This window comes from Bos grunniens, chromosome 23 (genome assembly GCF_055505025.1).
Source record: "Bos grunniens cultivar Pamir isolate PY7600 chromosome 23, Bosgru_T2T1.0, whole genome shotgun sequence".
NCBI lineage: Eukaryota > Metazoa > Chordata > Mammalia > Artiodactyla > Bovidae > Bos > Bos grunniens.
Window position 1 is genome coordinate 30,671,208 of NC_141187.1, and position 121,896 is coordinate 30,793,103.

The window sequence follows — 121,896 nt, forward strand, 5'->3', positions numbered from 1 at the left end:
GCTGCCAGGCTCACTGTAGACTGCCAGGCTCCTCTGTCCATGGAATTCTCCAGGCCAGAATGCTGGAGTAGGTAGCTGTTCCCTTCTCCAGGGGATCTTCCCAATCCAGGGGTCAAACCCAGGTCTCCTGCATTGTAGGCAGATTCTTTACTATCTGAGCCACCAGGAAAGCCCTGAAAAAATAAGGTTTGTTATTCATAGGTCTTGGAGGTTGCATGGAACACCTGGGGCCACACAAAGATAATTTAGGGAGAAAGAAAGAGAGACAGAGGCTCTGCAGTTATTAGGGTCAAGGGTGGGCGGTGCCTAGGGTTTCATAGGTTCACTCTTTATAGGTGAATATAAAACATGGGAGCAGGAATTAAAGAAAGGGTGGGAAAAGCAGAGTAACTCAAGTGGTCAGTTAATGGAGGTCATCCAGGGTTTTCTAAAAGAAGAACTTCATGGGTGGGGTGGCCCAGCTCTTTATCTAGATGTGTAGTTGACTATACATTTATTTGAGATAAATGTGTTTGAAATAAATGCCTGGCAATCAGAACCTTCATGTCAAACATTTACATTACAATAAAAAGGGTAATTATCAGGCACTTAAACTACAAAACTAATATTAAGATAGAAGCTTGACTGGATCTGGGTTAGCTTTTTAGCAGAATATCATAGAGCTCCTGTGATTTCTACTGCACCATATCATGAGGTGCACAATGATTGGTTGTCCTATTTTTAGTGATGCTATTTATATTATAGACCAGAGGGTTCAGGCGGCATCTGTCTGATCTGTGTATTCAGTTTTCAATCAGATTTTCACCTAATATCTTTAGGTGATAAAAGTTGATAAAAGTTGCTGATTAATGCCAAAATGATTTAATTATTTGAACATATATTTTCTTTTAATGTTTTGAATGTATTTGTAGCTGTTGTAAAACGTTTGTCTGTGGATTCCTATATCTGGGCCACATCAAATTTAGTTTTTATTCATTTCCTTTTCTCTTGAATATTGATCAGATTTTACCAATTATTTGTATGACTAATAATTTTTTGATTAAATATAGGTTGTTGAGGAAACTCTGGATTCTCTTACTTTCTTTAGAAGAAGATTGGTTTTTGTTCTAGCAGACATTTCAAGTCATGGAAGGTCATCTTGACCTTGAAGATCATCTTGAATCAAGTAGGCTTGGTTTTATGCTCTGGGAGTATGGATTTGTGGAAAGCCCAAGGTGTCACTCTCTTTTGTGATATGACTCAGCCTCCAAATTCTCTCTTCCTGGTGTCATGGTCAGGGGTTTGGATTTAGCCTGTGTTCAGTCGGGTCTAGTGTAGGGCTTACTCAAGGATGTGATTTTTACTCTTAAGACTTGGACTTTAAGAGTGATAGTTTGATAACAAGAGTATTAATAAGGTGTGCAGAGCAACCCACTTTCCTGGTACTGCTCTTCTCCAAGCCCTGCTCCACTTCTAGTGTATTTTATTTCAATCCTATAGCAGCTTCTTTCTGATAAGTCTAAAGTGGTCTTTCCATTCATACCTTGAAGTCAGCCACAGCCACAGCATCTGTTTCCCCCAAACTATTTTTGGATATCTTCTGCAAAGATCCCTCTTCTCTTGTGCTTTATTCTATAACTTTTAGTTGCTTGAGGTACCCCATGTTTCAAACTCTGATCTCTGCTTTCTTGGTGAGTGGGATTGCTCATGTGTTGATTCACAACCTTGGGAATTCCCTGCGTGAAATATTCCCTAAATATGGAAGTTGTCCTGGTTTCTATATCAGTTTTATTTCCAGTTGTCTATGTAATGCTCTGTGAGAATCTTGATGTTAACTGATGCACTTTGTAAATGTCGTGATGAAGTGGGGAGAGATTTTTTCCAAATGCTTTTTTATGGAGATTATCCTTAATCCCAAGAACTTTTCACACTCAGAATCCTTTTCAGGGAACTCTTCACATCCTTATTTCTTAGACTATAAATGAAAGGATTGAGAGTGGGGGTTACCAGGGCATACATGATAGCAGCACCCAGCTCCCCAGAGGCATGAGAAGCTGATGGGGACTTCAGGTAGGTGGCAAAGACTGAGATGTAGAAGAGGATGACCATGGAGAGGTGGGAGCTGCATGTGGCCAGGGCTTTCTTTTTGCCTTGTGCTGATGGGATCCGAGCTACAGCAAGGAAAATATGGGCATAGGAGCTTATGATGCAGAGGAGAGGGCTGATTCCTAAGAGTCCTGTCAGAACCATCATCAGGTCCTCATTGAGGTGGGTATCAGAGCAGGAAAACCTTAAGAGTGGTTTGAAATCACAAAAAAAGTGAGGAATCTCTAGATTAGTATAGAATGATAGTTGAGTTAGCATCAAGGTTTGGATCAAAGAGTCGGAGTGGGCCACTCCCCATGACCCACCCACCAGCAGCCCACATCTGCAAGGAGTCATTAGGAGTGCATAGTGCAGGGGATGGCAGATGGCAGCATAGCGGTCGATAGCCATGGCAGTCAAAAGCAGGTTGTCCATGTTAGCAAAAACTGCGAAGAAATATAATTGGGCCAGGCACTCAGAGAAGGAGATCAATCCGCTGCTGGTCCACAAAGTCTCCAGCATTTTGGGGGCTGTGGTGGTAGTAGAGCAGAGGTCGACCAGGGAGAGCTGGCTGAGGAAGAAGTACATGGGGGTGTGGAGGTGGATGTCAGCGCCAATAGCCAGCAGCAGTAGCAAGTTTCCTATGAGACTCAGCAAGTAGAGGGCCAGGAAGAGACCAAAGAGGAGCTGTGGTTTGTCTGGGTCACTGGACAGTCCTGAGAGGACAAAGTCAGGGTTCTTGCTGCAGTTCATTTCAGGTCTTGATGGGCTACAGGAAAAGAATCAGCATAAAGAGCATTCACTCAGTTAGCTACAGATGGATAAAACCTTGGATCCTTTCTCTTGGCAATGGGTTTTACTTATACCACCAATGGGAAGAATGCATAAACAAAATAACAGTGGGGAAGACAAGAGGCATACCTCACAAAGATGGTCAAATTAAGGAAACATCAAAGTAAGAAAATGGCATTGAAACATGTAAAATATCATGTATGAAACGAGATGCCAGTCCAGGTTCAATGCACGATACTGGATGCTTGGGGCTAGTGCACTGGGACGACCCAGAGGGATGGTATGGGGAGGGAGGAGGGAGGAGGGTTCAGGATGGGGAACACATGTATACCTGTGGTGGATTCATTTTGATATTTGGCAAAACTAATACAATTATGTAAAGTTTAAAAATAAAATAAAATTAATTAAAAAAAAAAAAAGAAAAGAAAATGAGAGAAACAATAGAGATTTCCTGGAGGTATTACAGTGTAAAGAGTTTTCTAATGTTACTTTGTATAATTGGTGATTTAACTACTTGCTTGTTAATCTGTTTTCTTCACAAGACCATGAGTCCTTCAAGGCACAGGCTGTGTTTCAGTATTTAGCTTAGTGCCTGTGTTTCGGTATCTAGACCACATAGAAGGGGCTGAATAAATACCTACCCACCTACACAGTCAGTATCCTCCTAACTGTTTTCACAAGGATCATGCCCCACACTATGGTCTTTTCAAAAAAGATCTCATCATGTCACTTTATTGTTTAAAAAATGAGTCTCTACATACAAATGGCCAGTAGGTGCATGAAAAGATGCTCATCACTGCTAATTATTAGAGAAATGCAAATCAAAACTACAATGAGGTACCACCTTACATGAGTAAGAATGCCCACCATTAAAAAGTCTACAAAATAATAAATGCTGGGAAGAGCATGGAGCAAAAGCAACCCTCTTACACTGTTGGTGGGAATGTAAATTGTTGCATCCATTGTGGAAAACAGTATGGAGGTTCCTCCATAAACTAAAAATAGAGTTGCCATATGACCCAGCAGTTTCATTTCTGGGCATGTACCCAGACAAAACTATGACTAAAAAAGTCACATGTACTCCTATGTCCATAGCAACACTATTTACAATAACAAAGACATGGAAAAACCTAAATACCTATTTACAGATGAATGGATAAAGAGGATGTTGTAAACATAGAACACAATGGAATATTCAGTTCAATTCAGTTCAGTTGCTCAGTCGTGTCTGACTCTTTGCGACCACATGAATCATAGCACGCCAGGCCTCCCTGTCCATCTCGGAATTTACTCAAACTCATGTCCATCGAGTAGATGATGCCATCCAGCCATCTCATCCTCTGTCCTCCCCTTCTCCTCCTGTCCCCAATCCCTCCCAGCATCAGGGTCTTCTCCAATGAGTCAACTCTTTGCATGAGGTGGCCAAAGTATTGGAGTTTCAGCTTTAGCATCAGCCCTTCCAATGAACACCCAGGACTGATCTCCTTTAGAATGGACTGGCTGGATCTCCTTGCAATCCAAGGGACTCTCAAGAGTCTTCTCCAGCACCACAGTTCAAAAGCATCAATTCTTCAGTGCTCAGCTTTCTTCACAGTCCAACTCTCACATCCATCCATGACCACTGGAAAAACCATAGCCTTGACTAGACGGACCTCTGTTGGCAAAGTCATGTCTCTGCTTTTGAATATGCTATCTAGGTTGGTCATAACTTTCCTTCCAAGGAGTAAGCGTCTTTAATTTCATGGCTTCAATCACCATCTGCAGCGATTTTGGAGCCCAGAAAAATAAAGTCTGCCACTGTTTCCACTCTTTCCCCATCTATTTCCCAGGAAGTGATGGGGCCAGATGCCATGATCTTAGTTTTCTGAATGTTGAGCTTTAAGCCAACTTTTCACTCTCCTCTTTTACTTTCATCAAGAGGCTTTTTAGTTCCTCTTCACTTTCTGCCATAAGGGTGGTGTCATCTGCATATCTGAGGTTATTGCAATGGAATATTACTCAGTCATTAAAAAAAGGAAATAATGCTATTTGCAGCAACATAGATTGACCTAGAGATGATCATACTAAGTGAAGTAAATCAGAAAGGGAAAGACAAATACCATATGATATCAGTTATATGTGGAATCTAAAAAATGGCACAAATGAACATATCTATGAAACAGAAACAGATTCACAGGACTAGAGAACAGGCTTGTGCGAGTTCCCTTGCAGTCCGATAGTTAGGACTCATTGCTCCCACTGCCTGCCATGGCCGGGGATCAATCCCTGGTCAGGGAACTAAAGTCCTCTAACAGCAGGGACAAAAAAGAGCAGACATGTGGTTGCCAAGGGGGAGCGGGAAGAGGAGGAAACAGGTGGAGGAGGTAAGTATTGGGCATTTGGGATTAGCAAAGCAAAATATTATGTACAGGATGGATAAACACCAAGATCCTACTATGTGGCACATGAAACATATTCAATATTCCCTGATAAACCATAATGGAAAAGAACATGAAAAATAAAATATGTATAACTGAGTCACTATGCTGTACAGCAGAAATTAAACCAATATTGTAAATCAACCATATTTAAATTAGATTTTAAAAAATGAATGTCCAGAGAACCATTGCTCTTATGAAAAATACCCTGTCACGTCTTAAAAAGCTCATTTGGTTTTGACCTCGAGGTGTCTCACTGTCTATTCATCGTCTGTTCCCCAGCAACACTGGCTTCACTGCATCACCTTAATACACCATGTTCATTCTCTGCTTTAAGTCAGTTCTTGCTCATCCTTCTAACCTCTAACTTTCTTAGGAAAATGCTCCATTGCCTCTTTGTCTAAGACAATGCTTCCTTTTCTGTGTTCTCATGGCACCTTGGTTCAGTTCAGTTCAGTCACTCAGTCATGTCTGACTCTTTGTGACCCCATGAATTGCAGCACGCCAGGCCTCCTTGTCCATCACCAACTCCTGGAGTTCACACAAATGGATGTGCATCAAGTCGGTGATGCCCTCCAGCCATCTCATCCTCTGTTGTCCCCTTCTCCTCCTGCCCCCAACCCCTCCCAGCATCAGAGTCTTTTCCAATGGGTCAACTCTTCTTCTTTTTTTTTTCTTCTTCTTCTTTTTTAATATTATTTTATTTTTAAACTTTACATAATTGTATTAGTTTTGCCAAATATCAAAATGAATCCGCCACAGGTATACATGTGTTCCCCATCCTGAACCGTCCTCTGGGTCAACTCTTCGCATGGGGTGATCAAAGTATTGGAGTTTCAGCTTTAGCATCAGTCCTTCCAAATAACACCCAGGACTGATCTCCTTTAAAATGAACTGGTTGGATCTCCTTGCAGTCCAAGGGACTCTCAAGAGTCTTCTCCAACACCACAGTTCAAAAGCATCAATTCTTCGGTGCTCAGCTTTCTTCACAGTCCAACTCTCACATCCACCCATGACCACTGGAAAAACCATAGCCTTGACTAGATGGACCTTTGTTGGCAAAGTCATGTCTCTGCTTTTGAATATGCTATCTAGGTTGGTCATAACTTTCCTTCCAAGGAGTAAGCGTCTTTTAATTTCCTGGCTTCAATCACCATCTGCAGTGATTTTGGAGCCCCCCAAAATAAAGTCTGCCACTGTTTCCACTGTTTCCCCATCTATTTCCCAGGAAGTGATGGGACCAGATGCCATGATCTTCATTTTCTGAATGTTGAGCTTTAAGCCAACTTTTCCACTCTCCTCTTTCACTTTCATCAAGAGGCTCTTTAGTTCCTCTTCACTGTCTGCCATAAGGGTGGTGTCATGGTAGTTACTGCAATTGTAATATGGAGGATGTAATCACATTTATTTAAATATTTAAGTTATTTAGTTAATGTTGGTCTCCCTAACAAAATGATAGGATCATTATGGCTGAGATTGAATCAGATTTTCCTCTCCAGTGCTTGGAATACAAAGTATCGTATATGTCAGAAAATGAAATCAATGGTAAGTGAAGGTAGGAGAGGATGATGGGTTGTCTTCCCCCAAAAGTATTTCTTCATTTCAAGAATAAAATTTCTTTCCTACAAAAACTGTCCTGGTAACATGGGTTGGAAACATTGCTTCATCTAATTCCTTCATCAAGTTGCGACCAAGTATGATAAGTTTTATTTCCTATGAAATGTCCTTCATTTCAGACTCTTTCTCACTTTTTTAATTGTTATCCTTTTTGAGCTTTCTCTAGTCAACTCATTCCCAGTTAGTTTCACCAGCAGCTAACAGGCTTCACTGTCTCTACCTCTAGTTGCTAAGATCCAAGCTGTCAGTATCTGCCATAAATTTTAGGGCTTTCTTCTTTGGGCCTAATTCTCCCTGGTGTACATTTTTCTAATATCTTCTTTCATGTTGCATCACATATCTGCTGGTGCCTCTTTATCAAGAACTTCTGCATCTGCATCCTCCTATCAATAAGGTAGGATTTTCCATTACTCAGCAGCATTCATTCTCCTTTTCTCAATTATAGTATAAATTCCTGGGAGTAGGGACCATGCATGAGTGCATGTGTGCTAAGTCTCTCAGTGGTATCTGACTCTTTGCAATCCTATGGAGTGTAGCCTGCCAGCCTCCTCTGTCCATAGGATTCTCCAGGCAAGAATATCGAAGTGTGTTGTCATGCCCTCTTCCAGGAGGTCTTCCTGACCTAGGGATTGGAGATACATTATATCTTCTGCATTTGCATGTAGGTTATTTACTACTAATGTCCCCTGTGAGCCCAGTAGGGATGATGGTTCTTTAAAATATTTTAAGCACCACCTAGGTCATGAGTATATGGTTGTTTCCGTGGATTATTGTTCAGTAGTTGCTCTCAAAACATGAGGACATCTATGTATTTCTCATGTGTGAGTAGAGGAGAAAATGCCCTTTGTGTCAACTACTGTGAAGAGATGAACAATACTCTGCTTCTTGGAAGTAATCAATTACACCTGAATAAAAGTTTTATTTGTGTCTGCTAATAATGAGTTGTATAAGGTAGATGATCTTCAACATTTTTGCAGTCTGTGGCATCTATAATCAAAATCTTATAAGGAATCTTGTGATAGGAACAGTTGCATTTTCTTTTCCACTGGTAGTATCATCTCTCCCTTGTTTCTAACAAACTTTAAATGTTCCAGTGTTCACTGACTCAGGATAAAGAGACTTAACACTTTCCTTATTCAATCCAAGCATTTTTAAATACGTGAGAACAGAGATTCTGAAACCTTAGCATGCTTAAGGATCATATGCTGAGTCGGTGAAGTCCCAGATTCCTGGGATCCATCCAGAGGTTCTGATTTAAGAGGTCTGAGGTGGGACATGAGACTTTGCTTTTCTATCATTCTCCAACATCAGATGATGTGGATGTCATTAATGTGCTGTGTAGAATTCAAATATAGCAAAATACATTCTTTTATCATCTATATTGGTCTTTTTTGCTTTCATTTTCTCTATCCTTTTTTACTGAGAACTGAAAGATTTCCCACTTTTACAAGATTAAGTCTTCCTGTACTCCTTTATTTCTCTCAATTCAGTCACTCAGTTGTGTCCCACTCTTGGGACCCCATGGACTCTAGCCCACCAGGTTCCTCTGTCCATGGGATTTTCCAGGCAAGAATACAGGAGTGGGTTGCCATTTCCTTCTCCACTTATCGCTTTAGAATATTACTTCTTCAGCTCAGACAGGGCCATAATTCTCAGATTTCAAATCTCTCAGGTTGTGTCTTCTTGACTATTACTGAATAGTCTCACTGCTGTTATACCCACCTCTAGGTTTATATTATATCCATCTCTCAATTATAATATAAATGAGAGAATTATACTATTATATATATGTATATATATTTAAAACTCTAGAGAATATATGGTTTACCTTAGGTCTCAAGACAAGTGTGGCTCAATACTGAAATTACCTAAATACTGTTTTAATACCTCAAAGTAATGAGGGTTTTCTATCCATCTTTAAAATTTTGGCCTCAGATAGAGCATACCCTAAACCTGGTGAGTTCCCATAGCCTTCTCCAGATGATGGCCCACTTCCCTGATTTTAGAGCAAAGTCTTCAAAAAGCTCAGTGTCTCCACTACTCACTGCCAATTCCTTTCAAATTATTTGCCTTTAATCTTCTCTTGAACTGACTTCAAACTTTTGCTCTTACCATTCCACTGAATTCACTCTTGTCAACGTCAAAGTTCAGTTCTCAGTCTTTAAATTACTTGACCTCTCAGTAACACTTAACAGACTTGATCGTTTTCTTCTTACCTCAAACACTTAAAACAAAAACAAAAACAAAAAAACCTTGCTTTCAGAATACCCACCAAGCTCTCACTTTCCAGTGCAGACTTGTTTTCAGTTTCCTTGGCTGCTTGCTGCTCTTCCTTCTTCTTATTCACTTTTGTACCTCTCCTCTTTTCTGTCTTTTGTGTTTCATATATCTATAAACACATAGCTTTCAAATTATACCTTTAATTTCAACTTATTTTTCTAACTCTAGACATATATATTTAATTTCCAACTGAACATTTCTACAATAGCAGTTTTACCATTTAAGATATGTTCTTTCAGCTGGTTTGATTTATATACTGCCTTGGAAACAGATACACAAATCAAAAGAGACTTTCTATGTTATGTAGCCCACCAAATATGGAACTTGAACTCTCTATGGTCCATTTTGAAAGCTGATTCCATTACTCCATTTGCCACATGACATCTTCAACCCTTGCCTCTGGTTTCTCTAATCTTTATTCCATAAGTGATGACCTTAGAAATATTCATTCTATCCAATGTTATTGGCAGGTGGATGGGAAAGAACAAAGAATTTTAGGGCTTGGAATACTCTGATGTACCAGCTAAAGACAATGCATTTAGGAGCTGAGCATTATCAATCTTCATTTCTCTTGGGACCTGAAAGAGTTTGGCTGCAAAAGAAATCTTTCTGGCCTTAGAGACTCAGTTCCCAAAGTTACTCATTAGTGAAAAACCTAGAGGAATTTTCTGTTGAGAAAGTTTCCTATAGATAGGGTTGAGGATGCAACTTAACAATTAAACAGAAGCCTAACATTGATTTGGAAGTACCTTAGAAAAATTACTTAAAACGCAAAACTTCTACTATTCACTGCTCTGTCTCCTTATGTAAGAATAACTTGAAGAGACTGATATACAGCTACACTCTATCATATGTGTCCTTTTATTTTTAGTGCTCTGAACTTTTGTCATAAAATATATTGAAGTTTATAAAATTATTTTCATACATCTATTGATAAAGTCATCTCAGTTGAGACCTGAAATATATTAAATGGAGTTAGTGTCTCCCTGCTCTACCCTTTCCCATTTCTGAACCACAGAATAATGCAGCTTAATTAAATGTGTTTAAACTTCTGTATTTTGGGAAACAGTGTGTCATGCAGCCGTAGGTAGCCATGCGCTCCTCTATAGTTTAGTCTCTATGAAGGTTAGATTATGTAAAAAATTCTGATCCATAGAAATTCTGGTCTGAGACAGTTCAGGGTTAAGATGCCTTCTCCCCAAACACTTTCTTTTATAAACAAAACTGGAATCGTCACTGTTTTGTCACTGAAACAAAACTGGACCAAAGAAGGTAGAGTTGAAGAACCATGTGAGTAAGATTAGAACCAAATTCTTTGGATCTACAAAAGTGAATGTAAACAATGTGAACGATCAGTCCGTAACCTCAAAATATCCTCCTATATTCTTACCTGTATTTATCTCTATTTTAGTTACTTATTATTATTTTTTTCCTGTGGTTGTGCTGCCCAGCTTGTGGAATCTTAGTTCCCTAACCAGGGATTGAACCTCAGCCCTTGGCAGTGGAAGTGCATAGCCCTAACCACTTCAGGGACACCAGGAAATCCTGTATCTCTAATAGTTGTAAGTGCTGGCACTCCCCATGGTTTCAGGTCCAGTGACTCTTCTAAGAACTTGGAGGGTGAAAGTGAAGTTGTCAGTTGTGTCCGACTCTTAGTGACCCCATGGACTACAGCCCACCAGGCTCCTCTGCCCATGGGATTTTGCAGGTAAGAGTACTGGAGTGGGGTGCCATTACCTTCTCTGTTAACAGCGGCAAGGCATATTATATTTACTTGGAGCTGGTATACTTGGTAACAGCCTTAGTGCCCTCAGACATGGCATGCTTGGCCAGCTCCCCAGGTAGCAGCAAGCGCACGGCGGTCTGGATCTCCCTGGATGTGATAGAAAGTGAGGAACATAGTAATTCTTGTCTATTAACTCCAAAAATACTTCAGAAATTACTATTTAATAGTTTTCACGTATTATAAGCTTGATGACAGGTAAGGAAAACCAGAGAAATTTTGGATCAGTTTTTCTTATTTCACTGATATTTAGTTCAGTTCAGTTCAGTTCAGTCGCTCAGTCGTGTCCGACTCTTTGCGACCCCATGAATCGCAGCACCTCAGGCCTCCCTGTCCATCACCAAATTCCGGAGTTCACTTAGACTCACGTCCATCGAGTCAGATATTCCATCCAGCCATCTCATCCTCTGTTGTCCCCTTCTCCTCCTGCCCCCAATCCCTCCCAGCATCAGAGTCTTTTCCAATGAGTCAACTCTTCGCATGAGGTGGCCAAAGTACTGGAGTTTCAGCTTTAGCATCATTCCTTCCAAAGAAATCCCAGGGCTGATCTTCAGAATGGACTGGCTGGATCTCCTTGCAGTCCAAGGGACTCTCAAGAGTCTTCTCCAACACCACACTTCAAAAGCATCAGTTCTTCTGTGCTCAGCTTTCTTCACAGTCCAACTCTCACATCCATGCATGACTACTGGAAAAACCATAGCCTTGACTAGATGGACCTTTGTTGGCAAAGTAATGTCTCTGCTTTTGAATATGCTATCTAGGTTGGTCATAACTTTCCTTCCAAGGAGTAAGTGTCTTTTAATTTCATGGCTGCAGTCACCATCTGCAGTGATTTTGGAGCCCCAGAAAATAAACTCTGCCACTGTTTCCACTGTTTCCCTATCTAGTTCCCATGAAGTGATGGGACCAGAGGCCATGATCTTCATTTTCTGAATGTTGAACTTTAAGCCCACTTAAATCACTCTCCTCTTTCACTTTCATTTCTGCCATAAGGATGATGTCATCTGCATATCTGAGGTTATTGATATTTCTCCCGGCAATCTTGATTCCAATTGTGTTTCTTCCAGTCCAGCGTTTCTCATGATGTACTCTGCATATAAGTTAAATAAGCAGGGTGACAATATACAGCCTTGACGTACTCCTTTTCCTATTTGGAACCAGTCTGTTGTTCCATGTCCAGTTCTAACTGTTGCTTCCTGACCTGCATACAGGTTCTCAAGAGGCAGCTCAGATGGTCTGGTATTCCCATCTCTTTCAGAATTTTCCGCAGTTTATTGTGATCCACACAGTCAAAGGCTTTGGCATAATCAATAAAGCAGAAATAGATGTTTTTCTGGAACTCTCTTGCTTTTTCCGTGATCCAGAGGATGTTGGCAATTTGATCTCTGGTTCCTCTGCCTTTTCTAAAACCAGCTTGAACATCAGGAAGTTCACGGTTCACATATTGCTGAAGCCTGGCTTGGAGAATTTTGAGCATTACTTTACTAGCCTGTGAGATGAGTGCAATTGTGCGGTAGTTTGAGCTTTCTTTGGCATTGCCTTTCTTTGGGATTGGAATGAAAACTGACCTTTTCCAGTCCTGTGGCCACTGCTGAGTTTTCTAAATTTGCTGGCATATTGAGTGCAGCACTTTCACAGCATTATCTTTCAGGATTTGAAATAGCTCAACTGGAATTCCATCACCTCCACTAGCTTTGTTCGTAGTGATGCTTTCTAAGGCCCACTTGACTTCACATTCTAAGATGTCTGGCTCTAGGTCAGTGATCAAACCATCATGATTATCTGGGTCATGAAAATCTTTTTTGTACAGTTCTTCTGTGTATGCTTGCCACCTCTTCTTCATATTTTCTGCTTCTGTTAGGTCCATACCATTTCTGTCCTTTATCGAGCCCATCTTTGCTTGAAATGTTCCCTTGGTATCTCTAATTTCCTTGAAGAGATCTCTAGTCTTTCCCATTCTGTTGTTTTCCTCTATTTCTTTGCATTGATTGTTGAGGAAGGCTTCCTTATCTCTTCTTGCTACTCTTTGGAACTCTGCATTCAGATGCTTATATCTTTCCTTTTCTCCTTTGCTTTTTGCTTCTCTTCTTTTCACAGCTATTTGCAAGGCCTCCCCACACAGCCATTTTGCTTTTTTGCATTTCTTTTCCATGGGGATGGTCTTGATCCCTGTCTCCTGTACAATGTCACAAACCTCATTCCATAGTTCATCAGGCACTCTATCTACCAGATCTAGGCCCTTAAATCTATTTCTCACTTCCACTGTATAATCGTAAGGGATTTGATTTAGATCATACTTGAATGATAAATCAATTGGACCACCTGTCAAAGAAAGTTGCAAAATATTGTTATAAGTGGAGGCAGCTTTAAAAAAGTCTTGGAAATACCTTTCTTGCCCATTGGTATATTTTCCCCTCAATTTTTGATCTCTTGAAAATTCAGTTTCAAGACTTTTCCATTTAATATATTTTCTTTTTGATTTCTATATTTACTTTCACAGATTACAGTGTGATATAATATGATGTAATATCATAATTATAATCATAATTATATATGATATAAGGTAATATCATAATCAGTGATATTTCAAAGTCTTGAAACTCAATTTTCAAGAGACCAAAAATTGAGGGGAAAATATACCAATGGGCAAGAAAGGTAGTCCCGAGACATTTTTTTTTAAGCTGCCTCCACTTATAATAATATTTTGCAATTATCTTTGACAGGTGGTCCAATTGACTTATAGAACATATTTGGAGTCAGAGTTCACAAAATTCTTTATATAAACCATTGGTTATTTTATTTCTGTTAATTAATACTCAAAATATGTTTTGCTTTAAGTACTTACTTGCTTCCGGATTGGAGAAAAACAAATCATGACATATATGATTTATCACTTAAAAATATCCTTTGGCTCATATGTGAGTTACCATTTATTTTTCAGGTTGAGTAATCAGGGCCATTAATGCAATACCTTAAAATATTACAGCATAAGACTTTTATTGTTCACATTTTGATATATAAACTTACAGGGAACACACAGGTAAACAGACCTAAACATTATTCAACTACAGAGTGCATGGGGAACTAAGACAAATTTCTGTATGTAAATTTATTCAAGAACACAAAAGAATACATAACAAATCAGTTTCATCAATTGATATCTCCCAAACAGATTCAGCATTAAGATTCCATGTCTGTTTGTTTAAGTTTCCATTATATTATCTAGAAATGCATTATTTAACAAAATATACTGGATTTACCCATTTACATTTCCTTTATATACTTCCTTCTGTTTTTTCAAATGTAAACAATTAGAAAAGCAGTATAACTTCACATGTCAATTTTCTCATTGCCCCTTTATATTTGTGCCTCAGAAGAATTCTCTAGACTTCAGGTCAGAATCTTCTACTGGTCGCTCTCCTCAAGGCCCCCTTCACTTCCTTGTTCCTCAAAGTATAGATCATTGGATTTAGCACAGGAGTGACCACGCTGTACATAATGGCAATGATCCGTTCCTGCTCCACAGAGCTACCTGTGGCAGGACGAATATAAGTGAAAACTACGGGAGCATAGAAAAGAACAACTACCATGAAGTGGGAGACACAAGTAGACAGTGCTTTATGGAGCATGCTGCAAGAATGGGTCTTGAAAAAAAGATAGATAATAATGTAGGAATAAGATAGAAGTGTTAGAAAAAATGGGCCAATGGCAAAGGTCCCAGTGACAGTATTGAGCAGCCACTCATTGAGCTCAGTGTTCCCGCAGGCCAACTCCAACAATGGCTTAACATCACAGAAGAGGTGATGGATATGGTTGGAACCACAGAAGTTTAAGCGAGATGTCATTACTGAGTGCAGCAGGGCATGGAAAAACCCAATAATCCAGACAGTGATAGCCATCTGGACACAGACCTGATGACTCATGAAAAGGGGGTAACGAAGTGGTTTGCAGATAGCCACAAAGCGGTCAAAACCCATCACGGCCAGCAACATGGACTCTGTGCTGCCCAGGAAGTGGAAGAAATGAAGCTGGCTTATGCAGCCCAAGAAAGAAATTGCTTTGTGTGTAGAGAGGAAGTTCTCCAGCATCTTTGGCAGAGTCACTGTGGAGTAGCAGATATCTAGACATGACAGGTTTCCCAGGAAAAAATACATAGGAGAATGAAGTCTTGGATCAGAGATGACCACCATCAGGATGGCTGCATTCCCAGCCACATTGACAATGTAAGTTGCAAGGAAAATCAGGAAAAGAACAGGCTGCAGTACTTGGATGTCTGTCACTGGCAGGAGGAGAAATTCAGTGACTGATGTTCGATTCATCATCACTTGAAAGAAAAGACAAAATAACATATGGAATGCGATCTCTGATGGGACCAGTCCCACAGCTGAAGATTTTCCCATCTAGACAATAATATTTTGAGGAATTGCTATTTAAATAAGGTCACGTGTTGGTTATGGACTGTTACTCAAACATTTTAAGAATTAGATTTATCATTAATATTTTTCTTTCTTCCAGGAAAGAAAAATGCCAGACTTTCTTAGCCAGACTATCATCTTCTCTGAAACAACTTGCCTTTTTTCATCCTAAATCAACTCCAAAAGCAGGTAAATTTTAAGCACTCCACCACAGTGCTATCTCTTGACCTAGGAAGAAACCATCTGAAGTTTTTACTTAAGAAAAATAGACAATGAGAGCATAATAAGAGCTATAAGGAAATATGAATCTAAATGCAGACATTGGAACACTTCGTATATAAAAAGGAATCATTCAAAGTTTGGGAAATCTCTGAAAGGAGAAAGATTTGATTTGACTAGAATAAAAAAGTGAATCAACTAGGGAACATTTCCAGAGATCCCCAGGGATTATCACTTTTGTAGCTAGAGAAAATTTTGAGAAACTATCTAACCTTTATTACATCTTTGTTGCAGCCTGGCAGGGCAGAGATCAGAACCTGCCCCATGACAGGAGGGTGCGGCAAACCGCGCCCCCGAGATTGTCCTAATAAGCATGCCCGACGGACATACGTGGAGCTGGCCGTGCTCTCTGCTCGGCTTCACTGGCTGCCCCTGTGTCCGTCCTCACGGAAACCAAGCAAGATGTTCGTGATTAACAGCAGAGCCTTAATTTTACTCCCTCTTGATGGTGCGCTGATCAAACTCCCCAGTATAGCTATTTCCTAATGGCACCCCACTCCAGTACTCTTCCCTGGAAAATCCCATGGACGGAGGAGCCTGGTGGGATGCAGTCCATGGGGTCGCTAAGAGTCAGACACGACGGAGAGACTTCACTTTCACTTTTCACTTGCCTGCATTGGAGAAGGCAATGGCAACCCACTCCAGTGTTCTTGCCTGGAGAATCCCAGGGACGGGGGAGCCTGGTGGGCTGCGGTCTACGGGGTCGCCTAGAGTTGGACACGACTGAAGCGACTTAGCAGCAGCAGCAGCAATGATCTCATGTGACTTCTGCCAATAAAAGTGAGGGCTGAAAGGAGCCATCTTGTCTTCCTGCCATGGAGAGCAGGAGGGCCCCCTGACTCCCCGCTTGCCAAATTATATGTATCTGTCTTTTCATTACGTGCCCCGGCCCCCCGCCCCCCACCACTCCCGGGTTCCAGGTCTTTCTCACCTGCTGTGCTGGACACTGCACATCTTTTTTGTAAAAATTGGCTTCAGGAATTCAGAGTAGCCTTCCTTGATAGCCATGTATATTTTGTATACTGTTAAACTTTATCACTCCTGATCAAGATACACATATGTCAAACATCGTTTTTGATTCTCTGCTTGTAAAAGAAAATTATATTAAAAAAATTCCCTTGGGGGCAAAATCTTTCCCTAACATTTAAAGAAAATAACAATGAGATTTTCTGTACCAAATATTTATTTCACTGCATCTTGAATATTTATCGATTACGTATTTACTTTGGAGACTATCTAGAGATATGGCAATAAAAATGTAGGCAACAAAGACTCTTCATAATCCACAAAGACAAGGTTCATGGTAAGATAGGAAACAGGTCTAAATCCTTGACTTGTACATTTAATACAGGCAAGAAGACAGGATATGGGCAACTCCCCAGCCTGTCTCCTGGTTCATTCTCCTACCTGATTGAGTGTTCAAATTCATAGCTAAGAAGGCTTATCAGATTGACACTTCTGAAAAGTAAATAGTAGAAAAATTTTTGAAAAATAAAGAGTAGAAAAATATTTGATGTGATAGTTTATACTGGAATTACAGCATAAGCTCTTCATCTTCTGAAATCTCTTCTTTCTGAAATTCTGCCTGTCTTTTATGATCCACAGATCCTGAGATATTCAAAGCCTGAGAGAGAGTGTCCCTGGGGTTTGGGAGGATTATTGAAAGAATAAACAAGTTACCTTTCTATACCTGCAATATAAGAGAATTCTCCTTGGGGAATTTTGATCTTGAGTTCCATTTTTTTCTTTATTTTCCTTCCTTACTCTTTCTTTCTTAGTTTCATAACCACAGACAGTACAGTTCTCAAGGGCCTCAGGATTTCTTTAATTACCTTTCATTTCCTGGGACAGAGATTTGGATACACTTTCTCACGTTGAGGACTTCCATGGAAAAATGGAAGAAAATTGGGCAATGACAGTTAAAGAATGAGGGCCAGTCAGATCCCATTGATCCATACAGAAAATTGATTATCATTAAAATATTATACTCATTTATTCCTGTGATTCTATGGAAAACAAAAAAGAGGACTAGGAAGAAGTAGTATTGCTTTTGTGCCTTCCATCTGACTATTCACTGCTGGTAGTAACATTTAAATATTTTCTTTAATTTTGGGATCCCCAGAGCTCACATTTATGTCTAGGAGACTGAGGCTGGTCTCTCCAATGTGTATCTTCACTTATTGCTGTACCCTTTAGGTAACAATCTTCTTTCTGCTTCATCCAAGGAATACCTATATGCAATGTGACATGGATCCAAGCATTCTAATTATTGTTGTAAATGCCATGTACTTTGTCTATCTATCACAGTTCATTTTTGTTGCATTTCATTCATTATATATTCATCACAATAATTGCTTGTCATAGTATGCCATGAATATAATATAAATAAATAATTATTGTGTGCTCATTGTTTAAGTTATTGTTCTCATTTCACATGTTTTTATTTCTGTCCTTCCTTGGCAATCTCTACATCTTTAAAGGGATGCCAAAATTGCTGGAAGACTCCGTCTCTACTCACAAAGCAATTTCTTTCTTCAGATGCATAAGCCAGCTTCATTTCTTCCACTCCCCGGTGGCATGGGGACTTCAGGTAGGTGGCAAAGGGTGAGCTATAGAAGAGGATGACCATGGAGAGATGGGAGGTGCATGTGGCCAGGGCTTTCTTTTTCCCCTGTGCTGATGGAACCCAAGCTACAGCAAGGAATATATGGGCATAAGAGCTTATGACGCAGAAAAGAGGGCTGATTCCTCAGAGTCCTGTCAGAACCATCATCAGATCCTCATTGAGGTGGGCATCAGAGCAAAGCCTTAAGAGAGGTTTAAAATCACACACAAAAAATGAGGCGTCTCTAGATTAGTATAGAATGATAGGTTAGCATCAAGGTTTGGGTCAAAGAGTTGGAATGGGCTACTCCCCATGACCCACCCACCAGCAGTGCACATCTGCAAGGAGTCATTAGGAGTGCATAGTGCAGAGGATGGCGGATGGCAGTGTCACGGTCGATAGCCATGGCAGTCAAAAGCAGGTTGTCCATATCAGCAAACTGCAAAGAAATATAATTGGGCCAGAGAGAGAGAGAGATTGATCTCTACCACATGGATCGCTGCTCAGTGTTACATGGTAGCCTGAATGAAAGGAGAGTTTGGGGAAGAATGAATACAGATATATGTATGGCTGAGTCCCTTTGCTGTCTACCTGAAACCTACATAACATTGTTAATCGGCTATACTCTAATAAAAATAAAACTTAAAAAAAAAAGTGAAAGTTGCTCAGTCGTGTCCTACTCTTTGTGATCCCATGGACTATACAGTCCATGGAATTCTCCAGGCCAGAGTACTGGAGTGGGTAGCCTTTCCCTTCTCCAGGGGATCTTCCCCAACCCAGAGATTGAACCCTGGTCTCCCGCATTGTGGGCAGATTGTTTACCAGCTGAGCCACAAGTGAAGCCTGAATATTGGAGTGGGAAGCCTATCCCTTCTCCAGCACATCTTCCCAACCCAGGGGTAAAACCAGGGTCTCCTGCATTGCAGGAGCATTCTTTACAAACTGAGCTATGAGGGAAGCCTAAAAAACGAATACAATTTTGTAAAGTTTAAAAATAAAATAAAATTGTAGTTGGAAAAAAAAAAAAGAAAAAGGAAAGGTAATTTAATAATATAATTCTCTGTGCTACACAATGTATCCATGTTGCTTATGCATTAAAAAAGAAAAGAGAAAAGCAACCAGGATACATTGTGTAGCAGATAGAATAATAGTGATTATTCTGTAATAACTTTTAGTGGAGCATGATCTGTAAAAATAATGAATAACTATGCTGTACACTTGATAGTAGGATAATATTGTAAATAAACCATAATTCAATTTAAAAAAGATAAAAGTTATTAAACTTGCTAAGAAACTAGATCTCAATTGTTCCCACAGTTACTCATTAGAGAAAAACCTGGAGACATTTTTTTCTAGAGAAAATTTTCTATAGATAGGGTTGAGGAATAAAATCAACAATTAAGCAGAAGCTGAATATTGATTTGGAAATAAAATTAGAAAGATTACTTAAAACTTGAAAATTTCTGCCTCATTACTGCCCTGTCTCCTTAGGTAAGAATAGTTGGAAGAGACTGACATACAGGCATAGACTGCTATATATGTCCTTTTATTTTGATTGTTCTGAGAATTTCTGTCATGAAAATATATCGCAGTTGATCAAATTATTTTCATACATCTGTAAATAAAGTCATCTCAGTTGAGACCTGTAATGTCATTAAACAGAGTCAGTGCTTCCCTGCTGTACTCTTCCCAATTTCTGGATCACAAAATAATGTGGTTGAATTAAATAAGTGTTTAACCTTCTGTGTTTAGGGTGACAGTGTATCATGCAGCTATAGGTAATCATGTGCTCCTCTATAGTTTACAGCCTCCGTGTAGGTTGGATTATGTCAAAAATTTTGTTCAACAGAAATTCTGAGATAGTCCAGAGTGTAAGATATCTTCCCCCCACATACATTCTTTTATTAACAAAACTGAAATTAAGAGGCCAAAGAAGGTAGAGTTGGAATATAGAAGAAACATGTGAGTAAGATCAGAACCAAAATCTTTGGATTTATAAAAGTGAATGTAAACAATTTGAATAGTCTATCAGCTCAAAATATTCTTTTACAGTCTTATTTGTCTGTATCTCTATTTAATATATTTTTTTATTAGCTGTGCTGCCTGTCTTGTGGTATCTTAATTTCCCAACCAGGGATTGAACCCGGACCCTCGAGAGTGAAAGTGCAGACTCTTCACCACTCAACTGCCTCAGCATTCTGTATCTATAAATAGTTTTCAGTGCTGGCCCCCACCATGGTTTCAGGTCCAGTGGCATTTCTAGGAACTTAGAAAGTGAGGAACATAGTAATTCTTGTCAATTAGCTCCAAAAATACTTCTGCAATTACTATTTAATAGTTTTCACTTGGTATAAGTTTGGTGACAGAAAAGAAAAACAAGACAAAAAATTTTTATGAATTCTTCATATTTCATCAGAGGAGGCAATGGCACCCCACTCCAGTACTCTTGCCTGGAAAATCCCATGGATGGTGGAGCCTGGTAGGCTACAGTTGTTGGGGTCGCTAAGAGTTGGACATGACTGAGCGGCTTCACTTTCCTTTTTCACTTTCATGCATTAGAGAAGGAAATGGCAACCCACTCCAGTGTTCTTGCCTGGAGAATCCCAGGGACAGGGGAGCCTGGTGGGCTACTGTCTATGAGGTCGCACAGAGTCGGACATGACTGAAGTGACTTAGCAGCAGCAGCAGCATTTTTCATTGATATTACCAATGACATATTATACCATGATATATTCATGTATATATATATATTCATCGTATAATATATCATGTTACAGTCTGTGAAAATAAGTATAGAAATCAAAAAGCTAAATAAAAAGGAAGAATTTTGAAACTCAATTTTCCATGACCAGAAATTGAGGGGAAAATAACATAATAATGAACTAGAAAGATATTCCTGTGATTTTTTTCAAGCTGACTCCACTTTGAACAATATTTTACAGTAATCTTTGACAGGTTATTCAATTGAATTATTAAATATCTTTGGAGTCAGAGTTCACAAAACTCTTTAGATAAACCATTAGTTACACTACCTGTATTAATTAGAACTCAGACTACTGTTTATTTTAATTACTTGCCTCTCTGCTTAGAGAAAAATAAATCATGACCTACTGCTTAAAAATGTCCTTTTAACTCATATATGAGTTTACATTTTCTTTCTTGTGGAGTCCATGGCCCTAAATTAAAATCCTTAAAGTGTAGCAGTTTAAGAAAACAGTTTAATTTAAAGTGTAATATTTCTTAAATTTATTTTATTTTTTGGCTGTGCCATGCAACATGTGGGATCTTAGTTTCCTGACTAGGGACTGAACCTGTATGTTCTGCACTGGGAGCTTGGAGTCTTAACCACTGGGCCACCAGAGAAGTCCCTGAAACAGAATAATTCTATTATTCACATTATGATATGTTCACTTGCGGGGAACACATAGGTAAACATACTTAAGTACCATCCAACTATACAATGTATGAGTAATTGAGGCAAATTTCTGTATCTGATTTTATTTAAGAACACAAAAAGTAGATAACAAATCATTTTTATCAACTGATATCTCCAAAACAAATTCAACAATCAAATTCAATGGACAGTATCCCATTTATTCAAGTTTTCCTTACATTATGTAGGAGTGCATTGTTTAACATGACTTACTGGATTTTCCATTTATTATTCTTTTAGACAGTTCCTTTTGTTTCACAGATAGTAAACACTCTGACAAGCAGTATAATTCCATATCTCCAGTTTCTCATTGTCTGTTGATTTATGCCTGAGAAAAGTTCTCTAGATTTCTTCAAGTCATTGACTCCTTGAAATCACCCTCCTCAAGGCTCCCTTTACTTCCTTGTTCCTCAAAGTATAAATCAGTGGATTTAGCACAGGAATGACCACACTGTACATAATGGCACTGATCTGATCCTGGTCCATGGAGCTACTTGAGGCAGGATGAATGTAAACAAAAACACCAGGGACGTAGAAAAGAACAACTACCACGAAGTGGGAGGCACACGTAGACAGTGCTTTACAAAGCATGCTGCAAGAGTGGGTCTTGAAGAAAAGATAGACAATAATATAGAAATAGGACAGGAATGTTAGAAAGCATGACCCCGTGGCAATGGTGCCTGTGACATTATTGACCAGCCACTGGTTGAGCTCAGTGTTCCCACAGGCCAACTTGAGCAATGGCTTAACATCACAGAAGAAGTGATTAATCTGGTTGGAACCACAGAAGTTTAAGCGAGAGGTCATTACTGAGTGCAGCAGGGCATGGAAAAAACCAATGATCCAGACAGTGACAGCCATCTGGATACAGACTTGATTCATGATAAGAGTATAATGAAGTGGTTTGCAGATGGCCACAAAGCGGTCAAAGCCCATCACGGCCAGCAACATGGCCTCTGTGCTGCCCATGAAGTGGAAGAAATGAAGCTGGCTTACGTAGCCCAAGAAAGAAATTGCTTTGTGTGTAGAGAGGAAGTTCTCCAGCATCTTTGGCAGACTCACTGTGGAGAAGCAGATATCTAGACATGCCAGGTTTCCCAGGAAAAAATACATAGGAGAATGGAGTCTTGGATCAGAGGTGACAACCATCAGGATGGCTCCATTCCCAGCCACATTGACAATGTAAATTGCAAGGAAAAGCACAAAGAACAGGCTGCAGTACTTGGATGTCTGTCACTGGCAGGAGGAGAAATTCAGTGACTGATGTTCGATTCAGCATCACTTGAAAGAAAAAACAAAATAACATGGAATGCCTTCTCTGATGGGATCTTGAGTCCTCCTGCTGAGATTTTCTCACCCAGACAATAATATTTTGAGAGAGAGCATTGCTATTTAAATAGTCCCAGCATCACAGGTTGTACAATGTTTATACCACTAGATTATTAAATATTGAAGTTACATGGTGTTTGTGGACTGTTACTCACTTTTTAAAAATTAGATTTATCAATATTTTTCTTTCTTCCAGGGATTCAGAGCATGTTGCCAGCCTACCGTCTTCTCTAATAACACTTGTGTTTTACCATCCTAAGATCTAACAGAGAGTCAATTTTTAAATAGTCCACTACGCTGCTTTTTCTTAACAAAGTAAGAACTCATTTGATTTACTTAAGAGAAATCAACAAAGAGAGAACAGTAAGATCTCTAAGGAAATTGAAATAGAGATGCAAACCATGGAATGCTTTCTATAAAAAGGAAACATTTTAAGTTTGGGAAATCCTTGAAAGGAGAAGAAAAAGAGTTGATGTGACTAGAATTAAAAAGTGAATTCAGTAGGGAACATTTCTAGCAATCCCATGGGATTCTCACCCTTATAGCTAGAAAAAATTTTGAGTAAATATCTAACCATTATTTCACCTTTATTGAAGGCTGGCTTCCAGGTATTCAGAGTAGCTTTCCTTGATAACCATGTATGTTTTTATATTGTTCAACTTTATCACTCCTGCTTAAGAGATGCATGATATGCCAAATATCATTTTTGGTTCTCTCCCCTCAAAACAAAATTGTTTCAAAAATCCTTCGGAAGAGAACCATTTCCTAACATCTAAAGATAATAGTAATCAGACTTTATGTACCAAATGATTTATTTCACTGCATCCTGAATATTTAAAGATCACATATTTACCCTGGAGAACACTTAGAGAAAGGCAATAAAAATGTAGGCAGTAAAGAGCCTTCATAATCCACAGACACAATGGGGAGTCCATCATAAGATAGAAAACTAGCCCTAAATCCTGGGCATTCAACTTTAATACTAGCAAGAAAGCAACTCCCCAGCCTGTCTCCTGGCTCATTCTCCTACCTGTTTGAGTGTTCAAGTTCACCGCTAAGAAAGCTTACCAGGTTGACACTCCTGTAAAGTAAATAGTAGAAAAACATTGAGAAAAATAAAGAGTAAAAATATATTTGAAGTGACAGCTTACATGGGGACTAAGTATATAAGCTCTTCATCTTCCAAAACTTCTTCTTTCTGAAATTCTGCCTGTCTTTTATGTTCCACAGATCTTCAGACAAACCCTGAGAGAGAATATCCCTGGGGTTTGGGAGGCTCTTTCTATACCTGCAGTATGAGGGAATTCTCCTTGGGGAACTCCTATCTTGAGTTTCATTTTTGTTTTTTTCCATCATTCCTATTTTCTTTCCTTACTGTATTTCTTTCTTAGTTTAAGAATCACAGACAGCATAGGTCTCAATGGCCTGCTGCTGCTGCTGCTGCTAAGTCGCTTCAGTCGTGTCTGACTCTGTGCGACTCCATAGACTGAAGCCTACCAGGCTCCCCCGTCCCCTGGATTCTCCAGGCAAGGACACTGGACTTGATTGCCATTTCCTTCCCCAATGCAGGAAAGTGAAAAGTCAAAATGAAGTTGCTCAGTCGTGCCTGACTTGCAGTGACCCCATGGACCACAGCCCACCAGGCTCCTCCGTTCCTGGGATTTTCCAGGCAAGAGTACTGGAGTGGGTTGCCATTGCCTTCTCCACTCAATGGCCTACATTTTCTTTTTTTCCCCCAAACTTTAAACTTTCTATTTTTAATTGGAGTATAGCCAATAAACAATGTTGTGGTAATTTCACATGAAGAGTGAAGGGACTCAGGTCATACAAGTAAATGTATCCATTCTTCTCTTCCAAATTCCCCTCGCATCCTGGCCAGCACATAACACTGAGAGAGTTCCATGTGCCATGCAATAGGTTCTTTTTGGTTATACATTTTAAATACAGCAGTGTGTACACAACCATACCAAAGTCCCTAACTCTCCCTTCCCCTGGCACCTGTAAGTTCATTTTCTAAGTTTGTGAGTCTTTTTCTGTCCCACAAGTAAGTTCATTTGTATCATTTCTTTGCGAGTCCATATACAAAAGATGTCATATTATATTTCTCCTTCTCTGACTCACTTCACTTAGTATCGCACTCTCTAAAATTATCTTTCACTTCCTGGGACAGGGGTATGGATATACTTTCTCATCTTGGGGACTGCTCTGGGAGAATTCTATATAAAATGGAAGGACATTGGGCCATGACACTTCAGGAATGAGCGCCAGTCACATCCTATTGATCTGCACAGAAAGATGATTATCGTTTAGGTATTCTACTCATTTATTACTGTGGTTCTATGGAATACAAAAGAGGGGAATGAGGAGAAGCGGTAATGCTTTTGTTCCTTCTGAGTCTGACACTTCACTGTTGGTGTTTTTTTAAAACTTTTATTTGTTTATTTTTGGCCTCACTGAGTCTTCACTGCTGTGCGCGGCCTTTCTCCAGCTGTGGTGAGCCCAGGCTACTCCCTCGTTGTGGTGCATGGGCTTCTCATTGTGGTGGCGTCTCGGGTTGCAGAGCATGGGCTCTAGAGGATGCGGGCTTCAGTAGTTGTGGTTCACAGGCTCTAGAGCTTGGGATCAAGAGTTGTGGCACACGGGATTGGCTGCTGAGCAGCATATAAGATCTTCCCGGACCAGTAATCAAACCTGTGTCCCCTGCATTGGCAGGCAGATTCTTAAGCACTGGACCACCAGGACTCTCCTACAGTTGATATTAACACTCAAATATTTTCTTTTGTTTTGGTGTCCCAGACCTCACACTTCTCCCTAGGAGAATGAGGCTGATATCTCTAAAGTGTATCTTTACTTCTTGCTTTCTTTAGTAGTAGCTTTCTATCTGCTTCATCCAAGGAATATCTATATGCAATTCAACATCTAGCCAAGCTTTCTAATTACCATTACAAATGCAGTGTACTCTGACCACTTTTCCATTGTGTTTCATTTTTGCCGAATTTCATAATATATTCATCACATTAATAATTTCTTAATTATTAATTTCATCAGCAGCTTAACAGGCTCACTGTCTCTACCCTCAATTACTAATGCCCATGCCATCAGCATCCATGCCATTGGCATCTGAAACACATTTTGAAAAGATAAGTGTGTACATAAGGCAATGGCACCCCACTCCAGTACTCCTGCCTGGAAAATCCCATGGATGGAGGAGCCTGGAAGTCTGTAGTCCATGGGGTCGCTGAGGGTCGGACACGACTGAGCGACTTCACTTTCACTTTTCACTTTCATGAATTGGAGAAGGAAATGGCAACTCACTCCAGTGTTCTTGCCAGGAGAATCCGAGGGACGGGGGAGCCTGGTTTGCTGCCATCTGTGGGGTCACACAGAGTCGGACACGACTGAAGCGACTTAGCAGCAGCATAGCTGATTTATGTGTACAGCAGAAACTAACACAACCTTGTAAAGCAATTATATTCCAATTAAAAAAAAACAACTGCATTCAGGAGAGCCACCATGGTGACTCCTTTCCAGTCTCCTTGGCTGGTTACTGCTCTTCCTCCTTATTATCCACTTTTGTGCATCTCCTCTTCTCTGTCTTCTAGTTCTGTGCTTTATATATCTATAAACAGATAACTCTCAAGTTATACTTCTAATTTCAACTTATTTTCCTAACTCTGGCTTATATATTTAACTTCCAACTAGGCAGTTCTACAGTAGCTGTCTTAACCATTAAGATATTTTCTTTCAGCTGGCTTGATTTACATACTGCATTGGAAACAGATACACAAATCAAATAGACCGTCAACCTTATGCAGTCCACCAAGTGCAGAACTTGAACTCTCTATAGTCCGCTTTGAAAGCGATCCTATTACTCCATTTGCCAAATGACAGCTTAAGCACTTGCCTCTGGCTACCCCAATCTCTATAAACAATGACTTTGGAATTATCCATTCTACCCAATGATATTGGTGAGTAGATGGGAAAGAACAAGGAAGCCAGGGCCCTGGAATACACTGATGAGACCAGGTAAAAATAATGTAGCTTAGAAGCCGAGCATTATCAATCTTTATCTCTCTTGTGATCAGAAGGATTTTGAGGAAGAAATCATTTTGGCCTTAGAGATCAGTTCCCAGAGTTACTCATTAGAGAAAAACCTGGAGGAATTGTTTCTTGAGAAAATTTCCTATAGATAGGGCTGAGGAATAAAATCAATAAACAGAAGTCTAACACTGATCTGGACATAAAATCAGAAAGATTACTTAAAACTCACAATTTCTGTTTAGTCACTGCCCTGTCTCCTTATATAAGAATGGCTCGAAGAGACTGCCATATGGTCATAACACATTATATGTGTCTTTTTATTGTTCTGAGAACATTTGTCATACAAATACACTGATGTTTAACAAATTATTTCATTCATCTGTTGATAAAGTCATCTCAGTTGAGACCTGAAACATTAAATAGAGTCAGTGCTTTTCTGTTGTACTTTCCCGAATTTCTGAATCACTGAATAATGCAGTTTAATTAAATAGGTGTTTAATCATCTGTGTTTAGGGTGACAGCATGTCATAGAGCAATAGGTAACCATGTGCTCCTCTACAGTTTACAGTCTCTACGAAGCTTGGATTATGCCAAAAATTCCGTTCAATAGCAATTCTGTCTGAGATAGTGCAGGATGTAAGATGCCTTCTCCCACACACATTCTTTTCTAAACAAAATTGGAATCAAGAGACCAAAGAAGGTAGAGGTCGAAGATGGAAGAACCATGTGAGTAAGGTTAGAACCAAATTTCTTGGGTTTACAAAAGTGAATGTAAAAAATTTGAACAGTACGTCTGTGACCTCAAAATATTCTTTTATAGTCTTGTCTTATCTGTCTATATCTCTTTTTTATTTATATATTATTCTTACTTTTAATTTATTGACTGTGTTACCTGTTTTGTGGGATTGTAGTTCCCCAACCAGGAATTGAACTTGTGCTTTCGGCAGGGAAAATATGGAGTCCTAAACACTGGACACCAGGGAATTCTGTATCTCTAAATAGTTGTACGTATTGGCACCCACCATGGTTTCAGATTCAGTGGCACATCTAGGAACTTAGAAAGTGAGGAACATAGTAATTCTTGTCTATTAGCCTCCAAACATACTTCAGCAATTATTATTTAATAACTTTCACTTAGTATAGCTTGGTGACAGATAAAGAAAGTAAGACAAATTTTTGATGAATTCTTTATATTTCTGGGCTGGAAGAAGCACAAGCTGAAATCAAGATTGCCGGGAGAAATATCAATAACCTCAGATATGAAGATGACACCACTCTTATGGCAGAAAATGAAGAGGAACTACAAAGCCTTTTGATGAAAGTGAAAGAGGAGAGTGAAAAAGTTGGCTTAAAGCTCAACATTCAGAAAACGAAGATCATGGCATCTAGTCCCATCACTTCATGGGAACTAGATGGGGAAACAGTGGAAACAGTGGCAGACTTTATTTTTTGGGGCTCCAAAATCACTGTAGATGGTGATTGCAGCCATGAAATTAAAAGACAGTTACTCCTTGGAAGGAAAGTTATGACCAATCTAGATAGCATATTCAAAAGCAGAGACATTACTTTGCCAACAAAGGTCCGTCTAGTCAAGGCTATGGTTTTTCCAGTGGTCATGGATGGATGTAAGAGTTGGACTGTGAAGAAAGCTGAGTGCCAAAGAATTGATGCTTTTGAACTGTGGTGTTGGAGAAGACTCTTGAGAGTCCCTTGGACTGCAAGGAGATCCAACCAGTCCATTCTAAAGGAGATCAGTCCTGGGTGTTCTTTGGAAGGAATGATGCTGAAGCTGAAACTCCAGTACTTTGGCCACCTGATGTGAAGAACTCACTCATTGGAAAAGCCTCTGATGCTGGGAGGGATTGGGGGCAGGAGGAGAAGGGGACGACAGAGGATGAGACGGCTGGGTGGCATCATTGACTTGATGGACATGAGTTTGAGTGAACTCCAGCAGTTGGTGATGGACAGGGAGGCCTGGTATGCTACAATTCTTGGGGTCACAAAGAGTCGGACACGACTGAGCGACTGAACTGAATTGAACTGATATCACATTACAATCTGTGAAAATAAGTATAAAAATCAAAGAACAAAATAAATGATAGGGAAAGTTCTGAAACTCAATATTCATAACCAAAAACTGAGGGGAAAATAACATGCTAAAAGCCAGAAATATATTCCTGAGATTTTTTTCAAACTGACTATACTTTTAACAATATTTTACAGTAATCTTTGACAGGTTGTCAGTTGACTTATAATACATCTTTGTAGTCAGAGTTCACAAAACTCTTTAGATAAACCATTGTTTACTTTACCTCTGTTAAGTAGAAGTAACAGCAAAATTTGTTTTAATTACTTGCCTCCCCGCTTAGAGAAAAGGAAATCACGACATACTGATTAAAAATGTCCTTTCACTCATGTGTGAGTTAATATTTACTTTTCCATTTGAGCCCATGATCCTAAATTCTTAAAATATAATGGCATAATAATTTTACTGGTCACATTATAATATGTTTACTTGCAGTAAACACACAGATTAATTGGCCTAAGCACTTTCCAGCTATACAGTGTATGAGTATCTGAGGCAACTTTCTGTACTGGATTTTATTTAAGAGCACAAACATGACAGATCAGTTGTATCAACCAATATCTCCCAAACAAATTCAACTTTCAGATTCCATGAATAGTGTACATTTATTCAAATTTCCCTTATATTCCCTAGGAATGCACTGTTTAACAAATTACTGGGCTTTTTCATTTATTTTTTCTTTATACTATTGCCTCTGTTTCATAGGCTTCTCAGGTGGGACTAGTGGTAAAGAACCCACTTGCTAATACAGGAGACATAAGAGACGTGGGTTAAATCCCTGAGTTGGGAAGACCCCCCGAGGAGGAAATGGCTACCCACTCCAGTATTCTTGCCTGGAGAATCCCATGGACAAAGGATCCCAATAAGCTACAGTCCAAGGGTCACAAAAAGTCAGGCACAACTGAAGCAACTTAGCACACACGCACTCTGTTTTACAAAGTGTAAACAATTTGAGAAGCAGTATAAACTCGCTATCTTCAGTTTTTCATTACCAGTTTATTTATGCCTCTGAAGAGTTCTTCAGATATCTTCAAGTCAGAGCCTCCTTCACATCACCCTCCTTAAGACCCCTTTTACTTCCTTGTTCCTCAAAGTATAGATCAGTGGATTTAGTACGGGAGTGACCACACTGTATATAACAGCAATGATCTGATCCTGGTCCATGGAGCTACTTGAGGCAGGATGAATGTAAATAAAAACAACAGGGACAAAGAAAAGAACAACTACCGAGAAATGGGAGGCACACGTAGACAGTGCTTTATGAAGCATGCTGCAAGAATGAGTCTTGAAGAAAAGATAGATAATAATATAGAAATAGGACAGAAATGTTAGAAAGAATGAGCCCATGGCAATGGTGCCTGTGACAGTATTGAGCAGCCACTCATTGAGGTCAGTGTTTCCACAGGCTAACTCCAGCAATGGCTTAATATCACAGAAGAAGTGACGGATATGGTTGGAACCACAGAAGTTTAAGTGAGAGGTCATTACTGAGTGCAGCAGGGCATAGAAAAAACCAGTGATCCAGACAGTGACAACCATCTGGATACAGACTTGATGATTCATGATAAGAGTATAATGAAGTGGTTTGCAGATAGCCACAAAGCGGTCAAAGGCCATCACGGCCAGCAACATGGACTCAGTGCTGCCCAGGAAATGGAAAAAATGAAGCTGGCTTATGCATCCAAAGAAAGAAATTGCTTTGTGTGTAGAGAGGAAGTTCTCCAGCATCTTTGGCAGAGTCACTGTGGAGTAGCAGATATCCAGACATGACAGGTTTCCCAGGAAAAAATACATAGGAGAATGGAGTCTTGGATCAGAGATGACAACCATCAGGATGGCTCCATTTCCAGCCAAGCTGACAATGTAAATTGCAAGGAAAACCACAAAGAGAACAGGCTGCAGTTCTTGGATGTCTGTCACTCCCAGGAGGAGAAATTCAGTGACTGAGGTTTGATTCAGCATCACTTGAAAGAAAAGAGAAAATAACATATGGAATGCTATCTCTGATGGGAACCAGTGTCCCGCAGCTGAGGATTTTCCTATTTAGACAGTAATATTTTGAAGGAGAGCAGTGATGTTTTAAATAATCTCAGCATCACAGATTATACAATATTTGGATCACTAGATTATTAAATATTAACATTATATGCTGTTTATGGATTGTTACTCACTTTTTTTGACATATCTTTTTAAATAAATAAATATATATATACACACATATACACACACATACCTCTTTTCAAGAGAAAATCTTTTCTTTTTTCCAAGAATTCAGAGCAAATTGCCAGCCTACCATCTTTTCTGATAAAGACTTGTCTTTTATCATCCTAAGTTCTAACAGAGGGTAAATTATTAAGCTCTCCACCACACTATTGTCTCTTGACTTAGTACAAAATCATTTGAAGGGTTTTTAACCTAAGAAAAATTGACAGTGAGGGAATAATAAGAGCTATAAAGAACTCTGAATGGAGATGTAAATATTAGAGTGCTTTCTATTAAAAGGAATCATTCAATATTTGGGAAACCCATGAAACGAGAAGACAAAGATATGATGTGACTAGAATAAAAAAGTGAATTTAGTAGGGAACATTTCTAGAAATCCCATGAGATTATCACCTTTAAATGTAGTGAGAATTTTGAGAAATTATTTAATTAAATAAAATTATTTAACGTTTGTTGAAGGCTGGCTTTAAGGAATTAAGAGTAACTTTCCTCAATAGCCATATATATCTTGTATATGGTTAAACTTTATCATTCCTGCTTATGAAACACACATGCCAAGCATTGTTTTTGGTTCTCTACTCACAAAACAAAATTGTATCAAAAATTCACTTGGGGTAAAAAACTTTTTCCTAACATTTAAATAAAAGAGCAATCAGACTTTCTGTACTAAATACTTATTCCACTGCATCCTGAATATTTATCAACTATATACTTACTTTGAAAAATGCCTAGAAATATGGCAATAAAAATGCAGCTAGTAAAAAGTCTTCAAAATCCACAAACACAATATTCATCATAAGATAGGGATTCAGCTCTAAATCCTTGGCATGTAAATTTAATACAGGCAGGAAGATAGAGAATATGAGCAACTCTCCAGCCTGTCTCCTGGTTCATTCTCCTACCTGATTGACTGTTCAAATCCACAGTTAAGAAGGCGTCTCAGGTCGACATTCCTGAAAAGTAAATAGTAGAAAAAATTATGAAAAAACAGAGTAGAAATGTATTTGATGTGATCATTTATTTTGGAATTACAGTATAAGATCTTCATCATCCGAAACATCTTTTTTCTAAAATTTTGCCTGTCTTTTATGATCCACAGATCTTTAGATATACAAACCCTGCAACAGAGTGTCCCTGGGGTTAGGGAGGATTACTGAAAGAATAAACAAGCTACCTTTCTATACTTGCAATATAAGAAAATTCTCCTTGGAGGATTCCTATCTTGAGTTCTATTTTTTTCATTGGTCCTGTTTTCTTTCCTTATTATCTTTCTCTCTCAGTTTCAGAACCATAGACAGTACAGTTTCAAGAGCCTCAGGAATTCTTAAACTACCTTTCATTTGCTGGGACAGAGGGATATTCTTTCTTGTCTTGGGGACTTCCCTGGAAAAACTTTGTATAAAATATTAGGAAATTGGGCAATGACAGTTAAGGAATGAGGGCCAGTCATATCCCATGGATCCATACAGAAAGATGATTATCTTTTAAATATTCTACTAATTTATTACTGTGATTCTATGAAAAAAAAAAAAAAAAGAAGAGGGAGAAGTAGTATTGCTTTTGTTCTTTCTAAATCTGACTCTTCACTGTTAGTGATAATGTTAAAATATTTTCTTTAATTTTGGGATTCCCAAAATTCATATTTCTCTCTAAGAGAATGAGGCTGGTCTCTCCAAAGTGCCTTCACTTCTTGCTGTATCCTTTGGGTTCAGTTGCTCAAGTCACATCTGACCCTTCAGGCCACATTGGACCCAGCAGTCTCCTCTGTCCATGGGATTTCCCCAGCAAGAATACTGGAGCGGGTTGTCATGCCCTCCTCCAGGGGTCTTCCCGACCTAGGGCTCAAAGCTGTGTTTCCTACATTGCAGGCAGGTTCTTTACCTGCTGGGCCATTGGGGGAAGCCCTGCTGTATCTTTGGTGCAAAAGTAATCGTGGTTTTTGCATTGTTGTTTGATATTGTAATGCTTTCTTAAATTAGTGTCCTCAGCTGGTAAAGAATCTGCCTGCAATGCAGGAGACCTGGGTTTGATCCCTGGATTGGGAAGATACCCTGGAGAAGGGAAAGGCTACCCAGTCCAGTATTCTGGTCTGGAGAATTCCAAATAAATAAACATTTAGCACTGGAAAGTTTTAGTTGTAGTCAATTCTTTTCCTATAAAAGTATTATTTATATTCAGAATTTACCTTGATACATTCTTTATGGATTGATTGTTGTATCTAAAGACATTGATATTTTAAAAAATATTTAAAGCTGAATTCACTTTACTTTTTCATTTTAATGTTTAATGTAGAAAATTTTAAACATTCAGAAAAATACAGACAGTGGTGTAAAAACTTTTCTGTAGCTATCATCTTGCTTTGACATCAACATTTTGCCAATATTGTGCCAAATATCTAGCATTCCTTTTTTTCTGGAATAATTTAAAGAAAGTTTTAGACATTGTGTATGTATTATGTTATATGAACTATGTAATCATGTGTTCCAAATGTAAATATTTATTATATTCTCAAATTTATTAAGACATTTTTATAAAAGATATCCACCATGCCATTATGATACTTCCCGCAATTATCAACATAGCATGAAGACACAAAGAAATAGAAGATTCTGAAAAATGAGGCATTAAAAATAAAAAAAATGCATAGAACCAGTTTCCACTCTCTTATTCATGGTGATGGTACTGGCAGTATTGATGGGGAAAGAACTGATGATGGTAATTTGTAAGATTATGCTAATGACAAAAAGATGATACTGACTATAGTAAAACTGATGGTGAGAATCTTCATTATTAAACCAGTGATAGCCATGGAAATGATGGTCAAAATGGTGGTAATATAAGAACAGATGCTTAAGTTTCAATACTATTAGTGTTATAAGTCAACTTTAAAGAACAGCTCAGGGCTTTCTATTTTGTTCCATTGATCTATATTTCTGTCTTTGTGCCAGTACCATACTGTCTTGATAACTGTGGCTTTGTAGTAGAGCCTGAAGTCAGGTAGGTTGATTCCTCCAGTTCCATTCTTCTTTCTCAGGATCGCTTTGGCTATTCGAGGTTTTTTGTATTTCCATACAAATTGTGAAATTATTTGTTCTAGCTCTGTGAAGAATACTGCTGGTAGCTTGATAGGGATTGCATTGAATCTATAAATTGCTTTGGGTAGTATACTCTTTTTCACTATATTGACTCTTCCAATCCATGAACATGATATATTTCTCCATCTATTAGTGTCCTCTTTAATTTCTTTCACCAGTGTTTTATAGTTTTCTATATATAGGTCTTTAGTTTCTTTAGGTAGATATATTCCTAAGTATTTTATTCTTTCCGTTGCAATGGTGAATGGAATTCTTTCCTTAATTTCTCTTTCTGTTTTCTCATTATTAGTGTATAGGAATGCAAGGGATTTCTGTGTGTTGATTTTATATCCTGCAACTTTACTATATTAATTGATTATTTCTAGTAATTTTCTGGTGGAGTCTTTAGGGTTTTCTATGTAGAGGATCATGTCATCTGCAAATAGTGAGAGTTTTACTTCTTCTTTTCCAATTTGGATTCCTTTTATTTCTTTTTCTTCTCTGATTGCTGTGGCCAAAACTAACAAAACTATGTTGAATAGTAATGGTGAAAGTGGGCACCCTTGTCTTGTTCCTGACTTCAGAGGAAATGCTTTCAATTTTTCACCATTGAGGGTAGTGTTTGCTGTGGGTTTGTCATATATAGCTTTTATTATGTTGAGGTATGTTCCTTCTATTCCTGCTTTCTGGAGAGTTTTTATCATAAATGGGTGTTGAATTTTGTCAAAGGCTTTCTCTGCATCTATTGAGATAATCATGTGGCTTTTATTTTTCTATTTGTTAATGTGGTGTATTACATTGATTGATTTGCGGATGTTGAAGAATCCTTGCATCCCTGGGATAAAGCCCACTTGGTCATGGTGTATGATCTTTTTAATGTGTTGTTGGATTCTGATTGCTAGAATTTTGTTAAGGATTTTTGCATCTATGTTCATCAGTGATATTGGCCTGTAGTTTTCTTTTTTTGTGGGATCTTTGTCAGGTTTTGGTATTAGGGTGATGGTGGCCTCATAGAATGAGTTTGGAAGTTTACCTTCCTCTGCAATTTTCTGGAAGAGTTTGAGCAGGATAGGTGTTAGCTCTTCTCTAAATTTTTGGTAGAATTCAGCTGTGAAGCCGTCTGGACCTGGGCTTTGGTTTGCTGGAAGATTTTTGATTACAGTTTCAATTTCCGTGCTTGTGATGAGTCTGTTAAGATTTTCTATTTCTTCCTGGTCGAGTTTTGGAAAGTTGTACTTTTCTAAGAATTTGTCCATTTCTTCCACATTGTCCATTTTACACGCACATATGGACACCTTATCTTTGACAAAGGAGGCAAGAATATACAATGGATTAAAGACAATCTCTTTAACAAGTGGTGCTGGGAAATCTGGTCAACCACTTGTAAAAGAATGAAACTAGAACACTTTCTAACACCATATACAAAAATAAACTCAAAATGGATTAAAGATCTAAATGTAAGACCAGAAACTATAAAACTCCTAGAGGAGAACATAGGCAAAACACTCTCTGACCTACATCACAGCAGGATCCTCTATGACCCACCTCCCAGAATATTGGAAATAAAAGCAAAAATAAACAAATGGGACCTAATTAACCTTAAAAGCTTCTGCACATCAAAGGAAACTATTAGCAGGGTGAAAAGACAGCCTTCAGAATGGGAGAAAATAATAGCAAATGAAGCAACTGACAAACAACTAATCTCAAAAATATACAAGCAACTTCTACAGCTCAACTCCAGAAAAATAAATGACCCAATCAAAAAATGGGCCAAAGAACTAAATAGACATTTCTCCAAAGAAGACATACAGAGGGCTAACAAACACATGAAAAGATGCTCAACATCACTCATTATCAGAGAAATGCAAATCAAAACCACTATGAGGTACCATTTCACACCAGTCAGAATGGCTGCGATCCAAAAGTCTACAAGCAATAAATGCTGGAGAGAGTGTGGAGATAAGGGAATCCTCTTACACTGTTGGTGGGAATGAAAACTAGTACAGCCACTATGGAGAACAGTGTGGAGATTCCTTAAAAAACTGGAAATAGAACTGCCTTATGATCCAGCAACCCCACTGCTGGGCATACACACTGAGGAAACCAGAAGGGAAAGAGACACGTGTACCCCAATGTTCATCGCAGCACTGTTTATAATAGCCAGGACATGGAAGCAACCTAGATGTCCATCAGCAGATGAATGGATAAGAAAGCAGTGGTACATATACACAATGGAGTATTACTCAGCCATTAAAAAGAATACATTTGAATCAGTTCTAATGAGGTGGATGAAACTGGAGCCTATTATACAGAGTGAAGTAAGCCAGAAGGAAAAACACCAATACAGTATGCTAACGCATATATATGGAATTTAGAAAGATGGTAACAATAACCCTGTGTACGAGACAGCAAAAGAGACACTGATGTATAGAACAGTCTTATGGACTCTATGGGAGAGGGAGAGGGTGGGAAGATTTGGGAGAATGGCATTGAAACACGTAAAATATCATGTATGAAACGAGATGCCAGTCCAGGTTCGATGCACCATACTGGATGCTTGGGGCTAGTGCACTGGGACGACCCAGAGGGATGGTATGGGGAGGGAGGAGGGAGGAGGGTTCAGGATGGGGAACACATGTATACCTGTAGCAGATTCATTTTGATATTTGGCAAAACTAATACAATACTGTAAAGTTTAAAAATAAAATAAAATTAAAAAAAATATATAAAGAACAGCTCATCCAATCCACTCTTAAGTATATTATTTTTAGCTAATATACCTAATTATTTATATTATAATATATATTGTATTCATATATACATGAGAAGGAAATGGCAACCACCTCCAGTATTCTTGCCTGGAGAATACCATAGACAGAGGAGCCTGGAGGGCTACAGCCCATGGGGTTGCAACAGTCCCACATGACTTAGCAACTAAACCACCACAACCTGAAATGGGCTTCCCTAGTGGCTCAGACTGCAAAGAATCTGCCTGCAAATGCAGGAAACCCAGATTCAATCCTTGTGTCAGAAAGATCCTCTGAAGAAGGGAATGGCAACTCACTCCAGTACTCTTGCCATGGACAAGAGGAGCCTGATGAGCTACAGTCCATAGGGTTACAAAGAATCAGACACAACTGAGTGACTAACAATTTCACTTTGACATATTACTGACATATTTTGATATAATAATATAGATAATATATAAACCTAAATCTAGCAGTTAAAAGGGTTCTAGAAATTAGTTCTAATTCCTGTTTAGTGCTCTTTACACTATAGCATAACATACTGTGCAATGGCCTTGGCGTTAACTGACTTGGTGTTTATCAGTGTGGTGGTGGAGAGTGTGTGTTTTTTTTTTTTTCCCCTAAATACTTGTTTATGGGATTATTCCTAATGCCATGAACACTTTTCAGGAACTCTTCACATCCTTATTTCTCAGACTATAAGTGAAAGGATTGAGAGTGGGGGTTACCAGGGCATACATGATAGCAGCACCCAGCTCCCCAGAGGCATGAGAAGCTGATGGGGACTTCAGGTAGGTGGCAAAGACTGAGATGTAGAAGAGGATGACCATGGAGAGGTGGGAACTGCATGTGGCCAGGGCTTTCTTTTTGCCCTATGCTGAGGGGACCTAAGCTACAACAAGGAAAATATGGGCATAGAAGCTTATGATGCAGAGGAGGGGGCCGATTCCTAAGAGTCCTGTCAGAACCATCATCAGGTCCTCATTGAGGTGGGTATCAGAGCAGGAAAACCTTAAGAGTGGGCTGAAATCTCCCCAAAGTGGGGAATTCTGAGATTAGTATAGAATGATAGTTGGGTTAGCATCAAGGTTTGTAGCAAAAAGTCAGAATGGGCCACTCCCCATGACCCACCCCCCAGCAGCCCACATCTGCAAGGAGTCATTAGGCATGGGTAGTGCAGAGGATCGCAGATGGCAGCATAGTGGCTGATTGCTGTGGCCATCAAAAACAGACTGTCCATTAGCAAAAAGTGCAAAGAAATTTAATTGGGCCAGACACTCAGAGAAGATCAATCTGCTGCTGGTCCACAGTGCCTCTAGGGTTTGGGGGGCTGTGGTGGTAGTGAAGCAGAGGTCGACCAGGGAGAGCTGGCTGAGGAAGTACATGGGGGTGTGGAGGTGGATGTCAGCAACAATAGCCAGCAACAGTGGTGAGTTTCCTAAGAGACTCAGCAAGTAGAGGCCCAGGAAGAGACCAAAGAGGAGTTGTGGTTTGTCTGTGTCACTGGACAGTCCTGAGAGGACAAAGTCAGGGTTCCTGCTGCGGTTCATTTCTGGTCTTGATGGGCTACAAGAAAAGAATCAGCATGAAGAGGATTTACTCAGTTAGCTGCTGCTGCTGCTAAGTCACTTCAGTCGTGTCCAACTCTGTGCAACCCCATAGACGGCAGCCCACCAGGCTCCTCCATCCCTGGGATTCTCCGAGCAAGAACACTGGAGTGGGTTGCCATTTCCTTCTCCAGTGCATGAAAGTAAAAAGTGAAAGTGAAGCTGCTCAACCGTGTCCAACTCTTAGCGACCCCATGGACTGCAGCCTACCAGGCTCCTCTGTCCATAGGATTTTCCAGGCAAGAGTACTGGAGTGGGGTGCCATTGCCTTCTCCCACTCAGTTAGCTGCAGATGGATAAAACCTTGGATTCTTTCTCTTGGCGATGGGTTTTACTTATACTACCAATGGGAAGAATGGATAAACAAAATAACAGTGGGGAAGACAAGAGGTGTACCTCACAAAAGATGGTCAAATTAAGGAGACATCAAGGTAAGAGAATGAGAGAAACAACAGAGATTCCCTGGAGGTATTAAAGTGTAAAGGGTTTTCTGAATGATACTTTGTATAATTGGTGATTTAACTACTTGCTTGTTAATCTGTTTTCTTCACAGAATCATGAATCTTTTAAGGCAGAGGCTGTGTTTCAGTATCTAGCTTAATGCCTGACACATAGAAGGGGCTCAATAAATACCTACCCACCTACACATTCAGTATCCTCCTAACTGTTTTCACAAGGCTCATGCCCCATCCAATACATTCTCCATACTATGGTCTTTTCAAAAAAGAAGATCTCATCATGTCACTTCATTGTTTAAAAAATGAGTCTCTACATACAAATGGGCAATAGGTGCATGAAAAGATGCTCAGCATTGCTAATTATTAGAGAAATGCAAATCAAAACTACAATGAGGTACCACTTTACTTGAGTAAGAATGCCCACCATTAAAAAGTCTACAAGGGAGGAGCTAAGATGGCAGAGGAATAGGACGGGGAGACCATTTTCTCCCCCACAAATTCATCAAAAGAACGTTTAAACGCCGAGTAAATTCCACAAAACAACTTCTGAAAGCCAGCAGAGGACATCAGGCACCCAGAAAAGCAGCCCATTGTCTTCGAAAGGAGATAGGAAAAAAAATAAAAGACAAAAAAAGAGACAAAAGAGGGAGGGAGAGTTCTGTCCCGGGAAGGGAGTCTTAAAAAGAGAGAAGTTTCCAAACACCAGGAAACACTATCACTGCTGAGTCTGTGCCGAGCCTTGGAAGCACAGAGGGCAACATAACAGGGAGGAAAAATAAATAAACAATTAAAACCCACAGATTATGAGCCCAACGGTAACTCCCCCAGCGGAGAAGCAGTGCAGACGTCTGCACCCGCCACTAGCAAGCGGGGGCTGGGCAGGGAGGCATGGGCTGCATTGCTTAGAGTAAGGATCTGGCCAGAATGCTCCAAGCACTATCTGAGTGAACTAACTTGGGCTAGCAAACCAGACTGTGGGATAACTACCACGCGAAAAGCCAGCCCTAACCTAAGACACTGCCAGGCCTGCGCACAGAGTAAAGGACTGAACAGAGATAGCGGGCTGCAGACCATCCCCCTCTGGTGACAGGCAGCCAGAGCCGGAAGGGGGCAATCACAGACCCAGAAAGACATTATCTACAAAACTGTAAGCAGGCTTCTTTGCTAACTAAGACTTCTTGGGGTTCTGGACGGTCAACATCCGCCTGAGAAGGTGCGCCGGTTGTACACCCAGAAAACTGAGCGGTCTGGAGGCAATAAGTCGCAGCGACTGCGCTCGCCAAACACCTCATCACCTGAGCTGCTCGGACCTGGGAAGGGCACAAAACGCAGGCCCAACGGAGTCTGCACCTCGGAGGACTACCCGAGTGCCTGAACCTGAGCAGCTTAGATCTGGGAGGTGCACGCAGCCCAGGGCCAGCCTCAGATGGTTCTCGGTGGAGCAACCTAGAGCCTGAGCAGCGTGGGCAGGGAGGGTACACGCACCGTGAGCGGAGACAGGCCCAGTGTGGCTGAGGCACTGCGAGCACATGCCAGTGTTATTTGTTTGCAGTGTCCCTCCCTCCCCTCAGCACGACTGAACAAGTGAGCCTTAAAAAAAAAGTTTCTACCACCGCCCTCTTTGTGTCAAGGCAGAAATCAGATACTGAAGAGACCGGCGAACAGAAGAAGCTAAAACAGAGGGAACCGCATTGAAGTGACAGGTGCAATAGATTAAAACCCTGTCGTTAGTGCTGACTACATAGGAAGGGGCCTATAGATCTCGAGAAATATAAGCCGGACCAAGGAACTAGCCGAAAATGAACTGACCCCACAATACCCACAACACCACCAGAGAAAGTCCTAGATATATTTTTACGATCATTCTTTCTTTTTTTTAAATTTTTAAAAAAAATTTTAAGTCCTCTATTATTCCTTTAATTTTTACTTTTATAACCTACTATTATTTTGCAAAAAAAGACTCCCTTTTTTTTTTAAAAAAAGCAAACTTCATATATATATTTTTTATAATTTTTTTGACTTTTTTTCTCTTTCTTTTTTTTTTTTTCTTCTTTTCTTTAACACTGTATTTTTGAAATTCCAAACTCTACTCTAGATTTTCAATTTTTGCTTTTTGGTACTTGTTATCAATTTTGTACCTATATTTTTTAAAAATAATTTTTGTGACTTTTTTTTCTCTTTCTTTTTCTTCTTCTTCTTTTTTTTAACATTGTATTTCTGAAATTCCAAACTCTAGGTTTTTAATTTTTGCTTTTTGGTATTTGTTATCAATTTTGTACCTATATTTTCTTTATAATTTTTGTGACTTTGTTTTTTTCTCTCTTTCTTTTTCTTCTTCTTTTCTTTAACATTATATTTTTTGAAATTCCAAACTCTAGATTTTTAATTTTTGCTTTTTGGTATTTGTTATCAATTTTGTACCTTTAAGAACCCAATCTTCAGTACCCATTTTCACTTGGGAGTGAGATTACTGGCTTGATTGCTCTCTCCCCCTTTGGACTCTCCTTTTTCTCCACCAGGTCACCTGTATCTCCTCCGTAACCCCTCTCTGCTCTACCCAACTCTGTGAATTTCTGTGTATTCCAGATGGTGGAGAACACTTAGGGAACTGATTACTGGTTGGATCTGTCTCTCTCCTTTTCACTGCCCCCTTTTATCCTCCTGGCCACCTCTGTCTCCTTCCTCCCTCTTCTCTTCTCTGTATAACTCCGTGAACATCTCTGAGTGGTCCAGTTGTGGAGTGCACATAAGGAAGTGATTACTGGCTAGCCTGCTCTCTCCTCTATTGATTCCACCTCATCTCATTTGGATCACCTCTAACTCCCTCCTCCCTCTTCTCTTCTCAATGTAACTCTGTGAACCTCTCTGGGTGTCCCTCACTGTGGAGAAACTTTTCATCTTTAACGTAGATGTTTTATCAATGGTGCTGTATAGAAGGAGAAGTTTTCAGACTACTGTAAAAATAAGACTGAAAACCGGAAGCAGGAGGCTTAAGTCCAAATCCTGACTCCAGGGAACATTAATTGACAGGAGCTCATCAAACGCCTCCATGCCTACACTGAAACCAAGCATAGCAAGACATACCATGCATATTCTCCAGCAACACAGGAACACAGCTCTGAGCTCCAATATACAGGCTGCCCAAAGTTACTACAAAACCATAGACATCCCATAACTCATTACTGGACACTTCATTGCACTCCAGAGAGAAGAAATACAGCTCCACCCACCAGAACACCGACACAAGTTTCCCTAACCAAGAAACCTTGACAAGCCACCTGTACAAACCCACACACAGTGAGGAAACTCCACAATAAAGAGAACTCCACAAACTGCCAGAAAAAAGAAAGGACACCCCAAACTCAGCAATATAAACAGGATAAAGAGACAGAGGAATACCCAGCAGATAAAGGAACAGGATACATGCTCACCAAACCAAACAAAAGAGGAAGAGATACGGAATCTACCTGATAAAGAATTCTGAATAATGATAGTGAAAATGACCCAAAATCTTGAAATCAAAATGGAATCACAGATAAATAGCCTGGAGACAAGGATTGAGAAGATGCAAGAAAGGTTTAACAAGGACCTAGAAGAAATAAAAAAGAGTCAATATATAATGAATAATGCAATAAATGAAATTAAAAACACTCTGGAGGCAACAAATAGTAGAATAACAGAGGCAGAAGATAGGATTAGTGAGTTAGAAGATAGAATGGTAGAAATAAATGAATCAGAGAGGAAAAAAGAAAAAATGAATTAAAAGAAATGAGGACAATCTCAGAGACCTCCAGGACAGTGTTAAATGCCCCAACATTTGAATCATAGGAGTCCCAGAAGAAGAAGACAAAAAGAAAGACCATGAGAAAATACTTGAGGAGATAGTAGTTGAAAACTTCCCTAAAATGGAGAAGGAAATAATCACCCAAGTCCAAGAAACCCAGAGAGTCCCAAACAAGATAAACCCAAGGTGAAACACCCCAAGACACATATTAATCAAATTAACAAAGATCAAACACAAAGAACAAATATTAAAAGCAGCAAGGGAAAAACAACAAATATCACACAAGGGAATTCCCATAAGGATAACAGCTGATCTTTCAATAGAAACTCTTCAAGCCAGGAGGGAATGGCAAGACATACTTAAAGTGATGAAAGAAAATAACCTGCAGCCCAGATTACTGTACCCAGCAAGGATTTCATTCAAATATGGAGGAGAAATCAAAAGCTTTACAGACAAGCAAAAGGTGAGAGAATTCATCACCACCAAACCAGCTCTCTAACAAATACTAAAGGATATTCTCTAGACAGGAAACACAACTTGAACCCAAAACAATAAAGTAAATGGCAACAGGATCATACTTATCAATAATTACCTTAAACATAAATGGGTTGAATGCCCCAACCAAAAGACAAAGACTGGCTGAATGGATACAAAAACAAGACCCCTATATATGTTGTCTACAAGAGACCCACGTCAAAACAGGGGACACATACAGACTGAAAGTGAAGGGCTGGAAAAAGATTTTCCATGTAAATAGAGACAAAAAGAAAGCAGGAGTAGCAATACTCATATCAGATAAAATAGACTTTAGAACAAAGGCTGTGAAAAGAGACAAAGAAGGTCACTACATAATGATCAAAGGATCAATCCAAGAAGAAGATATAACAGTTATAAATATATATGCACCCAAAATAGGAGCACTGCAATATGTAAGACAAATGCTAACAAGTATGAAAGGAGAAATTAACAATAACACAATAATAGTGGGAGACTTTAATACCCCACTCACACCTATGGATAGATCAACTAAACAGAAAATTAACAAGGAAACACAAACTTTAAACAATACAATAGACCAGTTAGACCTAATTGATATCTATAGGACATTTCATCCCAAAACAATGAATTTCACCTTTTTCTCAAGCGCCCATGGAACCTTCTCCAGGATAGATCACATCCTGGGCCATAAATCTAGCCTTGGTAAATTCAAAAAAATTGAAATTATTCCAAGCATCTTTTCTGACCCACAATGCAGTAAGATTAGAACTCAATTACAGGAGAAAATCTATTAAAAATTCCAACATATGGAGGCTGAACAACACACTGCTGAATAACCAACAAATTACAGAAGAAATAAAAAAAGAAATCAAAATATGCATAGAAACAAATGAAAATACAACAACCCCAAACCTATGGGACACTGTAAAAGCAGTCCTCAGGGGAAAGTTAATAGCAATACAGGCATACCTCAAGAAACAAGAAAAAAAGTCAAATAAAAAACCTAACTCTACACCTAAAGCAACTAGAAAAGGAAGAAATGAAGAACCCCAGGGTTAGTAGAAGGAAAGAAATCTTAAAAATTAGGGCAGAAATAAATGCAAAAGAAACAAAAGAGACCATAGCAAAAATCAACAAAGCCAAAAGCTGGTTCTTTGAAAGGATAAATAAAATTGACAAACCATTAGCCAGACTCATCAAGAAACAAAGGGAGAAAATCCAATCAATAAAATTAGAAATGAAAATGGAGAGATCACAACAGACAACACAGAAATACAAAGGATCGTAAGAGACTACTATCAGCAATTATATGCCAATAAAATGGACAACGTGGAAGAAATGGACAAATTCTTAGAAAAGTACAACTTTCCAAAACTGGACCAGGAAGAAATAGAAAATCTTAACAGACCCATCACATGCATGGAAATTGAAACTGTAATCAGAAATCTTCCAGCAAACGAAAGCCCAGGTCCAGATGGCTTCACAGCTGAATTTTACCAAAAATTTAGAGAAGAGCTAACACCTATCCTAGTCAAACTTTTCCAGAAAATTTTAGAGGAAGATAAACTTCCAAACTCATTCTATGAGGCCACCATCACCCTAATACCAAAACCTGACAAAGATGCCACACAAAAAAAGGAAAACCACATGCCAATATCACTGATGAACATAGATGCAAAAATCCTTAACAAAATTCTAGCAATCAGAATCCAACAACACATTAAAAAGATCATACACCATGACCAAGTGGGCTTTATCCCAGGGATGCAAGGATTCTTCAACATCCGCAAATCAATCAATGTAATACACCACATTAACAAATTAAAAAATAAAAACCATGTGATTATCTCAATAGATGCAGAGAAAGCCTTTGACAAAATTCAAAACTCATTTATAATAAAAACTCTCCAGAAAGGGAGACTAGAAGGAACATACGTCAAAATAATAAAATCTATATATGACCCACAGCAAACATTATTCTCAATGGTGAAAAATTGAAAGCATTTCCTCTAAAGTCAGGAACAAGACAAGGGTGCCCACTTTCACCATTACTATTCAACATAGTTTTGTTAGTTTTGGCCACAGCAATCAGAGCAGACAAAGAAATAAAAGGAATCCAAATTGGAAAAGAAGAAGTAAAACTCTCACTATTTGCAGATGACATGATCCTCTACATAGAAAACCCTCAAGACTCCACCAGAAAATTAGTAGAACTAATCAATGAATATGGTAAAGTTGCTGGATATAAAATCAACACACAGAAATCCCTTGCATTCCTATACACTAATAATGAGAAAACAGAAAGAGAAATTAAGGAAAGAATTCCATTCACCATTGCAACGGAAAGAAAAAAATACTCAGGAATATATTTACCTAAAGAAACTAAAGACCCATATATAGAAAACTATAAAACACTGGTGAAAGAAATCAAAGAGGACACTAATAGATGGAGAAATATATCATGTTCATGGATTGGAAGAATCAATATAGTGAAAATGAGTATACTACCCAAAGCAATTTATAGATTCATTGCAATCCCTATCAAGCTACCAACGGTACTCTTCACAGAGCTAGAACAAATAATTTCACAATTTGTATGGAAATACAAAAAACCTCGAATAGCCAAAGCTATCTTGAGAAAGAAGAATGGAACTGGAGGAATCAACCTACCTGACTTCAGGCTCTACTACAAAGCCACAGTTATCAAGACAGTATGGTACTGGCACAAAGACAGAAATATAGATCAATGGAACAAAATAGAAAGCCCAGAGATAAATCCACGCACATATGGACACCTTATCTTTGACAAAGGAGGCAAGAATATACAATGGATTAAAGACAATCTCTTTAACAAGTGGTGCTGGGAAATCTGGTCAACCACTTGTAAAAGAATGAAACTAGACCACTTTCTAACACCATACACAAAAATAAACTCAAAATGGATTAAAGATCTAAACATAAGACCAGGAACTATAAAACTCCTAGAGGAGAACATAGGCAAAACACTCTCTGACATACATCACAGCAGGATCCTCTATGACCCACCTCCCAGAATATTAGAAATAAAAGCAAAAATAAACAAAGGGGATATAATTAAACTTAAAAGCTTCTGCACATCAAAGGAAACTATTATAAATGTGAAAAGGCAGCCTTCAGAATGGGAGAAAATAATAGCAAATGAAGCAACTGACAAAAAACTAATCTCAAAAATATACAAACAACTCCTACAGCTCAACTCCAGAAAAATAAATGACCCAATCAAAAAATGGGCCAAAGAACTAAATAGACATTTCTCCAAAGAAGACATTCATATGGCTAACAAACACATGAAAAGATGCTCAACATCACTCATTATCAGAGAAATTCAAATCAAAACCATAATGAGGTACCATTTCATGCCAGTCAGAATGGCTGCTATCCAAAAGTCTACAAGTAATAAATGCTGGAGAGGATGTGGAGAAAAGGGAACCCTCTTACACTGTTGGTGGGAATGCTAACTAGTACAGTCACTATGGAGAATAGTGTGGAGATTCCTTACAAAACTGGAAATAGAACTTCCTTATGACCCAGCAATCCCACTACTGGGCATACACACCGAGGAAACCAGAATTGAAAGAGACACATGTACCCCAGTGTTCATTGTAGCACTGTTTATAATAGCCAGGACATGGAAGCAACCTAGATGTCCATCAGCAGATGAATGGATAAGAAAGCAGTGGTACATATACACAATGGAGTATTACTCAGCCATTAAAAAGAATACATTTGAATCAGTTCTAATGAGGTGGATGAAACTGGAGCCTATTATACAGAGTGAAGTAAGCCAGAAAGAAAAACACTAATACAGTATACTAACGCATATATATGGAATTTAGACAGATGGTAACGATAACCCTGTATGCGAGACAGCAAAGAGACACAGATGTATAGAACAGTCTTTTGGACTCTGTCGAGAGGGAAAGGGTGGGATGATTTGGGAGAATGGCATTGAAACATGTATAATATCATATATGAAACAAATCGCCAGTCCAGGTTCGATGCATGATACTGGGTGCTTGGGGCTGGTGCACTGGGATGACCCAGAGGGATGGTATGGGGAGGGAGGTGGGAGGGGGTTTCAGGATGGGGAACATGTGTACACCTGTGGCAGATTCATGTTGATGTATGGCAAAACCAATACAATATTGTAAAGTAATTAGCCTCCAATTAAAATAAATAAATTTATATTAAAAATAAATACATAAAAATAAAAGCTATTAAAAGGGAAAAAACAAAACAATATTGTAAATCAACCATATTTAAATTAGATTTAAAAAATTGAATCTCCAGAGAACCATTGCTCTTATGAAAAATACCCTGTCACGTCTTAAAAAGCTCATTTGGTTTTGACCTCGAGGTGTCTCACTGTCCATTTATCGTCTGTTCCCCAGCAACACTGGCTGACTGCATAACCTTACATACACCACGTTCATTCTCTGCTTTAAGTCAGTTCTTGTTCATCCTTCTAACCTCTAACTTTCTTAGGAAAGTCCTCCATTGCCTCTTTGTCTAAGACAATGCTTCCTTTTCTGTGTTCTCATGGCACCTTGGTAGTTTACTGCTATTGTAATATGGAGGATGTAATCACAATCACATTTATTTAAATATTTAAGTTATTTAGTTAATGTTGGTCTCCCTCACAAAATGATAAGATCATTATGGCTGAGACTGAATTAGATTTTCCTCTCCAGTGCTTGGAATACAAAGTATAGTATATGTCAGAAAATGAAATAAATGATAAATGAAGGTAGGAGAGGATGATGGGTTGTCTTCCTGCAAAAGTATTTCTCCATTTCAAGAATAAAATTTCTTTCCGACAAAAACTGTCCTAGTAACATGGATTGAAACATTGATTCATCTAATTCCTTCATCAAGTTGTGACCAAGTATGATAAGTTTTATTTCCTATGAAACGTCCTTCATTTCAGACTCTTTCTCACTTTTTTAATTGTTATCCTTTTTGAGCTTTCTCTAGTCAACTCATTCCCAGTTAGTTTCACCAGCAGCTAACAGGCTTCACTGTCTCTACCTCTAGTTGCTAAGATCCAAGCTGTCAGCATCTGCCATAAATTTTAGGGCTCTCTTCTTTGGGCCTGATTCTCCCTGGTTTATATTTTTCTAATATCTTCTTTCATGTTGCATCACATATCCACTGGTGCCTCTTTATCAAGAACTTCTGCATCTGCATCCTCGAATCAATGAGATAAGATTTTCCATTACTCAGCAGTATTCATTCTCCTTTTCTCAATTGTAGTATAAATTCCTGGGAGTAGGGACCATGCATGAGCACATGCATGCTAAGTCACTCAGTCGTGTCTGACTCTTTGTAATCCTATGGATTGTAGCCTGCCAGGCTCCTCTGTCCATGGGATTCTCCAGGCAAGACTGTAGGTCTTCCTGACCTAGGGATTAAAGATACATTATATCTTCTGCATTTGCAGGCAGGTTCTTTACTACTAGTGCCCCCTGGGAAGCCCAGTAGAGATGATGGTTCTTTAAAATATTTTAAGCACTGCCTAAGACATGAGTATATGGTTGTTTCCAAGGATTATTGTTCAGTAGTTGCTCTCAAAACATGAGGATATCTATGCATTTCTCATGTGTGAGTAGAGGAGAAAATGCCCTTTGTGTCAACCACAGTGAAGAGATGAGCTATACTCTGCTTCTTGGAAATAGTCAATTACACTTGAATAAAAGTTTTATTTGTGTCTGTTAATAATGAGTTGTGTAAAGTAGATGATCTTCAACATTTTTGCAGTCTGTGGCATCTATAATCAAAGTCTTATAAGGAATCTTGTGATAGGCTCAGTTACATTTTCTTTTCCACTGATAGTATCATTCCTCCCTTGTTTCTAACAAACTTTAAATGTTCCAATGTGAACTGACTCAGGATAAAGAAACATAATGGTTTCCTTCTTCAAGCCAAGCGTTGAAAAATATGCGAGAACAGAGATTCTGAAACCTTAGCATGTTTAAGGATCATTTGCTGAGTCAGTAAAGTCCCAGGTTCCTGGGATCCACCCAGAGGTTCTGATTTAAGAGGTCTGAGGCGGAACATGAAAATTTGCTTTTCTATCATTCTCCAACATCACATGATGTGGATGTCATTAATGTGCTGTGTAGAATTCAAATATAGCAAAATACATTCTTTTATAATCTGTATTACTCTTTTTGCTTTCATTTTCTCTATCCTTTTTTACTGAGAACTGAAAGATTTCCAACTTTTACAAGATTAAGTCTTCCTGTACTCCTTTATTTCTTTCAGTTCAGTCACTCAGTTGTGTTCCACTCTTTGGGACCCCATGGACTGTAGCGTGCCAGGCTCCTCTGTCCATGGGATTTTCCAGGCAAGAATACTGGAATGGGTTGCCATTTCTTTCTCCACTTATCGTTTTAGAATATTACTTCTTCAGCTCAGACAGGGCCATAATTCTCACATTTCAAATCTCTCAGGTTGTGCCTTCTTGACTGTTACTGAATAGTCTCACTGTTATTATACCCACCTCTAGGTTAATATTATATCCACCTCTCAATTATAGTATAAATGAGAGAATTATACTATTATATATATGTATATATATTTAAAACTCTAGAGAATGGATGGTTTACCTTAGGTCTCAGCACAAGTGTGGCTCAATACTGAAATTACCTAAATACTGTTTCAACACCTCAAAGTAATGAGGGTTTTCTATCCATCTTTAAAATTTTGGCCTCAGAGCATACCCTAAACCTGGTGAGTTCCCGTAGCCTTCTCCAGATGATGGCCCACTTCTCTGATTTTAGAGCAAAGTCTTCAAAAAGCTCAGTGTCTCCACTACTCACTGCCAATTCCTTTCAAACTATTTGCCTTTAATCTTCTCTTGAACTGACTTCAAACTTTTGCTCTTACCATTCCACTGAATTCACTCTTGTCAACGTCAAAGTTCAGTTCTCAGTCTTTAAATTACTTGACCTCTCAGTAACACTTAACAGACTTGATCGTTTTCTTCTTACCTCAAACACTTAAAACAAAAACAAAAACAAAAAAACCTTGCTTTCAGAATACCCACCAAGCTCTCACTTTCCAGTGCAGACTTGTTTTCAGTCTCCTTGGCTGCTTGCTGCTCTTCCTTCTTCTTATTCACTTTTGTACCTCTCCTCTTTTCTGTCTTTTGTGTTTCATATATCTGTAAACACATAGCTTTCAAATTATACCTTTAATTTCAACTTATTTTTCTAACTCTAGACATATATATTTAATTTCCAACTAAACATTTCTACAATAGCAGTTTTACCATTTAAGATATGTTCTTTCAGCTGGTTTGATTTATATACTGCCTTGGAAACAGATACACAAATCAAAAGAGACTTTTTATGTTATGTAGCCCACCAAGTATGGAACTTGAACTCTCTATGGTCCATTTTGAAAGCTGATTCCATTACTCCATTTGCCACATGACATCTTCAACCCTTGCCTCTGGTTTCTCTAATCTTTATTCCATAAGTGATGACCTTAGAAATATTCATTCTATCCAATGTTATTGGCAGGTGGATGGGAAAGAACAAAGAATTTTAGGGCTTGGAATACTCTGATGTACCAGCTAAAGACAATGCATTTAGGAGCTGAGCATTATCAATCTTCATTTCTCTTGGGACCTGAAAGAGTTTGGCTGCAAAAGAAATCTTTCTGGCTTAGAGACTCAGTTCCCAAAGTTACTCATTAGTGAAAAACCTAGAGGAATTTTCTGTTGAGAAAGTTTCCTGTAGATAGGGTTGAGGATGCAACTTAACAATTAAACAGAAGCCTAACATTGATTTGGAAGTACCTTAGAAAAATTACTTAAAACACAAAACTTCTACTATTCACTGCTCTGTCTCCTTATGTAAGAATAACTTGAAGAGACTGATATACAGCTACACTCTATCATATGTGTCCTTTTATTTTTAGTGCTCTGAACTTTTGTCATAAAATATATTGAAGTTTATAAAATTATTTTCATACATCTATTGATAAAGTCATCTCAGTTGAGACCTGAAATATATTAAATGGAGCCAGTGCTTCCCTGCTGTACTCTTCCCAATTTCTGAACCACAGAATAATGCAGCTTAATTAAATGTGTTTAAACTTCTGTATTTTGGGAAACAGTGTGTCATGCAGCCGTAGGTAGCCATGCACTCCTCTATAGTTTAGTCTCTATGAAGGTTAGATTATGTAAAAAATTCTGATCCATAGAAATTCTGGTCTGAGACAGTTCAGGGTTAAGATGCCTTCTCCCCAAACACTTTCTTTTATAAACAAAACTGGAATCGTCACTGTTTTGTCACTGAAACAAAACTGGACCAAAGAAGGTAGAGTTGAAGAACCATGTGAGTAAGATTAGAACCAAATTCTTTGGATCTACAAAAGTGAATGTAAACAATGTGAACGATCAGTCCGTAACCTCAAAATATCCTCCTATATTCTTACCTGTATTTATCTCTATTTTAGTTACTTATTATTATTTTTTTTTTCCTGTGGTTGTGCTGCCCAGCTTGTGGAATCTTAGTTCCCTAACCAGGGATTGAACCTCAGCCCTTGGCAGTGGAAGTGCATAGTCCTAACCACTCCAGGGACACCAGGGAATCCTGTATCTCTAATAGTTGTAAGTGCTGGCACTCCCCATGGTTTCAGGTCCAGTGACTCTTCTAAGAACTTAGAGGGTGAAAGTGAAGTCGCTCAGTCATGTTCGACTCTTAGCAACCCCATGGACTACAGCCCACCAGGTTCCTCCGTCCATGGGATTTTGCAGGCAAGAGTACTGGAGTGGGGTGCCATTACCTTCTCCGTTAACAGCGGCAAGGCATATTATATTTACTTGGAGCTGGTATACTTGGTGACAGCTTTAGTGCCCTCGGACATGGCATGCTTGGCCAGCTCCCCAGGTAGCAGCAAGCGCACGGCGGTCTGGATCTCTCTGGATGTGATAGAAAGTGAGGAACATAGTAATTCTTGTCTATTAACTCCAAAAAATACTTCAGAAATTACTATTTAATAGTTTTCACGTATTATAAGCTTGATGACAGGTAAGGAAAACAAGAGAAATTTTGGATGAGTTCTTCATATTTCACTGATATTCAGTTCAGTTCAGTTCAGTTCAGTTGCTCAGTCGTGTCTGACTGTTTCAGATGCCATGAATTGCAGCACCTCAGGCCTCCCTGTCCATCACCAACTCCTGGAGTTCACTCAGACTCACGTCCATCAAGTCAGTGATGCCATCCAGCCATCTCATCCTCCGTCGTCCCCTTCTCTTCCTGCCCCCAATCCCTCCCAGCATCAGAGTCTTTTCCAATGAGTCAACTCTCCCCATGAGGTGGCCAAAGTACTGGAGTTTCAGTTTTAGCATCATTCCTTCCAAAGAAATCCCAGGGCTGATCTCCCTCAGAATGGACTGATTGGATCTCCGTGCAGTCCAAGGGACTCTCAAGAGTCTTCTCAAATACCACAGTTCAAAAGCATCAATTCTTCTGTGCTCAGCTTTCTTCACAGTCCAACTCTCACATCCATGCATGACTACTGGAAAAACCATAGCCTTGACTAGATGGACCTTTGTTGGCAAAGTAATGTCTCTGCTTTTGAATATGCTATCTAGGTTGGTCATAACTTTCCTTTCAAGGAGTAAGCGTCTTTTAATTTCATGGCTGCGGTCATCATCTGCAGTGATTTTCGAGCCCCCAAAAATAAAGTCTGACACTGTTTCCACTGTTTCCCCATCTAGTTCCCACGAAGTGATGGGACCGGATGCCATGATCTTCGTTTTCTGAACGTTGAACTTTAAGCCCATTTTTCCCTCTCCTCTTTCACTTTCATCAAGAGGCCTTTTAGTTCCTTTCACTTTCTGCCATAAGGGTGGTGTCATATGTATATCTGAGGTTATTGATATTTCTCCCAGCAATCTTGATTCCAGCTTGTGCTTCTTCCAGTCCAGCGTTTCTCATGATGTGCTCTGCATAGAAGTTAAATAAGCAGGGTGACAATATACAGCCTTGACGTACTCCTTTTCCTATTTGGAACCAGTCTGTTGTTCCATGTCCAGCTATAACTGTTGCTTATTGACCTGCATACAGGTTTCTCAAGAGGCAGGTCAGGTGGTCTGGTATTCCCATCTCTTTCAGAATTTTCCACAGTTTATTGTGATCCACACAGTCAAAGGCTTTGGCATAGTCAATAAAGCAGAAATAGATGTTTTTCTGGAACTCTCTTGCTTTTTCCGTGATCCAGAGGATGTTGGCAATTTGATCTCTGGTTTCTCTGCCTTTTCTAAAACCAGTTTGAACATCAGGAAGTTCACAGTTCACATATTGCTGAAGACTGGCTTGGAGAATTTTGAGCATTACTTTACTAGCATGTGAGATGAGTGCAATTGTGTGGTAGTTTGAGCATTCTTTGGCATTGCCTTTCTTTGGGATTGGAATGAAAACTGACCTTTTCCAGTCCTGTGGCCACTGCTGAGTTTTCCAAATTTGCTGGCATATTGAGTGCAGCACTTTCACAGCATCATCTTTCAGGATTTGGAATAGCTCAACTGGAATTCCAACACCTCCACTAGCTTTGTTCATAGTGATGCTTTCCAAGGCCCGCTTGACTTCACATTCTAGGATGTCTGGCTCTAGGTCAGTGATCAAACCATCGTGATTATCTGGGTTGTGAAGATCTTGTTTGTACAGTTCTTCTGTGTATTCTTGCCACCTCTTCTTCATATCTTCTGCTTCTGTTAGGTCCATACCATTTCTGTCCTTTATCGAGCCCATCCTTGCTTGAAATGTTCCCTTGGTATCTCTAATTTTCTTGAAGAGATCTCTAGTCTTTCCCATTTTGTTGTTTTCCTCTATTTGTTTGCATTTATCATTGAGGAAGGCTTCCTTATTTCTCCTTGCTACTCTTTGGAACTCTGCATTCAGATGCTTATATCTTTCCTTTTCTCCTTTGCTTTTTGCTTCTCTTCTTTTCACAGCTATTTGTAAGGCCTCCCCAGACAGCCATTTTGCTTTTTTGCATTTCTTTTCCACGGGGATGGTCTTGATCACTGTCTCCTGTACAATGTCACGAACCTCATTCCATAGTTCATCAGGCACTCTATCTATCAGATCTAGGCCCTTAAATCTATTTCTCACTTCCACTGTATAATCATAAGGGACTTGATTTAGATCATACCTGAATGATAAATCAATTGGGCCACCTGTCAAAGATAATTGTAAAATATTGTTATAAATGGAGGCAGCTTAAAAAAAAAGTCTCAGAAATACCTTTCTTGCCCATTGGTATATTTTCCCCTCAATTTTTGATCTCTTGAAAATTCAGTTCAAGACTTTTCCATTTAATATATTTTATTTTTGATTTCTATATTTACTTTCACAGATTACAGTGTGATATAATATGATGTAATATAATCATAATTATATGATATAAGGAAATATCATAATCAGTGATATTTCAAAGTCTTGAAACTCAATTTTCAAGAGACCAAAAATTGAGGGGAAAATATACCAATGGGCAAGAAAGGTATTCCCGAGACATTTTTTTTAAGTTGCCTCCACTTATAACAATATTTTACAATTATCTTTGACAGGTGGTCCATTTGACTTATAAAACATATTTGGAGTCAGAGTTCACAAAATTCTTTAGATAAACCTTTGTTTATTTTATCTCTGTTAATTAATACTCAAAATATGTTTTGCTTTAAGTACTTACTTGCTTCTGGATTGGAGAAAAACAAATCATGACATATATGATTTATCACTTAAAAATATCCTTTGGCTCATATGTGAGTTACCATTTATTTTTCAGGTTGAGTAATCAGGGCCATTAATGCAATACCTTAAAATATTACAGCATAAGACTTTTATTGTTCACATTTTGATATATAAACTTACAGGGAACACACAGGTAAACAGACATAAATACTATTCAACTACAGAGTGAATGGGTAACTAAGACAAATTTCTGTATCTAATTTTATTCAAGAACACAAAAGAATACATAGCAAATCAGTTTCATCAATAGATATCTCCCAAACAGATTCAGCATTAAGATTCCACGTCTGTTTGTTTAAGTTTCCATTATATTATCTAGAAATGCATTATTTAACAAAATATACTGGATTTACCCATTTACATTTCCTTTATATACTTCCTTCTGTTTTTACAAATGGTAAACAATTAGAAAAGCAGTATAACTTCACATGTCAATTTTCTCATTGCCCCTTTATATTTGTGCCTCAGAAGAATTCTCTAGACTTCAGGTTAGAATCTTCTACTGGTCGCTCTCCTCAAGGCCCCCTTCACTTCCTTGTTCCTCAAAGTATAGATCAGTGGATTTAGCACAGGAGTGACCACGCTGTACATAATGGCAATGATCCGTTCCTGCTCCACAGAGCTACCTGTGGCAGGACGAATATAAGTGAAAACTACGGGAGCATAGAAAAGAACAACTACCATGAAGTGGGAGACACAAGTAGACAGTGCTTTATGGAGCATGCTGCAAGAATGGGTCTTGAAAAAAAGATAGATAATAATGTAGGAATAAGATAGAAGTGTTAGAAAAAATGGGCCAACGGCAAAGGTCCCCGTGACAGTATTGAGCAGCCAACTCATTGAGCTCAGTGTTCCCCCAGGCCAACTCCAACAATGGCTTAACATCACAGAAGAAGTGATGGATGTGGTTGGAACCACAGAAGTTTAAGCTAGAGGTCATTACTGAGTGTAGCAGGGCATGGAAAAACCCAATAATCCAGACAGTGATAGCCATCTGGACACAGACCCGATGACTCATGATAAGAGGGTAACGAAGTGGTTTGCAGATAGCCACAAAGCGGTCAAAACCCATCACGGCCAGCAACATGGACTCTGTGCTGCCCATGAAGTGGAAGAAATGAAGCTGGCTTATGCATCCCAAGAAAGAAATTGTTTTGTGTGTAGAGAGGAAGTTCTCCAGCATCTTTGGCAGAGTCACTGTGGAGTAGCAGATATCTAGACATGACAGGTTTCCCAGGAAAAAATACATAGGAGAATGAAGTCTTGGATCAGAGATGACAACCATCAGGATGGCTGCATTCTCAGCCACATTGACAATGTAAATTGCAAGGAAAATCAGGAAAAGAACAGGCTGCAGTACTTGGATGTCTGTCACTCCCAGCAGGAGAAATTCAGTGATTGAGGAAATAACATATGGAATGCGATATCTGATGGGAACAGAGTCCCACAGCTGAGGATTTCCCATCTAGACAATAAAATTTTTGAGGAATATTGCTATTTAAATAAGGTCACGTGTTGGTTATGGACTGTTACTCAAACAGTTTAAGAATTAGATTTATCATTAATATTTTTCTCTCTCCAGGATTTAGCCAGACTATCATCTTCTCTGATACAACTTGCCTTTTATCATCCTAAATCAACTCCAAAAGCAGGTAAATTTTAAGCACTCCACCACAGTGCTATCTCTTGACCTAGGAAGAAACCATCTGAAGTCTTTGCTTAAGAAAAATAGACAATGAGACAATAATAAGAGCTATAAGGAAATCTGAATCGAGATGCAGACATTGGAGCACTTCCTATAAAAACGAATCATTCAAAGTTTGGGGAATCTCTGAAAGGAGAAAGATTTGATTTGACTAGAATAAAAAAGTGAATCAACTAGAGAACATTGCCAGAGATCCCCAGGGATTATCACTTTTGTAGCTAGAGAAAATTCTGAGAAATTATCTAACCTTTATTACATATTTGTTGCAGCCTGGCAGGGCAGAGATCAGAACCTGCCCCATGACAGGAGGGTGCGGCAAACCGCGCCCCCGAGATTGTCCTAGTAAGCATGCCCGATGGACATATGTGGAGCTGGCCGTGCTCTCTGCTCTGCCTCACTGGCTGCCCCTGTGTCCGTCCTCATGGAAACCAAGCAAGATGTTCCTGATTAACAGCAGAGCCTTAATTTTACTTCCTCTTGATGGTGTGTTGATCAAACTCCCCAGTATAGCTATTTCCTAATGATCTCATGGGACTTGTGCCAATAAAAGTGAGGGCTGAAAGGAGCCATCTTGTCTTCCTGCCATGGAGAGCAGGAGGGCCCCCTGACTCCCCGCTTGCCAAATTATATATATATCTGTCTTTTCATTACGTGCCCCCCCCCCACCCCCCCCACCCCCCCCAGGTTTCAGGTCTTTCTCACCTGCTGTGCTGGACGCTGCACATCCTTTTTGTAAAGATGGCTTCAGGAATTCAGAGTAGCCTTCCTTGATAGCCATGTATATTTTGTATACTGTTAAACTTTATCACTCTTGATCAAGATACACATATGTCAAACATCGTTTTTGATTCTCTGCTTGCAAAAGAAAATTATATTAAAAAAATTCCCTTGGGGGCAAAATCTTTCCCTAACATTTAAAGAAAATAACAATGAGATTTTCTGTACCAAATATTTATTTCACTGCATCTTGAATATTTATCAATTACATATTTACTTTGGAGACTACCTAGAGATATGGAAATAAAAATGTAGGCAACAAAGACTCTTCATAATCCACAAAGACAAGGTTCATGGTAAGATAGGAAACAGGTCTAAATCCTTGACTTGTACATTTAATACAGGCAAGAAGACAGAGGATATGGGCAACTCCCCAGCCTGTCTCCTGGTTCATTCTCCTACCTGATTGAGTGTTCAAATTCATAGCTAAGAAGGCTTATCAGATTGACACTTCTGAAAAGTAAATAGTAGAAAAGTTTTTGAAAAATAAAGAGTAGAAAAATATTTGATGTGATAGTTTATACTGGAATTACAGCATAAGCTCTTCATCTTCTGAAATCTCTTCTTTCTGAAATTCTGCCTGTCTTTTATGATCCACAGATCTTGAGATATTCAAAGCCTGAGAGAGAGTGTCCCTGGGGTTTGGGAGGATTATTGAAAGAATAAACAAGTTACCTTTCTATACCTGTAATATAAGAGAATTCTCCTTGGGGAATTTTGATCTTGAGTTCCATTTTTTCCTTATTTTCCTTCCTTACTCTCTTTCTTTCTTAGTTTCATAACCACAGACAGTACAGTTCTCAAGGGCCTCAGGATTTCTTTAATTACCTTTCATTTCCTGGGACAGAGATTTGGATACACTTTCTCATGTTGAGGACTTCCATGGAAAAATGGAAGGAAATCGGGCAATGACCGTTAAGGAATGAGGGCCAGTCAGATCCCATTGATCCATACAGAAAATTGATTATCATTAAAATATTATACTCATTTATTCCTGTGATTCTATGGAAAACAAAAAAGAGGACTAGGAAGAAGTAGTATTGCTTTTGTGCCTTTCAAATCTGACTATTCACCGCTGGTAGTAACATTTAAATATTTTCTTTAATTTTGGGACCCCGAAAGCTCACATTTATCTCCAGGAGACTGAGGCTGGTCTCTCCAATGTGTATCTTCACTTATTGCTGTACCCTTTAGGTAACAATCTTCTTTCTGCTTCATCCAAGGAATACCTATATGCAATGTGACATGGATCCAAGCATTCTAATTATTGTTGTATATGCCATGTACTTTGTCCATGTATCACAGTTCATTTTTGTTGCATTGCAGTTCATTATATATTCATTATAATAATTGCTTGTTATAGTATGCCATGAATATAACAAATAAATAATTATTATGTGCTCTTTGTTTAAGTTATTGTTATGATTTCACATGTTTTTATTTCTGTCCTTCCTTGACAATCTCTACATCTTTAAAGGGATGCCAAAATTGCTGGAAGACTCCATCTCTATTCACAAGGCAATTTCTTTCTTCAGATGCATAAGCCAGCTTCATTTCTTCCACTCCCCAGTGGCTTGGGGACTTCAGGTAGGTGGCAAAGACCGAGCTATAGAAGAGGATGACCATGGAGAGGTGGGAGGTGCATGTGGCCAGGGCTTTCTTTATCCTCTGTTCTGTCCTGATGGAACCCAAGCTACAGCAAGGAATATATGGGCATAAGAGCTTATGATGCAGAAGAGAGGGCTGATTCCTCAGAGTCCTGTCAGAACCATCATCAGGTCATCATTAAGGTGGGCATCAGAGCAGGAAAGCCTTAAGAGAGGTTTAAAATCACACACAAAAAATGAGGCATCTCTAGATTAGTATAGAATGATAGGTTAGCATCAAGGTTTGGGTCAAAGAGTCAGAGTGGGCCACTCCCCATGACCCACCCACCAGCAGCCCACATCTGCAAAGAGTCATTAGGAGTGCAGGATGGGGACCACATGTATACCTGTGGCAGATTCATTTTGATATTTGGCAAAACTAATACAATTTTGTAAAGTTTAAAAATAAAAAAATAAAAAAAAAAAAGGAGTGCATAGTGCAGAGGATGGCAGATGGCAGCGTAGCAGTTGATACCCATGGCAGTCAAAAGCAGGTTGTCCATATCAGCAAACTGCAAAGAAATATAATTGGGCCAGAGAGAGAGAGATTGATCTCTACCACGTGGATCACTGCTTAGTGTTACGTGGTAGCCTGAATGGGAGGAGAGTTTGGGGAAGAATGAATACAGATGTATGTATGGCTGAGTCCCTTTGCTGTCTAACTGAAACCTACATAACATTGTTAATCAGCTATACGCCAATAAAAATAAAACTTAAAAAAAAATAAAAGTGAAAGTTGCTCAGTCGTGTCTTACTCTTTGTGACCCCATGGACTATATAGTCCATGGAATTCTCCAGGCCAGAATACTGGAGTGGGTAGCCTTCCCCTTCTCCAGGGGATCTTCCCCAACCCAGAGATTGAACCATGATCTCCCACATTGTGGACAGATTGTTTACCAGCTGAGCCACAAGCGAAGCCTGAGAATATTGGAGTGGGTAGCCTATCCCTTCTCCAGCACATCTTCCAGGGTCTCCTGCATTGCAGGCGCATTCTTTACCAACTGAGCTATGAGGGAAGCCTAAAAATAAATAAATAAATAGAAATAAATAAAAAGAAAAAGGAAAGGTAATATAATAATATAATTCTCTGTGCTACACAATGTATCCTTGTTGCTTATCCATTAAAAAAGAAAAGAGATAAGCAACCAGGATACATTGTGTAGCAGATAGAATTATAGTGATTATCCTGTAATAACTTTTAATGGAGCATGATCTGTAAAAATAATGAATGACTATGCTGTACACTTAATAGTAGGATAATATTGTACATAAACCATAATTCAATTTAAAAAAGATAAAAGTTATTAAACTTGCTAAGAAACTAGATCTCAGTTGTTCCCAGAATTACTCATTAGAGAAAAACCTGGAGACATTTTTTCTTGAGAAAAGTTCCTATAGATTGGGTTGAGGAATAAAATGAACAATTAAGCAGAAGCTGAATATTGATTTGGAAATAAAATTAGAAAGAGTACTTAAAACTTCACAATTTCTGCCTCATTACTGCCCTGTCTCCTTAAGTAAGATTAGTTGGAAGAGACTGACATACAGGCATAAACTGCTATATATGTCCTTTTATTTTTATTGTTCTGAGAATTTCTGTCATGAAAATATATCGCAGTTGATCAAATTATTTTCATACATCTATTAATAAAGTCATCTCAGTTGAGACCTGTAACATCATTAAACAGAGTCAGTGCTTCCCTGCTGTATTCTTCCCAATTTCTGGATCACAAAATAATGCAGTTGAATTAAATAACCTGCCGGGGTCCAGCCCCGGCTGATCCAGGGAGTTCGAAGCAGGGACGGCGTTGGTGAGGATCAGGATACAATAGCTTCAATTAGATATTAATTAAAGATGTAAACAGTAATAGAATGAGGATAGCTCAGTAGGAAAATTCAGTGGAGAAAAGAGGCTGAGTAGCTTGGTTTACGCGGGAGACCGATAAAACTTCAAGACAAGAAGTTTGCACCACTTACATAGGCCGCAGGCATCCTTCCGTTCTCCCGAAGGAGAGGAGACACTGAGGCCTCCCCGGTCGGATCTTAGAAGCCCAAGCATAATTAGTAAGCATGGCGGGTTCCACGCTCCAGATGGAGACTCAGCTAGAGTGAGAGAGAGAACGACATGGGGAGACAAGTATTTCGAGAAACTGATCCCAATTCTTTATTTTCCATGGTCTACTTTTATACACTGAGGTGTTATACAAAAGTCACACGGGGTCAGCAGTCTTGACTTTTATCAAAGTCAGGTGCTTCATACAAATGTATACAGAGGTCTTAGGGGTGTTACATCATCTTCTGGCCAGGCCTGCTGAAAATTTATGACCCTCTCCTTGTGACAGCAGTGAGTCAACCAGGACACTTATTTCTCCAGGGGTGATTACTCTTAAAACAGACGCCACCCAAATAAAGTTACATTCCTATAGGGTGAGGGTGTAGTGGGTTTTAGTTAAGGAAAGAATTTACTTAGCCTAAGGTCTAACGTGATTTATATCAAACGTTAATACTTATTTCTTCTATATATTCATTAATGTGTGTAAGGGCAGGGGATATGGAGACTTAGCAACAAACATTGGCTCAACAAATGAAAAACCCTTCACCAATACAATTTCTAGTCAGCCCATTAAACTTATACTAATAGTTTTCTAACTTTTCTAAGGAACCTGTTTTTAGAAGGTTTAAAGCATCTTGTGCCTCTCACGGTTGGGAGGCTGTGAGCAATCACATGTGGCCGGACAAGCCTGTCAGGCAGGCCAGAGAACCTTCAGAGGAGTTTGTAGGTTAAAACACTCTTGTCACGCCCAGGAGCTCTAGGTTAACTCCTTCTCCAAAAGAGGTGGTGGGGGACAGCCCCCCGTAAAGTCAGAGGTGTAGGTGAGAGCACAAAGTAGTAAAGCAGGCAGGCTCTGGTTATGGGGGTAGATGCTCGAGGATTTCCAGGGGGACTCCTGAGGCTTGATCCTGCCTTTGCATATGTCGAGCCTCCTTCCTCATGACCTTTGCCATGGGCGGAGTGCCTCACTCTGGCCCCCAACAACAAGTGTTTAACCTTCTTGTTTAGGGTGACAGTGTATCATGCAACTATAGGTAATCATGTGCTCCTCTATAGTTTACAGACTCCATGTAGGTTGGATTATGTCAAAAATTTTGTTCAATAGAAATTCTGAGACAGTCCAGAGTGTAAGATATCTTCCTGCCACATACAATCTTTTATTAACAAAACTGAAATTAAGAGGCCAAAGAAGGTAGAGTTGGAAGATAGAAGAAACACGTGAGTAAGGGCAGAACCAAATCCTTTGGATTCACAAAAGTGAATGTAAACAATTTGAATAGTCTATCAGCTCAAAATATTCTTTTACAGTCTTATTTGTCTATATCTCTATTTAATGTATTTATTTTTTGGCTGTGCTGCCTGGCTCTGTGGTATCTTAGTTTCCTAACCAGGGGTTGAACCTGGACCCTCGAGAGTGAAAGTGCAGACTCTTCACCACTGAAGTGCCACAGCATTCTGTATCTCTAAATAGTTTTAAGTGCTGGCCCCCACCATGGTTTTAGGTCCAGTGGCATTTCTAGGACCTTAGAAAATGAGGAACATAGTAATTCTTGTCAATTAGCTCCAAAAATACTTCTGCAATTACTATTTAATAGTTTTCACTTGGTATAAGTTTGGTGACAGATAAGAAAAACAAGACAAAAACTTTTTATGAATTCTTCATATTTCATTGGAGGAGGCAATGGCAACCCACTCCAGTACTCTTGCCTGGAAAATCCCATGGATGGCAGAGCCAGGTAGGCTGCAGTCCTGGGGTTGCTAAGAGTTGGACACGACGGAGCAGCTTCATTTTCCCTTTACACTTTCATGCACTGGAGAAGGAAATGGCAACCCACTTCAGCGTTCTTGCCTAGAGAATCCCAGGGATGGGGATCCTGGTTGGCTACCATCTATTGGGTCGCACAGAGTCGGACACGACTGAAGCGACTTAGCAGCAGCAGCAGCAGCAGCATATTTCATTGGTATTACATCATAATATATCATGTTACAGTCTGTGAAAATAAGTATAGAAATCAAAAAACTAAATAAAAAGGAAGAATTTTTAAACTCAATTTTCCATGACCAGAAATTGAGGGGAAAATAACATAATAGTGAACTAGAAAGATATTCCTGTGATTTTTTTCAAGCTGACTCCACTTTGAACAATATTTTAAAATAATCTTTGACAGGTTATTCAATTGAATTATTAAATATCTTTGGAGTCAGAGTTCACAAAACTCTTTAGATAAACCATTAGTTACACTGTCTGTATTAATTAGAACTCAGACTACTGTTTATTTTAATTACTTGCCTCTCTGCTTAGAGAAAAAGAAATCATGACTTACTGCTTAAAAATATCCTTTAACTCATATGTGAGTTTACATTTACTTTCTTGTGGAGTCCATGGCCCTAAATTAAAATCCTTAAAGTGTAGCAGTTTAAGAAAACAGTTTAATTTAAAGTGTAATAATTTTTAAAAATCATTTTATTTTTTGGCTGTGCCATGCAACATGTGGAATCTTAGTTTCCTGACAAGAGACTGAACCTGTATCTTCTGCACTGGGAGCTTGGAGTCTTATAATTTTGTTATTTACATTATGATATGTTAACTTGCAGGGAACACATAGGTAAAAATACTTAAGTACTATCCAACTATACGACGTATAAGTAATTGAGGCAAATTTCTGTATCTGATTTTTTCAAGAACACAAAAAATAGATAACAAATCATTTTTATCACCTGATATCTCAAAATCAAATTCAATGATCAGTATCGCATTTATTCAAGTTTTCATTATTTAGGAATGCATTGTTTAACATGACTTACTGGACTTTTCCATTTATTATTCTTTTAGACAGTTCCTTTTGTTTCACAGATAGTAAATACTCTGACAAGCAGTATAATTCCATATCTCCAGTTTCTCATTGCCTCTTGATTTATGCCTGAGAAAAGTTCTCCAGACTTCTTCAAGTCATTGACTCCTTGAAATCTTCCTCCTCAAGGCCCTCTTTACTTCCTTGTTCCTCAAAGTATAGATCAGTGGATTTAGCACAGGAGTGACCCCATTGAACATAAGGGCACTGATCTGATCCTGGTCCATGGAGCTACTTGAGGCAGGATGAATGTAAACAAATACACCAGGGACGTGGAAAAGAACAACTACCACGAAGTGGGAGGCACACGTGGACAGTGCTTTACGAAGCATGCTGCAAGAGTGGGTCTTGAAGAAAAGATAGATAATAATATAGAAATAGGACAGGAATGTTAGAAAGCATGAACCCGTGGCAATGGTGCCTGTGACATTATTGACCAGCCACCAGTTGAGCTCAGTATTGCCACAGGCCAACTTGAGCAATGGCTTAACATCACAGAAGAAGTGATTAATCTGGTTGGAATCACAGAAGTTTAAGCGTGAGGTCATTACTGAGTGCAGCAGGGCATGGAAAAAACCAGTGATCCAGACAGTGACAGCCATCTGGATACAGACTTGATGATTCATGATAAGAGTATAATGAAGTGGTTTGCAGATGGCCACAAAGCGGTCAAAGCCCATCACGGCCAGCAACATGGACTCTGTGCTGCCCATGAAGTGGAAGAAATGAAGCTGGCTTATGCAGCCCAAGAAAGAAATTGCTTTGTGTGTAGAGAGGAAGTTCTCCAGCATCTTTGGCAGACTCACTGTGGAGAAGCAGATATCTATACATGCCAGGTTTCCCAGGAAAAAATACATAGGGGAATGGAGTCTTGGATCAGAGGTGACAACCATCAGGATGGCTCCATTCGCAGCCACATTGACAATGTAAATTGCAAGGAAAAGCACAAAGAGAACAGGCTGCAGTACTTGGATGTCTGTCACTGGCAGGAGGAGAAATTCAGTGACTGATGTTCGATTCAGCATCACTTGAAAGAAAAGACAAAATAACATGGAATGCGATCTCTGATAGGAACCAGAGTCCTCCTGCTGAGAATTTTCTCACCCAGACAATAATATTTTGAGACAGAGAGCATTGCTGTTTAAATAGTCCCAGCATCACAGGTTGTACAATATTTGGACCACTAGATTATTAAATATTGAAGTTACATGGTGTTTGTGGACTGTTACTCAAACACTTTTAAAAAATTAGATTTATCAATATTTTTCTTTCTTCCAGGGATTCAGAGCATGTTGCCAGCCTGCCGTCTTCTCTAATAACACTTGTGTTTTATCATCCTAGGATCCAACAGAGAGTCAATTTTTAAATAGTCCACTACGCTGCTTTTTCTTAACAAAGTAAGAACTCATTTGATGTACTTAAGAGTAATCAACAAAGAGAGGACAGTAAGAGCTCTAAGGAAATTTAAATAGAGATGCAAACCATGGAATGCTTTATATAAAAAGGAAATATTTTAAATTTGGGAAATCCTTGAAAGGAGAAGAAAAAGAGTTGATGTGACTAGAATTAAAAAGTGAATTCAGTAGGGAACATTTCTAGCAATCCCATGGGATTCTCACCCTTATAGCTAGAAAAAATTTTGAGTAAATATCTAACCATTATTTCACCTTTATTGAAGGCTGGCTTCCAGGTATTCAGAGTAGCTTTCCTTGATAACCATGTATATTTTTATATTGTTCAACTTTATCGCTCCTGCTTAAGAGATGCATGATATGCCAAACTTCATTTTTGGTTCTCTACCCGCAAAATAAAATTGTTTCAAAAATCCTTGGGGAAGAGAACCTTTTCCTAACATCTAAAGATAATAGTAATCAGACTATGTACCAAATGATTATTTCACTGCATCCTGAATATTTAAAGATCACATATTTACTCTGGAGAACACTTAGAGAAAGGCAATAAAAATGTAGGCAGTAAAGAGCCTTCATAATCCACAAACACAATGGGGAGTCCATCATAAGATAGGAAACTAGCCCGAAATCCTGGGCATTCAACTTCAATACTAGCAAGAAGGCAGACAATAAGTGCAACTCCCCAGCCTGTCTCCTGGCTCATTCTCCTACCTGTTTGAGTGTTCAAGTTCACTGCTAAGAAAGCTTACCAGGTTGACACTCCTGTAAAGTAAATAATAGAAAAACATTGAGAAAAATAAAGAGTAAAAATATATTTGAAGGGACAACTTATATTGGGACCAGATACATAAGCTCTTCATCTTCCAAAACCTCTACTTTCTGAAATTCTGCCTGTCTTTTACGTTCCACAGATCTTCAGACAAACCCTGAGAGAGAATATCCCTGGGGTTTGGGAGGATCTTTCTATACCTGCAGTATGAGAGAATTCTCCTTGGGGAACTCCTATCTTGAGTTCCATTTTTGTTTTTTTCCCATCATTCCTATTTTCTTTCCTTACTGTACTTCTTTCTTAGTTTAAGAATCACAGACAGTATAGGTCTCAATGGCCTACATTTTCCTTTTTTCCCCCAAACTTTAAACTTTCTATTTTTAATTGGAGTTTAGCCAATTAACAATGTTGTGGTAGTTTCACATGAAGAGTGAAGGGACTCAGGTCATACAAGTACATGTATCCATTCTCTCCAAATTCCCCTCGCATCCTGGCCAGCACATAACACTGAGAGAGTTCCATGTGCCATGCAATAGGTTCTTGTTGGTTATACATTTTAAATATAGCAGTGTGTACACAGCCATACTAGTCCCTAACTATCCCTTCCCCTGGCACCCGTAAGTTCATTTTCTAAGTTTGTGAGTTTTTTTCTGTCCCACAAGTAAGTTCATTTGTATCATTTCTTTGAGAGTCCACATGCAGGGGATGTCATATGATACTTCTCTTTCTCTGTCTTACTTCACTTAGTATTGCACTCTCTAAAATTTTGTGTGTGTGTGTAATAAAGTTTTGTTAAAGTATAAAGGAGATAGAAAAAGCTTCTGACATAGGCATCAGAAGGGGGCAGAAAGAGTACCCGCTTGCTAGTGTTAACAATGAGGTTATATAATCCAAAGAATGTCTGGAGGGTGTAAAGACCTCATCAGACCTACTCCCATAATTTACATTTTAAGATAACACTGTCCTCAGGCAAGATACATCCTTGTAAAGACCAGGTCTACTCCCATAATTTTAAGATAACAGAAGGTTGAATCCAAAGACTGTCCTTAGGCAGGATACCTTATTGTTATATAATCCTAAGGAATGTGGAGAAAGAAAAAAGTTTGTCCTTTCTTCCTTCTTGAGAATTCCAGACCCCTCTCTCCTTGGGGATCCTCACTCTCTAAAATTATCTTTTACTTCCTGGGACAGAGGTATGGATACACTTTCTCATCTTGGGGACTGCTCTGGGAGAATTCTATATAAAATGGAAGGAAGTTGGGCCATGACAGTTAAGGATTGAGCGCCAGTCACATCCTATTGATCTGCACAGAAAGATGATTATCGTTTAGGTATTCTACTCATTTATTACTGTGGTTCTATGGAATACAAAAGAGAGGATTGAGGAGAAGCGGTAATGCTTTTGTTCCTTCTGAGTCTGACACTTCACTGTTGGTGTTTTTAAAAAAATTTTTATTTGTTTATTTTTGGCCACACTGAGTCTTCACTGCTGTGCGCGGCCTTTCTCCAGCTGCTGTGAGCCCAGGCTACTCCCTCGTTGTGGTGCACGGGCTTCTCATTGTGGTGGCGTCTCGGGTTGCAGAGCATGGACTCTAGAGGATGCGGGCTTCAGTAGTTGTGGTTCGCAGGCTCTAGAGCTTGGGATCAAGAGTTGTGGCGCACGGGATTAGCTGCTCAGCAGCATATAAGATCTTCCTGGACCAGTAATCAAACCTGTGTCCCCTGCATTGGCAGGCAGATTCTTAACCACTGGAACGCCAGGATTCTCCTACTGTTGGTATTAACACTCAAATATTTTCTTTTATTGTGGTATCCCAGACCTCACACTTCTCCCTAGGAGAATGAGGCTGATATCGCCAATGTGTGTCTTCTTCACTTCTTGCTCTCTGCTTTAGTAGTAGTATTGTATCTGCTTCATCCAAGGAATATCTATATGCATTCCAACATCTATCCAAGCTTTCTAATTGCCATTACAAATGCCATGTACTTTGTCCATCTTTCAATTGTATTTCATTTTTGCTGAAGTTCATAATATATTCATGACATTAATAATTTCTTAATTATTAATTTCATCAGCAGCTTAACAGGCTCACTGTCTCAACCCCCAATTACTAATGCCCATGCCATCAGCATCCATGCCATCGGCATCTGAAACACATTTTGAAAAGATAAGTGTATACATATAGCTGATTCATGTGGCTGTACAGCAGAAACTAACACAACATTGTAAAGCAATTATACTCCAATTTAAAAAAAGTGCATTCAGGAGAGCCACCATGGTGACTCCTTTCCAGTCTCCTTGGCTGGTTACTGCTCTTCCTCCTTATTATCCACTTTTGTGCATCTCCTCTTCTCTGTCTTCTAGTTCTGTGCTTTATATATCTATAAACAGATAACTCTCAAGTTATACTTCTAATTTCAACTTATTTTCCTAACTCTGGCTTACATATTTAACTTCCAACTAGGCAGTTCTACAGTAGCTGTCTTAACCATTAAGATATTTTCTTTCAGCTGGCTTGATTTACATACTGCATTGGAAACAGATACACAAATCAAATACACTGTCAACCTTATGCAGTCCACCAAGTGCAGAACTTGAACTCTCTATAGTCCACTTTGAAAGCTGATCCTATTACTCCATTTGCCAAAGGACAGCTTCAACACTTGCCTCTGGCTACCCCAATCTCTGTAAACAATGACCTTGGGATTATCCATTCTATCCAATGATACTGGTGAGTAGATGGAAAGAGCAAAGGAGCCAGGGCCTTGGAATACACTGATGAGACCAGGTAAAAATAATGTAGTTTAGAAGCTGGGCATTATCAATCTTCATCTCTCTTGAACCAGAAGGATTTTGAGGAAGAAATTATTTTGGCCTTAGAGATCAGTTCCCAGAGTTACTCATTAGAGAAAAATCTGGAGGAATGTTTTCTTGAGAAAATTTCCTATAGATAGGGCTGAGGAATAAAATCAATAAACAGAAGTCTAACACTGATTTGGACATAAAATCAGAAAGATTACTTAAAACTCACAATTTGTTTTTGGTCACTGCCCTGTCTCCTTATATAAGAATAGCTCGAAGAGACTGTCATATGGTCATAACACATTATATGTGTCTTTTTATTTTTATTGTTCTGAAAACATTTGTCATACAAATACATTGAAGTTTAACAAATTATTTCATTCATCTGTTGATAAAGTCATCTCAGTTGAGACTGAAACATTCAATAGAGTCAGTGCTTTTCTGTTGTACTTTCCCCAATTTCTGAATCACCGAATAATGCAGTTTAATTAAATAGGTGTTTACCTATCTGTTTTTAGGGTGACAGCGTGTCATAGAGCAATAGGTAACCATGTGCTCCTCTACAGTTTACAGTCTCTACGAAGCTTGGATTGTGTCAAAAATTCTGTTCAATAGAAATTCTGTCTGAGATAGTGCAGGATGTAAGATGCCTTCTCCCACACACATTCCTTTATAAACAAAATTGGAATCAAGAGACCAAAGAAGGTAGAATTGGAAGATGGAAGAACCATGTGAGTAAGGTTAGAACCAAATTTCTTGGGTTTACAAAAGTGAATGTAGAAAATTTGAGCAGTCCGTCTGTGCCCTCAAAATATCCTTTTATAGTCTTATCTGTCTGTATCTGTATTTTATTTATTTATTATTCCTATTTTTTATTTATTGACTGTGTTACTTATTTTGTGAGTTCTTAGTTCCCCAACCAGGAATTGAACTTGTGCCTTCAGCAGGGAGTCCTAAACACTGGACACCAGGAATTCTGTATCTCTAAATAGTTGTAAGTATTGGCACCCACCATGGTTTCAGATTCAGTGGCACACCTAGGAACTTAGAAAGTGAGGAACATAGTAATTCTTGTCTATTAGCCTCCAAACATACTTCAGCAATTGCTATTTAATAACTTTCACTTAGCATAGCTTGGTGACAGGTAAGGAAAGCAAGACAAATTTTTGAGGAATTCTTTATATTTCACTGGAATTACATCATATTATATCACATTACAGTCTGTGAAAATAAGTATAGAAATCAAAGAACAAAATAAATGATAGGGAAAGTTTTGAAACTCAATATTCATGACCAAAAATTGAGGGGAAGATAACATGCTAAAAGCTAAAAATGTATTCCTGAGATGTTTTTCAAACTGACTATACTTTTACCAATATTTTACAGTAATCTTTGACAGGTTGTCAGTTGACTTATAATGCATCTTTGCAGTCAGAGTTCACAAAACTCTAGATAAATCATTGGTTACTTTACCTCTGTTAACTAGAACTAACAGCAATATTTGTTTTAATTACTTGCCTCCCTGCTTAGAGAAAAAGAAATCACGACATACTGATTAAAAATGTCCTTTCACTCATGTGTGAGTTAGTATTTACTTTTCCATTTGTGCCCATGATCCTAAATTCAAATCTGTAAAGTATAATGGCATAATAATTTTATTGTTCACATTATAATATGTTACCTTGCAGGAAACACACAGATAAACTGGTCCAAGCACTTTCCAGCTATACAATGTATGAGTAACTGAGGCAAATTTCTGTACCTGATTTTATTTAAGAGCACAAACGTGACAGATCATTTGTATCAACCAATATCTGCCAAACAAATTCAACTTTCAGATTCCATGCATAGTGTACATATGTTCAAATTTCCCTTGTATTACCTAGGAATGCACTGATTAACACAACTTACTGGGCTTTTTCATTTATTTTTTCTTTATACTATTCCTTCTGTTTCATAGGCTTCTCAGGTAGGACTAGTGGTAAAGAACCACCTGCTAATGCAGGAGACATAAGAGATGTGAGTTCAATCCCTGAATCTGGAAGACCCCGTGAAGGAGGAAATGGCAACCCACTCCAGTATTCTTGCTTGGAGAATCCCATGGACAAAGGAGCCTAATAAGGTACAGTCCAAGGGTCTCAAAGAGTCAGACACAACTGAAGCAACTTAGCACACACGCACTCTGTTTTACAAAGAGTAAACAATTTGAGAAGCAGTATAAATTTGCTATGGAGAAGGCAATGGCACCCCAGTCCAGTACTTTTGCCTGGAAAATCCCGTGGATGGAGGAACCTAGTAGGCTCTCCAATTTCTCATTACCTATTTATTTATGCCTCCGAAGAGTTCTTCAGATATCTTCAAGTCAGAGCCTCCTTCACATCACCCTCCTCAAGGCCCCTTTTACTTCCTTGTTCCTCAAAGTATATAGATCAGCGGATTTAGCACAGGAGTGACCACACTGTACATAATGGCAATGATCTGATCCTGATCCACGGAGCTACTTGAGGCTGGATGAATGTAAACAAAAACACCAGGGACGAAGAAAAGAACAACTACCAAGGAGTGGGAGGCACAAGTAGACAGTGCTTTATGAAGCATGCTGCAAGAATGGGTCTTGAAGAAAAGATAGATAATAATACAGAAATAGGACAGGAATGTTAGAAAAAATGAGCCCATGGCAGTGGTGCCTGTGACAGTATTGAGCAGCCACACATTGAGCTTAACGGTCCCACAGGCCAACTCCAGCAACGGCTTAACATCACAGAAGAAGTGATGGATATGGTTGGAACCACAGAAGTTTAAGTGAGAGGTCATTACTGAGTGCAGCAGGGCATGGAAAAAACCAATGATCCAGACAGCGACAGCCATCTGGATACAGACTTGATGGTTCATGATAAGAGTATAATGAAGTGGTTTGCAGATAGCTACAAAGCGGTCAAAGCCCATTACAGCCAGCAACATGGACTCTGTGCTGCCCAGGAAGTGGAAGAAATGAAGCTGGCTTATGCATCCTAAGAAAGAAATTGTTTTGTGGGTAGACAGGAAGTTCCCCAGCATCTTTGGCAGAGTCACTGTGGAGTAGCAGATATCCAGACATGACAGGTTTCCCAGGAAAAAGTACGTAGGAGAATGCAGTCTTGAATCAGAGATGACAACCATCAGGATAGCTCCATTTCCAGCCAAGCTGACAATGTAAGTTGCAAGGAAAACCACAAAGAGGACAGGCTGCAGTACTTGGATGTCTGTCACTCCCAGGAGGAGAAATTCAGTGACTGAGGTTTGATTCAGCATCACTTGAAAGAAAAGAAAAAATAACATATGGAATGCTATCTCTGATGGGAACCAGTTTCCCGCAGCTGAGGATTTTCCCATCTAGACAATAATATTTTGAGGTAGAGCGGTGGTGTTTTAAATAGTCTGAGCAGCACAGATTCTACAATATTTGGACCACTAGATTATTAATTATTAACATTATATGCCATTTATGGACTGATACTCAAACACTTTGTTTTTTATTTGACATATCTTTTCAAATATATATATATATACATCTTTTCAAGAAAAAATCTTTTCTTTTTTCCATGGATTTAGAGCAAATTGCCAGCCTACCATCTTTTCTGATAAAGACCTGTCTTTTATCATCGTAAGATCTAACAGAGGGTAAATTGTTAAGCTCTCAGCCACACTACTGTCTCTTGACTTAGTACAAAATCATTTGAAGGGTTTTTAACCTAAGAAACATTGACAGTGAGGGAATAATAAGAGCTATAAAGAACTCTCAATGGAGGTGTAAACATTAGAGTGCTTGCTGTTAAAAGGAATCATTCAATATTTGGGAAACTCATGAAAGGAGAAGACAAAGATATGATGTGACTAGAATAAAAAAGTGAATTTAGTAGGGAACATTTCTAGAAATCCCATGAGATTATCACCTTTAAATGTAGTGAGAATTTTGAGAAATTATTTAATGTTAATACACGTTTATCGAAGGCTGGCTTTAAGGAATTAAGAGTAACTTTCCTTGATAGCCATGTATATATTGTATATGGTTAAACTTAATTATTCTTGCTTATGATACACATATGCCGAGCACTGCTTCTGGTTCTCTACTTACAAAACAAAACTGTATCAAAAGTTCACTTGGGGTAAAAAACTTTTTCCTAACAGTTAAAAAAAAGAGCAATCAGACTTTCTGTACTAAATATTTATTTCACTGCATCTTGAATATTTATCAACTATATATTTACTTTGAAAAATATCTAGAGATATGGCAAAAAAAATGTAGCTAGTAAAAAGTCTTCATAATCCACAAACACAATATCCATCATAAGATAGGAATTCAGCTCTAAATCCTTGGCATGTAAATTTAATACAGGCAGGAAGACAGAGAAGATGGGCAACTCTCCAGCCTGTCTCCTGGTTCATTCTCCTACCTGATTGACTGTTCAAATCCACAGTTAAGAAGGCATCTCAGGTTGACATTCCTGAAAAGTAAATAGTAGAAAAAATTTTAAATGAATAGAGTAGAAAAGTGTTTGACATGATAGTTTATATTGGAATTACAGTATAAGATCTTCATCATCCAAAACCTCTTTTTTTCTAAAATTTTGCCTGTCTTTCATGATCCATAGATCTTCAGATACACAAACCTTGTGAGAGAGTGTCCCTGGGGTTTGGGAGGATTATTGAAAGAATAAACAAGTTACCTTTCTATACCTGCAATATAAGAAAATTCTCCTTGGAGGATTCCTATCTTGAGTTCCATTTTTTTCATTGGTCCTGTTTTCTTTCCTTATTATGTTTCTTTCCCAGTTTCAGAACCATAGTCAGTACAGTTTCAAGAGCCTCAGGAATTCTTAAATTACCTTTCATTTCCTGGGACAGAGAGATGGATATACTTTCTCATCTTGGGGACTTCCCTGGAAAAACTTTGTATAAAATGGTAGGAAATTGGGCAATGACAGTTAAGGTTGAATGAGGGCCAGTCATATCCCATGGATCCATACAGAAAGATGATTATCTTTTAAATATTCTACTAATTTTTTACTGTGGTTCTATGGAAAACAAAAAAAAGAAAGAGGAAGAAGTAGTATTGCTTTTGTTCTTTCTAAATCTGACTCTTCACAGTTAGTAATACTGTTAAAATATTTTCTTTAATTTTGGAATCCCCAAAATTCATATTTCTCTCTATGAGAATGAGACTTGTCTCTCCAAAGTATCTTCGCTTCTTGCTGTATCATTTGTGTTCAGTTGCTCAAGTCATGTCTGGCCCTTTAGGCCCCAATGGACCCAGCAGTCTCCTCTGTGCATGGGATTTTCCCAGCAAGAACACTGGAGTGGGTTGTCATGCCCTCCTCCAGGGGTCTACCTGACCTAGGGCTCAACCCTGCCTTTCCTGCATTGCAGGCAGTTTCCTTACCTGCTGGGCCATTGGGGAAGCCCTGCTGTATCTTTGGTGCAAAGTAATTGCGGTTTTTGCATTGTTGTTTGATATTGTAATTCGTTCTTAAATTAGTGTTCTCAGCTGGTAAAGAATCCACCTGCAATGTGTGAGACCTGGGTTTGATCCTTGGGTTGGGAAGATACCCTGGAGAAGGGAAAGGCTACCCACTCCAACAGTCTGGTCTGGAGAATTACAAATAAATAAACATTTATCATTGGGAATTTTTAGTTGTATTCAATTTTTTTTTCTATAAAAGTATTGTTTATATTCAGAATTTACCTTGATACATTCTTTATGGATTGATTGCTGTGCCTAAAGACATTGATTTTTAAAAAATATTTAAAGCTGAACGCACTTTACTTTTTCATTTTAACGTTTAATGTAGAAAATTTTAAACTTTCAGAAAAATGCAGACAGTGGTGTAAAACCCTCCTGTAGCTATCATTCTGCTTTGACATCAACATTTTGCCCATATTGTGCCAAATATCTAGCATTCCTTTTTTCCTGGAATAATTTAAAGAAAGTTTTAAACATTGTGTATGTATTGTGTTATATAAACTATGCAACGGAGAAGGCAACGGCACCCCACTCCAGTACTTTTGCCTAGAAAATCCCATTGACGGAGGAGCCTGGTGAGCTGCAGTCCATGGGGTCGCTGGAGTCAGACACGATTGAGCGACTTCACTTTCACTTTTCCCTTTCATGCACTGGAGAAGGAAATGGCAACCCATGGTAGTGTTCTTGCCTGGAGAATCCCAGGGACGGGAAGCCTGGTGGGCTGCCGTCAATGTGGTCGCACAGAGTCGGACATGACTAAAGTGAAGCAACAACAACAACAAAACTAAGCAATCATTCATTTCAAATGTAAATATTTATTATACTCTCAAATTTATGAAAACATTTTTATAAAACATATCCACCATGCCATTATGATACTTCCCACAATTATCAACATAGCACAAAAACACAAAGAAATAGAAGATTCTGAAAAATGAGGCATTAAAAATGAAAAAATGCATAGGCCAGGTTCCAGTCTCTTATTAATGGTGATGATACTGGCAGTATTATGGGGAAAGAGCAGAAGATGTTAATTTGTAACATGATGCTAATGACAAAAAAATGGTACTGACTATAGTAAAGCTGATGGTGAAAATTTTCATAATTAAACCAGTGATAGCCATGGAAATGATGGTCAAAATGGTGGTAATGATGAGAACAGATGACTAAATTTCAATACTATTAGTGTTATAAGTCAACTTTAAAGAACAGCTCATGGAATCCACTCTTAAGTATACTATTTTTAGCTAATATACCTAATTATATATATTATAATCTAATATTTATGGTATTCGTATATATATAAAATATATGAGAAGGAAATGACAACCCACTCCAGTATTCTTGCCTGGAGAATACCACAGACAGAGGGGCCTAGAGGGCTGCAGTCCATGGGGTTGCAACAGTCCTGCACGACTTAGTGACTAAACCATGACAACCTGAAGTGGGCTTCCCTAGTGGATCAGACTGCCTGCAAATGCAGGAGACCCAGATTTGATCCTTGGGTCAGGAAGATCCTCTGGAGAAGGCAATGACAACTTACTCCAGTATTCTTGCCTGGAGAATTCCATGGACAAGAGGAGACTGATGGGCTACAGTCCATGGTGTCACAAAGAGTTGGACACAACTGAGTGACTAACAATTTCACTTTGACATCTTACTGATATATTTTGATATAATAATATAGATAATATATAATATATAAACCTAGAGCTAGCAGTTAAAGTGGGTTCTAACAACTAGTTCTCCTAATTTCTAGTTCTTCTAAAGAACTAGTGTTCTTTATGCTATAGCATATCTATACTGTGCAATAGCCTCACTTTATCAGTGTGGTGGTGAAGAGTGTGATTCCCCCCCCCCCTCCCCAAACACTGGTTTCTTAGAATTATTCCTAATGCCATGAGCTCTCTATGCCCAGAACCCTTTTCAGAGAACTCTCCACATCCTTATTTCTTAGACTATAAATGAAAGGATTGAGAGTGAGTGTTACCAGGGCATACATGGCAGCAGCACCCAGCTCCCCAGAGGCATGAGAAGCTGACGGGAACTTCAGGTAGGTGGCAAAGACCGAGCTGTAGAAGAGGATGACCATGGAGAAATGGGAGCTGCATGTGGCCAGGGCTTTCTTTTTGCCATGTGCTGATGGGCTCCAAGCTACAACAAGGAAAATATGGGCATAGAGCTTATGATGCAGAGGAGAGGGCTGATTCCTAAGAGTCCTGTCAGAACCATCATCAGGTCCTCATTGAGGTGGGTATCAGAGCAGGAAAGTCTAAAGAGTGGTCCAAAATCACAGAAAAAGTGGGGAATTTCTTGATTAGTCTAGAATGAGAACTGGGATAGCAACAGGGCATGGACAAGAGACATAGAGTGGGCCACTCCCCATGACTCACCCACCAGCAGTGCACATCTGCAAGGAGTCATTAGGAGTCCATAGTACAGGGGATGGCAGATGGCAGCGTAGTGGCTGATAGCTGTGGCCATCAAAAGCAGATTGTCCATATCAGCAAAAACTGCAAAGAAATTTAACTGGGCCAGACACTCAGAGAAGGAGATCAACTGCTGCTGGTCCACAGAGTCTCCAGCATTTAGTGGGCTGTGGTGGTAGTGAAGCAGAGGTCGACCAGGGAGAGCTGGCTGAGGAAGTACATGGGGGTGTGGAGGTGGATGTCAGTGCCAATAGCCAGCAGCAGTAGTGAGTTTCCTAAGAGACTCAGCAAGTAGAGGGCCAGGAAGAGACCAAAGAGGAGCTGTGGTTTGTCTGGGTCACTGGATAGTCCTGAGAGGACAAAGTCAGGGTTCTTACTGCAGTTCATTTCAGGTCTTGATGGGTTACAAGAAAAGAATCATCATGAAGAGGATTCACTACAGTTAGCTAGAACCTTGGATCCTTTCTCTTGGCAATGGGTTTTACTTATACCACCAATGGGAAGAATGGATAAAAAACTAAAATAGCAATGGGGAGGACAAGGGTTGTACCTCACAAAAGATGGTCAAATTAAGGAGACATCAAGGTAAGAGAATGAAAGAAACCACAGAGACGTCCTGGAGTTAGGAACGCATAACGAGTTTTCTTAATAAAATTTTGTGTGATTGGTATTTAACTACTTGCTTGTGCATCTGTTTTCTTCACAAGACCACGAGTCTTTCAAGGCAGAAGTGATGTTTCAGTACTTAGCTCAGTGTCTGGCACATGGAAGGGGCTCAATAAATACTCACACCCACACTCACAGTGACTATTTTAGTTCGAGGTTTGTGACTGGCTGGAGAACTGTTATCCTCCTATTTTAACATGGATCTTGCCCCATCCAATATGTTTTCCATACTGTGGTCAGTGTGATCCTTAAAAAAAAAAAATCTCATCATGTCACTTCTTTATTTAAAAATTGGTCTCTACCCATGGAACTCTGCTCAATAATATATGGCAGCCTGGATGGGATGAGAGTTTGGGGGAGAATTCACACAAGTGTATGTATGGCTGAGTCTGTTTACTGTCCACCTAAAAGTATTACAACATTGTTAGTTGGCTATAGTCCAGTATAAAATAAAAAGTTTAAAAAAGAAAATGAAGAAAATAAAATAGATAAGCAACAAGGATATATTGTATAGCAAAAAGAATTACAGTCATTATCCTGTAATAACTTTTAATGAAGCATAATCTGTAAAAAATACTGAATTACTATGCTACACACCTGAAACTACTATAATTATTCAGTTCAGTTCAGTTCAGTCGATCAGTCGTGTCCGACTCTTTGTGACCCCATGAATTGCAGCAGGCCAGGCCTCCCTATCCATCACCAACTCCTGGAGTTCACTCAGACTCACGTCCATCGAGTCAGTCATGCCATCCAGCCATCTCATCCTCCGTCGTCCCCTTCTCCTCCTGCCCCCAATCCCTCCCAGCATCAGAATCTTTTCCAATGAGTCAACTCTTCGCATGAGGTGGCCGAAGTATTGGAGTTTCAGCTTTAGCATTATTCCTTCCAAAGAACAGCCAGGACTGATCTCCTTTAGGATGGACTGGTTGGATCTCTTTGCAGTCCAAGGGACTCTCAAGAGTCTTCTCAAATACCACAGTTCAAAAGCATCAATTCTTTGGTGCTCAGTCTTCTTCACAGTCCAACTCTCACATTCATAAATGACCACTGGAAAAACCATAGCATTGACTAGATGAATATTTGTTGGCAAAGTAATGTCTCTGCTTTTCAATATGCTATATAGGTTGGTCATAACTTTCCTTCCAAGGAGTAAGCGTCTTTTAATTTCATGGCTGCAATCACCATCTGCAGCGATTTTGGAGCCCCCAAAAATAAAGTCTGCCACTGTTTCCACTGTTTCCCCATCTATTTCCCATGAAGTGATGGGACCAGATGCCATGATCTTCGTTTTCTGAATGTTGAGTTTTAAGCCAACTTTTTCACTCACCTCTTTCACTTTCATCAAGAGGCTTTTTAATTCCTCTTTACTTTCTGCCATAAGGGTGGTGTCATCTGCATATCTGAGGTTATTGATATTTCTCCCGGCAATCTTGATTCCAGCTTGTGCTTCTTCCAGTCCAGTGTTTCTCATGATGTACTCTGCATAAAATTAAATAAGCAGGGTGACAATATACAGCCTTGACGTACTCCTTTTCCTATTTGGAACCAGTCTGTTGTTCCATGTCCAGTTGTAACTGTTGCTTCCTGATCTGCATACAAATTTCTCAAGACGCAGGTGGTCTGGTATTCCCATCTTTTTCAGAATTTTCCATGGTTTATTGTGATCCACACAGTCAAAGGTTTTGGTATAGTCAATAAAGCAGAAATAAATGTTTTTCTGGAACTCTCTTGCTTTTTTGATGATCCAGTGGATGTTGGCAATTGGTCTCTGGTTCCTCTGCCTTTTCTAAAACCAGCTTGAACATCTGGAAGTTCACGGTTCACATAGTGCTGAAGCCTGGCTTTAGAGAAATGCAAATCAAAACTATAATGAGGTATCACCTCACACTGGTCAGAATGGCCATCATTAAAAAGTCTACAAATAACAAATTCTGGAGGGTATGGGGAAAAGAGAATTGTCCTACATTGTATAACCACTATGAAAAACCATATGAAGTTTTTCTCAAAAAACTAAAAATAGAGCTGCTATAGAATGTATGATTCAGCATTTCCACTCCTGGACATATACTCAGACAAAACTATGATTCAGAAAGATGCATGTACCCTTATGTTCATAGCAGCAGCACTATTTATAATAGCCAAAACATAAACACAACCTCAAAGTCCATGGACAGATGAATGGATAAAGAAGATGTTTTATATAAACTTATATATATTGTCATACTAGGTGAAGTAAGGATGAGATGGTTGGATGGCATCACCGACTCAATGGACATAAGTATGAGTGGACTCTGGGAGATAGTGAAGGACAGGGAAGCCTGGCATGCTGTAGTTCATGGGGTTGCAAAGAGTCAGACACGACTGAGTGACTAAACAGCAACAAAAGTGAAGTAAATCAGAAAGAGATAAATACCATGTGATACCACTTATATATGAAAAACCCTACCATGTCTGACAAAGCTCATTTGGTTTTGAGCTTCATGTCACCAGCTTCAACTCGCACCACAGTTGATTATCATGTGCTCCCAGCAACACTGTCTGCACTGCATTGCCTTGTATGGACCATGTTCCTTCTCATCACTCTGAGTCAGCTCTAGCTCATCCTTCTAACCTTGGCTCTATTGGTGACTTTCTTAGGAAAGTCTTCTGTGGCATCTTTGACAAAGAAAACCCTTCCTGTCTAGGCTCTTGGTCAGTTGTTGAAGTTGTAATATGGAGGATGTAATCACATTTATTTTTTTTTAATATTTAAGTTATTTAGTTAATGTTGGTCTCCCTAACAAGGTTTTCCTCTCTTGTGTATCTCTAGCACTTGGAATGCTAAATATGCTATTTGTCAGAAAATGAATAAATTGGTTAATGAAAAGTGAAGGCAGGAGAGGACAATACATTGTCTTCTTCCAAAAGTCCTCTTCCATTTTAAGAATAAAACTTTTTACCAACAAAATATTATCGTACCAACATGGGTTGGAAACATTGATCCATCTAATTCCTTCATCCATCAACTTTAGACCAATGGCTAGAAATTTTATTTCCTATAAAATGTCCTTCATTTCAGACCCTTTCTCACCTTTTAAATTGTTATCCTTTTTGAGCTTTCTCTAATCAACTCACTTCCAGTTAGTTTCACGTTTCATCAGCAGCTTAACATGCTTCACTGTTTCTACTCTCTAGTAAGTAAAATCCACGCCATTGGCATCCATGCCATCAGCATCTGAAACAAATTTTGTGGGAATATGTGCATACATATAGCTAATTCACATTTGTGTACAGCAGAAACTACCACAACATTGTGAAAGAAAGTGAAAGTGAAGTTGCCCAATCATGTCTGACTCTTTGTGATCCTGTGGACTGTAGCCTACCAGGCTCCTCCATCCATCAGATTCTCCAGGCAAGAGTACTGGAGTGGGTTGCCATTTCCTTCTCCATGGAATCTTCCCGACCCAGGGATTGAACCTGGGTCTGCTGCATTGCAGGCAGACACTTTACCCTCTGAGCCACCAGGGAAGTCCATTGTAAAGCAATTATATTCTAATTAAAAAAAATCTGCATTCAGGATACCCACCATGTAGACTCCTTTCCAGTCTTCTTGGTTGGTTACTGCTCTTCTTCCTTATTATGTACTTCTGGCCATCTCCTCTTCTCTGTCTTCTAGTTCTGGGCTTTATATAGCTATAAACATATAATTCTCCAATTATACCTTAAATTTCAACTTATTTTCCTAACTCTAGACTTACATATTTAACTTCCAACTACATAGTTCTACAGTAGCAATTTAATGCTTTAATATGTTTTCTTACAGATGGCTTGATTTATGTACTGCATTGGAAAAAGATACACAAAACATTATGCAGTCCGTCAAGTGCAGAACTTGAACTCTCTGTGGTCCACTTGGAAGGCTGATCCCATTACTCCATTTGCCAAATGACGTCTTCAACTCCTGCCTCTGGCTTCCCTAATCTCTATAAACAGTGACCTTAGAAATCTGTATTCTATCCAATGATACTGGTGAGTGGATGGGAAAGAACAAAGAATCCATGGCCTTGGCATACATTGATGAGACTGGGCAAAGGCAATGTAGTTTAGAAGCTGAGCATTATCAATATTTATCTCTTTTGAGATCAGAAAGATTTTGGCAGCAGAAGAAACCATTTTAGCCCTAGAGACAGTTCCCAAAGTTACTCATTAGAAAAAAACCTGGAGGAATTTTCTGTTGAGAAAATTTCCTATAGATAGGGTTTGAGGAATGAAATCAACAATTAAACAGAAGTCTAATATTGATTTGGACATGGAATTAGAAAGACGACTTAAAACTCACAATTTTGTCAAGTCACTGCCCTCTCTCCTTATATAAGAATAGCTTGAAAAGACTAACATACAGCCATAACATGTTATATGTGTCCTTTTGTTTTTATTTTTCTGAGAACTTTTGTCATACAAATATACTGAAATTTAACAAATTGTTTCATACCTCTATTGATAAAGTCATCTGAGTTGAGACTTGAAACATTAACCAGAGTCAGTGATTCTCTGCTGTACTCTTACCTATTTCTGAATCACTGAAGAATGCAATTTAATTAAATAAGTGTTTAACCACCTGTGTTACAGGGTGTCATGTAGCAATAGGTAACCGTGTGCTCTTCTATAATTTACAGCATCCATGTATGTTCAGTCAGTCAGTTCAGTTGCTCCATCATGTCCAACTCTTTGCAACCCCATGCACTGTAGCATGCCAGGCTTCCCTGTCCATCACCAACTCCCAGAGCTTACTCAAAGTCATGTACATCCAGTCAGTGATGCCATCCAACCATTTCATGCTCTGTCATCCCCTTCTCCTCCTGCCTTCAATCTTTCCCACCATCAGGGTCTTTTTCAATGACTCAGTTCTTCCCATCAGGGGGCCAAAGTATTGGAGTTTCAGCTTAGCATAAGTCCTTCCAGTGAATATTCAGGACTAATTTCCTTTAGGATTGACAGGCTTGATCTCCCTGCAGTCACAGGGACTCATAGGGTCTTCTTCAACACCACAGTTTAAAAGCATCAATTCTTCGGTGCTCAGCTTTCTTTATAGTCCAACTCTCACATCCATACACGACTACTGGAAAAACCATAGCTTTGACTAGATGGGCCTTTGTTGGCAAAGTAATGTCTCTGATTTTTAATATGCTGCCTAGGTTGGTAATAGCTTTTCTTCCAAGAAGCAAGTGTCTTTTAATTTCATGGCTGCAGTCAACCATTTGCAGTGATTTTGGAGGCCCTCAAAATACAATCATTTACTATTTCCATTGTTTCTCCATCTATTTGCCATGAAGTGACAGGACCTGATGCCATGATCTTAGATTTGAATGTTGAGTTTAAGCCAAGTTTCTCACTCTCCGCTTTTACTTTCATCAAGAGGCTCTTTAGTTCTTCTTTACTTTCTGCTATAAGGGTGGTGTCATATACGCATCTGAGGTTATTGATATTTCTCCTGAAAATCTTGATTCCAGCTTGTGCTTCACCCAGCCCAGCATTTCACATGATGTACTCTGCATATAAGTTGAATAAGCAGGGTGACAATATCCATGTATATTGGATTACATAAAAAATTCTGATCAATAGAAATTCTAGTCTGAGATAGTTCAGGGTATAAAATGCCTTCTCCCCATACACTCTTTTATAAACAAAACTGGAATTAAGAGACCAAAGAAGATAGAGTAGGAAGATGGAAGAACTATGTGAGCTAGGTTAGAACCAAATTCTTTGCTTTACAAAAGTGGATGTAAACAATTTGGATAGTCTGTTCATGAACTCAAAATATCCTTTTATAACTTTTCAGTCTGTATCTCTATTATTTATTTAGTAGTCTTATTTATTTATTTATTGGTTGCACGGCCTGGCTTGTGGGATCTTAGTTCTCTAATCAGGCGTTGAACCTAGGCTCTTGGCAGCGAAAGTGCAGAATGCTAACCACTGGACACCAGGGAATCCTGTATCTCTAAATAGTTGGGAATGCTGGTATCCACTATAGTTTCAGGTCCAGTGACACTTCATGGAACATAGAAACTGAGGACCATAGTAATTCTTGTCTATTAGCTCCAAAAATACTTCCACAAAGAAAGCTGAGTGCCGAAGAATTGATGCTTTTGAACTGTGGTGTTGGAGAAGACTCTTGAGAGTCCCTAGGAATGCAAGGAGATCCTACCAGTCAATCCTAAAGGAAATCAGTCCTGAATATTCACTGGAAGGGATGATGCTAAAGCTGAAAGTCTGATACTTCGGCCACCTGATGCAAAGAACTGACTCATTGGAAAAGATTCTGATGCTGGGAAAGATTGAAGGCAGGAGAATGGGACAACAGAGGGTGAGATGGTTGGATGGCATCACTGAATCCATGTATATGAGTTTGAGCAAGCTTCAGGAGTTGGTGATGGACAGGGAACCTGGCGTGCTGCAGTCCATGTGGTCGCAAAGAGTTGGATATGACTGAATGACTGAACTGAACTGAATTACTATTTGATAGCTTTCACTTAGTATAAATTTGGTGATAGGCAAGGAAAACAAACTTGATGAATTCTTCATATTTCACTGGTATTATATCATATTCTATCACATTACAATCTGTGAAAATGAGTATAGAAATCAAAAACAAAATAAATAATAAGGAAGAATTTTGAAGCTCAATTTTCTATGACCAGAAATTGAAGGGAAAATAACAAATCAACGAGCAAGGAAGATATTCCTGAGATTTTTTTTCATGCTGCCTCCATTTTTAGCAATATTTTATAGTAATCTTTGACAGGTTGTCCATTTGAATTATAAAGCATCTTTGGAGTCTGAGTTCACAATTTATCTTTGTTAATTAGTACTCAAAGCATTATTTGTTTTAATTACTTACTTGCTTCCTTGCTTAGAGAAAAAGAAATCATGATATATTGCTTAAAAATTTCCCTTAACTCATATATGAGTTAACATTTATTTTTCTATTTGAGTAACCATAGCCCTACACTCAAATTCTTAAAATAAAACAGCATAATAACTTTATTGTTCACTTTACAATATGTTAATTTACAGGAAACATGCAGATTAACAAGCCTTAGTATTATCCAACTGTACAATATATGCATATTTGAGGCAAATTTCTGTATCTGATTTTATTCAAGAACACACAAGAATACGTAACCAAATAGTTTTATCAACTTATATCCCCCACACAAATTCAACATTAAGATTCCAAGGGGCTTCCCTAATGGCTCAGTGGTATAGAATCTGCCTGCCAATATAGGAGACACTGGTTTGATCCCTGATCTGGGAAGATCCCACAATTAAGCCCACTTGCATAACAGGAGAAGCCACTGCACTGAGACACCTGAGCACCGTAACTAGAGAGAAGCCCCCACTCGCTGAAACCAGAGAAAAGGCTGCCACAGCAATGAAGACTCAGCACAGCCAAAAAAAAAAAGATTATGTGTATAATGTTCTGTTTGTTCAAGATTCCCTTACATTACCTAGTCACACACTGTTAACACAACTAGACTGGACTTTCCCATTTATTTTTCTTTATATAATGCCTTCTGTTTCACAAACAGTAAACAATTAGAAAAGCAGTCTAATTTCACATCTCAACTTTCTCATAGCCTTTTTACTGATGTCTTGGAGGAATTCTCTAGATTTCTTAGGGTCAGAGTCTCCTTCTGATCACCCTCCTCAAAGCCCCTTCTACTTCCTTGTTCCTCAAAGTATAGATCAGTGGATTTAGTACAGGAGTGATCACACTGTACATAATGGCAATGATCCGTTCCTGGTCCACAGAGCTACCTGAGGCAGGATGAATATAAGTGAAAACAACAGGGGCATAGAAAAGAACAACTACCATGAAGTGGGAGGCACACGTGGACAGTGCTTTATGGAGCATGCTGCAAGAACGGGTCTTGAAGAAAAGATAGATAATAATATAGAAATAGGAGAGAAGGGTTAGAGAGAATGGACCCATGGCAATGGCCCCTGTCACAGAATGAAGTAGCCATTCATTGAGGTCAGTGTTTCCACAGGCCAATTCCAGCAATGGCTTAACATCACACAAGAAGTGATAGATATAGTTGGAGCCACAGAAGTTTAAGCGAGAGGTCATTACTGAGTGCAGCAGGGCATGGAAAAAACCAATGATCCAGATAGTGACAGCCATCTGGCTACAGACCTGATGATTCATGATAAGAGTATAATGAAGTGGTTTACACATAGCCACAAAGCGGTCAAAGCCCATCATGGCCAACAACATGGACTCTGTGCTGCCCAGGAAGTGGAAGAAATGAAGCTGGCTTATGCATCCCAAGAAAGAAATTGTTTTGTGGATAGAGAGGAAGTTCTCCATCATCTTTGGCAGAGTCACTGTGGAGTAGCAGATATCTAGACATGACAGATTTCCCAGGAAAAAATACATAGGAGAATGGAGTCTTGAATCAGAGATGACAACCATCATGATGACTCCATTCCCAGCCATATTGACAATGTAAATTGCAAGGAAAATCACAAAGAGAACAGGTTGCAGTACCTGGATGTCTGTCACTCCTAGGAGGAGAAATTCAGTGACTGAGGTTTGATTCAGCATCACTTGAAAGAAAAGACAATATAAGATATGAAATTATATCTCTCATGGAAACCAGAGTCCTGCAGGTGAGGATTTCACATCCAGACAAAAATATTTTGAGGGAGAGCTTTGTTGTTTTAGGGCTTACCTGTTGGCTCAGTGGTAACGAAGCAACCTATAAATGCAAGAGACATGGATTCAACTCCTGGGTCAGGAAGATCCCCTGGAGGAAGAAATGGCAAATCTCTCCAGTATTCTTGCCTGGAAAATTCTGTGAACAGGGCAGTCTAGAGGGCTACAGTCTATGGGGTTGGAAAAAGTTGGATATAACTGAGCACATACTCAAAGTTTGGGAAACCTGTGAGTGGAGAAGAAAAAGATTCGATGTGACCTCAATAAAAAAGTGAATTAACTAGGAAACATTTCTAAGGATCCCATGGGATATTCACCTTTATATCTAGAGAATATTTGTAGTAATTATCTAACCTTTATTACACCTTTACTGAAGGCTGGCACCAAGGAATTCAGAGTAGCTTTCCTTAATAACCATGTGTATTTTGTATACTGTTAAACTTTATCATTTCTGCTTAAGATACACATGATATGCCAAATGTTATTTTTGGTTCTCTACCCACAAAACAAAATTGTATCAAAAATTCATTTGGAGGAAAAAACCTTTTCCTACGGTTTAAAGAAAACAGCAGTCAGACTTTCTGTACTAAATAATTTATTTCACTGAATCTTTAGAGATTACTCATTTACTTTGATGAATGTCTAAAGGTATGGCACTAAAATATAGGCAGTAGCTGCTGCTGCTGCTAAGTCACTTCAGTCGTGTCCGACTCTGTGTGACCCCATAGACGGCAGTCCACCAGGCTCCCCCGTCCCTGGGATTCTCCAGGCAAGAACACTGGAGTGGGTTGCCATTTCCTTCTCCAATGCATGAAAATTAAAAGTGAAAGTGAAGTCGCTCAGTCGTGTCTGACTCTTAGTGACCCTGTGGGCTGCAGCCTACCAGGCTCCCCCGTCCATGGGATTTTCCAGGCAGGACTACTGGAATGGGGTGCCAGAGCCTTCATAATCCACCAATACAATGTCCATCATTAAACAGGAAACCAACTCTAAGTCCTCGTATGTAAATTTAACACTAACAAGAAATCAGGGAATATGGGCAACTTAGAGCCTGTTTCATTCTCTTACCTGACTCAGTGTTCAAATTTATAGTTAAGAAAGTTGATCAGGTTTATACTTCAGAAAAATAAACAGTAGAAAACTATGAAAAATAAAGAGTAGAAAAATGTTTGAAGTGATAGTTTATATTGGGATTATAGTATAAGCTCTTCATATTCCAAAACCTCTTGTTTCTGAAATTCTTTCTTTTGTTTATGATCCATGGTTCTTTAGATATATAAACTCTGAGAGAGGGTGTCCCCTGGGTTTGAGAGGAGTATTGTAAGAATAAACAAGATAGCTTTCTATACCTGCAACATAAGAGAATTCTCCTTGGGGAATTCTTATCTTGAGTTCCATTTCTTTTTTTTTTCATTTTTCCTCTTTTCCTTCCTGTTTCTTTCTTAGTTTCAGAACCACAGCCAGTACAATTCTCAGTGGCCTCAAGTTTTCTTAAATTATCTTTCATTTCCTGGGACAGAGGTATGGATACACTTTCTCATCTTGGGACCTGAATTGGAAAAACTATAAAATGGAAGGAAATTGGGCTATGATATTTAAGGCATGAGGGTCAGTTATATTTCTTTAATCCATATAGAAAAATGATTATCTTTAAATATTCCCCTCATTTATTACTGTGGCTCTATGGAAAATAGAGGAATAGGGAAAAATAGTAGTGCTTTGTTTCTTTTCAATCTGACTTTTCACTGTTGGTATTAACACTAAATTATTTCCTTTAATTTTGAAATTCCCAAGCTCACATTTCCCTCTAGGAGAATGAAGCTGGTCTCTCATTGTGTATCTTTACTTCTTGCTATACTCTTTAGGTAAAAATATTCTATCTGCCTTATCCAAAGGATATCTATATGTGTTCTGACATCTATCCAAGCTTTAATTCCAATCGCAAATGCCATGTCCTTTGTCCATCTTTCTATAGCAAATCACTTTTTTTTGCTATGCAGAAGTTCACTGAATATTCATCACATTAATAATTTCTTGTTCTAATATATGCTATGAATATAATACAAGTGGATAGCAATTATTGTGTGCTCATTGTGTAAGTGATGTTTCTGAGTCTATGTATTTGCATTTCCATCCTTTCTTCTATATGTTTAAAGTGATGCCAAAAGTGCTGGAGGACTTCCTGCAGAAGACATTCATCTCTATGACTGGTTCCTTGACCCAGTTCTTTATCTTTGGCTCTCTAGGGACAACTGGATGCTCCTGATTGGTGGTCAAAGAAGATAATCACTACTGAATAATTGTTACCCTTGCTGCCACTCAGTCCCAGACGGTACTTGGGGCTGGTGGGCATAGCCTGGCTCTTTGGCTTCATGGTAGATGGATTGGTTGTGGCCCTGGTGGCCCAGCAGAGGTCCAGTGGCCCAATCACATTAGCCAATTTTACTGTGACTTCACGCCTTTGTGAAGACTGGCCCACTCAGATCCTAGAGTCAGTGGTCCAGGTGACAAAATGCATTCATTCATTGTGTGGTTATCTCACTATTCTTTTTGGACTGATTCTGATATCTTATGCCTGGATTGTAGTGATTGTATTGGCAGTTCTTGCTGTGGTCAGCAAGAGAAAGGCTCACCCACATGGTCCTCCTACCTAGCTATAACGTTCACATGCTGTGAAATTATCATGGTCTTTTACATTACAGTCTCTGCTGCTCAGTCTCCATTCAAGTTATTACCCTGCTGTATCTAATGGTCACCACCATCTTCAATCCTCTGATCTAACCTCTTGGGAGCAAGTTGGCTCATTAAGCACTGAGGAGGCAGCTGTCATAAGGAAACTGACACATTTGACTTACAAAGGAGGGTGTTGATATTTTCTTTTGGGAGTGCAGATTTCTCCACTGAGAAGTCTTCCAAGAATGTTAAAGCATATCTTTATCTATTCTCTTGTTCCCCTCTAATCTTTCTGTGGTTCCTCTGAAAGTGAGGCAAGTATGGCAATTTTTAAGTGTTAGATTAAATTTTTTATTTTAAATTCTATTATTTCTCTATTAAATAGGTCATGAATATTTTATATAAAAAACAAACACAAGGGGAGGAGCCAATGGTGGAGGATTAGGATGGGGAGAACACTTTCTCCCCCACAAATTCATGAAAAGAACATTTAAACACCGAGTAAATTCCACAAAACAACTTCTGAATGCTGGCAGAGGACATCAGGCACCCAGAAAAGCAACCCGAGTCTTCCAAAAGGAGGTAGGAAAAAATATAAAAGACAAAAAAAGAGACAAAAGAGGGAGGGATGGAGTTCCATCCCGGGAAGGGAGTGTTAAAAAGAGAGGTTTCCAAACACCAGGAAACCTTCTCACTGCCAAATCTGTGCTGAGCTTTGGAAGCACAAAAGGCAGCGTAACAGGGAGGAAAAATAAATAAACAATTAAAACCCGCAGATTGCTAGCCCTATGGTAACTCCCCCAGGGGAGAAGCAGCGCAGACGCCTGCACACACCATTAGCAAGCGGGGGCTGGGCAGGGAGGCGCAGCGCGGGCTGCATCGCTTAGAGTAAGGACCTGAATACCCTGAGTGCTATCTGAGCGAAATAATTTGGGTTAGCAAACCAGACTGTGGGATATCTACCACTCGAAAAGCCAGCCCTAACCTAAGACACCCCCAGGCCCGCGCATGGAACAAAGGACTGAACAGAGATAACCAGCTGCAGACATTCCCTCTCCGGTGACAGGCAGCCAGAGCCGGAAGGGGGCATCGAAGCCCCAGAGAGACATTCTCTATAAAAATGTAAGCAGGCTTCTTTGCTAACTAAAACTTCTTGGGGGTCTGGACAGTCAACATCTGCCTGAGAAGGTGCGCCGGTTGTACACCTAGATAACTGAGCAGCGGGGAGGCGATAAGTCGCAGCAATCATGCTTGCCAAACACCTCATCACCTGAACTGCTCGGACCTGGGAAGGGCACAAAACGCAGGCCCAACCGAGTCTGCGCCTCTGAGGACTACCCAAGTGCCTGAACCTGAGCGGCTTGGACCTGGGAGGTGCAGGCAGCCCAGGGCCGGCCACAGATGGTTCCCAGCGGAGCAACCTAGAGCCTGAGCAGTGTGGGCAGGGAGGCTACACGTGCCGTGAGCAGGGGCAGACCCAGTGTGGCTGAGGCACTGCGAGCACATACCAGTGTTATTAGTTTGCAGCGTCCCTCCCTCCCCACAGCGCGACTGAACAAGTGAGCCTAAAAAAAAAAAAAAAAAAAAAAGTGTCCTCCACCATCCCCTTTGTGTCAGGGCGGAAACCAGACACTGAAGAGACCAGCAAACAGAAGAAGCTATAACAGAGGGAACCGCCTTGGAAGCTACAGGCAATAGATTAAAACCCTGTGGTTACTACCGACTACATAGGAAGGGGCCTATAGATTTTGAGAAATATAAGTCGGACCAAGGAACTAGCCAAAAATGAACTGAACCCACAATACTCACAACAAAACCAGAGAAAGTCCTAGATATATTTTTACTATTTGTACGATCATTCTTTCTTTCTTTTTTTTTTAATTTTTTTAAAAAAATTTAAGTCCTCTATTATTCCTTTAATTTTCAATTTTATAACCTATTACTTTGCCAAAAAAAGACCCTATGTTTTTTTTTTACAGCAAACTTCATATATATATTTTTTATAATTTTTTGACCTTTTTTTTTTTTTCTTCTTTTCTTTAACATTGTATGTTTGAAATTCCAAACTCTACTCTAGATTTTTAATTTTAGCTTTCTGGTATTTGTTATCAATTTTGTACCTACAGTTTTTTTTTTTTTTTTTTTTAAATATAATTTCTGTGACTTTTTTTTTTTTTTCCCTCTGTTCCTGTCTCTTCTTCTTTTATATAACATTGTATATCTGAAATTCCAAACTCTACTCTAGATTTTTAATTTATGCTTTTTGGTATTTGATACCAATTTTGTACCTGTATTTTCTTTATAATTTTTTGCAACGTTGTTTGTTTTTGTTTGCTTTTTTTTTGTTTTGTTTTCTTCTCTCTTTCTTTTTCTTCTTTTTTTTTTAACATTGTATTTTTGAAATTCCAAACTCTACTCTAGATTTTTAATTTATGCTTTTTGGTATTTGATACCAATTTTGTACCTATATTTTCTTTATAATTTTCACGACATTGTTTGTTTTTGTTTGTTCGTTTTTTCTCTCTTTCTTTTCCTTCTTCTTTTCTTTAACATCGTATTTTTGAAATTCCAAACTCTACTCTAGATTTTTAATTTTTGCTTTTGTGTATTTGTTACCAATTTTGTACCTTTAAGAACCCAATCTTCAGTACCCATTTTTCACTAGGGAGAGAGATTACTGGCTTGACTGCTCTCTCCCACTTTGGACTCTCCTTTTTCTCCACCAGGTCGCCTGTGTCTCCTCCCTAACCCCTCTCTACTCTACCCAACTCTGTGAATTTCTATGTGTTCCAGATGGTGGAGAACACTTAGGGAACTGATTACTGGCTGGATCTGTCTCCCTCCTTTTCATTCCCCCTTTTATTCTCCTGGCCACCTCTGTCTCCTTCCTCCTTCTTCTCTTCTCTGTATAACTCTGTGAACATCTCTGAGTGGTCCAGTTGTGGAGTGCACATAAGGAAGTGATTACTGGCTAGCCCACTCTCTCCTCTATTGATTCCACCTCATTTCATTCGGGTTGCCTCTAACTCCCTCCTCCCTCTTCTCTTCTCCATGTAAAGCTGTGAACCTCTCTGGGTGACCCACACGGTAGAGAAACTTTTCATCTTTAATGTAGATGTTTTATCAATGGTGCTGTATAGTAGGAAAAGTTTTGAAACTACTGTAAAAATAAGACCGATAACTGGAAGCAGGAGGCTTAAGTCCAAACCCTGACTCCAGGGGACTCCTGACTCCAAGGAACATTAATTGACAGGAGCTCATCAACCGCCTCCATACCTACACTGAAACCAAGCACCACACAAGGGCCAACAAGTTCCAGGGCAAGACATACCAAGCAAATTCCCCAGCAACAAAGGAACACAACCCTGAGCTTCAAGATACAAGCTGCCCAAAGTCACCCCAAAACCATAGATATCTCATAACTCATTACTGGCACAACATTTCACTCCAGAGAGAAGAAATACAGCTCCACCCACCAGAACACCAACACAAGCTTCCTTGTCAGGAAACCTTGACAAGCCACCTGTACAAACCCAAACACAGTGAGGAAACGCCACAATAAAGAGAACTCCACAAACTGCCAGAATACAGAAAGGACACCCCAAACTCAGCAATTTAAACAAGATGAAGAGACAGAGGAATACCCAGCAGATAAAGGAACAGCATAAATGCCCACCAAACCAAACAAAAGAGGAAGAGATAGGGAATCTACCTGATAAAGAATTCCAAATAATGATAGTGAAATTGATCCAAAATCTTGAAATCAAACTGGAATCACAGATAAATAGCCTGGAGACAAGGATTGAGAAGATGCAAGAAAGGTTTAACAAGGACCTAGAAGAAATAAAAAAGAGTCAATATATAATGAATAATGCAATAAATGAAATTAAAAACACTCTGGAGGCAACAAATAGAATAACAGAGGCAGAAGATAGGATTAGTGAATTAGAAGATAAAATGGCAGAAATAAATGAATCAGAGAGGATAAAAGAAAAACGAATTAAAAGAAATGAGGACAATCTCAGAGACCTCCAGGACAATATTAAACGATACAACATTCGAATCATAGGGGTTCCAGAAGAAGAAGACAAAAAGAAAGACTGTGAGAAAATACTTGAGGAGATAATAGTTGAAAACTTCCCTAAAATGGGGAAGGAAATAATCACCCAAGTGCAAGAAACCCAGAGAGTCCCAAACAGGATAAACCCAAGGCGAAACACCCCAAGACACATATTAATCAAATTAACAAAGATCAAACACAAAGAACAAATATTAAAAGCAGCAAGAAAAAACAACAAATAACACACAAGGCAATTCCCATAAGGATAACAGCTGATCTTTCAATAGAAACTCTTCAATCCAGGAGGGAATGGCAAGACATACTTAAAAAGATGAAAGAAAATAACCTACTCCCAGATTATTGTACCCAGCAAGGATCTCATTCAAATATGAAGGAGAAATCAAAAGCTTTTCAGACAAGCAAAAGCTGAGAGAATTCAGCACCACCAAACCAGCTCTCCAACAAATACTAAAGGATATTCTCTAGACAGGAAACACAAAAACGGTGTATAAATTCAAACCCAAAACAATAAAGTAAATGGCAACGGGATCATACTTATCAGTAATTACCTTAAACGTAAATGGGTTGAATGTCCCAACCAAAAGACAAAGACTGGCTGAATGGATACAAAAACAAGACCCCTACATATGTTGTCTACAAGAGACCCACCTCAAAACAGGGGACACATACAGACTGAAAGTGAAGGGCTGGAAAAAGATTTTCCATGCAAATAGGAACCAAAAGAAAGCAGGAGTAGCAATACTCATATTAGATAAAATAGACTTTAAAACAAAGGCTGTGAAAAGAGACAAAGATGGTCACTACATAATGATCAAAGGATCAATCCAAGAAGAAGATATAACAATTATAAATATATATGCACCCAACACGGGAGCACTACAATATGTAAGACAAATGCTAACAAGTATGAAAGGTGAAATTAACAATAACACAATAATAGTGGGAGACTTTAATACCCCACTCACACCTATGAATAGATCAACTAAACAGAAAATTAACAAGGAAACACAAACTTTAAATGATAGAATAGACCAGTTAGACCTAACTGATATTTATAGGGCATTTCATCCCAAAACAATGAATTTCACCTTTTTCTCAAGCGCACATGGAACCTTCTCCAGGATAGATCACATCCTGGGCCATAAATCTAGTCTTAGTAAATTCAAAAAAATAGAAATCATTCCAAGCATCTTTTCTGACCACAATGCAGTAAGATTAGATCTCAATTACAGGAGAAAAACCCAATGTTCATCGCAGCACTGTTTATAATAGCCAGGACATGGAAGCAACCTAGATGTCCATCAGCAGATGAATGGATAAGAAAGCAGTGGTACATATACACAATGGAGTATTACTCAGCCATTAAAAAGAATACATTTGAATCAGTTCTAATGAGGTGGATGAAACTGGAGCCTATTATACAGAGTGAAGTAAGCCAGAAGGAAAAACACCAATATAGTATACTAATGCATATATATGGAATTTAGAAAGATGGTAACAATAACCCTGTGTACGAGACAGCAAAAGAGACAGTGATGTATAGAACAGTCTTATGGACTCTGAGGGAGAGGGAGAGGGTGGGAAGATTTGGGAGAATGGCATTGAAACATGTAAAATATCATGTAAGAAACGAGTTGCCAGTCCGGGTTCGATGCACGATACTGGATGCTTGGGGCTAGTGCACTGGGACGACCCAGAGGGATGGTATGGGGAGGGAGGAGGGAGGAGGGTTCAAGATGGGGAACACATGTATACCTGTGGCAGATTCATTTTGATATTTGGCAAAACTAATACAATTATGTAAAGTTTAAAAATAAAATAAAATTTAAAAAAAAAAAGAAAAAAAAAAAAGAACAAAAGTAAAAAAAAAAAAAAAAAAAATTCCAACATATGGAGGCTGAACAACACGCTGCTGAATAACCAACAAATCACAGAAGAAATCAAAAAAGAAATCAAAATTTGCATAGAAATGAATGAAAATGAAAACACAACAACCCAAAACCTGTGGGACACTGTAAAAGCAGTTCTCAGGGGAAAGTTCATAGCAATACAGGCATACCTCAAGAAACAAGAAAAAAGTCAAATAAATAACCTAACTCTACACCTAAAGCAACTAGAAAAGGAAGAAATGAAGAACCCCAGGGTTAGTAGAAGGAAAGAAATCTTAAAAATTGAGCAGAAATAAATGCAAAAGAAACAAAAGAGACCATAGCAAAAATCAACAAAAAGCCAAAAGCTGGTTCTTTGAAAGGATACATAAAATTGACAAACCATTAGCCAGACTCATCAAGAAACAAAGGGAGAAAAATCAAATCCATAATATTAGAAATGAAAATGGAGAGATCACAACAGACAACACAGAAATATAAAGGATCATAAGAGACTACTATCAACAATTATATGCCAATAAAATGGACAACGTGGAAGAAATGGACAAATTCTTAGAAAAGTACAACTTAATAGAAAATCTTAACAGACCCATCACAAGCACGGAAATTGAAACTGTAATCAAAAATCTTCCAGCAAACAAAAGCCCAGGTTCAGACGGCTTCACAGCTGAATTCTACCAAAAATTTAGAGAAGAGCTAACACCTATCCTACTCAAACTCATCCAGAAAATTGCAGAGGAAGGTAAACTTCCAAACTCATTCTATGAGGCCACCATCACCCTAATACCAAAACCTGACAAAGATCCCACGAAAAAAGAAAACTACAGGCCAATATCACTGATGAACATAGATGCAAAAATCCTTCACAAAATTCTAGCAATCAGAATCCAACAACACATTAAAAAGATCATACACCATGACCAAGTGGGTTTTATCCCAGGGATGCAAGGATTCTTCAATATCCGCAAATCAATGTAATACACCACATTAACAAATAGAAAAATAAAAACCACATGATTATCTCAATAGATGCAGAGAAAGCCTTTGACAAAATTCAACACCCATTTATGATAAAAACTCTCCAGAAAGCAGGAACAGAAGGAACATACCTCAACATAATAAAAGCTATATATGACAAACCCACAGCAAACATTATCCTCAATGGTGAAAAATTGAAAGCATTTCCTCTGAAGTCAGGAACAAGACAAGGGTGCCCACTTTCACCATTACTATTCAACATAGTTTTGTTAGTTTTGGCCACAGCAATCAGAGCAGAAAAAGAAATAAAAGGAATCCAAATTGGAAAAGAAGAAGTAAAACTCTTACTATTTGCAGATGACATGATCCCCTACATAGAAAACCCTAAAGACTCCACCAGAAAATTACTAGAACTAATCAATGACTATAGTAAAGTTTCAGGATATAAAATCAACACACAGAAATCCCTTGCATTCCTATATACCAATAATGAGAAAACAGAAAGAGAAATTAAGGAAACAATTCCATTCACCATTGCAATGGAAAGAATAAAATATTTAGAAATATATCTACGTAAAGAAACTAAAGACCTATATATATAAAACTATAAAACGCTGGTGAAAGAAATCAAAGAGGACACTAATAGATGGAGAAATATACCATGTTCATGGATTGGAAGAATCAATATAGTGAAAATGAGTATACTATCCAAGCAGTTTATAGATTCAGTGCAATCCCTATCAAGCTACCAATGGTATTCTTCACAGAGCTAGAACAAATAATTTCACAATTTGTATGGAAATACAAAAAACCTCGAATAGCCAAAGCGATCCTGAGAAAGAAGAATGGAACTGGAGGAATCAACCTACCTGACTTCAGGCTCTACTACAAAGCCACAGTTATCAAGACAGTATGGTACTGGCACAAAGACAGAAATATAGATCAATGGAACAAAATAGAAAGCCCAGAGATAAATCCATGCACATATGGACACCTTATCTTTGACAAAGGAGGCAAGAATATACAATGGATTAAAGACAATCTCTTTAACAACTGGTGCTGGGAAATCTGGTCCACCACTTGTAAAAGAATGAAACTAGAACACTTTCCAACACTATACCCAAAAATAAACTCAAAATGGATTAAAGATCTAAACGTAAGACCAGGAACTATAAAACTCCTAGAGGAGAACATAGGCAAAACACTCTCTGAAATACATCACAGCAGGATCCTCTATGACCCACCTCCCAGAATAATGGAAATAAAAGCAAAAATAAACAAATGGGACCTAATTAAAATTAAAAGCTTCTGCACATCAAAGGAAACTCTTAGCAGGGTGAAAAGGCAGCCTTCAGAATGGGTGAAAATAATAGCAAATGAGGCAACTGACAAACAACTAATCTCAAAAATATACAAGCAACTCCTACAGCTCAACTCCAGAAAAATAAATGACCCAATCAAAAAATGGGCCAAAGAACTAAATAGACATTTCTCCAAAGAAGACATACAGATGGCTAACAAACACATGAAAAGATGCTCAACATCACTCATTATCAGAGAAATGCAAATCAAAACCACTATGAGGTACCATTTCACGCCAGCCAGAATGGCTGCGATCCAAAAGTCTACAAGCAATAAATGCTGGAGAGGGTGTGGAGAAAAGGGAACCCTCTTACACTGTTGGTGGGAATGCAAACTAGTACAGCCACTATGGAGAACAGTGTGGAGATTCCTTAAAAAACTGGAAATAGAACTGCCTTATGATCCAGCAATCCCACTGCTGGGCATACACACTGAGGAAAGCAGAAGGGAAAGAGACACGTGTACCCCAATGTTCATCGCAGCACTGTTTATAATAGCCAGGACATGGAAGCAACCTAGATGTCCATCAGCAGATGAATGGATAAGAAAGCAGTGGTACATATACACAATGGAGTATTACTCAGCCATTAAAAAGAATACATTTGAATCAGTTCTAATGAGGTGGATGAAACTGGAGCCTATTATACAAAGTGAAGTAAGCCAGAAAGAAAAACACCAACACAGTATACTAACGCATATACATGGAATTTAGAAAGATGATAACAATAACCCTGTATACGAGACAGCAAAAGAGACACTGATGTATAGTACAGTCTTATGGACTCTGTTGGAGAGGGAGAGGGTGGGAAGATGTGGGTGAATCGCATTGAAACATGTATAATATCATGTATGAAACGAGTTGCCAGTCCAGGTTCGATGCACGATACTGGATGCTTGGGGCTGGTGCACTGGGATGACCCAGAGGGATGGTATGGGGAGGGAGGAGGGAGGAGGGTTCAGGATGGGGAACACATGTAAAGCTGTGGCGGATTCATTTCGATATTTGGCAAAACTAATACAATACTGTAAAGTTTAAAAATAAAATAAAATTAAAAAAACAACAAACAAACAAACACAAATAGTATCCCTAAAAGAAACCTAGAAATACTGTTTATTTATAGCATTGTTTTATGACATCAGAATTGCATTCTATGCATATGTATAAATAACAGAAGTTGGATCATTAAGTTTATAATGGGATTCCAGCCAAAACTGTTACTCTAATTCTTTTTCAAGATCAACAAATACATACTGGTTTGGCAGAAAAAAACTGAATGTACTTTGTGGCCTATTCAATGTTTTATTCTTTTGGGCTTTATAATATGGCTAAACATGACACTCTTAAATATTCTTTTGTCATTGGGAATTTTTAGTTGTATTCCATTCTTTCACTGTTGTATTCCATTAGTTGTATTCCATTCTTTCACAAGCATTGTTTATTTCCAGAATTTACTTTAATGTTGTCTTTGTGGTTTGACTGCAATGTCTAAGTATATGGATATTTTAAAAGTATTTAAAGTGAATGCACTTCACTTATTCATTTTAACTTTTTGCTTTATTTTAATCTTTCTACTGTAGGTCTTTGTTGGTTATCTATTTTAAATATAGTGGTGTGTACATGTCAATCCCATCTGTCCATTGACTGATGAATGGATAAAGGTGAAGTGGAATATACATTCAATGGAATATTACCCAGCCTTTCAAAAGAATGAAATAATGCCATTTGCAGCAAAATGGATGGATCTGGAGATTATCATACTGAGTGAAATAAGTCAGCAAGACAAATATTACATAATGTCTCATACAGCCTATAAAAAGATGCGAATGAACTTTTTTACAAAACAGAAAGAAACTCACAGACTTAGAGAATGAATTTATGGTATTCAGAGGGGGGAAGTAAGGGGGAGGAATAGATGGGGAGCTTGGGATTGTCATTTTAACTTTTTATTGTAGAAAATGTCAAACATTCAGAGAAGTAGAGTTGGTAGTGTAATAGACCCTTATGTACCTGTCATCCAGCTTTGATATCAATGCTTTGCGAATATTGTGCCTATATCTACCATTCCTTTTTTTTCCTGGAAAATTTTAAAGAAAATTTTAGACATTGTGTATATATTGTGCAGGCAGATTCTTTACTACTGCACCACCTAGGGAGCCCATATTGTGCTGTATAAATGATGTAATCTTGTATTCCCAGGGCAAATGTTTATTATGCTTTCAAATTTATGAAGACATTTTTATCCACCACGCCATGGTGATATGCCCCACAATTATCAAGGTAGTACAAAAACACAAATTAATAGAACATTCTGAAAAATAAGGCATTAAAAGGGGAAAAAGTGCATAGGGCCAGTTTCTATTCTCTTACTTATGATGATGATACTGGTGTTACTGATGGGGAGAGAACTGAAGATGGTAATTTGTAAGGTGACTCTGATGACAAAAAGATGATATTGACTAAAGCTGATGGTGATGATCTTCATTATTAAACTAGTGATAGAAATGGCAATAGTGATCAAAATGTTGGTAATGACAGGAATAGATCATGTCTCAATAGTATTATCTTTACAAGGCAACTTAAAGAGCAGCTCATCCAATCAACTCTTAAGAATATTATATATATATATATATATATATATATATATAATATACTTAATTATATATTATAATGTAATGTATATTATACTCCTTTGACATATTACTGATATAATGTTTTGAGATAATGATATAGATAGTAAATAATATATATACCTATAGCTGGAATACATATACAAGCTTGCACCTAGAGTGGGACCTAGAAGCTACTTCTCCAAATTTCTATGTAGTGTTATATCCAATGTACCATATCATGCTCTGTGACATGTGAAAGCCTTGGTGTTAACTGCTCACTTTATCAGTGTGGTGGTGAAGAGTGTGATTTTTTTTCCCCCCCAAAACACTTGTTTCTGGAATTATTCCTAATGCCATGAACTCTCTATGCCCAAATCCTTTTCAGGGATCTCTTCACATCCTTATTTCTTAGACTATAAATGAAAGGATTGAGAATGGGGGTTACCAGGGCATACATGACAGCAGCACCCAGCTCCCCAGAGGCATGAGAAGCTGACGGGGACTTCAAGTAGGCGGCAAAGATCAGCTGTAGAAGAGGATGACCATGGAGAGGTGGGAGCTGCATGTGGCCAGGGCTTTCTTTTTGCCATGTGCTGATGGGCTCCAAGCTACAGCAAGGAAAATATGGGCATAGGAGCTTATGATGCAGAGGAGAGGGCTGATTCCTAAGAGTCCTGTCAGAACCATTGTCAGGTCCTCATTGAGGTGGGTATCAGAGCAGGCAAGTCTAAAGAGTGGTCTGAAATCACAGAAAAAGTGGGGAATTTCTTGATTACTATAGAATGAGAGCTGGGATAGCAACAGGGCATGGACAAGAGAGATAGAGTGGGGCACTCCCCATGACCCACCCAGTAGCAGTGCACATCTGCAAGGAGTCATTAGGAGTGCATAGTGCAGGGGATGGCAGATGGCAGCGTAACAGTCAATAGCCATGGCAGTCAAAAGCAGGTTGTCCATATCAGCAAAAACTGTGAAGAAGTATAACTGGGCCAGGCACTCAGAGAAGGAGATCAGTCCATTACTGGTCCACAAAGTCTCCAGCATTTTATGGGCTGTGGTGGTAGTGAAGCAGAGGTCAACCAGGGAGAGCTGGCTGAGGAAGAAGTACATGAGGGTGTGGAGGTGGATGTCAGCGCCAATAGCCAGCAGCAGTAGCGAGTTTCCTAAGAGACTCAGCAAGTAGAGGGCCAGGAAGAGACCAAAGAGGAGCTGTGGTTTGTCTGGGTCACTGGACAGTCCTGAGAGGACAAAGTCAGGGTTCTTACTGCAGTTCATTTCAGGTCTTGATGGGTTACAAGAATCAGCATGAAGAGGATTCACTACAGTTAGCTACCGAAGTGTATTGTAGCTAACCTCGATGGTTCTTTTTTCAGTTTGTTTCCTTATACCACAAATATGAGGAATGAAGAAAAGAAACTCAATCAGCAATGAAAGGGACAGAATTCGCACTTTCTGAAGATGATCTAAGTGAGGAGGCACAAAGATGAGGGAATGAAGGGAACACTGGGAGCTTCCTGGAGGTTTTTTAAGGGTGAAAGAGCTCTCTTAGTCTTCATATTATTGGATGGCATAGGTACTTGTTTATGAATCACTTTTTATTACAAGAACATGAGCCTACTAAGGCAAAGACTGCATCTCAGTACTTAGCTTAGTGCTTGGCACATCATAGGAGCTTGGTGAACGCTCTTACCCATCTACACAGTCACTACTCTAGTTTAAGTTATTGTTAATGGGAGTCCTGCTAACTTCTGAGCTGCTTGAATAGTCCCACTCTTGCCTCATTCAATATATTCTCCACGCTGCCACCAGAGTGATATTTTCAAAAAAGAAACTCTGATCATGTCTGTTATTTGCTTAAAAACAGATGTCCAGAGAAGCATTGGGCTTGTGAAGGAACAAAAATCCCCACCCTATCTAACAAAGCTCAATCTGTCTTGACCTCGTGATGTCTCAGCAGCTTCATCTTACACTACAGTCCCCTCATTCTCTGCTTGCTAGCCACTCTGGCTGCCTTGCATTTCTTCCTGTGCACTATTTCCCTTTGCTTCATTCTGAGTCAACTCCTGTTCATCCTTTCACAGCCTCAGATCAATTAGTGACTTTCTTAGGAAAGTTTTCCCTTGCCTCTTTGATTAAGTCAAACCTACTTTTCATATGCTACCACATGTAGCACCTTCATAGAATTGCTATAGGTGTCATATGGACAATGTTGTTCATGTTAATTTTGTTAAAATATTTATTTAAGTTATTTAGTTAGTGTTGGACTCCCTCACGGGGCCATAAAGTGCATTAAGGCAAATACTGTGTCTGGTTTTATTCTCCTTTGTGTCCCCAGTGTCGACATCCATAAAGCAGTGCTTGTCACAAGATGAATAACAAAGTAATTAATTGATAGTGAGGACAGGAGAGGATCATATGCTTTCTTCCGCAAGTGCTGAAATGTTCTTCCTTCCATGTCAACATTTTATGAATAAAAGTTTTTTCCTCCAAATATTCTCCTAATAAGACTGGAATCACTGATTCATCTTTTATTTCAACCCTAAAATCTATATTAGTAGTATAACACTTTTTTTTTAACTAAAAAATTATCCTCATTTTTGTCTTTTTCTCAATTTTTTCACAGTTACCATCTTTGTACTTTCAACAACTCACTCCCAGTTACTTCCTCAGCAGCTTTACTGGCTTTATTGATTCCAAAAAACGTACAGCTTTATGGTTTTGGCCTGACGCTCCCTTGCTCAAATATCTCAAATATCTTATTTTCTAACGCATCACTTCCCAGGTGGTACTAATTGTAAAGAACCCACCTGTCAATGCAGGAGACATAAGAGATGCTGGTTCCATCGCTGGGTTGGAAAGATCCCCTGGACAAGGAAATGGCAACCTACTCTGGTATTCTTGCCTGGGAAATTCCATGGATGGAGGAGCCTGGAAGGCTATAGTCCATGGAGTCACAAAAAGTAGGACAAGACTGAGCAACTGAGCGTGCACACAAAATGCATCACTTCTACCTATCAGTCTCTGGTTATTGAGAACTTCTATCTTTGTACCCACTTACCAATAAACATGATTTTCTACTTTTTATCACTATTTAGTCTCCTTGAGCTGATCATGTCACAACTCCATGAATATTCTCACTTATGCTTTCACACACTGATATATATACAGGATAATCTAGTACTTAATTGAATATTATCTTAAGATGTTTTCTAATGTTTACGACATACAGATTTTCTTGTATCAATTATATTATAAATACACTGAGAGTAGAATCATATATATATTTTTAATTTCTTTAAACCAACAGTCAAGAAGTTGAGCGCATGTTCTCTCTGACCATACCTCTCACATTTTTACATCCTTTACCAGGTTGAATCTTCCTGATACTTTTGCTTGAATAACATTTCTGCTTTTATATCCACCTCCTGATAATTCACCTGAGAAATAATCATTCGCATTGGATCTCAGATAGACCAGGAGTGGTTGAAAACTGAGGTTATCAGAATCATATTTCAGCATTGAAAATATATGAGGTCCTAACTATCTAAAATTGTGAAGTCCTAACAGTCTAAAATCTCAGCCTCAGATGGACAATACCCTAATATCCTACTGTTTCCCCTCAGCCTTCCTCAGCTACTCTTCCACTTTCCCACTCTTTATGACAGATCCTTCAAAAAGCTACTTGTCTCCATCACGCATTGTCCATTACTCTCCAGATTTGTTATTTTACCTTCCATGCTTTTTATAAACCGTCTTTAGTCAAGCTGTTCACCTGAAATTATCACAAACATTGTTAATTGGCTATACCCTAAAACAAAATGAAAAGTTAACAAGTTATCTGTTTATAGATATTTGAGGTCTGAAACTAGAAATAAAAGAAGAGGTCCAAAAATGAATAATAAGAAAGAGGAGGAGTCAGACATGGAGACTAAGGAGCCATCAGTGAGATCACTACATACCTAGGAGACTGTGAGGATGTCCAGCAAAAAAAAAAAAAAAAAAAGAAAGCCAGCACAAAACAGTATTTAAAGTAAGAGCAGTCAGCTGGGATAAGTCTTGTTGAGACATCAAGTAACTTAAGGACTGAAAATTGAATTTTGACATCAATGAGAGTGATTTCAATGGTATCTTAAGAGCAATAGCCTGACTTAAGAGGGTCATTAATGTACATGTATCCGTTCTTCCCCAAACTCCTCTCCCATCTAGGCTGCCACATAACACTGAGCAGAGTTCTATGTGCTATACAGTAGGTCCTTGTCAATTATCCATTTTAAATACAGCAGTGTATACACGTCCATCCCAAACTCTTTAACTATCCCTCCCCTCCAGCAACTGTGTTTGTTCTCTAAGTTTGTGAGTCTATTTCTGTCATAACTAGATAACTTTTAAATTATATCTTCCAATCCATCTTCTTTTCTAAACTCTAGAGTTGTATATTTAACTTCCTATTAGATATGTCCTTATGAATGTCTGTCAAACGTTTTACTGTCTAAGACATTTCCTACAGCTCAACTGATTTACATATGGATTTAGAAACAGATACAGATGTAGACTTCAAGCACAGAACTTTCATTCACTATGTTCCGCTCTGAAGTCTGAGCCTGTTACTCTATTTGTCAAATGCTACCTTCCACACTTACCTACTGGCGTTCATAATCTTCAACCCATGAGTTGATCTATGTATTCTATCATTTGATATATGTCTTCTACCCAGTGCTCTTATTAAGCAAGTGGGATAGTCCAGAGATCCCAGAATCCTTTGCCTACATTGGTGAGGTGATGTTCATAGCTAGCAAAGATGTAGCTCAGGAGCTGAGTATTAACAATATTCATGTCTCTTGGGATTGGAAAGGGTAGGTTAGAATTAGGAATCTTTCTTGTCCTTGGAGACTATTCCCAGAGTTACTCATTAATGGCAAATCTTGAGGAATTTTCCATAGAAAAAGTTGGGTATAAATGCTGCCGAGGAATAAAGTCAATAATTAACAGAGGTCTGTTATTAAGAATAACTTGGAAGTAAAATCAGAAAGATTATCTAAAACTCACAGTTTCTCTCTGGTTACTGCTCTGCTTCCTTAAGTCAGATTATTTTGAAGAGGTGAACATATGACCATAACATTTCATAACCCTTAAGATTTATATATATATGCATATATATATATTTTGAGCAATCTTTTTTCTGTCTTTTGTATAAATAGATTGAGAGAGTGAAATATTAAGACTGTGCATATGTCATCTACCTTTGGATATCTGACAAGCATCTCAATTTTAATTCTACCTAAATGAGAACATCCCGACCTCTTAACTTATGGCATCTAGTCCCATCACTTAATGGGAAATAGATGGATAAACAGTGGAAACAGTGGCAGACTTTATTTTTGGGGGCTCCAAAATCACTGCAGATGGTGACTGCAGCCATGAAATTAAAAGACGCTTACTCCTTGGAAGGAAAGTTATGACCAACCTAGATAGCATATTCAAAAGCAGAGACATTACTTTGCCAACAAAGGTCTGTCTAGTCAAGGCTTTGCTTATTCCAGTAGTCATGTATGGATGTGAGAGTTGGACTGTGAAGAAAGCTGAGCACCAAAGAATTGATGCTTTTGAACTGTGGTGTTGGAGAAGACTCTTGAGAGTCCTTTGGGCTGCAAGGGGCTCCAACCAGTCCAATCTGAAGATCAGCCCCTGGATTTCTTTGGAAGGAATGATGCTAAAGCTGAAACTCCAGTACTTTGGCCACCTCATGGGAAGAGTTGACTCATTGGAAAAGACTCTGATGCTGGGAGGGATTGGGGGCAGGAGGAGAAGGGGATGACAGAGGATGAGATGGCTGGATGGCATCACCTACTCGATGGATGTGAGTCTGAGTGAACTCTGGGAGTTGGTGATGGACAGGGAGGCCTGGTGTGCTGCGATTCATGGGGTTGCGAAGAGTCGGACATGACTGAGCGACTGAACTGAACTGAGTCTGATATTTACAATTTTAATAACAAGTTTTGTGGTATATCATTTCTTGAGTTCATAAAGGAATCACATTCAGTCATTAAAGACTATCAATATGGAGCTATAAACAAGTAGAAGTTCATTTTTCTCTAATGTAAATTAAGTTCAGGTAGGTAGTCTGGTGAGGATGTGGTGGGTCATTATAGAGTAAAACTCTCTCTGTCCTTAGCATATGATTTTATCCTCAAGGTCAACTGTTGGAGCTGTATTAGTTTTGGTAATCATGCTATTTTCCTGGAGAAAATTTTCCACATCTAATTGTCTAGAACTTAATCCCTAATTTCTGGATACTCTCTTTGGTTTCATTGATCTATGCAGCCATTTTTATGCCACTATCATATTGCTTTGACTACTATAGGTTTGTAATATTTGAAATCGGGGAGAGTAATATGTCCAGCTTTGTTGTTCTTTCTCAAGATTGCTCAAACCTAAGCTTTCAGCGTGATTCTCCCCTGACCTGGGGGAGAGTCAGTGCAGTCAGCAGGTAGCCATTTCTCTTACCCTTCTAATGCAGTTTGCCTTGGTCTCTGTGGTGCTTTGGCCTCAATTCTGTAATTTTCTCAGTGATGTCTTATCCATGAATACTTGTTAGTTGTTCTTTTTGTGAGAGGGAGTAAAGTTGGGAACAATTTATGTTGCCATCTTGGTGAGATCACTCTTCTATAGTAATTTGAAATACTTCTATCTTTTAGTATTAAAGTGACTGAATCACCATTACAATATTAGAGTATTCAGAATTTGATTATATTTTTTCCACTAGAATCTACTATTTATGGGACAAAATAGTAGATCTTTGCAAAGATCTGTGCAACACATCACAAACATCATTTCAATTGTTTCTCAAGGTAAGTATCACATCCATGTGTTACAGAGAAAACAAAAGTTTCAGAAAAAATAAGCCATTTGCTCATGATTACATTGTTAGGAATAACTGAACCATAATTAGATCCTAATCTGACCCTAGCCAGCCCAATAGCAAGGAAAAGAAATGAAAGTTTTAAATTTTGGACATTAAGAAATAAAGCTCTTTATTCACAGATAACAATGTAAAATAGAAATTTAAAAGAATCTATAAAGATTTATTAGAAAGTATATGTTTATAGGGAAGATCAATGAATATAAGGTTAATGTACAAAAATCTATTGGATTTCTATATACTGATACCAAAAATTAGACAATTAAATTTTTACAATTACAACTTAAAATATCATCAAATACATAGAGATAAATCAAATAAAAGATGTCTGAAACTACTATGTTCAAAATTATACACCATTTCTGACAGAATTTTTAAAAACCTAAAGAAGTGCAGAAAAATACCCTGTTCATAAATTACCCTGTTTATATAAATTAGAAGATGCAAACTTTTAAAGAAGATTGTTCAGTTTGATCTATGGATTCAATGTACTTCAGTCAACATCTTTTTTTTTTTTTAATTAAAAGCTTGTTTCTAAAACATGTGGATGAGCAAAAGACTTGGAATAGACCATAAGATCTGAAGGAGCAGAGTAGGAAAACTTACAGACTTAATATAAAAAACTTTATAGCTGCAATAATTAATAGAGCTTAATAGAATAAGCATAAATACATAAATCAATTGAACAGATGAGAGACCGCCATACATATACAATTATTAAACTTTTTACAAAGGCACCAACTGCAATTCTTTGGGGGGAAAAGTTTGTTTCCAATTAATTATTGTAGTGAATTGGATATCAATGAGTAAAGTGAGCAATGACATCCACCTTATGCCATCACAAAAATTGTTTTCCAATGGATTATGGAACTAAATAGAAAAGGTAAAATAATAAAGCTTCTAGAATATAACATTGGTATTTTTAAAACACTTTTTCTGCTTTAAGATTTTTAAAATTTCTGTTTTCATTATTTTATAGGTTCAGAATGATATAACTACATTTATATTCATTTTACTTATACTTGCCAATTTTTGTTGTGCTTCTCAAACCTGATGATCTACATTTCTATGAATTCTGGGAAAAAAGCCTTTAAAGTTATTTCTCTGAATATTCCCTGTCACACATTCCCTCAATTGCATGGAAAGTAGATCTTTCTGGAACCATTATTAGACAGATATTGAATTTTTTTGGTATCTTTTATGAAAACTAAGCTTTTTCTCATGCTTAAAAAAATTTTTTTTTCTCATTCTGTGAGAAATTCTTGGATCCATCAGCTAGCTTCTGTCTTTTCTTGCATTATATCTGCTGCTTATAGCATCCATTCTTTTACATTTTGGTCACTATATATTATATTGACATGATTTTTTTGTTTGTTTATTTCTCAAATGTGCCTTTTAAAAACATATTAGTTTAATTGTGCTTGTATTTATTCCTATAAGCATTTTATGAGTCGCTTATTGTTTGTATTTTTTCATCTTATCACTCACATGAAAGACAAGGATGCAACACAAATGACATAACCAGACTTGTCCCTGGTGACCGTGTGTGCTACCCACTGAAGCCCTGTAAGATTAATAGGACATTAGGTGGACCCTTAAACAGACAGAAAACATTGAGGGCCAGGTGGTTCTCTTATGTGCTTACGTACTATATAATATTCCAAACTTGATTGTAACTCAGAAAAAAGAATGAGTTGTCCTTTTCTGTGACAGAAATAAGCCAGAAAGCAATGTACAGATGCCTTTACAATCACTGTCCTCAAAGAAAAAGAACATATGACAAAGATGAATGACATATGATGAAGACAACAATAAGAACATAAGAGATTAGAAGCACAGTAAACAATGGAATAAAAATTAGACCAAATTTTGAAGGAATTACCTTATTACTGAAGAGGGACCCTTGAGCAGAAACAAAACCAAAGTCTGTCTATACATTATTTAATAAGAGTCTTGACTAAAGCAAAGGGACCTGGAAAAATTAAAAGTGAAGGAAAAGACAGATGTGTACCAAGCAAAGAAAACACAGGAGATAATAATAACCTGAGATAAAGTATGAGTCAAAGTGAAAATAAAAAAATTAAACAGGAAGACCAAAAGAGGAAAAAAAAATGAGTCAGAAAGGATAATTAAGTTGGAGTCTTCAGAGTTAAAAAAATTTATATTTTCACCATACTTGGCATTGTACAGTGAGATTTAAATCTACTGTATTTACAAGAATAGTTTTTAGATAACTCTATGTATATGTTATTATTGCTCAGAGACATTCCATTGGTATGACTTTCCTTATAATGAGTTATTCTTAAGCTTTAAGTTCTTGATTGACTCTGCCATATTTTTCCAATATATTTTGATTTGTTTCTCAGTGAGGAATGAATAGATGTGACTCAGCAAAAGAGGTAGGCTCTTCTTTTCTTGAAAACTTTATTAGAGCTGCCTTCATGGCTTTGTTTCTCAGGCTTTAGATCATCAGATTAAGTGTTGGAAGCAAAATATTATAAAAAAACAATATCAAAATAGTAGGCTTCCCTCATAGCTCAGTTGGTCAAGAATTTGCCTGCAATGAAGGAGAATGGTTCAATTCCTGAGTCAGAAAGCTCTGCTGGAGAAGGGATAGGCTACTCGCTCCAATATTCTTGGGCTTCCCTTGTGGCTCAGTTGGTAAAGAATCAGATGCCTGCAATGTGGGAGATCTGGGTTCGATCCTTGGATTGGGAAGATCCCTGGAGAAAGAAAGGCTATTCACTCCAGTTTTCAGGCCTAGAGAACTCCAATGACTGCATTAGTCCATGGGGTCACAAAGAGAGAGACATGACTGAGTGACTTTCACTTTCAAGTAAAGTCTAATGCAGTTGGAGAGTCAATATGTGGCTTTAGAAACTCAATACAATATTGTAAAGTAATTAACCTCCAATTAAAATAAATACATTTATTTAAAAAAAAAGAAACTCAAAGGACACCAGTAGAGACAAACAATATGATGATAGCTGGTGGAGGGGGCAGGTGGAAAAGGCCTTTGCTCTGCCCTCAGCAGACGGGATCCTCAACACAGCAGAGAATGTGTGTGCATGTGTGTGCATGTGTGTGTGTGTGCGTGTGTGTGTGAGTGGGTGAATCAAATGGAAATGAAGCAAAGAAATGCCATCAAGGACAGGAAGCCAGTAACCCCAAGCTCACTGACATACTCATTGGAACAAGTGACTTTTAGGAGCTGGGAGATATCACAGAGAGTTTGTAAATGATATTGGCACCATAGAAGTGATGGAGAAAGTAGCAGATGTATGCATAACTTCAAAGATGACCCCACTGATCCAAATGGCCAAGATTTCTTGAATACAGATGTTGACGTTCATGATGATTTCAGAGCGCAGAGGAAGGTAGACAGACAGCCACATAGTGATCATAAGGCATCACTGTGAGCATAGCCATCTCAGCAGAACCACAGAGAGTGAAAGCACAACACTGCAAATGCATTCCCAGAGGGGAATATTGCTACTGTGCAGAGTCAAGTTGCAACTGAACCTTGGTCCAGTCACAGAAATATAACACAGGTCCAAGAAGGAGAGATGTTTCAGGAAGAAATATACAGGTAAACAGAGACTGCCATCCATGGAAGTTGCAGTGCTAATGAACATGTTACCAGTTAAAGCCACTAAGTATAAGGCCAAGAACAGAGATGTGAAAGAATATAATTATTTATTTATTCTTAATATTTCTCTTATATTACATCATGTCACACTGCTTTACAGTTTGTTGAAATAAGGATAGACGGTAAAAGCAAAACAAAAGATTAGAAAAAATTCTGTAGATCAACATTTTCCATGACTAGAAGTTGAGAAAAAAAAAAATAAACCACAAATAAGATAGAAGATATTCTTGAGATGTCTTTTCAAGCTGCCTCCATTTTTAATAACACTTCATAGTAATTGAGAGTTTGACCATTGTGTTCTAAAAATATTGAAATTATTTGAAGTTAAATTACTGGTTATTTTCTGTTTATTCATGATTTTTTTTAAAATTTTATTTTATTTTTAAACTTTACATAATTGTATTAGTTTTGCCAAATATCAAAATGAATCCATCACAGGTATACATGTGCTCCCCATCCTGAACCCTCCTCCCTCCTCCCTCCCCATACCATCCCTCTGGGTCGTCCCAGTGCACTAGCCCCAAGCATCCAGTATTGTGCATTGAACCTGGACTGGCATCTCGTTTCATACATGATATTTTACATGTTTCATGCCATTCTCCCAAATCTTCCCACCCTCTCCCTCTCCCACAGATTCCATAAGACTGTTCCATACATCAGCATCACTTTTGCTGTCTCGTACACAGGGTTATTGTTATCATCTTTCTAAATTCCATATATATGCGTTAGTATACTGTATTGGTGTTTTTCCTTCTGGCTTACTTCACTCTGTATAATAGGCTCCAGTTTCATCCACCTCATTAGAACTGATTCAAATGTATTCTTTTTAATGGCTGAGTAATACTCCATTGTGTATATGTACCACTGCTTTCTTATCCATTCATCTGCTGATGGACATCTAGGTTGCTTCCATGTCCTGGCTATTATAAACAGTGCTGCGATGAACATTGGGGTACACGTGTCTCTTTCCCTTCTGCTTTCCTCAGTGTGTATGCCCAGCAGTGGGACTGCTGGATCATAAGGCAGTTCTATTTCCAGTTTTTTAAGGAATCTCCACACTGTTCTCCATAGAGGCTGTACTAGTTTGCATTCCCACCAACAGTGTAAGAGGGTTCCCTTTCCTCCACACCCTCTCCAACATTTATTATTTGTAGACTTTTGGATCACAGCCATTCTGACTGGTGTGAAATGGTACCTCATAGTGGTCTTGATTTGCATTTCTCTGATAATAAGTGATGTTGAGCATCTTTTCATGTGTTTGTTAGCCATCTGTATGTCTTAGTTTTATTTATTATTTTGCCTCCTTGCCTGGATAACAAGAAATCATGACATACCTCTTAAAAATTCCCCTTAACCAAGGAGAAACACCCCAAGACACATATTAATCAAATTAACAAAGATCAAACACAAAGAACAAATATTAAAAGCAGCAAGGGAAAAACAACAAATAACACACAAGGGAATTCCCATAAGGATAACAGCTGATCTTTCAATAGAAACTCTTCAAGCCAGGAGGGAATGGCAAGACATACTTAAAATGATGAAAGAAAATAACCTACAGCCCAGATTATTGTACCCAGCAAGGATCTCATTCAAGTATGAAGGAGAAATCAGAAGCTTTTCAGACAAGCAAAAGCTGAGAGAATTCTGCACCACCAAACCAGCTCTCCAACAAATACTAAAGGATATTCTCTAGACAGGAAACACAAAAATGTTGTATAAACTCGAACCCAAAACAATAAAGTAAATGGCAACGGGATCATACTTATCAGTAATTACCTTAAACGTAAATGGGTTGAGTGCCCCAACCAAAAGACAAAGACTGGCTGAATGGATACAAAAACAAGACCCCTACATATGTTGTCTACAATAGACCCACCTCAAAACAGGGGACACATACAGACTGAAAGTGAAGGGCTGGAAAAAGATTTTCCATGCAAATTGGGACCAAAAGAAAGCAGGAGTCACAATACTCGTATCAGATAAATTAGACTTTAAAACAAAGGCTGTGAAAAGAGACAAAGAAGGTCACTACATAATGATCAAAGTATCAATCCAAGAAGAAGATATAACAATTATAAATATATATCCACCCAACATGGGAGCACCGCAGTATGTAAGACAAATCCTAACAAGTATGAAAGGAGAAATTAACAATAACACAATAATAGTGGGAGACTTTAATACCCCACTCACACTTATGGATAGATCAACTAAACAGAAAATTAACAAGGAAAAAAAAATACGTATCTATAAAGCTCACTAAAGCAAAGCACAGTAAAATGAGGTATGGCAATAAAAGGCGTTAAAAAAAACAAACAAACAATAAACCAAAAAATACACAATGCATCTGGAAGAATTGCAGAGGTTCATGGTAGCATCAAAAGACTTGAAAGATTCAGAGGTGATGACTCCTATTCTTATCCAATTTAACCCATCTGTTTTTGACCTGGGCAAAAGTCAGGTAGAGAATGACTCCATTTGGAGGATAGAAATTAGTGTTAAATTAATAAACTTGTGTATCAATTGTAAAAAAAAAAAAAAAAAAAAAAAATTCCCCTTAAATAGTATGTTAAATGGTGAGTTATTTAATTTTCTGAGTAATTATGTCCTAGATTAAAACTCTCAAAATCTGAAAGCATAATAATTTTACTTCTCACATTAAAATGTGCTAACCTGGAGGAGTCATTTAGACAGGCTTAAAAAACTGTACATGTTACATGAGCGATAGAGGCAAATTTCTGTAACTAAATCCAGAGAAGAGTTTGTTGAGATATATAGCAAATCTATTTTATCACTGGCATCTCAAAAACAAATTCAGCATTAGACTTCCATGGCTGATGTTTCATTTGTTCACAGTTCATTTCTATTACCTAAGAATGCATTGTTGAACACTAGACAAGCCTTTTGCAGGTACACATGTATAGATTGGCTTCCCAGGTGGCTCTAGTGGTAAAGAACCCTCCTGGCAATGCAAGAGGTGTAAGAGACGTGGATTCAGATTGTGGGTCTGGAAGATCCCCTGGAGGAGGAAATGGCAATCCACTCCAGTATTCTTGCCTGGAAAATCCCATGGACAGAGGAGCCTGGAGGGCTACAGTCCAAAGGGTCACAGAGTCAGACCTGACAGAAGTGATTTAGCATGTACACACATATATATGTATTTATATCTATCTATATATATATGTATTTATGTATTTGATAAACAATTCAAGAAGCAATATAATTTCACATCTCAACTGTCTCATTGCTTGTTTATGCTTCAGAAGATACCATAGACTTCTTCAAATCAGAGTTTCCTTCTGATCACCCTCCTCAATGCCTTCTTCACTTCCTTGTTCCTCAAAGTATAGATCAGTGGATTTAGTACAGGAGTGACCACACTGTACATAATGGCAATGATCCGTTCCTGGTCCATGGAGCTACCTGAGGCAAGACGAATGTAAATGAAAAAAACAGGACCAAATAAAAGAACAACTACCATGAAGTGAGAGGCACAAGTGGACAGTGCTTTATGGAGCATGCTACAAGAATGGGTCTTGAAGAACAGATAAATAATAATGTAGAAATAGGAGAGAAGGGTTAGAAAGAATGAGCCCATGGCAAAAGTCCCTGTGACATTATTGAGCAGCCACTGGTTGAGCTCAGTGTTCCCACAGGCCAGCTTGAGCAATGGCTTAACATCACAGAAGAAGTGATGGATGTGGTTGGAACCACAGAAGTTTAAGTGAGATGTCATTACTGAGTGCAGCAGGGCATGGAAAAAACCAGTGATCCAGATAGTGACAGCCATCTGGGTACAGACCTGATGACTCATGATAAGAGTGTAACGAAGTGGTTTGCAGATAGCCACAAAGCGGTCAAAGGCCATCACGGGCACCAGCATGGCCTCTGTACTACCCAGAAAGTGGAAGAAATGAAGCTGGCTTATGCATCCCAAGAAAGAAATTGCTTTGTGCGTAGAGAGGAAGTTCTCCAGCATCTTTGGCAGAGTCACCGCGGAGTAGCAGATATCTAGACATGACAGGTTGCCCAGGAAAAAATACATAGGAGAATGAAGTCTTGGATCAGAGATGACAACTATCAGGATGGCTCCATTTCCAGCCAAATTGAGAAAGTAAATTGTAAGGAAAACCATGAAGAGAACCGGCTGCAGTACTTGGATGTCTGTCACTCCCAGGAGGAAAAATTCAGTGACGGAAGTTTGATTCAGCATCACCTAAAAGACAAAACAATAATGAAATGCTATCTCCTGTGGGCTTCCCTGGTGGCTCAGCCTGTAAAGAATCCACCTGCAATGCGGGAGACCTGGGTTTGATCCCTGGGTTGGGAAGATTCCCTGAAGAAGAGAACAGCTACCCACTCCAGTATTCTGGCCAGGAGAATTCAAAGAGCCGGACATGACTGAGCCACTTTCACTTTCATCAGAACCAAAGGCCTCCTGCTGAGGATTTTCCTACCTAGACATCATATTCTGAGGGAGAGCATTGTTATTTTAACCATTTACAGCACCAGAAATTGTATAATATTTGGACCATTAACTTCATAAATATTAAGGTTACATGTTGGTAATGAACTGTTTCTTAATCACTTTTTTTCTTCATTAGGTTTATCATTATTATTTTTTCCTTCACCCAGAGATTCAGAGGTTGTTGCCAGCCTAGCATCTTATCTGGCTGTGAACTTCTACATTCTGATACAACTTCCCTTTTGTCATCCCAAGTCAGCTCTAACAGAGGGGAAACTTTCAAGCACTCCCCACTGCTGTCTCTTGACTTAGTAGGAAACCACCTGAAGGGTTTCACTTCAGAAAAAGACAATGAGAGAATAATAAGAGCTAAAGGAATCTGAATAGAGATGTAAACATTAAAGTGCTCCCTATAAAAAGGAAATCATCTGAAGTTTGGAAAATCCCTGAGAGGAGAGACAAAAGATTTTAAGTGACTAAAATAAAAAAGTGAATTAGGGGACATTTCTAGGGATCCTGTGGGATTCTAGGCTTTATAACCAGATAAAGTTTGAGAAATTATCTAACTTTTATTACACCTTTATGAAAGACTGGCTCCAAGGGATTCAGAGTAATTTTCCATAATCAGTCCAGTTCAGTCACTCAGTTGTGTCCAGCTCTTTGCGACCCCATGGACTGCAGCATGCCAGGCCTTCCTGTCCATCACCAACTCCCAAAGTTTACTCAAACTCATGTCCATTGAGTTGGTGATGCCATCCAACTGTCTCATCCTCTGTCATCCCCTTCTCCTCCCACCTTCAATCTTTCCCAGCATCAGGGAAATTAATAATTATTATTAATTTTCCTTAATAGCCAAGTATATTTTGTAAAGTGTTAAACTCTGTGACTCCTGCTTAAGATATAATTGTCATGCCAGATATTATTTTTGGTTCTCTACACAAAACAAAATCGTATCAAAAATTCATTTGGAGAAAAAACCTTTTCCTAACATTATAAAAACAGCAACGAAACTTTCTGAAACAAATGATTTATTTCACTGCATCATAAATGTTTAAAGATTACATATCTACTTTTGAGAATATCTAGAGATATGGCAATAAAATTGTAGGCAGTAAAGAACCTTCATAATCTACAAACACAAGGTTCATTATAAGATAAGAAACAGGTCTAAATCCTTGGCTTGTAAATTTAGTACAGGCAAGAAGACAGATAATATGGACAACTCTCCAGCTTGTCTCCTAGTTCATTTTCCTACCTGGTTGAGTGTTCAAACTCACAGTTAAGAAGGCTTATCAGGTTGACACTCCTGAAAAGTAAATGGTATAAAAATACTTGAAAAATAAAGAGTAGAAACATATTTGACGTGATGGATTACAGTATATGCTCTTCATCTTCTAAAACCTCTTCTTGCTGAAATTCTGCCTGTTTTTATGATCCACAGATCTTTAAACATATCATCCCTAAGAGAGGATGTACCCTGGTGAAGATTATTATAAAAATTAACATGTTACTTTTCTTTCCTTGTAATATAAGAAAATTCTCCTCGGGGAATTCATATCTTGAGTTCCATTTTTGTTGTTGTTCCTATTTTCTTTGCTTGCTGTGTTTCTTTCTTAGTTTTAGAACCACAAACAGTTTGAGACAATTCACAATGACCTCATGTTTTCTTAAATTACCTTTTATTTCCTGGGACCAGAGGTGTGGATGCATTTTCTTATCTTGGGCACTTTCCTTCAAAAACTCTGTAAGAAATGGAAGGAAATTGAGCAATGACAGTTAAAGAATGAGGGCCAGTGATATCCCATTGATCCCTACAGAAAGATATGTGTATTTCAATACCTTTTAAATATTTTGCTCATTTATTACTGTGGTTCTATGGAAAACAACAACAAAAAAGAGGAATATGGAGAAGTAGTATTGTTTTTGTTTCTTCTAAATCAGATTCTTCACTGTTGGGATTAACACTAAAATATTTTCTTTAATTTTGGGGTCCCTGAGCTCACATTTCTCTCTGGGACAATGAGGCTGGTCTCTCCAATGTGTATCTTCACTTCTTCCTATATCCTTTAGGTAAAAATAATTTATCTGATTCATTGAAGGAGTACCTGTATGTGATCTAACATCTATCAAAGTTTTCTAATTACAGTTATGAATGCCATGTACTTTATATATCTTTCTACTGTAGTTTATTTTTCTTCCTTTGCTGAAACTTATTACATATTCATCACATTAATAGTTTCTTGTTCTAGGATATGCTATAAATAGAATACAAATCAATAAGAATTATTGTATACTCATTGTGTAAATTATTGTTCTCAGTCCATATATTTTTATTTCTGTCCTTCCTTGAAAATCTCCATATCTTTTTTTATTCCCCCCTACATCTTTAAAGTGATGCCAAAAATGCTAGAGGGCTTCCTGCAAGCGGTATTTATTTCTATGGCTGGGTCCTTGACCCAGTTCTTTATCTTTGACTCTCCCAGGATAGCTGGATGCTTCTGGGTGGTTGTCAAAGAACATAATCACTACTAGTAATTATTACCCTCTCTGCCACTCCCAGATGGTACTTGGAGCTGGTGGACATAGCCCGTCTATCTGGCTTAATGGTGGATGGATTGGTTGTGGCCCTGATGGGCCCAGTTGAAGTTCTGTGGCCCAAACAAAATAGCCGCTTTCTCTGTGACTCCATGCCTTTGATAAGCTTGACCTGCTTATCATTCAATATTTCTATTCAATAGAATGTGAAGGACTAGAGAGCCCTTCAAGAAAATTAGAGGTACCAAGGGCACATTTCATGCAAAGATGGGCACAATAAAGGACAGAAATGGTATGGACCTAACAGAAGCAGAAGATACTACGAAGAGGTGGCAAGAATACACAGAAGAACTACACAAAAAAGATCTTCATGACCCAGATAATCACGATGGTATGATCACTCACCTAGAACCAGACATCCTGGAATGTGAAGTCAAGTGGGCCTTAGGAAGCATCACTACGAACAAAGCTAGTGGAGGTGATAGAATTCCAGATAAGCTATTTCAAATCCTAAAAGATGATGCTGTAAAAATGCTGCACTCAATATGCCAGCAAATTTGAAAAACTCAGCAGTGGCCAGAACACTGGAAAAGGTCAGTTTTCATTCCAATCCCAAAGAAAGGCAATGCCAAAGAATGCTCAAACTCCTGCAGAATTGCACTCATCTCACACACTAGTATAGTAATACTCAAAATTCTTTAAGCCAGGCTTCAACAGTACATGAACCATGAATTTCCAGATGGTCAAGCTGGTTTTAGAAAAGGCAGAGGACCCAGAGATCAAATTGCCAACATCCGCTGGATCATGGAAAAGGCAAGAGAGTTCCAGAAACACATCTATTTCTGTTTTATTGACTATGCCAAAGCCTTTGACTGTGTGAACCACAATAAACTGTGGAAATTCTGAAAGAGATGGGAATACTAGACTACCTGACCTGCCTTTTTAGAAATCTGTAAGCAGATTAGGAAGCAACAGTTAGAACTGAACATGGAACAACAGACTGGTTCCAAATAGGGAAAGTAATATGTTAAGGCTGTATATTGTCACCCTACTCTTTTAACTTATATTCAGAGTACACCATGAGAAATGCTGGGCTGGAAGAAGCACAAGCTGGAATCAAGATTTCCAGGAGAAATATCAATAACCTCAGATATTCAGATGACACCACCCTTATGGCAGAAAGTGAAGAAGAGCTGAAGAGCCTCTTGATGAAAGTGAAAGAGGAGAGTGAAAAAGTTGGCTTAAAGCTCAACATTCAGAAAACGAAGATCATGGCATCTGGTCCCATCACTTCATGGCAAATAGTTGGAGAAACAATGGAAACAGTGAGAGATTTAATTTTGGGGGGCTCCAAAATCACTGCAGATGGTGATTGCAGCCATGAAATTAAAATACGCTTGCTCCTTGGAAGAAAAGTTATGACCAACCTAGATAGCATATTAAAAAGCAGAGGCATTACTTTGCCAACAAAGGTCTGTCTAGTCAGAGCTATATTTTTTCCAGTAGCCATGTATGGATGTGAGAATTGGACTATAAAGAAAGCTGAGTGCTGAAGAATTGATGTTTATGAACTGTGGTGTTGGAGAAGACTCTTGAGAGTCCCTTGGACTGCAAGAAGATCCAATCAGTCCATCCTAAAGGAAATCAGTCCTGAATATTCATTGTAAGGACTGATGCTAAAGCTGAAGCTCTAATATTTTGGCCACCTTTGCGGAGAACTGACTCATTGGAAAAGACCCTGATGCTGGGAAAGATTGAAGGCAGGAGGAGAAGGGGACGACAGAGGATGAGATGGTTGGATGGCATCACTGACTCATGGACATGAGTTTGAGTAAACTCCAGGAGTTGGTGATGGACAGGGAGGCCTGGCGTGCTGCAGTCCATGGGGTTGCAAAGAGTCTGACATGACTGAGTGACTGAACTGAACTGAAGTGAACTGACCTGCTCAGACTCTAGAGTGAGTGGTCTAGGTGGGAACATTATTCATTAATTGTGTGGTCTCCTTCATGACTCCCTTTGAACTGATTGTTGAATTTTCTTTAAAATATATTGGATTCATTTCTTTTTTTTGTACAAATGATCTGTTACAGTGTTTAATTATCTCATATTTAAATGTGATATATTGCTACTTTTATTCAGTTTTAATTTAAATCTTTGGATAGAAAAATTTTTTGTAAGTTTTGTTCATTTTTAAAAGGTGAATTCATTTCTATTTTTAGTTGTATTTCATATCCTACTAACTTTTCTATATAATCATTGTTGCTGTAGCTGAATATTTGATTTGTATATGTTGGTTTTTATTAGGCAGCATTACTTAAGCTTCAAATTCATTTTAAATTTGCTTCTTATTTACATCGATTTTATTGTTACTGTTTTAAATGAACAGACTTTCAGAGCACTTTTAGTTTCACAGAAGAATTGAGCAGAAAATACATAGTTCCTACATAACCCCTCTTTGTTTCCCACACAGCCTCCTCACTACCAACATCTCTACAGAGAAATACCTTTGTTACAATCAATGAATCAACACTGGCATATCATTCCTGATTAAGCCCATGTGGTGGCGGTGGTTTATTCGTGAGGTCGTGTCTGACTCTTGCGACCCCATGGACCGTAGCCAGCCAGGCTACTTTGTCCATAGAATTTCCCAGACAAGTACACTGGAGTGGGTTGCCATTTCCTTCTCTAGCCCACCATTTACATCGTGTTTCATTTTTTGTGTTGTACATTCTATGGGTTTGGACGAATGCATAATGTCAGGTATCCACAGTTACAGTGTCACACAGAATGGTTTTCCTGCCCTAAAAATCCCGAGTTAGATCTCTCTATCTTTCCCTCCCCAGACTCCTGGCGACCACTGATCTTTTTATTGTCTTCAGTTTTGCCTTTTCCAGAATGCCATGTACTTGTAATCTTCTTTCACTTATTAATATGCCTTTAAGATGCCTTCATGTCTTTTTGTGGCTTGATAGCTGTGCTTTTTTTTCTTTTTCTTTTTACCTATCCATTGTATGGATATGGCTTCCCAGGTGGCAGAGTTAGTATAGAATCTCCCTGCCAGTGCAAGAAAGGCAGGAGATGTGGATTCAGTCTCTGGGTTGGGACGTTCCCCTGGAAGAAGAAATGGCAACCTGTTCCAGTATTCTTGCCTGGAAAATTCCAAGGACAGAGGAGCCTGGTGGGCTACAGTCCATGGGGTCACAAAGAGTTGGACACAACTGAGACTGAGCATGCAGGCATGTGTAAGGATGCACCAGTGTCTATTCACCTGTTGAAGGGCATCTTGTTGACTTCTAAATTTCAGCAGTTATAAATAAAGCTGCTATGAGCATCCATGCACAGGTTTTTGTGTGAACGGAAGTTTTCAACTCATTTTGGATAATTTACAGTTTTTATAATGTCAAAAATAATATGCTCTGTATTATTTAAGATTTTTGTCTCTTTCCTTCCTCTTCTTCTATTTACTATTTATTTTATTATTTAATTACATTGGCTGAGATCTATTACAGTAGCAGGGATGCAGTAGTGGAAACCTTTATTTTTCTTTCATATATTAAAAGGATATTTCTAAAGTTCTTCACTGCATGTGACTTTGGCTGCAGTTTTTTTTTTTTTTTTATGGCAGCTATTTAAAATTCTTTATCTGTTAGAGGACATTATATTTTAAGTCTGATTTCTGCAGAACTGTCATTTTCTTTTGTGGTAACGTGTTACAGCCGTCCATAATGGTGTTTGGTGAGTTGTTCCTTTTAGTGCCTTTGTAGTTGCAAACACCTTTCTTCTATAGGTGGGCTTCCCTGATGGCTCAGTTGGTAAAGAATCTGCGTGCAATGCAGGAGACCCCGGGTTGATTCCTGGGCCAGGAAGATCCTCTGGAGAAGGGATAGGCTACCCACTCCAGCATTCTTGGACTTCCTTTGTGGCTCAGCTGGTAAAGAATTCTGCTGCAAAGTGTGAGACCTGGGTTTGATCCCTGGCTTGGGAAGATCCCCTGGAGAAGGAAAAGTCTACCCATTTCAGTATTCTAATCTAGAGAATTCCGTCGACTGTATAGTCCATGGTGGTCGCTAAGACTTGGAC

The 121,896-nt window shown here is 38.6% G+C and overlaps 7 protein-coding genes and 7 pseudogenes across 7 annotated transcripts; all 14 read right to left on the minus strand.

The window, feature by feature from the left end:
• Positions 1 to 1,887: 1,887 nt before the first annotated feature.
• On the minus strand, positions 1,888 to 2,817 carry LOC147347197 (olfactory receptor 1f45-like). Its single transcript, XM_086370514.1, has one exon. The coding sequence runs from the start codon at positions 2,815 to 2,817 to the stop codon at positions 1,888 to 1,890; it is 930 nt and encodes a 309-aa protein (XP_086226640.1).
• An 11,500-nt stretch (positions 2,818 to 14,317) lies between these two features.
• Positions 14,318 to 15,302, minus strand: LOC147347198 (olfactory receptor 12D2-like). The gene has a single exon (XM_086370515.1). The coding sequence runs from the start codon at positions 15,300 to 15,302 to the stop codon at positions 14,349 to 14,351; it is 954 nt and encodes a 317-aa protein (XP_086226641.1). The 3' UTR covers positions 14,318 to 14,348.
• Positions 15,303 to 18,087: 2,785 nt separating this feature from the next.
• Positions 18,088 to 21,980, minus strand: LOC147347199 (putative olfactory receptor 1F2; annotated as a pseudogene).
• Positions 21,965 to 22,991, minus strand: LOC147347200 (olfactory receptor 12D2-like; annotated as a pseudogene).
• Positions 22,992 to 30,188: 7,197 nt separating this feature from the next.
• On the minus strand, positions 30,189 to 31,130 carry LOC147347201 (olfactory receptor 12D2-like). Its single transcript, XM_086370516.1, has one exon. The coding sequence runs from the start codon at positions 31,128 to 31,130 to the stop codon at positions 30,189 to 30,191; it is 942 nt and encodes a 313-aa protein (XP_086226642.1).
• Positions 31,131 to 37,850: 6,720 nt separating this feature from the next.
• LOC147347202 (olfactory receptor 7C2-like) lies at positions 37,851 to 38,735 on the minus strand (annotated as a pseudogene).
• A 17,093-nt stretch (positions 38,736 to 55,828) lies between these two features.
• LOC147347203 (olfactory receptor 12D2-like) lies at positions 55,829 to 56,804 on the minus strand (annotated as a pseudogene).
• Positions 56,805 to 59,258: 2,454 nt separating this feature from the next.
• LOC147347204 (olfactory receptor 1F1-like) lies at positions 59,259 to 62,974 on the minus strand (annotated as a pseudogene).
• Positions 62,975 to 64,470: 1,496 nt separating this feature from the next.
• Positions 64,471 to 65,424, minus strand: LOC147347205 (olfactory receptor 12D2-like). Its single transcript, XM_086370518.1, has one exon. It carries the CDS (start codon positions 65,422 to 65,424, stop codon positions 64,471 to 64,473), a length of 954 nt encoding a protein of 317 aa, XP_086226644.1.
• Positions 65,425 to 71,706: 6,282 nt separating this feature from the next.
• Positions 71,707 to 72,647, minus strand: LOC147347206 (olfactory receptor 12D1-like). The gene has a single exon (XM_086370519.1). The coding sequence runs from the start codon at positions 72,645 to 72,647 to the stop codon at positions 71,772 to 71,774; it is 876 nt and encodes a 291-aa protein (XP_086226645.1). The 3' UTR covers positions 71,707 to 71,771.
• Positions 72,648 to 76,747: 4,100 nt separating this feature from the next.
• Positions 76,748 to 77,672, minus strand: LOC147347207 (olfactory receptor 1f45-like; annotated as a pseudogene).
• Positions 77,673 to 85,614: 7,942 nt separating this feature from the next.
• On the minus strand, positions 85,615 to 86,541 carry LOC147347208 (olfactory receptor 12D1-like). Its single transcript, XM_086370520.1, has one exon. The coding sequence runs from the start codon at positions 86,539 to 86,541 to the stop codon at positions 85,615 to 85,617; it is 927 nt and encodes a 308-aa protein (XP_086226646.1).
• Positions 86,542 to 100,592: 14,051 nt separating this feature from the next.
• On the minus strand, positions 100,593 to 101,520 carry LOC147347209 (olfactory receptor 1N1-like; annotated as a pseudogene).
• A 12,582-nt stretch (positions 101,521 to 114,102) lies between these two features.
• On the minus strand, positions 114,103 to 115,111 carry LOC147347210 (olfactory receptor 12D1-like). The gene has a single exon (XM_086370521.1). It carries the CDS (start codon positions 115,027 to 115,029, stop codon positions 114,103 to 114,105), a length of 927 nt encoding a protein of 308 aa, XP_086226647.1. The 5' UTR covers positions 115,030 to 115,111.
• Positions 115,112 to 121,896: the final 6,785 nt, after the last annotated feature.

What these genes read in the sequence shown, in the direction of transcription:
- LOC147347197 (XM_086370514.1), bottom strand. Translation starts at nt 2,817, where the DNA reads ATGAACTGCAGCAAGAACCCTGACTTTGTCCTCTCAGGACTGTCCAGT.
- LOC147347198 (XM_086370515.1), bottom strand. Translation starts at nt 15,302, where the DNA reads ATGTTATTTTGTCTTTTCTTTCAAGTGATGATGAATCGAACATCAGTC.
- LOC147347201 (XM_086370516.1), bottom strand. Translation starts at nt 31,130, where the DNA reads ATGTTATTTTCTCTTTTCTTTCAAGTGATGCTGAATCAAACCTCAGTC.
- LOC147347205 (XM_086370518.1), bottom strand. Translation starts at nt 65,424, where the DNA reads ATGTTATTTTGTCTTTTCTTTCAAGTGATGCTGAATCGAACATCAGTC.
- LOC147347206 (XM_086370519.1), bottom strand. Translation starts at nt 72,647, where the DNA reads ATGCTGAATCAAACCTCAGTCACTGAATTTCTCCTCCTGGGAGTGACA.
- LOC147347208 (XM_086370520.1), bottom strand. Translation starts at nt 86,541, where the DNA reads ATGCTGAATCAAACCTCAGTCACTGAATTTCTCCTCCTAGGAGTGACA.
- LOC147347210 (XM_086370521.1), bottom strand. Translation starts at nt 115,029, where the DNA reads ATGCTGAATCAAACTTCCGTCACTGAATTTTTCCTCCTGGGAGTGACA.